At 47.0% G+C, this 144179-nt stretch overlaps 1 protein-coding gene across 1 annotated transcript; it reads left to right on the top strand.

Moving 5' to 3' along the window:
* The first annotated feature begins 43812 nt into the window (after positions 1–43812).
* On the top strand, positions 43813–113327 carry NUAK1 (NUAK family kinase 1). The gene is made up of 7 exons (XM_032836493.1): positions 43813–44512; positions 75373–75493; positions 92263–92414; positions 95107–95172; positions 104139–104258; positions 106225–106357; positions 109098–113327. Exons 1-7 carry the CDS (start codon positions 44252–44254, stop codon positions 110249–110251), a joined length of 2007 nt encoding a protein of 668 aa, XP_032692384.1. The 5' UTR covers positions 43813–44251; the 3' UTR covers positions 110252–113327.
* Positions 113328–144179: the final 30852 nt, after the last annotated feature.

Raw genomic sequence — 144179 nt, 5'->3', positions numbered from 1 at the left:
CTAACTCCAATGGCACAAGATCAAAACAAATAAAGAAACAAATAAAAAGAAGCCTTTTAGTTTATTGAACTGAAAAGTCTAGAACGGATTTGGCGTGGCTCTATCCAGAGGTGCGGTGTTAACACCAGGATCCTACCTCTCTCCATCTCCTGACTCTTCTCCCCCACCTTCGGCCTCGTTCTCAGGCCTTATATGGCAGCAAGATAACCACCTTAGCTACCTACTCTAGGTTTAAACCGTCCTAGGCCCAATCCAGCCGCGTAAAGACACTCTTACCAGTGGTGCTTATACTAACCCCAAGATTTACTCCAAGTGGGACCATCTTGGGTGAGTAGCCACCCCTGAAACAATCCCTATAGGGTCAGAGGGTTGACATCACGCTGATAGGCTCACATCTAAATCAATAACCGTGGCTTGGGGGATTCTGTGATCTGATTGGCCAGTTCTGGGTCACGGGGACTGCTCCCTATCTTTAAGGGTCATAGAAGGGTGGTTCTTCAAAAGAAATCTGAGCTGCCATTGCATGGGGGAAGGGGATGGGTGTTGGCAGGGAAGTCAGGAAATGAGCGGAATGCTGGTTATGTCACTTGCATGACATTACCGAAACAAAAACAAACAAACCGAAACTTAAAAAAAAAAAAAATCCGTAATTTTCAGGCTCAAATCCCACCTCTTTGATCTGGCCCTTGCTCCTCTGCTGACCTCATCTCCTTACCTACCTCCAGTAAATCCTTCCCTCTTGGCCAACTTCATTCCCTCAGAAGTTAAGAGAAGTGCCTCAAAGAAAAATGAAGACATGTCAAAATAGGATTGGAGAAATTGTGGTATAATTTAAATGTTTTGGTTAATTAACACTTCCAACACATGCACGAAAAGTTCAATGGTCATACAGATTCACTGGATGATTAAGGTCAGGAGCCTGAATTAGGAGCCCTTTTTGATGGTGAGACCCAAGTCAAAGGGGCTTCTGGTCACTCTCAACCTCCCAACCCCACAACTCTCCCCACCGAACAGTTACAGTGTCTGAATTGCATGTGCTTTTCTGAACCCTATTTCCTAGCCCCAGATGCCTTTCCCCTACCTCCGTCCTTTGCCAGCCCTTAAAATTCATGTCTTTAAAATTCAAGACTTCAAAAGACACACCTGCATCCCCTAGTCGAGGGCTATTAATCTTTTGATGCCTTGGAACCTCTTGAAAAAAATGAATTAGTGATCTATCATAAATATGTGCTTCTTTATTAACACAGTACATGACAAGACCCCACAGCAAGTTTTGATGGAATGGTGCACACAGATGTTCTCCCAAGGTTTCTGCTACAAGTGAAATGTGATATGAGAATATCTGTGATTACAATTTGTGGCAAGGGCACAGGTACTGCTAATACCACTGTGGTTTGTTGCCTACATGCATAATAGAAAGACAAGCTTCGTTTCAGTTAGAGGTTAGTGAAAATTGAGGTAAGTTTTTTTTCTCATCCAAGTTCAAGGAGCCTCTCAGTTCGATCTATATAGGCCACAGTTTAGTCACTCTGCCCTAATCTGATTTAGATGTCCTTCTCCTCAGATCTGGACACTTTCTTCTCTTCTGCTCTCAAAGCTGGGCTGGGATATATGGGCCCCATAAAGCAGCCCATCACCTGTCCTTCCATCGTCTACAGGATGCGTGGGGACGCTGAGGGGGATGGAAAGGAGGCTGGCAGCCCTCAGCCCCAGCTCCAGGCTCCAGCTTGATTCAGTGCCAGTCCAAACAGGCATACCCGACCCTATAAAATTCCCAGCCTTCGCAGAGAGCAATAGTGTTTCTACGTTGATATTTCCCTGGCTTGACCCTTGGAGGAAGTGCTAGAAGCTTCTTTCTTCAGAGACAGTTTCCACTTTCCCTCTGTTCATAAAGCATTCCCTGAGGAATCTCATGCCTTTCTTTCCTGACCGAGGATTGCATGGGGACGGATGGACTTAAGAGAAGCTAAAGACAGATTTTTCTTTATTCTCGTTGTTTTTACTATTTAGAACACATGCTTAGCTGGGTCTCTCCCTCCATCTGGAGGAACAGAATCACCAACTGCTTGACTGGGAGGGATCCGAGGACATAGGCCAGGGTTCTGTACCCCACTTCCTAGTATACATTAGATATTCAGTATTTTTGGAAGAAAAACTTCCACTGAAAAGCAGTGGTTAATGAAGATTAAGTTCTCCAGAATGAGAACCTAAAATACCTAATTCTTGCTCAGGCCTAAAGCTTTCATTCAAATTTTATTCATCCCACTAGTCTTTCCTTTCTTTCTCCCACCCAAAGCCATGTCCTGATTAAGTGGTTTTGTTTTATAACCAGGCACCAGGAAATGACAGGAACCACAGACCTCCCAAATGAACACCTGCTCCCTATATTTTCTGAATGGAAGGGCAAATGACCTCAGTGCAGAGGCTGACACACATTAATGGAAGAACCTCAGCAAGAAGAGATTATTGGCTTTCATGTATTTCCTTCCTTCCTTCCTTTGTTCCTCCCTTTCCTTCTTTCTTTCACCACTAAAAGGTTAAAAAATTAAAATAAAAAGTTTGTGCAGCTTGTGCACGTTTTTACCGCTGGGCCCTTTTATTCGGGCCCTGAGGGCCTCTAGCCCCATCGTGTAGCAATATGGTTCAGATTTTCATTTGGTGACTCTTTTGATTTGCCACTCTTGTTCTAGGCAATCACTGATTTCTTTCTGGAGCCAGCTGGCTCGCCAGGTGATGCGGCTTTCGTTAGAGACCTTGGCTTATTGAGGTTTGGGACCCACAGATTTTGGGTAGACCAGAGGTCCTAGCAGATGGTTGGTTTGTCCCTCAAGACGTTTAAAAATATGGGAGTGAGAGGTCTGCTTTTAAAAAGTCAGGAAAATTTCCATCCAAGAATCTGTATTTCCAGCCTCTTTTGGAAAATTGCGAGGCCCGGCAATGCTGTCCCTCATTCCCATGCCTGGCTGGTGCCGAGGATGGACTGTGACTCTCCACTGCCTACAGTTATCCTCTGCCCTCACTGTTTAAGACCTTTCAGGCTTCCCCTTGCTTTTAGGATACAGACCAACATTCTTCCCTTGGCCCACAGGGCCCGCATGGCCTGAGTCCTGCCTACCTTTCCCACCTCATTTTGCGATGGGAATAATAATGGCAAACGCAAACACATACACAGTGCTGCACCCGGCTCTTTCAGTCCTCAGGACAACCCTTGGCAGGAGGCACTGTTATTTTTCTTGCTTTACAGGTGAGGAAAGTAAGGCACAGAGAAGTCAAGTAAGTAACTTTTTTTTTCAATTTAAACTTTATTTTGTTTTTTCAGTGTTCCAAGATTCATTGTTTTTGCACCACACCCAGTGCTCCATGCAGTATGTGCCCTCCCTAATACCCACCATCAGCTCACCCAACCCCTCACCCCCCACCCTCCAAAACCCTCAGTTTGTTTCTCAGAGTCCACAGTCTCTCATGGTTTGTCTCCCTCTCTGGTTTCCCCGAACTCACTTCTCCTCTCCTTCACCCAATGTCCTCCATGTTGTTCCTTATGCTTCACAAGTAAGTGAAACTACACGATAATTGACTCTCTCTGCTTGACTTATTTCACTCAGCACAATCTCCTCCAGTCCCATCCATGTTGATACAAAAGTTGGGTATTCATCCTTTCTGATGGGGGCATAATACTCCATCGTATATATGGACCATTTCTTCTCTACCCTTTCATCTATTGAAGGGCATCTTGGCTCTTTCCACAGTTTGGCGTAACACAGTCTGACAGCACACAGGTAGGGAGACTAGGGGCCAGCATTCAAACTCAGGCAGCCAGCCCCTTGGAGACTCTGTTCTGAACCATTATACTCCCTCCATTTGCATTCTAGTCTCATGGTCCCTCCATCCCCCCACTGGCATAGGCTTTTGACAGATGCTGTTGCTTCCACCCGACGTGCTTTCCCGGCCTTCCCCTACCATGTTCAGCACTGGATTACCCTCCAACGCCACTTCCTTGGGGAAGCCTCTCTGTGTGTGAACCCCCAGAAACAGAGCTCGCAGCGTCGGTCCCTTTCCTCTTGCGCAATGTTCTCCAATAGACGATCCCGTGAGGATGAAAATCCTCTCTATTTGTCCCAACCAGGATGGTAACCACTGGCTGTGTTCGTCATTGGCACTTGGCTCATGTGACTGAAGAACTGAATTCTTCATTTTGTTTCATCGTTATTAGTTCCAAGTTGAATTTCCGTAGCCACATGCGGCGTGACTATCACCTTGGCTGGCTCAGCTTTGGAGTGTTCGTCTCACGTTGGAATTCTACTCCCTCGCTCCTGTTGGATCTACCTGTTTCTGTCTCAGTCACAGACCCTATGCTCCACCAGGGTAGGCATGACGTCGGTCCCTCCCCACTATGTCCCTGACCCTGCAGTCAGGGTCCCGTGCATCGCAGATCCCTGCTGAACTAGCAGAGTTTGCAGCTCGTGTGTGCACCACAGAGGAATGTAAATGGAGGGACAGTCGGACACCCCAGGGCAGAAGTGACATTGCAACATCACCGACTTTGGGGGCAGGGCTGCATTTGAACCCAGTTTCCAAAGCAGAGGAGCTCTGTGAACTTTGGTTTTCTCATAGGGAAGATGGAAATGGTAATTCTATCAGAGGATTGTTGTGAGGTGTAAATGAGTAATTGTTAATCATAAGTTAAGATTTATTGCCAGCTTGCCATTCTTCTAAGAAATTTCCATGTATTGGTTCATCTTATCCTCTCAGTGAATAGAGGCGCAGAAAGGCCAGGTGACATGGGGACACGTAGGTGGCACAGGGGTGTGGCTGTGTTTAGGCAAACCTGTTTCCCTCCCCAGCGCTTACACTTAATCAATTGTAAAGAATCCGCTCATGGCAGAAATTCCAGCACGTTTAACTGTTGCTCGCCCCCCACCTTTGCTCCTCCTCCCCCTGCCAGCTCCTCCCTGGTCCAGAGACAGCAAGGAACCCCCTGTTGCTGGGACCCCCTCCTGGGGGCAGCTCAGGCAGCCAGGTGCTCTGGAGTCCTGGTGGCTGAGCCCAGCAGAGCAGGAGGATTCTGCCCTCACAGTGACAGGCAGGGGCCAAGTGTCCATAAATGGGCTGGCGACCTGTTCAATCTCTCCTGTGACCCTGCTGCTGTCTCCAACCTTGTGTGGTTCAGTTGGTCGCCCATTCCAGCTGCAGGAGGTCGGCCTCTCCACCCTGGAACAGGGCGGCTTCCCTTTCAGCTCCTCTGAGACCCCTCTTGGAAGGATTCAGACTCAGAGTGGGGAGCTAGGGATGGAGAGGAATGGAGAGGAGGAGTGGGGAGAGAAGGGGAGGAGGGGATCAAACTTCTGGGCAAGAGGTCAGTTCCATCCAGGAACTGGGGCATTTGGGGATTTGTAACCTCTTGGACACTACTTTGCAACAAGGCTACAGCTAATAATGGTAACATTTTTCAAGCACTTAAATGTAGCGGCATTGTTTTAATCATTTCATCCTTCAAATCAGGTTCTATGATTTTAGCCCCATTTGACAGATGAAGAAACTGAGGAACAGAGAGGTTAAGTAACTTGTCCAAGGTCACAGAGTAAGGAGTTGAGCCTGAATTCCAATCCAGGCTGTTAGACTTTAGAACCCAAGTTTCTATGAAATAAACTCGATTATCTCATTGCCTAAGTGCTTGTTGGGAATGCCAAAGACCAGCTACCCAGGATACCCTGTTTATCTCGTAGCTGGTACATCAGAAGGCTCAAAAGGAGGAGTTTTGAGGACTTGCTCAAGAAGGTACAGTAGTTGTGACTGGAGCTGTTTAAGAACCTGGTCCCTGACTTTGATTTCACTCCCAAAGAAAAGAAAAATCAAGACTCCTTTATGCTAAAGCAACCAGAATTCCACCTCCCCTGTGACTTCTGATGGAGATGCCAATGGAGCATTTCCAGAAGCATGTCCTATGAAATGCTCTGTGAAAGAAGGGTCAGGCAAATGCAGTCTGGACATTGTCTTGTAGAGCTCACAGTGCATGAGGCAAACTTTCTGCATCAGCTTGATTGTGGGGTTTTGCTAAAACGTTTGAGTCAGTGGAACATAAGGAGAGAGAAGAACTATCTGCAAATCAGTTTGGGGAGAAGAGGGTAGAAATTAGATAAAATTGGGAGAGCGTATGGTTATGGGGAAAGGTCATGGGCTGCAGAGTTGGGCAGACTTGGGGACCTGCTGCCTTACTGCCTGCGGATGATAGGCAACTCCTTAGAGACCACCACCTCATACGAACAGCAACGGGTCTCGTGTATAAGTGGGTGGAGACAACTCCACTTGTAAGCATCAACTTGACCAATGGTAGCTACTAATACTCTTAAGATAATGAACACCTGTTCCAGACGTGTGTTAAGAAAATGCAGCCTTAAGAGTCTCTTAATCTCACAAAACTGAGGATTGCTGGGGGGTTGGGGAAGGATAGGGTGGCTGGGTTATGGACATTAGAGAGGGTATGTGCTATGGTGAGTGCTGTGAAATGTGTAAGCCCGATGATTCACAGACCTGTGCCCTGGGGCAAATAATACATTATATGTTAATAATAATAATAAAAGAAAACGCAGGCTTTTGGGGAATTAATAGGGATTACTTTTCAAAAGCAAGTTTAGAACATGCTTAGCTAAGCAAGAGACATCGATTTCTTTCTGCAGTACTTCTCAGTGCCTTTAGCTCTTATCCAACTCCATTTCTGTTCATGTTTCTTAGGGTTACTAATTCTGCTTTCTTTTTAAGAGGAAACTTTACTTTCTCATTTATTTTTTGGTAAATATTTCCCCTTTGTGTCCTCTGTGTCTTAAAGAACCTGAAACTTCTTATGGTACTTTGAATGTTAACCAGTAAGTTTTCCCTAGCTAAAGGGATGATTGATATGTGTGTCACACAAGGTGTCCTGTGGGATAAAACTCACAGTTATTGAATGAGCGCTTACTCTGTGCTAGTTACTTTGCACACATAATCTTATTTCCTTCTCACAAAAGTAATGTCTACTTTTATTATCCCCGTTTTATAGACAGGGAAACAGAGGCTCAGAGAGCTCAAATATTCAGGGCTATCCAGGTAGTTTATGGCCCTGCTGGGTTTAAAACCAAGTTCAGTCTGACTCCGGAGTTTCTGCCCTTGGAGTTGGGGGTAGGAGTTGGACTTTAGGGATGTCAGAAAAACAAAAATTAAGCAAATGGAGAAATGAGCGGGCTCCTTGGCTGAGATGTAAACAGAGGAGCCCCAGGGGGAGCAAATGAGTTGCTGGGCCACCTGCTTTCCTGTGGCTGGAGAGCAGGGGATGGGGAGGCAACTGTATAAATGAACAGGGTTAAGTTTCCTAAAGGCTGACAAGCCAATAAAATGACAGTCTTCATTTAAATTAGGGGATGGAAAATGGGGGTAATTCCAAGAAATTGGCTACTTTGGCCTCCCTTTGGCTGAGCCCTCGACCTTAAATGTGTTTAGTTTGGATCAATTGTGCTATTCTTGCCCTCGTCTAGTCTCCGTTTGGTTTTGTTTTTTTCTAATTTCTGAAAAATGACTTTGCAGCCAGTTTCTGAGAAGCGACTTTTTCATTTTACTTGGGTTGCTTTAATAACTTAATATTATTGTTGTTTGCAATAATCCCTTGAATACTGGAAATGAAATCTTTACAGAACCAAAAAAGCTTGCTTTCTCTGCCATGTGGGACTACTGATTCTCCTCAGAAGAATGAAGTGGACCTGGGGAGAATTTGGCGTAGAGAGGGAAAAAACAGAAAGTGGCCTTGAAGCTGGAGCATTCAGGTTCTAGTCCCAGCAGAGCTAACACAGACTTAGGGCTCAGCTGTGTGACCTTGGGCAAGTCCCTTCGCTTCCCTGGGTGGCAGTGTCTCCGTTTGTCAAACAGAGGGTTGAACTAAGTCATCTCTAAGATGCTTTCTGATTCTAATATTCCATAACTGTGAGCTTATTGTGTGTGCACCGGATACATAAACACACTATTAAAAACTCAGGACTGCTGGTGAGATCAGGCTTGGGGTGCTGGATCTGGGGATTATCAGGGGTGGAGCTCTCCTTCATGACGGCAACCTCAGATGATCCATGCGCTCCACAGCTCTGGGTCCTCAGCCATATCTTGCAAAGACCGTGCAGCACAGCGGTTACAAGAAGGTTTGCGTCTCAGCCTGGCCCCTTTGCTAAGCTGAGGCTCCCCCGGGGCCTGCCTATTGGGCTGGTCATTTGGCGGGACAGGGTTCCAGTTTCCCCAGTGAGCTCCAGTTCCACAACCTCATTGCCTGCGATGGGAGTTCTGGAAGGCAGGTTTTCTTCAAGACAGAACAAAGTGTTTCCTCTTTATTATAAAAGTGATCCATACTCATAACTGAAACTCTGGAAAATAGGGAAAGAAGAAAAACAAAATGAAATCTTCATTAGTTTAAAACTAAGAAGCCACATGCAGAGACTGAAGCCCTAGGTCATATTTTCCTGCATCTTTCTGTCTATACAAAATATATTTGGATATAATTGGGATCCTAGAATACAAATACTTGTGTATCCTGATTTCTCCCATAACAAGCACTTAAGATACTGTCACAAACTCTTTAAGATCTTATTTATTTAGAAAGTATGCAAGCAGGGGAAGGGATGGGGGGAGGGGAAGCAGGGGGAGAGAGAATCTCAAGCAGATTCTGCACTAAGCACAGATCCCAATGTGGGGTTCAGCGTGGGGCTCGACGACCCTGAGCTCATGACCTGAGTTGAAACCAAGAGTCAGACGCTTAACCAACTGAGCCACCCAGGTGTCCCATCACAACCTCTTCTTAAGTGTACCTGGTGAAGGGTATCAAATACTCCATCGAGACTGGTGACTCATAATTTAACTATTTTCTTTCTGTCATCTGAAAGAGGGTTGTCGAGGGCCCAGGCTGGGCCAGGCACTATATGACCTGTTAGACACTTAGGTTGTGTCCATTTTTGTAATAGTTTACATAGACCTGGGGATGAACATTTTTATACATAATAAAGTTTTTTTTTTCCAAGTTTGAGATTATCTTCTTAGGCTAGGTTCCCAGAAATTAGAGGCAGGGCTCATATCCTAGCTCTGTTCGTAGCTGGATGACCCTGGACATGTCACATACCGTCTCAGAGCTTCGGTTTCTCATGTCTAAGCTATGGGTAGAAAGCCTCCCTGTCAAGAGAACGTAAGGATCCCGTGCTAAGTGCTGAAATGAGGCCTGGTGCATAGGACTGAGCCACCACCACAATATATTTTCCATTATTGAGTTGGAGTCTATGAACATTCCAGACATTCTCTAGCTTTTCATCAATAATAGGTCAAGGCCTCCTCCTGATTATTCTTCCCAGCTGTCACCTCTTTTCAGCTCACTCTGGGCCTAGGAATGTCTTTTTTTTTTTTTTTTTAAAGATTTTATTTATTTATTTGACAGAGAGAGATCACAAGTAGGCAGAGAGGCAGGCAGAGAGAGAGAGAGGGGGAAGCAGGCTCCCTGCTGAGCAGAGAGCCCGATGCGGGGCTCGATCCCAGGACCCTGAGATCATGACCTGTGCCAAAGGCAGAGGCTCAAACCACTGAACCACCCAGTCGCCCCCTGGGAATGTCTTAATTAGGTTCTTTGCTCTCTTCATTTACCCAGGCACACCTCTCTATGAGGCCACAGGGCAGGAAGTGTGTCTTGGGGTACAGTCTAAAGAGAACCAGCTTATCTGTCCCCCTGAACTATCTCCCCGACTGGCCTCTCTCGGAGCCCAGTATCTTCTCTGTTGATTCCTCTGGCCTAGAGAAGGGCTCTGGCTGGAGAACTGGGGGCCAGAGTTCTGGACATACCATCGGGAAGTGCGGTTTGGAATTCTGTTTCTGGAGATCCCGGAAGGGAGTCTCTCTGAATCAAGTCTCCTCTCCGTGGAGGAGCCAAAGTGGCCATTCTCTCAAAGTTATGAGAATCCAAAGCGGCGTCTGAAGGCCCCCGTGCAGATGGTGTGTGCCCGTCTGACTCTCACATCTGTCCCTGAGTTGCTGGAGCGGAGGCTGTCCGGCCGAACTCATTCACTTTCCTGGAGACTAGCACGGGGCCAGGGGCGAAGAGGTACAGGACAGACAGACATCCGGAATGAATCCAGTGAGTAAGGATGAGCTAGAGCAGGAAGACGGTATGTTATGACGCAGAACTTTCAAATTTCAGGACCAGGCTCGTAAAAAGAACATCAAAGCTCCTTGAGGAGGCCTGCCCTGGAGACCGTAGGTACCAGAACAATCAGGTTTTCAGGTGTGATCGGCACAATCAGGTTTGTGACCTTTTATGTGTGTTAAGCAAACTGCTCAACGAAACCGCCCCCCCCCACACCCCTGGGGCGGCTACTCTACCATCCTTGCAGACCCCCAAGTTGAAATGGATTATACACTGTGCTCTGTAAAATATTTAAGCAGCACCAGGATATAAATGACATCAATTGTTAGGGTAGCCAGGATGCTGAAGAAGTTCTCTGCTCTAGAAATCTATTGTGGTTAATGGATCATTTGTTTAGCTGGAAATGATTTTTGAGAGTGGAAAATATAGAAAGGTACCCCAAAATACTGTAACAAACATCTGTGTATCCACCACCCTGAATTACTACTGTTAACATTTTATCTTATTTACTTTAAATATTTTTATATGAGTGAAATTTAAAAAATTACAGATCAAGTTGAGGTTCTCTTTTCCCTTCTTTCTCAGTCCACTTCTCCTTCCTCCTTCTTCTCCCCACCTTTCCTGCCCCATGCATTTACAGGTGCTAGTATGGTGTGAGTTAGTGGGTTTCCTCCTCATCTTCCCTTCATAGGTGGCAATTTTTTTTTAAAAGATTTTATTTATTTATTTGACAGAGATCACAAATAGGCAGAGAGGCAGGCAGAGATAGAGAGAGGAGGAGGAAGCAGGCTCCCTGCTGAGAAGAGTCTGATGTGGGGCTCGATCCCAGGACCCTGGGACCACGACCTGAGCCGAAGGCAGAGGCTTTAACCCACTGAGCCACCCAGGTGCCCAGGTGGCATTGTTTTTTAAAGATTTTATTTATTTGAGAGAGAGTGAGTGAGAGGGAGAGGGAGAAAGAACCTGAAGCAGACTCCACACTGAGCACAGAGCCCAACATGGGCCTTGATCCCACAACTTCAAGGAGGTCATGACCTGAACTGAAAACCAAGAGTCAGGTCGCTTAACCAACTGAGCCACCCAGGTGCCCCAATGTTGTTTTGAACAATAAAAATGAGAAAACGAATTTACGTTTCTATACCCAATCCCTGTTCTGTTAGATACTAGGATGAGAGACCTAAAATCTCAGTTTCGAGGACTAGAATATTCTAGTAAGTGCCAGTAGGGAGAGCATGGTCTTTAGACCTGGGAGGTGTCATACAGGGCAGTGTTGCATGCTCACTGGGATTATACACCTCGGGAACCACTATAGAGATAGTGAAATATTCAGAGTTTACAACATGGTGAGTACTTTAAATATGTAACCTCATTTAATCGTTCCAGAAGCCGGTGAAGGAAGTACTTCATCCCCATTTTACAGATGAGGACACCAAGGCTTCGGGTGGTGATGAGATATCGCGGGCTACTCAGCTAACAGCAAGCACAGCTGGATTTGAACCCAGGTCTGTCTGACTTCCACGTTCCTGCCAATGAGAGAAAGCTGACTGACATAGGCTGCGAATGGACTCAGCCTTGTTTAGCAAGGCTCTCGCTCTCTCTCGGGAAACAGGGCTTCTATTTGGTGCTGTTTCCTTTCACTCAGAATTTTTCTGAAAAGCCCTCTCCTTAGGGCAACATTTTCCATCACAAAAGGTGATTTGCTTTGGAAAAGTTTGAGTACAAACAGCTCTATATTTCTTGCTTTCCAGAGAATGGAAAAACACATGCTATTCAGTTGTGTTTTTAATAGCTACTTGAAAAAAACAACACACAGAAACTCACATAAATTATTTTCTTCTTTCTTAATCACCCCAAATGCCATCCACAGTATTTCCAAAGAACAGCTGGGAACATGAGTTATGACACTGAGTAATTTCTTAACATATTTATTTTCCTTACGAAATCTGTATCCTCTACGTCAGGAAAATAAATGTGTTTGCTATTCTTCAACTTGGAGTTATTTAACATTTTCTGAGGGCCGGCAGGCTCCCAAGGGCTTTGGGGGAGCTTTCAAGTAGGTATGGCTCCTATCTCAGATCTAGTTTAATAAGGCAGGCAACGATATATAGAAAGATCTATGAAGGAATAAAGGCTAGGATGTGTACAGTCCTTTGCCATCTAAGAATGAATTCATGTATGGTATTTCATCCGTAATCCTGGAGGGGAGGGGAGGACACATTGTGATTCTCATTTTGCAAAACAGGCAGGCGGGAGGCTCAGCGACTGGGCAACCGGACTGGGTCTGGTGGCTAGTGAGTGGCAGCACCACCCCTCCACCCAGGCCTTCCGACTCCTGGATCCATGCTCATTCGTCAGGGAAACAGACTGATGGAGGGATGCTTACCAGACGTGCACCCTTGACAAGACACTGGAGTTCTCTACATCTCATGTTGTCATCTGCAGAGGGAAGAACCAGGATGCCCATAACCAGAGGGACGGGAGAGGAATCAGCGAGCTGAGGGGAGATGGGAAGGAAAGGATGTCTTAGATTGGGCTCAGCAAGTCACTTAAGCACAAAGGAGATTCAGTGGGAGGATCCTAGCGGGTCTTATAAAAAGCAAATACGTGCTCCCTCTCTCCTCCTTCTTTCCTTCTCCCCAGTTGTCACTCCCCTGGCAATGGCTTCTCATCTCTGCTTCTCACTCTGCCTCTCTATTTTCTTCTTGCCCTCCTCCAACAGGCTTTCTATGATTCTCGGGACACAGGATACAGAATGACCACTTCTGCTCTTACCTGCCATCTTGGTTCAGGCCCTGATGGAGAAGAACCAGAATTTCTTGTTCCTGCTATACATTCGAGATGGATGAAACCCATTTGGCCCAGCGTGGGTCAGGGTTCTGGGAGAGGGGCCATGGGGATATGTGCCAACAAGCATTTATAGGCCTTTAAGTCCAAGGCATTGTGTTTATCACCAAGACCTGCTCAAATTTTTTAAATTAGTTAGTCCAGTGTTTCTGTAAGTGAGGCACTATGCCTTGGTCCATGATTTCATTTTGTCCTTACAGCAACTCTTTGAGGAAGGCATTCCTACCCCCATTTTGTTTGGTTAAAGATTTTTATTTATTTACTTGACAGAGAGACACACAGCTATATAGAGGACAGAAGTAGGGGGAGTGAGAGAGGGAGAAGCAGCCTTCCCACAGAGCAGGGAGCCTGATGCGGGGCTCGATCCCAGGACCCTAGGATCATGACCTGAGCTGAGCTGAAGACAGACACTTAACGACTGAGCCACTCAGGTGCCCCCATTTTTTTTTTTTTAACATATGAAGAAACTGAGACTCTGAAGATTATATCATTTGCCCAAGACACGTAGGTAATAAGAGCCAGAGCCAGTGTTCAAACTGAGGTCTATTTGAATGCAAAGAGGGCACAGTGTTACCACCAGGCAGCATTGCTGTGAGGCATTCGTGGCTCCTGGGGATGTTATGGAATGTTATGGAATGAGTGACTCAATCACCATTATCTGAAAGAAGTAGGAGAACAGGGGAAGGTCATGTTTCTTTCCCCAGCTTCCGTGGAGGCTTGTATGTTCTGATTACACATAGGTCCTCCCCGGATCCTGGTTAAAGTATGTTTTGAGCCTGTCATGGTACTTTGTTGGCTCCCCAACTCCCTCCTACTGCAATGACAGTGACAGCCAGACCCCCCACCAAAGGTACCCTAACCACCAGTCTACACTGAATTTCTAGTTGGTTTCTTTGCACCCCTCAACATAAGGTAAGGACTTTATCCAAACAGAGCTGTGCCTTTGTCAGACCCTTATAGTATGGGAAGTCTTAGAGTAGAGGAGAGATGTGTATTTCCTGACCACAGCATAATCCAAACTGGCCACGATGTTCATGATTTTGGCCGCTGAACCACTTCCAGATCCCTTTAAAGAGCTTTGCTTGAGGCAGTGGAGGTTACCTGGGTGAAGCAGTAGTAAAACCCTGGAGAAAAGGGCTGATACAGGAATTCCATGTAGGGAGAGAACCACTGTGAAAGCATTGATGAAACTGACCGGGGTGGACTCCCTTGGGATGCACACCAATAGTATTAGGAACTCACCAAAATCCAGGCTGCTTTCCTTATCTAGGCTGGGCACAACTTCAGAATCATTTAAAATAAGTAAAAAAGCAGAAGCTTCTGGATACTCAAAGATCGTTCTCTTGCCCTTTCATATCAACTTGGACCTACTTTTGGCTATCGCCACACCACTGTTGTCCTCTGCTTGAGATATGAATTCCTTTTTGATCTGACTGAAAGAGAACTCCTAGCTGTGGACAGACCACAAATGGATACCTGCTTTGAAGGGGGAGGTGACATTTTTACAAAGTGCCCTGGGCAAACTTATTAGAGAGATGATATTAGATCATAACTCCAAAATTTCAATTGAGGTGGCTTTAATGGGTCCCTCTTAGCAATTTAAAATTAATATTAAACAACAAGAACAGCCCAGTTATTGAATGATTATTATTTGTAGTAATATTCCAAGTACTGTATGTTCCAATTGTTAATAACCCAAAATATATATTTCTGACAAACGTGCACACAGTTCTTAGTGTGACTTACTGGAGGCATAGGGAAACAATCTAATATAATTTTCATCTTTTTCACAAAAAATAGAGGCAAAAAAAATCTTGACATATATGTTGAGTTTGAAGACACTGCATCAGGAAATGAAAAACACGCTAGGTGTTTCTAACAGAGGGTATTTAATTCAGGGTATTGTTATAAAGATGTTAGAAGGGCTGGGAAAACAAAAACGAGGAGGAGGTGGGGGGCTGGAAGAACAAAAGGGAAGATGCTCTGGCACCAGAGCTTAGCCCCCTGACAGGAGCCGCTGCCCTGTCGGGGGGGTGTTGTTGCTGTGAGGTCTTGGTCAGTTGAAGGGAGGCCTCCTCAGCCCCAGCTGCTGAAATGAGTCTGCTTCTGTCAGGGTGGCTGGCATCCAGCATCACCCAACTGCTGTTGTCACTGGTGAGTCCCTGTGATCACAACCCCTCCCCCACAACCCCTCAGAGGGCCAGTAGGGTCAGGTGGAGGAAACTTCTCAATTCCTTCTACCTGCCCACCCATCTCCCACTAGCACCTCCCATTGATGGAACTAACCAGGAACCTCTGGCAAGGGAGCCTGGGAAATGTAGTTTGCAGACTCCTAGCCCCCAGGGACAGAACAGAAAGGAGCACAGAAAGGTAGCTGCAGTGCTGAGCATCAGTAAGTAAATTATGGGCTATCAATGGGGGATTTGAACAAGGGGTTCCTGGATCACCAGGGCTTCAAAGAAAGTGGTGGAACTTGAAAGAGAGCTGGGTGAGGAGGGTATTGGGGAGGGACACAGGGAGCTGGGGTTCAGAGTCAGGAAGTTGTCATGCGGTGACCCTTCCCCACTACTTCTGCCAGCTAAACATTTTACTTACTTATTTAGGAAACAGGGGAAGGGTTTAAATCCAGTGTGATGTCAGAATGGGCCAAGACAGCTGAGAAGGCTCAGAACGTTGAAGGCAGAAATAGAAGTCATTGGTGAATGAGTCCCTGGGAGTGTGCCCATGGATGGGACAGGATTCATGTCCTTAACTGTGTCTGTGCCTCCTGACAGCAGTCCTCTATAGAGCTCAAGGATGGGGGCCTCCAATTCATATCTTGATTACAAATAGAATCTTTGTTTGGAATTAGAAGACCTCGTTTGTGCCTTTGCTCTGCTTCTTAGAAGTCCTGTGACCCTTAACAAGAAACCTGTCAAGGTAACTGAATCTCTACTTAGCTCAAATTCCTCCTCTGTGAGATGGAGATAAGAATGGCTAATTTGCAGGGTTGTCCTGTAGACGAAATGAGATCATGGATGTATAGCTCCTTGTCTACTGCACACTGAACATGCTTTGGGAATGTCTTCTCTGTCCCACCGCGACGAGCTCCTATGTCACCTCCACCTGGAAGCCTCTCCCACTCTCAGGCAGAATGAGACTGAATTTCTTTTCTTCTCTCACTATCCTTTATGCTTTCTTGGTTGTAGAGCTCCTGGCAAGATACTAAGTGAAGTGTTTGTTTTTATGTCTACCTTCTCCCCTCTCCGCTCCGGCACGTCCTTCCCCCTCCCCCGTTCTCTTGAGCTCCCTGAAGGGATTCACTTCATTCTATTCATGGTGTCATTCCTCTTTAGGAATAGAATTTTTACCTGGTCACATGGCTGTGCAGAAAAAAGACTCCACTTCCCAGCCTCCCTAGCAGCAAATGTGGCCTTGTGATCAGGTTGTGTGACCAATGGGATGTGGCTGGAGGTGAGGAAGGAGGTCTGTCTGCTTTCCCCCTTTACTTCCTCCTTTGAACCGGCTGGAATGCAGACATGGTGGTGAGCCATTTTGGACCGTGTGGTTGAAAGCCACATCTCCGTGTTAGTTTTCCGGGGGCTGCTATAACAAAAGAGCATAGACTTAGTGGCCTGAATAACAGAATGTATCATCTCACACTTCTGGAGGCCAGAAACCCAAGATCAAGGTGTCGGCAGAATTAGTTCCTTCCGGGGCTGTGAGACGGAAGCGGTTCTGTGCCTCCTCCCTAGCGGTGGGTGGTTTGCTGGCAATCTTTGTCATCCTTTGGCTTGTGGAAGCGTCACCCCAATCTTTGTTCTGCATGCCGTTCTCCCTGTGTGCACCTCCGTGTCTCAATTCCCCCTTTGGTAATATGACACCAGTCATATTGGATTAGGGGTCCGCCCTATTCCAGTATTACCTCATCTAAACTTAACTAATTACATCTGCAATGACCGTATTCCAAATAAGTTTACTTTCTGAGGTACTGCGGGTTAAGACTTCAACATATGAATTTTCTTGGTAGGGGCACAACTCAACACATAACAGCCTCATAGTGGGGGCTGTGTTGTGCTGCTCAGATCACTTTCAGGACCAAAGGGCTTATGCCCACAGATGCCCGCCTTCGGCCATCAGCCCATGTTGAGGATTGTTCTCAGCTGAAGAGAGCCTTCTGGCCCAAGGTCATAGCCCTTCCCCAGGGGCAGCCAGTATCCAATGGCTAGTCTCTGTGTATAAAGGTCTGGCTCCCTCCCTAAATTTGGACAACATTGAAGGGACATCACAGTTTCAGGGATCCCCAAGGGGTTGGCTGAGGCTTGGCTATGGCTACATCACAGCCTAACTCCTCCCTCCGCTCAGTCCTGCCCTTTTCCACAGGTGTGGATCCTGCCCGCTAACCTCCAGTGTGGAGTCTGCTTCCCGGGGAGCCCAAACCACAATACACCCTAAAAATTCAAGCAGAGGAGTCCTGTGTCTGGAACTGTAAGGAGCAACCCTATTAGTCCTGGAGCATTATGGGAGGAAGAAGCAACTCTTTCATTCGAGCCTTGATTACAGCTGGTCTCTGTCACTGTGTCAGAACCTAAATCCTCAGTAGTCGTGGACACTGCAGAGGAAGGATCTGCCCTGGGCAGGTGGTTGCACTCCATGAACTCAGCTGGTCCTTCTAGCCTGCAGTTTCCAGGGTGCCCAGATTCTGTGCACATGGCACAGTGGGCAGTGGTCTGTGCATCACTAGGGAGACTGAAGAATACAGATTTGCAGTAACATCCAAGTCCTCTAACATCATCTCTGGGCAGTCATTTGCAGGTGGCATTGGGGATGCCCTGGTGTGGGGAAACACATTGAACTTCGCTTAGGGGACTCCGTTCCTACTCTGGATATCTCTCTTTTCACCTCTGTTACTTTCTGATCTCCATTTCCTGCATTTCTTTCTTTTTTTCTTTTTTTTTTTTTAAGATTTTATTTATTTATTTGACATACAGAGGTCACAAGTAGGCAGAGAGGCAGGCAGAGAGAGGGGGTTGGGGGAAGCAGGCTCCCCACTGAGCAGAGAGCCCGATGTGGGGCTCGATCCCAGGACCCTGGGATCATGACCTGAGCTGAAGGCAGAGGCTTTAACCCACTGAGCCACCCAGGCGCCCCCATTCCCCTCATTTCTAACAGAGGACTAAGTTATTTGAAAGTCCCTTGTTTTGCCTACTTCGGAGAGTTTGCATGAGGCCAAATTGAGCCCAGATGAAGGGCTTTGAAGGGTCAGTACCACTGTCTAAATACACAAGATGCAATGATTGTGATTGGTATTGACACTGAAAGGCTATTGTGGTCACAGGTTGAGCAAGTGATGCTTGACAGATGGTGTTCCCAGAATGCTCCCGGGGGCCTTGTTACTGGGGGATTTTCCACTGAATGTGGTTCTCTTTCGAGTTTTGTTTTGAAATCTGAGAGTCAGTGAGGAGACTTGGTTTATCCTGGGCGCGGGCTTCACAGCTCAACTAGCTGGTGTGGGGCAGGTCTTTTATCTGGGCCAGGACCTTTGGTTGACCTGGGGAGAGAAGCTCTTTCAGTCCCTAAGACATCTGGCCACAGTTGACCTAATGTGGGCTGCCGGCTTATTGCAGTTCCCAGAAGCCTGTGGATTGAACTGACCCAAAGTCTGTCTTTGTCTTGGTATGTGTTCTCTGGGACTGGCATGTGTGTGTGTGTGCGAGAGAGAGAGAGAGAGAGAGGGAGAAGAAGGGGGAGGAAGAGGGAAGGGCAGGGGACATCATAGCATATTGGAGCTGGAGGAGACCCTAGAGCCCCCTAACCTCTTCATATTGCTAGCCATGACGCAAGGCTCAGAGAGGTTTAGTATTTTGCCTAAGATCACATAGCAGGTTGGGAGCTGGCTAGGGGCAGAATCTAGGATGTTTAAACATCTGGGCTTGGGTCTGTTTACTACCCACAGAGGCTGTTAACTACAGCTCCCTCAGAGGGTCCTCAGGGCCAGGGAGTAGGGCAGAAGGGCTCCACACACATGAATCCAGTTTCCCATTCAATAACTGGTTCCTCCCGCTCAGGCTGCTAGATCTTATTAGATCAGCTTCTCCTCCGAGGCAACTGTGGGCAGTGGCCTGGGGGATCCGGGTTGGGCCTACTTTGAAATGCAGCGGAAAGTTGGTTCTGATCTGGTGCAAGGCCAGCGTGGACCCCCTCTGGTTCTCAGCCAGCTGCCCCAACCACTGCCTAAAATGCCTCCATGAAAGGCCTTCTTGAGGCTTGTCTTTCCAGAATTCCCCTATTTAAAATGTTCGTAACACCGCTGCCCTCCTGGGAGTGGCAGCTCGTGTCCATCTGACCTGCTGTTGTTGCTTGAGCATGTCTTGGATCTTGGGCAGGACCTGAGAGAGGACTGAAAGAAACTCCCATGGGGGTGGGGGTGGGGTGATGGGGGAGAATAAGGAAATGAGGACCCGGTCCCTGGGACACACATTTTTCTCATTGCACGACTCCCGTGAGGGCTTGTGGGTGCTGAGGGCTTGACCTCTACCTACAGAGGGGTTATTTGCCCTTCCTGTCCTGATTTGTGACTTCATCTGTATGGGACGTCCAGGGTCTCCTCCCACAGATGGAAAGCAGGGGGCTGGGAAGGCTCCTGGGGGACAGGGGCCCCGGCAGCGGGCCAACTGACACTTCTGGTCATTTTGGAGGCATGGAAGGGCTCTTAAGGGCCTTTCCGAAGCCCAAGACCTCAAGGCAGGCAGGAGACCCTTTCCCCCAGAACCTGCTCCTAGGTTTGTGCCATTCAGAGGAAGGGCCCAGAGTTTCCATGGCTGTTTCTTCAGAGGTGGGCTCAGAGCTCCGTGATGGCTGTAAGAGGGTTGGGGAGGGGTCTTTGCAGAGGCAGTGGAGGCCTCCCTCCCAGGTGTGATTTCAAGGGACACAAGTACTCTGCCCCCTACTATATTCACAACTGCCTGCCCCACCTTTGGTTCTGCCTTCCCATCCATGGACCAGCATTTCTTTGAAAACAGAAAGAACACTAAAAAAATTTTGAAGTGGTGAGTATCACAGAAAATCTAGAAAAGCATTACTAAAATAATCCCCTATAATCCTGTTGCCCAGAGAAAACCAGTATGAACATTTTGGCTGTGTTCTCCCAGTGTTTGAGGGTGTGTGTGTATGTGCACGCATGTACATATGTACGTACATGTGTTTATGTGTGTGCGTAGATATGCACCTGTGTACACATATACATATGTGTATATGTGTGTGTGCGTGTGTATGTGTGTAATGTATATATCTGTGCCCATGTTTGGAGGGGCCAACAGATACAGCAGAGGGATTCAATTTGGAAAAGCCATAGCCTTGGAGGGGGCTATAGAGCAGGATCCATGGGCATAGAAGGATATAGAAACTGCCAGCAATAAGGGACCCTCTGGCCTTTGCTGGTCCTTCTATTGCCTATGCCCTTGGAGAGCCAGAGGTCAAGGGCACCCTGGGTGGTATAGCCTTCAGGGGTCATCCCTGGGGTTCCCTTTCCCGGAGAAAGAGCGCAATGGATTGGTGATGGTGAGAGATGCAAACAGAGAGAGGGGAGAGGCTGATGAGGAGCTGGAGGAAGCTGATTTTGAAGGTGTAGCTACTCTATGATTAAATGAGAGTCAGGAATGGAGGAAAAACTCCTCTCTGCCCTCTCCAACTCCCTGTCCATCCATCTAGCCATCTGTCCATCCATCCATCCATCCATTCATGTATCCATCATGTACATCTGTCTCTAAGTTCTTTTAAAAGAGTACAGTAGGCAAGGTGATGTAGCAGCTAAGTGCAGGCTTAGGACACAGAGCATGTGAGCTGGAGTGCTGGCTGGCCCACTGCCCAGTGCTGAGAGTCTGAGCTGGTTATTCCACCTCTCTGAGACTCAGTTTCCCCATCTCTCAATGGGCCTAGTGGTGGTTGGGAGCCTTAGATGAATGAATCTGTGTAACGTGTTTGGAACAGTGCCAGGCACATAGTAGGTGCTCAGTTTGTAGCTCTGCCAACAACTCATTGTATTATGAACTAGGAGTAGTTGGATCATATCTTCTTGTGGGAAAAGAAACCAGTCACTGGGTTATGGGGTGGGGGCTGGAGTCAGCTTATCCCCCTTCTCTGGTTGGCTCACCCCAGGTTAGATTCCACTTTCCTAGTCAGGTCCCCAGGGGTAACTCTCCAGAGGGTCTGTTGGGGCAATTTTCTTCTAACTTTATGCCTTTGAACATGAAAATCCTCCTGGGAAGGAAGCTATTCTCACCAAGGTGCTAAGAATTTATCAGATCTTGGCTGGCAGGCAGGAGACATTTAGTGGCTCCAAATCAGAGAAGAGAGCCGGGAGAAAGGAAGGAAGTGAGAGGAGGAGGGAAGTGCGACAAAGAGCCACAGGGAGTGTGTGAGACACAAAGACCAGCGCTCCCAGGGCCAGGTGGGCACCGCTCCCCTCCCCCCACCTTCCCACAGAAATGCAGAAATGCAGCTGTGGCTCAGTGAGGTCAGCCAGGCCTCCTGGCTTTGCTCTCTGGCACTTTGTAGATGGTAGGTCTTAAAGGGAGCCTGTTTCCTCTCCCAGAAAATGGGAATAATATTTCCAAATTTGCATGTATGAGGTTAAATGCAATACAACAAGACACCTGTGGAGGAGCTTCCTAGAATGCCTGGCACAAAACATATGGTCATGGAAGTAGCCTATAGTCACGAAAAATAAAGCCAAGGGTCTTGAACAGACATTTCTCCAAAGAAGATCCACAAACGGCCAGTAAGCACATGAGAAGACGCTCGACAGCACTCATTGTTGGGAAAATGCAGCCCAAGACCACAGTGAGCTACCACCTCATACCCAGTTATTAAAACAAACAAGCAAACCCAAAAATCAGCATTGTCGAGGATGTGGAGAAAAGGGAACCCTCGTGCAGTGCTGTGGGAATGTACAATGATGCACTGGGTATGGTTCCTCAGAAAATTCAACATAGAGGGGCGCCTGGGTGAATCAGTCATTACGCATCTGCCTTAGGCTCAGGTCATGATCCCTGGGTCCTGGGATGAAGCCCTGATTCGGCTCCACGTTTGGTGGGGAGACTGCTTGGGATTCTCTCTCTCTCTCTCTGCCCTTCCCCCTGCTTGTGTGCACTCTCTCTTTCAAATAAACAAATAAACAAATCTTTAAAAAATAGTAAATTTTATATTATATATATTTTGTTACCCAAAAGTAACAAAACCAAACCAAGGAGATTATAATAATTGTTAACAGCAATCACTATTGATTTTATTTTATGTCCTCAACACTCTTGTCTTCCTTAGCCAGCACAATGCCGGGTCCTCTGTACATGAAAGCCTCAGACCTAACAAACCAAAAATTGCTGGTAGTTATAAGATCTTCTCTCTCTGTCCGTCTTCCTTCTGCAACTCCTTCTTTTTCTGGAAGGCAGGTCCTCCGTTTTTTCACTAGTTTACTGCCCCCCCCTGCCGTGCCAGCATGCAAGGATTTTTTTTTTTTTTTTCAATGAACAAATGACAAAAGTTATTCCTAGGAAAGGCTTGTCTCTGTCCTATTACTTACGCTCCTAGAAATGCACCTTCAAGTGACTGGCAGGTTACATGAATTCAGCAGAGCAATGAAGGAGCTAATAAAAAAGACAGCTCCTCTTTGTCTGCGTGGTCAGAGCTATCTGAGTTTTTTGAGATAGGACCCAGCAGGTGAAAAATCAAAAGCATTGGGGCAGAGGAGCCAGGACTTATGAGAGAACTGCAAAGATCTCATCCCTTTCTATAGACGCTGAGTCCTTTGTCACTAACCAGAAAAACGGAGAAGTGTCCTCTCCGAGATCCAAGCCCTTCCAGAGGGACTGGCTTCACTCCCTTTGAATTACATAAGAGGCTTTCCTGGCACTTTGCTTGATTCATTGAACATTCCTTTGAGATGTTCTAATTCTGGGAGACACAATAATCGCCTCTTGGTAGAGTCGGATTTATCGTAGGGTTTGAGAGCTAGTGCGTTAAAATCCTGAGAGCCTGGAGTGAAAGACCTGTTTTGTTGCTGGACATCTTTTCACAGAGCATTTGGAACTCTTGTGGTCCTTTCTCACCTTGCAGACCTTGTGACTATCTTTGGAGTGAGAAAAAAAAAGGAAGAGGCAGAACTAGGGTCTTGGACCAACCGACAATGGGTCATTGCCCCATTTTGTCCTTAACAGGGTCTATGTGCAGTTACTGCACCTTTCACTACCCATCCCGTGCACACCAGGGTTGCCCACTGTCTTAGTGTACTGATGACTTTAGAACTGAGCAGCTAAGAGCAACAGCCATTTATTTAGCTCACGAGACTGTATGTGACTGGTGCTTTCACTTCTCTGGGCAGGTGGGACTTAGGGCTGTTGGCTCATGCATGGTGGTCAGCTGCAAGATGGTCTGGGGGTGGACTGGTCTAAAATGGTGTCAGCTGGGTTGGCTTGTGTCTGTTCCATGTGGCATCCCATTCCTGTGGCAATGGCCCAAGGCCTCGAGAGAGTTAAAGTGGACAAGGTCCCTTGAGGTCAATCTTGGAACTACCTGTTATTACTTCCATTGAATTTTATTGGCCAAAGCAAGCCTTAAGGCCAGCCCAGATTCAGTGAAGGGAATGACTGAGGCTTTTTTTTTTTTTTCCTCAAACAACTACCATTCTAACTGTACAAGTTTGCTATCATCTGGGCTATCACGTGAATGGGAGAAATAATGAGATAGCACTCAGCACAGTGTTCGCCATTGGCCAGGCTCAGGAAATATTGAATAAATACATAGAAGCATCTCATTAAGCAGAGAATATAGTAGCAAGAATAAGATATTGTTCTTGTCCCGGAGAATCTCAGAGCCAAGAGGAAAGACAGACTCATAAACGGCTCATTATAATGCCATGAGGTCAGTGTGGTGATAACAGTTTGTGGAGGGTGTTGCAAACACCAAAAAGACAAGGGCTCCCCTCATCCAGCTGGGTGTGGTATAATGGAACTGAAGGCATTAAAGTGGAATGGTCTAGGTCATGGTTTCCAGCCATTTTGCCCAAGTTGAAATCCAGTGCTGATCTAGCTATGTGACCTTGGGTAAGTCACTTGACCTCTCTGTGCCTCAGTTTCTTCATCTCTAACATGTGAATGTTAAAAGTAGTTCCTACCTTACAGTGTTTGCATGACTTTTAAATGAACTGATGTTTGAAAAGCATTTATAACAGGGACTAGCACATAATAGACATTATATGAGTGTGAGCTATCATTATTAATTATTTCTCATAATTAGTAGCTGGTAGTCAGATGGGGGCCTGGGAGAAGTCAGAGCATTGTCAGTTTTGGGGGCTTGGTGAGACCCTACCCAGTTCTCCCCTTCATATCATGTGCCAACTGAGAAATGAACACAGCAGTCAGAGAGAGGTGAGATCAGTTTCATATCAGGAAAGTCAAGCTGGAAATCTCAGCTTGGGCTTGTGGCTGGTGTGATGGTCCTGGCCCTCTGCTCCCCTAATAGACTGGCTTCCTCACCCTTTTGCTGGGGTTGAATCCTCCTCTGGCGAGTTTATCACAGGGCGGGAGGAGAGGAGAAAATGAGCTTGGGTAGTATGCAGGTAGACAGGTTTCCTGGGAGGGACCCCACATGGGACCGTCCCTATCTTCCTACCTCCCCACTCAGGCAGCTAGGGAGTGTGGAGGGAGGAAGTGATTTTTCAATGCCCTTCTTTCCCAAAGGATGAGGGAAACCCCCTTGATCGCATGCAGACATGGTAAGTGGTACGGACTGTATCTTGATCAATCAGATTTTCACTGTCCCCCTACTTCTCCATGGGAGGAGGGCACACTCTTGCCTCATGGATGTTTGCTCCCCAGTGTGACTTGCACCGGCCAGTGGAAGGGAGCGGAGCGATGTATATCACAACTGGTCTGAGGCTTGACATGCACTTCTGTTTGGCTTGGCCCCCTGAGCGTCTGTCTCCGTCTTGAGATCAATATACCCCCTTGTACTTCTCTTTCAGCCTGGGGCCTGCGATGAGGAGACATGTGGGACAGACTTGCACCTGGCCTGTGGCCTGGGGCTGAGCCCAGCTGGGCCCAGTAGAGCCACAGAAGACAGGGAAGCCCAGACACAAGAAGTAAACATGTCTTGTCATAAGTCCTTGAGATTTTGGGGGGTTGTTTGTGACTGTGGAAAAGTTGACGAGTCAAAGTATGTAATTGGCCAACATCCCTCAATCACAAAATGGGAAGAAGAGCATAAGCAAGGACAAAAAAGCCACAAACACCTCAGGGATGCTGGAGCTACATGGTGGAATTCATGGCTGGAAAGCAGGCAAGGGACAGTCTAATGAGGATAGGCCTCAGTGGTCAAGGTCTTTGGGGTTAAACTGTGGGAAATGGGAGTTATTGATGGGTTATTTAGGACAGTGATGTGAGTAAAACTTGAACTTTAATTCATCTGTCCATATAATTAGAAAGGTTCCTAAAATGCATTGGAGCTTCTGAAGCTCCTACTTTAAGTAGTGGTGGAAATTAGAGGGGCCATGATCAGACTGGAATTTAGGTCCTGAACCCTGTCTTATCTGTCTTATTGATCCATTGGAAAGGAAAAGGGAGAAGTGAGAGAAGGTTTTCAAGTCAAACTATGAAATAGGTTTGCTATAGGAAGACCACTGGACACAGAATTAGAGAAGGGAGTTTGTTTTGTCACTTGCTTAATGTTACTAGTCTCATGGCATTCTTTTTTTTTTTTTTTTTCTTTAAGATTTATTTGAGAGAGAGAGTGCTGGAGGAGGGGCAGAGGGAGAGGGAGAGAGAGAATCCTCAAGCAGACTCTGCGCTGAGCATAGAGCCTGGCCGGGGGCTTGATGCCAGGGCCCTGAGATAATGACTTGAGCAAAAATCAAGAGTTGGATGCTTGACTGCAACCCCTCAGGTACCCCAGGTCTCATGCATTCTTTCGAATACTGTTGTCAAGTAGCAAAAACCCATTTGAACTATGGAAGCAAAAGGAGGAATTATTGTAAGGATCCAGAGATGCCCTACAGAACTTGAGAAAGATCTATAGCTGGGCCTTAGGAAGAGACTAGAACTAGGAGTGTGGAATTCACCTGGGGCCATACAGCTTGTCTCTGCTCATCTGCTTCATTCTTTTTCTACCTACTGACTTTCTGTGCTTTGGTCCTTCTAACTTGTGGAAGATGGATACCCCATAGCTCTTGAGTTTACATCTTCTCTGTTCAAGTAACCAGCCCAGACTGATCTAAAATCACTTAACTCTCATTTCAGATAACTAGAAGAGAGATTTGATTGGCCCTCTCGGGTTTGTTGTCCACTCCCATGGCCATGAAGTCAGGGTCATTGAGCATAAACACTATGTTCTTATTTTTTATTTTTAAGTTTTTATTTTAATTCCATTTAGTTAGCATACAGTGTTATATTAACTTCAGGTATATAATATAGTGATTCAGTACTTCCATATATCACCCTGTAAGAGCTTGTGTATGGAGAGGATGGGCTAGAGGGGTTGAACCACTGAATTCTACTCCCGAAACCAATGTTGCACTGTATGTTAACTAACTAGAATTTAAATAAAAATTTGAAAAAAAAAAGAAAGAAAGAAAAGGAGACCCAGATCCTGCCTTCAAAGAACTCACAGTCTGGGGAAGAAGAACAAATAGATAAACAGGTGATTTCACATAATGGGAAGGTTAGTGATGGTATCGAATTACAAAGGAGGGGAACCAGCCACATGGTCGAGGTGGGGGAGAGGGGAGGAAATCAAACCGGGAAAGAGAATACTTACTGGACCCCTACTACGGGGTGTGTAGAGTATATGAGTATATATGCTTTTAATTGGAAGTCCCAGTTCTGGATCCAACACCAGCATATGGGGGCTGTTCCCTCCCAGCAAGGACCAGCATCTTTTCAGCATCAGCATATTAATGCAGCCTAATTTATACAAGACAGAGAGATGGGTGAGGAAAGAAGAGTCAGCATGAGCACTGTGAATCAACGTAACTAGGATCAACATTTTAGAGTTTGCTTATTTGCATATAGCCAATTAGAGTGAATAGCAATACCCCAGGGAAACCAATCACAGAAAAGGGGCCCCTCACTACCAGGAACTGAACTTTCATAGTTAGATGGCATTTTTTTCGTGGCCCTGCAGGGGGCTCTGCTGGGCATGTCTGCACCCCTTCCCCACTGTCCTAAGTAACTCTGAAGGTCTGTGGCCAGGAGCTCAGAGCTCATGCCCTGACAAGAACTCTTGTCCCAGATCCAACCCACAGCGATGGCTGAGACAGCTGCTGAGGTGGGAGAGAGGACATCCATTCCTACAGGTGAGCAGTTCTGACAAGTACCGTCCTGGACGTTAAGGCACTGATTAAGTCCTTTATCCCAAAGGAACATATGTATGCACCTTAATAGGAAGGCTTAGTCTAGGCAGTTTAGATAAGTTTATATTGGAAGATTTTCTTTTTTTTAAAGATTTTATTTATTTATTTGACAGAGATCACAAGTAGGCAGAGAGGTAGGCGGGGGCGGGGGGTGGGGGTGGGGGAAGAAGTCTCCCCATCGAGCAGAGAACCCAATGCGGGGCTCGATCCAAGGACCCTGGGATCATGACCTGAGCCTAAGGCAGAGGCTTAACCCACTGAGCCACCCAGGCGCCCCTGGAAGATCTTTTAAGGTTAAATAATCTGAATTGTGTGTGTGTGTGTGTGTGTGTGTGTGTGTGTGTAATCTGAAAAGCAGCCTCTGATAGATTTCTACTTATGACAAGGCCAGTGGAATGAACGAAACACAATTCACTGTAGCCTTAGACCCCTGTGGCTCTGACAAGTGCTTGTAAATGGGGACTATGCCACATGCTTCTGTTAGAGGAAGGAGCGTGGATCTCGTGGAGACCACTATCTCTGCAATTCTGTCATCTGGAGGTTTTGCTCAAGAGACCATTGTCAATGATGGACTCTATGAATCCAGGAAAATACCCTCAGAGGACAAGGGCACCCTTGTCTTGGCCATCATTGCCACAGGCCTCTTATTGGCACAAATAATGGGCAGCTCTCCTTTACCTGTGCAGATACTTCTCAAGCTTCTCTGATTCTATAATCAGAGTTTCACCCTTTTGGCTAAATTGTGTTTTATTAAAGTACGTTCCTTGGAAAGTGAACCTTTACACTTAACAACCACAAAAAGGAAGTTTACCCATTGCATCCTGGCTTTGGTTGCCCTTAACAATCCGGTAATATAGGCTCGACAATGTTTAACTGATGAGGAAACAGAGGTCCCAACAGAAGCCAAAATTTAAAACCGTAGCTTGGATTACAAATTTCTATGGATGATGTAGGCCCTTGGGCCCCTATTGTTCATCGGTAATTTGGACACAATCATGCGATAGTACAACACTCCTGGATGTTATCAAGAAGACAGAATGAAGCATCTGACTTTTTCCTTATCAGTTCCTTCATTCATATTTAGCAAGTGGTTCCCTGTATCCTGACCTGAGGGACAAAGGGCTACCAAGATGTCTGAGGAGAAATTGGGGCCACAACAGTAAAAAATGACAATGCTCCCCTCCATTGGAACCGTTAATGTGTGCCAGACATACTTTAATATGATCCTCTTTAAATTATATTTGTTAGGTATTATTCCAATTTTGTAGATACAGAGGAGACTGAGGCTCAGAGAAGTTAAGCAGTTTGCCCAAGGCCACACAGCTAGCAACAGAGGGGCCCGAGACATGACCCATATCTGACTGAGGGGCTTTCGTTCTCAACATACACAGCCACTCCTGCATTGGGCTTTCTCTGTAGTTTATTCCCTTCGGCTTTGGCTGGGCCCGTTTTAGAGAGATGCTGCTGGGTGCTAGGGAGCCACACAGTCCAGTGGAGAGCCGAGCCAGCAGGTGGACCCATGCCCCAAGCAACTTGGTGAGAGCTGCTGGGACATTTTAGGTAAAGGTCTTGGGGCCCAAACTCTGGGCAATTGCTGTATTCTTGCCTGTGGACAGAGTGGGTTGGTCACCATCTCCTGCCTCAGCAGCCAGTCCTTGCTTCTCTTCCCCAACAAGGTGGCGGCCGTGGTCTGCTCCGACCGTGTTGGGATCTGGTCCCTTGGGCCGGAGTCCACGCATCAGCTGCGGTGTGTCTGCTCTGAGCAGCTGGTACCACAGCTGAGGAGAAAGCCTGCTGGTAGCCTGAGAAGGCCAAGGGTTAGAAGCAGAATGTAAGGCTGGAGATGACTGCGGGGTGGAAATACCCCAAGGCCACATTAATTCCCCTAAATCCCTTCCCGGCACAACGAAGGTGCTGAGAATCCAATCAGCTCCCCTTTCCAAGGCTGGCCGAGCCGGCTGCTCTTGTGGAAAGGGCGTGAGGTCAAGCTGATGCCAGGCTGGATTTTCTTGTCCCGTCCTCTTCTCGATTCCCCAGTTTGGCTTCCAGTACTCTAATCTGGATGCTGAAAACTCATGGCATTCTGTTTCATTATAAACAGGAGATGGAGATGCGGCCAACCATATACAAAGTATTTTATGAGTAGCTTTCACAAACATGCTCTTTTTAAAAAAATTTTTGACTCTGTCTATATGACAAAAGGTATCATTATGCCCATTTAATAGAAGGGGAAACCAAGGCCCAGAGAGACTACGTGACATAGTGGAAAGTATAGAGGACCAGGAGTTGGAAGATCGGGACCCTAAACCGACTCTAATCAATAGTGGACACAAATGTGGAGCCTTTGGCACTATGGGAAGTTTTTGCATCTAGTCTTTTAGCTCATGCACACAACAAACTGAACAAATATTATTATTATTATTATTGCTGCTTGAGAATAAGTAATACATAATTTTATTTAATACTTTTCTTTTGCAGGAACAGATTAATTAGAGACATTGAGAAGCACACCATCTTAGGGGAAAGGAATTATAGGGAGTTTTATTATTATCTCCCATTTTGCAGATCATACAGTGACAGACCTGGTCCTCTAGCTTCATATTTCATTTTTTCCCTATCATATTACTTCTTTTTTTTTTTTTTAAGATTTATTTATTTATTTGAGAGAGGGGGGGACAGCAAGTGCAAGAGAAAGAGAGAGAGCATAGGAAGAGAGCATGAGCAGGGGGAGAGGCAGGCAGAGGGAGAAGCAGGCTCCCTGCCGACCAAGGACCCTGATGCAGAACTCGATCCCAGGACCCTGAGATCATGACCTGAGCCGAAGGCAGACACTTAACTGAATGAGCCATTCAGACATCTCTCCTTGGGTTTCTCAAGTTCTTTGAGTCTTTATCCCAGGAGCTGGTCATTTTTTATAAAATGCCGGCTAGTAAATATTTTAGCTTTTGAGTCATATAGTCTCTGCCAAGACACTCACTTCTGTTCTTATAGCTTGAAAGCAGCCATAGATGGACATAGATACATGGGAGGGGTTGTGTTCCAATAACCCTTTATTCATGTCACTGAAATCTGAATTTCACATAATTTTCAGATATCATAAAATATTGTTCTTATTTGATTTTTTTTCCTCTTCTATCTTTATCCATGAAACTGGGAGCAGTAATTCCTTTCTCTTAGACTTGCAGGGATGAAATAAGACTGTAATGAGCTTTGCACAGAGTATAACATCGCCCTTATGGCACCCTGTAAGAGCACGAACTTCCCTGGGCCTTAGTTTTCCCATCTATAAAAAGGGAAGGGTTGGCCACTTGCAGCCATAATTTCTTAATTTCTGCCCAGTTGCTTCTTGATGAAGGAGTTTGGCTGCTTGCCTTCTTCCTGTCATGAGGGCATCCTTGTCTCCTGGATTTCCACTGAATTTTTCCACCCCACTTCAGTTTTGCCAATTTCTTTTTCTCGCCTCTGGTTCTTAGATAATTTGTGCCTTGGCTCGCTGGAGCGAGCCGCTGTTGGATGGAGTTTTTAATGGGCAGAGACTCAGCCACTTGGTGGTGCTGTGGGGAGATTCCCCCCGCCCCCTCTTAAAGGCACCTGGATGTTTCTCCCAGAAGACTCCAGGAATAAAGGTAGGGGTGCCAGAGATGGAGCTGGGAGGGGGGAAGCAGGTGTGGTTTATACCTACGCGTGTGTTTACAGCATTTGTCCATACCATGTTAATTTGGGCAGTCGGGGTTCTTTGGTTAGAGGTTTCAGGAATCCTGAGCCTGGGACTTGTCTTGGAGGAGCAAAGGACAGACAAATCTGGGGAGAATCCTGATCCATCCAAATTCCTGGTGTCCCCTTCTGTTGTGCTGGGGGAGGGAGCCTGTCTCCTTCAGCCCCATGTATAACATGGAATTCCTCTTTGGAGCTATTAAATATACAATTAATTGGCCTTTGTCTTTTAGTGAGCTGTTTGTGACTTTTTTCTTTTTTAAGATTTTTTATTTGACAGAGAGAAAGAGAGCATGAGCAGGGGGGAGCAGCAGAGGGAGGGGGATAGGGAGAGGCGGACTCTCCAGTGAGCAGGGAGCCTGATGTGGGGCTTGATCCCAGGACCCAGGGATCATGACCAGGGCTGGAGGCAGACGCTGAACCAACTGGACGGTCCAGGTGCCCCTTTCTGTGACTTTTCTAGAACTTCTGTTTGTGAGATGCGATGTCACTTGGCTACTCCCTATGGTGTAAGCAGAAGACCTGAGTGTGAGTCCTGGCTCCTCGTTTGTGGACTGTGAGACCTTAGGGAAAGGCCCTCCATCTCTTAGTACATCCAGTGAAATGTGTGTATTGTGGCGGGGGGGGCAGATAAAATTATCTAATCCCAAGCAAAATACCATTATGAGATTTAGGAGAGACTGCGAGGGTCTGAGTGTTTTGTAACTGTAAAGCACCACATCACTGGCTGGTGTTAGATGTATCCCGAGGACAGAGGACTGTCCACTATTACCCTTTATCCCCAGCCCAGACGCAATGACGGCATCATCAGGGATGCTCGGCGAGAGTCACGAAGGGTGGGCAGATTGAAGATGTGCCTGTTAAATTCAGGATTTCAGAGGATGAGGCCGGAAAGGGAGCAGGAGAAGCAGGCTCTTGAGAAGAATCTGGGGCTTGTGGCTCCTCTGCCGGGAAGGTGGCTAATGGATCCCTTACCAGCTGGCCGTCTGGGCCCAGCTGCCAGGCCCCGGGCCATCTAAGGCCTGGATGACTGCCCCTGAGCAGGTGGGCCAAGAGCGTCTGTCGTCACAGGCCGGCTGGTGACTCTCGTGGAATGCCCGGCCTGCTTGTCGAGCCTAAGTCCCTGGTGACAGCAAACAGAGCGCCTTTGGACCTGACATGGAGCGGCCCTGGGTCTTGGCAGGGCAGGGCTGAGGGACCCGTATCCCAGCATTAGAAATACAAATACAAACAGGACAGGTAAATATGGCAATTGTGCAGGAAATCTAGATTCCAAGACTATTTTTCCCTGACCTATTTTTTTTTTTTTTGTTTGGGACAGAATTACTTGGGGCGTTGAAATTGCTTTACCTGGTTGGCACAGGCCTGAGAGAATGAATCCAATGTTATTATTTAAACAGAAGAAGAGCAGCTACATTTTGTCAGTGCCAATGTAGGTACTATGTTAAATGCTTCAGAGACATCGTCTTCGTCCTAGAAGATAAAGCATGAATCCTGTAGGATCATATCAGATGACTCTGTAAGGTGAATATTATTATACATCTGTTTTATAGACGAGGGAACTGAGGTTTTATTATTTAATTACTTACCAGGATCGTAGAGCTAGCAGATCAAATAGCTGGAACTCAAAAATTATTCATCTATCCATTTATTCATTCCATGCATAATTATTGAGCACCTGTTATGTGCCAGGTACTGGGGATTTATGAGAGAATCATGTAGATAAAAATCCCTGTTTTGGAACACAACAAGGATGCCCACTCTCACCACTCTTGTTCAACATAGTATTAGAAGTCCTAGCAACAGCAATCAGACAACAAAGAGAAATAAAAGGTATCCAAATTGGCAATGAAGAAGTCAAACTCTCTCTCTTTGCAGATGACATGATTCTTTATATGGAAAACCCAAAAGACTCCACCCCCAAACTACTAGAACTCATACAGCAATTCAGTAATGTGGCAGGATACAAAGTCAATGTACAGAAATCAGTGGCTTTCTTATACACTAACAATGAAAATACAGAAAGGGAAATTAGAGAATCAATTCCATTTACTATAGCACCAAGAACCATAAGATACCTGGGAATAAACCTAACCAAAGAGGTAAAGGATCTGTACTCAAGGAACTATAGAACACTCCTGAAAGAAATTGAAGAAGACACAAAAAGATGGAAGACCATTCCATGCTCTTGGATCAGAAGAATAAACACTGTTAAAATGTCTATATTGCCTAGAGCAATCTATACTTTTAATGCCATTCCAATCAAAATTCCACCGGTATTCTTCAAAGAGCTGGAGCAAATAATCCAAAAATTTGTATGGAACCAGAAGAGACCCCGAATCGCTAAGGAAATGTTGAAAAACAAAAATAAAACTAGGGGCATCACGTTACCTGATTTCAAGCTTTACTACAAAGCTGTGATCACCAAGACAGCATGGTACTGGCATAAAAACAGACACATAGACCAGTGGAACAGAGTAGAGAGCCCAGATATGGACCCTCAACTCTATGGTCAGTTAATCTTCAACAAAACAGGAAAAAATATACAGTGGAAAAAAGACAATCTCTTCAATAAATGGTGCTGGGAAAACTGGGTAGCTATATGTAGAAGAATGAAACTCGACCATTCTCTTACACTGTACTCAAAGATAAACTCAAAATGGATAAAAGACCTTAACGTGAGACAGGAATCCATCAGAATCCTAGAGGAGAACATCTCTTCGATATCAGCCACAGCAACTTCTTTCAAGATATGTCTCCAAAGGCAAAGGAAACAAAAGCCAAAATAAACTTTTGGGACTTCAACAAAATCAAAAGCTTCTGCACAGCAAAGGAAACAGTCAACAAGACAAAGAGGCAACCCACGGAATGGGAGAAGATATTTGCAAATGACAGTACAGACAAAAGATTGATATCCAGGATCTATAAAGAACTCCTCAAACTCAACACACACAAAACAGATAATCATATCAAAAAATGGGCAGAAGATATGAACAGGCACTTCTCCAATGAAGACATACAAATGGCTATCAGACACATGAAAAAAATGTTCATTATCACTAGCCATCAGGGAGATTAAAATTAAAACCACATTGAGATATCACCTTACACCAGTTAGAATGGCCAAAATTAGCAAGACAGGAAACAACATGTGTTGGAGGGGATGTGGAGAAAGGGGAACCCTCTTACACTGTTGGTGGGAATGCAAGTTGGTGCAGCCTCTTTGGAGAACAGTGTGGAGATTCCTCAAGAAATTAAAAATAGAACTTCCCTATGACCCTGCAATTGCACTTACTGGGTATTTACCCCAAAGATACAGATGTAGTGAAAAGAAGGGCCATCTGTACCCCAATGTTTATAGCAGCAATGGCCACGGTCGCCAAACTGTGGAAAGAACCAAGATGCCCTTCAACGGACGAATGGATAAGGAAGATGTGGTCCATATACACTATGAAGTATTATGCCTCCATCAGAAAGGATGAATACCCAACTTTTGTAGCAACATGGACGGGACTGGAAGAGATTATGCTGAGTGAAATAAGTCAAGCAGAGAGAGTCAATTATCATATGGTTTCACTTATTGTGGAGCATAACAAATAGCATGGAGGACATGGGGAGTTAGGAGAAGGCAGTTGGGGGATATTGGAAGGGGAGGTGCACAATGAGAGACTATGGACTCTGAAAAACAATCTGAAGGGTTTGAAGAGGTGGGGGGGATGGGAGGTTGGGGGAACCAGGTGGTGGGTATTAGGGCACGGACTGCATGGAGCACTGGGTGTGGTACAAAAACAATGAATGGTGTTATGCTGAAAATAAATTAAAAAAATGATTAAAAAAAAAAAAAAAGAAAGGAAAAAAAAAATCCCTGTTTTGTCCAGGCAAACACAACAGAGAACCAGACTGTGTAACGTATTACGTGCTGGCAAATGCAATGGTGAAGAGGCAGAGAGATAAAGGTAAGGAGGCCGAGTGTCGCGATGGAGGAAGAAAGGATGGGCTGCAGTTTTAAACAGGATGGTCAGTAAAGACCCCATTTTGCTTTGACACCTAAGCAAAGGGTTGAATGAGTTGCATGGATCAGAGAGCAGAACTTTGATGCCTTTGAACTTTGTCCCCTGGGACAATTGAAAAAAATTGGAGATCAAGGAAGATTTTGATGGATTCAACTTTCCCTGGGTTCATTTCCAGAGTAAGAAATAGGAAAGTAAACTGGGGAGGGTGTATAGTTAGTAAAATCCATCCATCTGTCCATCTGTCCATCCATCCGTCTATTTATCTGTCCTTTCAGTGTTGATATGTTACAAGCCACATCTATACTTCTATTAGAATAAGGAATAAGATCTAGATCTATACTGTTGGAAACAGTAGCCACTAGTCACGTGTGGCTATTGGGCACCAGGAATGAGGCTCTGTAACTGGGGAACTAAAAATTTTATGCAATTAACTGAAATTTAAGTTAAAAAACCCTGGAGCTGTGTAACATTTTTCTGCGAAATATAATTTCACTGTTTCGCTAGGGTATATTTCAGTTTCACCATTGAAAATTCAGCTCTGAGTTGAGGTTTCCTATAAATGTGAAATATAGCAATGGATTTCAAAGATTTTTTTGCAGAAGGAAGAACGTAAACTATCTTGTCAATGGGTTTTTCTATTGATGACATATTGAAATGATCATATTTGGGGCATATTTGATTAAATAAAATACATTAACAAGATTAATTTCTCTCTCCTTTTTTAAAACTTGTTTTGAATGTGGCTGCTAGAAAAGTTAAAAATGCCATACGGGGTTCACATTATATTTCTGTCGTACAGTGCCATTCTCACACTGACCATCCTGGAGTTCCGGGGCAGCTGCGCAGAACTGGACACATAACTGAGTTATTGTAATACCATGAGGTATGTGCTGTAAGACACCCAGGGGACTGAGTGTCCTGGGGACAGAGAACTGAGCCTTTAGTTCTTTCTAGCACTGCATCAGAGGGGAGGTGACGTCTTAAGCTAGGTCTCTGAGATGAGTGGCAGTTTGTTCTCCGGAGGGCAGGAAAGGGGGCATCCCAGGCATTGGGCACAGTGGGGGCAAAGGTGGAACAGCATGAAATGGAGGTGTCTCCAGAGCACACATTGCTTGGCAGGAGGAGGTGGCACAGATAGGGATCAGGAGGGTACATTTAGGGTCAGACCACATGGGGAGAGGACAATGAGCAGGAATCAGCAAGACCAAGGCGCCATCGCTGGGCACCAGCCATTCTGCCAGATGCTCTCTCCTACATTAGCCCATTCGCTGACTCCATTGACATTTCTTGAGTGCCTGCTAGGTGCTAGGCATTGTTCTGGGTGTTGCATATACAGCAAGGAACAAGACAGACAGAGTCCCAGCCCTCATGGAGCTGACACGCAGGTCAGGAGGAAAGACAAAGAGGACAGAACAAGGAGGAAAGAGAACAAACAAGTCAGAGACCTCCAGCAACTTGGGCACATCACATAGTAGGTGAGCGCTCAGGCCAGGATTCTAATCCGGGTCTTTTTTTTTTTTAATTTTATTTTTTATAAACATATAATATATTTTTTTCCCCAGGGGTACAGGTCTGTGAATCGCCAGGTTTACACACTTCACAGCACTCACCATAGCACATACCCTCCCCAATGTCCATAATAACCCCACCCCCCCTCTCCCAACCCGCCTCCCCCCAGCAACCCTCAGTTTGTTTTGTGAGATTAAGAGTCACTTATGGTTTATCTCCCTCCCAATCCCATCTTGCTTCATTTACTCTTCTCCTAATCCGGGTCTTTTTGATGCCATGGACAGTGCTCTGCTTACCCTGTGATGCTTTCCCCAGCGAATCTCAGGCTGAGAGTCTGGACTTTGCCCTCAAGGGCATAGGCGATCAGCAGAATCTTAGGAAGGGGAGACACAAAGTCAGATAGATCCGTGTTTTAGGAATGAACCACGGTGAGCACAAGGGGAGGCACTGAGGAGGCTGTGGTGTCTTTGCATGCACCTCTCCTTAGACTTTTTCAGAACCCCGGGCCCCCATCACTTCCCTCCCTCCCCAAGTCTATTTTTAATACAATGGCTGGAGGGAGACTTTTCAGATCCAAGTCTGAGGATGTCACTGTTCTAATCAGAATCTACGAGTGGCTTCCTGCCTGCCTCAGTATAAAACCCAAAGTTCTGCCATCATTCCACAGAGCCTACAGGATCTGGTATTCAGGTAACTCTCTGGCCTCAGTGCCTACTATTCTCCCCTGTTTCACGAACATGCCAAGGATATTCCTGCCTCAGGACCTTTGCACTTATGAGGCTCTATGTTGGGGAGGCTCTTCCCTGAGATGTGCATATTAGCCCTCAGATACCCAGACTGTACACATGCTTGTTTCTTTAGGGCCTCTGCTCACATGTCACCTTGTCAGAAAGTCTTCTCCTTACCACCCTCAACATGTTCTGCCTTTTTAACTTGATTTGTTCTCACCAGCCCTTATCATCACCCAATAGGCAATACATTTATTTGTCCATGGCTCACTGTTTATCTGTAAACCTGATGAAGGTGGGGACTTCATTTTTGTTCACTTTTGTATCCCCAGTCCCTAAAATTGTGATGGGCCCACGTTAAGCACTTAGCTAATATGGTCAAGTGCATTTGCCCCTCCAGGGAGCAACATATAGAAATGAATCCTTTATATCTCCCCACCTCTGCCTAGAAATCCCCACCCCCATTTAACCTCAATGAAACCCAAAGTCTCTTCCACTGTAGCCAATTAGAGTTGTTCTCTGCAATGACCCCAGTGCATCCCTGCATTGGACATGTTTACTCTCAATTTCCTGACAGTCACCCTTTACAGGGATGGAAAGGTGGTGTTTCCTGCTCTGGAGTCTTACCGGTGCTTCTGCTGTGGATGGGGAATTTATCACATTTTGGCTTCTTTTCTCCATAAGAGAACCTTCCAATGCTTCCCCACTATTTTATTCCCCCAGGGAAAAGCTATCTTATTTTTCAGTATGATGTTTAAGACAGAGAACATGAAGCAAATGGAACTGCTAGAAGTCATCTGCTTGCCCACATGGGCAATGAAGGGAGAAAAGGGCACGTGCAAGGAGTGTGAAACTGCCATGTCCAAAAGGAATCAAGAATTGTCAGCCTCGAGGGTCATCAGAGTACACCTCGCCTGGTGATTTCATTCCACAGAGGCAAAGATATCTGCCCAAGTTGACATCCCCCAGAGGAGAGCTGGGGCTAGAAACCCTGTCCTGACCTGTTGGTTGTCCCCGTACTGTGGTGGATGCCCAGACTGACGCTCTTCCTTCCCAACGGGTTCCTCTGCCCTTGCAGTCACGAAGTAGATGAGACAGGGTGCAAGGGAATGCTCAGTCTGGATTATTTCGGTTGAACCCTTGTCATAGCAACTGATTCCATTCATGATTCTGTGCCTGGCCTTCCCTTGTATCCTTGCACACACCAAATACAATATAATATAGAATAGGGAAGGTGGCAAATCATATTAACAGCTAACATTTATGGGGTGCCACTGCTACCTCCTGCTGACCTTAGTGCTTTCTATTGCATGAACTCAATCAATCCTCAACAAAACCCCTTTGAGTGGGGGTATTACTAATGCCCCTATCTGAAAGGGGAGACAGTGGAGAAACAAAGACCAAGTTTCCCAAGATTGCACACCTGGAACGTGATAGAACCAGGATTTGGACAGAGCTGGTTTTGATTCTGGAAATTAGGCTCTTAACTACCTTTCTAACTGTTTCTCTAGCTACTCAGCAGGGGAAGAAACACCGCTTTCTGTTTTGATCTCTGATACATGTAATCCAGGAAAAACTAAAAGAAAAATTCTGGCCCGAAATAACCGGCTTTCTCCTGAAGCCAGCAAGTAGACAGCACACATGCACGTGGCATCTTTGGTTCCAACACTTTGTTTGGTTGTGATTGTCTTCCATTTTGCTTTTCCTGCATAAATACAGATGTAGTGTAAGCTGTATGTATTAGGGCAGTATTAGCTGTTGTAACAAACCAACCCTCTAATTTCAGGGACTTAATAGAAGGTTATTTCTCACTCTCGGACCAGTCCAATGTCCTGCCCTGAGGGGGGCTTTATTCCTCAAGGTGATTCAGGGACACAAGCTGCTGCTGCTGCTTCTTCTTCTTCTTCTTCTTTTTTTTTTTTTTTTTTTAAGATTTTGTTTATTTATTTGACAGAGATCACAAGCAGGCAGAGAGGCAGGCAGAGAGAGAAGGAAAGCAGACTCCCCAGTGAGCAGGGAGCCCAATGTGGGGCTCGATCCCAGGACCCTGAGACCATGACGTGAGCTGAAGGCAGAGGCTTTAACCCACTGAGCCATCCAGATGCCCCAACAAGCTTCTTTTATCTAGTTACTCCACCACCCTCTGGTGCCTTGGAGTCCTCAGCTTCTGGCTAGGCACTTTTTAAACACCCAGGCCTAGAAAGACATGAACATCACTTGGCTTGTATTCCATTGGAGAGAACTAGTCACATGGCCAGGCTTGGAGGCAGGGGAGGCTGGGAGATGCACCCCCAGCTGAGCAGCTGTCTGTCAGCACCCTGTGGAAGGACAAGCGTGACTATCTGGTGGTTAGTTAGCAGTCTTCTGCCCCAGGGAAGAATATGTACCTTCTCGGGTTGTACCTTAGTGTAAGATGTCTAGCAGATGATATACTTACATTAGAAATGACATGATCTGGGGCATCTAGGTGGCTCAGTCCATTAAGCTTCTGACTCTTAGTTTCAGCTCAAGTCATGATCTCAGGGTTGTGAGATCGAGCCCCGCACTGGGCTCTGCGCTGGACTCGGAGCCTGCTTAAGAGTCTCTCTCCTCTGCTCCCTCTTCTCCTCCCCCACCACTCACATGCTTGTATACACATGCTCTCTCTCTTGAAAAAAAAAAAAAAAATAGTCACAATCTTAGGTAGCCTTTTAGAACCTCATCTAGACAAATGGAAGATGAGTGTCAGCCAAAGCACAGCCATTCATTGATATGAACTAAGATGTCGGGGAGCTTGGAATAGGAGTCAGAGCAAAACCCGAGTCAGAGACTTGGGTTCCAGTTCTGACCCGGGCAGTTACTGCCTGGTCATAGGCACCTTAACCTCTTGAAGCTCCCTATTCTTAACAGCCAAATGGGGCTCACAATGTCCACCTTCCAGTTTTATGATGGTGATTATAAACAATACATATAAAGGTCCTGGCAGACAGTAGATGGCAGGATAACTGGTATTGTGATGTTTTCTGAACAAATATTCCTCAAGAAAGCAAACATACTTCCTTTTAAATTGCTTTGAAAATATAAAAGTATAATAAAGAACAAGTAATGAGCCTTAAGTCAATATGAGTTGAAGGGCAGTGCAGATGTCACGCTTCCAACTTTGGATGTTATTACCTCTGTCCCGTAATGAGAAGGAAGCCAGGAATCAGAGTCTAATCAAGTAAGTAATATAATTAAATGGCTTTTAATTGCCTCAATGCCAGTAGCAGTCATGCAAGATGAAGAATAAGTGTAACAAAATCAAGTATGATATCGATAGCCACGATTTACTGAGTGCATATATTATATCCCTTAATCCTCACATAAGCCCTCACGCAATTTATTGTTAGCACCCTTAATACCACCTGCCGTTTTGAAGATGAGAGAAGGGAGGCATAGAGAGCGAAAAGAATTGTCCAAGATGGTCAGTTACTAGTGGTAGAACAGGGATTTGAACCTGGACAGTCTGACTCTAGATCTCATGCTCTTAATCGAGCAGCCTGGGATCTTGTCAGAGGAAATGCGTTATCTACGTGAAAACACTTGAGCACAATGCACGATAACATTGTGCTGAAGTGTGGCTCAGATTATAAATGCTATAGGAATTCAGTCTGGAGAGGAACTCCCAGTGCCTGGGTAGGACTGTGTGCCAGGCATTGTACTGGGTGTTTCCATCTTTCCCATTTAAGGAGACATGGCATGGCATGTGTAGAAAGAAGAGTGTGAGCTTTGGAAATGCACAGATAGGGTTTAAATCCTGGCCTTGTGATTCCAGGCAAATTACTTAATTGAAAATAGGGACTATCACAGCCACCTTCCAGCAGAGGGTTTACTATTATCAAATAGTATCAGATACTATGATAAAACAGTATCAGAATAATATCATAATTGTATAATATCGTAATCGTATCAGAATGCTATTCATTCAACAAATACCAATGAAGTCCCAAGCATTTGGGAGCAATGCTGTTAGCCAGAATAAACTACGTTATGCTGTTGTAACAAACAAACCCCAAATCTCACTGGTTGAACATAACCCAAGTTTAATAATTTTGAAAATAGGGACTATCACAGCCACCTTCCAGCAGAGGGTTTACTATTATCAAATAGTATCAGATACTATGATAAAACAGTATCAGAATAATATCATAATTGTATAATATCGTAATCGTATCAGAATGCTATTCATTCAACAAATACCAATGAAGTCCCAAGCATTTGGGAGCAATGCTGTTAGCCAGAATAAACTACGTTATGCTGTTGTAACAAACAAACCCCAAATCTCACTGGTTGAACATAACCCAAGTTTAAAATCTGCTCACACTACTTTTCTAATGCAGTCTAGCTAGGCCTGCTCGGCCATCTTTGCAGAGCCCCACACTTGCTGGGAAAGGCTCTGTTATCGCTGTCATCTTCCATGGCTGAGAACGTAAGAGTGCCAAGATTGAATTTTTGGGATTGCCCGTTGGCCCTTAACAGTTTCTACCTGAAAGCAATGCATAGCACTTCTGCTCTCATTCTACTGGCCTAAGTGAGTCATAAAGGGTAGTGGATTCCTACCACATCTCTCAGGAGGGAAAGAACCAGGAAATATTTGGTGAAGAGTTTCAATTCCCACTACAGACTCAGTCTGTTTACCTGTAACACTGTTCTGCTAATCCATACATTAAGGAGAAGAAACAGAGGTTCTGAGAGGTTGAGTCCTTTGACCAAGGTCACACAGCTTACCCACTGGGGAGCCAGCATAGTGCACACTTTGCTCACCCGGACTCTTTAATTTACACACACAATGTCGTACAACGCCCACACAATGTGGATGCACCATGTCCACAGACTTTATAGAAAAAACAATATGCTTTCAGAATGGGGTCAGGGAGGCCCTGCAATTGTGGAGAACAGCATAGTAAGGAACAGACATGGCCTTTGTCTTTGTATCATGCAATAACCAGTGTGCTCTTGGGGAAGGCAGGAAGGGGCCGAGAGGGGTTAATGTCAGCATCCCTAGGAGAGAAGCTTGGACAGATAAGGACAGATAAGGACTGGACTGGGGCAGAGGCACAGGTATGGGGGATACGATGATGGAGCATTTTAGGCCACTTCTCTTGCAGCAGGGAGAGGGCCCAAGGGCAGGACAGGCTGTTGCAGGAGTCCAGAGTAAGGTGGTAAGCGAGAGACAGGAGTGAAGACAGCAGGAATGCAGAAGGGATGGACCAGAGAGTTGTAGAAGAAGGTCGAGGGGGGCACCCTGGTGAAAAAGTAAAGACCAACCGGGCAGACAGTCTTCCTGCCTCACTCTCCCTATCCCAGTCTACTGCACCATTATATATAAAAAAAAAAATTCCCTAAAGCCTCTTTTTCTCTGGCCTTGCAGCTTCTGAGGAGAAGGTGTGTGTGTTTTGGTGGGGGGGGGATGCGGGCAGCTTCTTGGATGTCTGAAGTCCTTCCTGCCTGAGCCTCAACTTGTGGGGTACAAGCGCCAGTTACCAACTTCAGGATCTGGTCTTTTCAGTTCAAGGAAAACTCCCCAAGGCCCAAGGGGGCCAAGAGGCCTGCAAGTCGCCTCTCGCTCAGAAGGCTCCCAGCCCTGCTCCCTCTGAGGTCCCCGCTTCGCCCACCTCCCACCTCCGAAGGCCGCAGTCGAGGACAGGGTGGGCGCCCGGCTCCGTCCGGGCCCCCCTAGCGCCCCACGTCTTCCACGCCCCCAACTCTGTCCTCCCCTCCAAGGCTGCCGGAGTCCTGGTTGATTGTCGGCGGCCGGCGGGCCGGCGGCGGGCCCCAGGTTCAGCCTCCGGGCCTCCCTTCTTCCCGGCCTCTGCCTTTTCTCGGCGAGGGAGAGGGGCCGAGGTCGAGGCGCCCCTCTTGGAGTCCTCCGCGGAGCACAGCCGGCCCGGCCGGAGGAGGGGGCCTCGGAGGCGGGGTGCCAGCCCCGGCTGGGCGGGAGGGGTGCGCACTGCGGCGGAGGGGCCGTGACTCACCGCCTGTAACCCAACACCCGCCCTGCTCCCCTCCCCCAGCCTCTCCTCCGTCTCCGGCCTGGCGGCCGCGGCGACACCTAAAACAAAATGAAGGGGCGGCCCGGCCCCTGGCGACCCCGGCCGGATCGCGAGCGAGCCCCGGCGGCCTCTGGCTCGGAGCGCTCCCGCTTCTCCCGCCCCGAGGCTCGGTCGGCCGCCGCCGCCGCCGCCGCCCGGGCGCCAGCAGGCGGGGAGGCCGAGCGGCGGGAGCGGGAGACGGCGGCGGCGGGCCCGCGGTAGCTGCGGCGGGCGAGCCCGGGGAGGGGGCGCCCGGGCTTGGAAGCCTCCAGTCCGGGTCCCAGCCGAGCGAGGACAAAGCCCCCTGGCCGCCGCTGCGGCCTACCCCGCGCGGCACAAAGGGCGAGTCGCGACACGCACCCATCCCCCTCCCAGCTCGGGTGGCCCCGGGCCCCGGGTGGCGGCGGGGAGGTGGGGAAGCCCCGGCCACGCCGCCCGGCCACGCCGCCCCTAGCTCCCCTCCCCCGGGGGCCGGCCGAGCGCGCGCCGCCCCCGCCCCCGCCCCGTCTGCGCGTCCTCCCGGGGAGGGGTCGGGGGGCGCGGCGCCCCACATAACACTCCCCCGCTTGCGCTCGGAGCCACCCCTCTCCCCTCCCTCCTGCAAACACCGCCGCCTCCCCTGCCACCGCCGCCACCTCGCCCGACGCTCCGCAGCTCGCCGCGGCCGGGGGGCGGTGCGCGGACCGTGCGCGCCGGGGGCGCCAGATGTGCAGTCCGCGCCGCCGCCAGTGACCGAGCCGCAGCCCGAGCGGGATCGCGCCGCCTCTCCGATGCTGCGGGGGCGACCTTGAGTGCGCCCCGGCTTCCTCGGCGGGGACCCGACACCGCGAACGCTGTGCCCGGTCCAGCCCTCTCCAGCCCGGCTCGCCCTGCTTTCCGACATGGAGGGGGCCGCTGCTCCCGCGGCCGCGGACGGTCCCGACTTGCGGCCGGGGGCTCCGGGCTCTCCCCCGGAGGTGGTGGCGGGGGCGACTGCAGCCCCCGCGGCGGCGGCGGCGGCCCCGGAGCCCAGGAAACCGCACGGGGTGAAGCGGCATCACCACAAGCACAACTTGAAGCACCGCTACGAGCTGCAGGAGACCCTGGGCAAAGGCACCTACGGCAAAGTCAAGAGGGCCACCGAGAGGTTTTCGGGCCGAGTGGTGAGTGGGGAACCCCCACCCCCTCCCCGGAGCGAGGGCCAGACGCGGCTGCTGACGGAGGGCGCCCGGGCCGGGGGAGGGGGCGGCTGGAGCACTGAGACTCTTGTCGGAGAGGGGCTTCCCAGGAACCCCCAGACAGACTCCTCACTCTCTCTCCAGCTCCCCGTGACTCAGGCGTGTTTCTCTCTTGAAACACTTGTTACATCCTGTCTGCGCATATTTTGGGGGTTTTTCTCCCAGCAGCAAAGTAGTGTTTATGATTTGCAAACACTTTGCAGCGTTGGGACCATGGAGGTCTCCCTCCCGGGCACGCATTCAGACCAATCCCTGGAATGCCTTACTGCTCTAACTCCGAGCAGACCCACATTCTCATCGGGGAGCAGGTCCCCGGAGTCCCGTGTCCTGTACGTGAGGGCGACCCCCCACTCTCCCACTCCTACTCTCCATCACCCGGGTGCTGCTGTGAGCTGCAAGGGAGGGTGGACTCCTGCCTGTTTTTTAAGAGAGAGGATTAGGGAGCAAAAGTGAAGGCTGCTGCACGCCTGAGGGTGGTGACAGTTCGAAATGCCCAGGGCATGGGTAGCCGCACAGATGCTGGATTGCAGCAGACCCTGCTGCATTTCAGGTCCTGGTTGGAGGGCTGCTGAATTGCTTTAGGGGACTGGGCCAGCCTCCCCACTCTTTGTGACAGCTGAATCCCTGCCAGGGTCCCAGCCCCATTTGGAAGCCATTGGAGTACCTTGGGGTCTCTGCCTCGTCCCTAACTTGGCGCGCTGTCCTTTTCCTTTCTGTGGAACAGGCCCTTGAAATGCACACTGCTTGTGGCCAGAGGGTTGGGTTCAAAGTGACTGACTGTTGCAGAAAGATTTTTGTGTGGTGTGTGGCAGAAAATTAACATAGTTCTTGGATTTGAAACATATCAGATGTATTTTAATTGATTTAGGGCCCAAGTCAGGAACTAATTATGGTACGCCTTGTGTGCACTTTTGGGGGGGTGTTTTGGGGCCCAGGGTTCCTTATAAACTTAACGAATGACCCCGGGGTAAAAGCAAAATGAACTGTTGAATGAAGTGGTAGGTGGGTTGATGTTGCTATTTTTCTTTACAGTCTGTACAGGAGAAAATGGGGCCCCATTCAGAAGGTTTAGCCCCCCCGAATTCTCAAACACTTGGGTCCCTGGATAACTCCCTCATCTAAACTCCATTGTTTGGGTTGATCCAAATGTATTCTATAGCTTAAAAAAAATGTCTGCGATAGGTTAATTGGAAACTTGAGACATTGTACATTGTACTTTTAAAGCTGTCTCCAATAAACAAACCCGATAGCCAGCAAGTAGTTAAGAATTCACTCTGGGCAGGTGCCATTTTTTTCCCCAGAGGTTGAACCCGTAAAAGAGGGAGATGATTGTAGAGATGTCCTCTGAGGAACGCACTTTCAAGTCTGCGGAAGAACAGACTGAGAAACGTACACTTCATTCATGCTTTTCTTCTGAGGTGATATTCCCCAGGCTGGATGTTGAATAAGCAAGGACTAAGCCTGGCTCCTTGCTCGGGTTGTCTTAATAGCTGTTGAAGAATCGCGCTGGGAAGTTGGAAAGCGGAATAATGAAAAACAGACCTGGTCGGAGCTGCAGGTTGAGGATGTGAGCTCGCGAGGGGCTGAGTGGTAAGGGTGTGTCTGGGATCTGCCAGGGGACCGGGAAGCCTGAACGCTGGGGACCTGCCGTCAACTGTTTGAAAGAGAGAAATCTTGTCTTAGGGCCGACTCCTTTGTGAGCTTCACTGAGGCTTCCTGTCGGGCCTTCGGCTCGCCGTCTGATCCACAGACGGGGTTAGAGTGGAAGGGATTGCATCAGTAGCCGGGAGCCTGCCTTTCTCTTTTGGTGGGTGTCTTTCCCTTTATTTGCAGAAACTCTGAACATTCCGGCGGGATTTAGTCGAAAGGCCACTAGGGGGCGCCCTGAGAACGGGAGAGGCTCGTTTCTCCGTCTGGAGACTGGAGTTCTGCTCCGTTATTGTCCAGCCCAGATCAGTTCCCATTGTGCTATTAATTTCAGCTAAATCTCTTGTTTTACTCAAACATTATATAAAGATTTTGAATCTGGTAGCAGATCCAGAAACTAGCAGTTCTCAAACTGCTTTCTATTCGATAGATAAACTGAGAACGTTAGCAGAATCATCAGGTGAAAGGCTTGCATTAACCAGATGGGAAAACTGAGGTTTGGGGATGGGAAGACCTCCTTGGCCTTGGGTCCTCCCCCTGTGGAGCACAGTGCTCACAGATGGTGTAAGAACTTAAGTGAGAAACAGGAATTGTCAGGTGGAAAATTCCCTGTGCCTGGATGAACCGAAAATAAAGCAAACACACAAAAAAATTGGTTAGCGAGTCGTTGTCACCTCTGCAGTGCTTGGTGACTCAGATTCTGTCAAGAGCAGCAAGACATTCTCATCTGAAGTATGAACTTGAAGTTTGCTTCTGGTTCTAGGGATGGACTGATTAGCTACAACTTGCTTTTGGGGTGTGGTGGGAGAGATTCAAGACAGGGCTGTCTCAGGTCTGCCTGTTTGGGCTTTGCGTAGAATTCCGAAGTGATGTTTTCATGTCATTTGTACCCCTGTCTTTTATGGCACCTCTCAAGAGGACAGCGGCTTTAAGCCGCATTGCCAGCGCGGGTGGCTGGCGTCCCAGGCATGAGACACTGTGGGATCAGCACTCCTACTGAAAGCAGCTTAGAGACAGAGAAGTGTTTAAAAATGAAAATGTTGTGGCTTTTAATTGCACATCTGGAAGGGCCTTCTGAATCAAACAGAGCACCACGCAGCATCATCGTCTGTGTTCTGGGAAAGCCACTTCTGAAGAGGGCTGTAGGACTGGGAGCTTGGAGTGGCCCTCGGCATGGCCTCATCCAGGCACGCTCCCTTCTGAATTCCCAGATGTGGTTTGTGGCCACGGCCGGAGGGTGTCCATGACACAAGGACTCCAAGTGGCTTGTTCTAGAGATTAACACACCCCACAAGGATGCACTCTTGCAGAAGGGCTAAGAGTCCTGGTGGACATTTGGATCCCGACTTTCTGGTAGCTTCGTGAGCTTGTGTGAGCTCTGTAACTTTTTGAAACCTCAGCTTCCTCATCTGTAAAATGGGCTACCGATGGTACCACATTCGTGGACTTGTGTAATAATTGAGTCAAATAATCTCTGGAAAGCCTCAAAAGGTGAAATTAGCCAGTTTAGTTCCTTCCGTTCCTTCCAGTTTAGTTCCTTTAGTTCTTTCCTTCCCTTAGATTTTAAGACCACCAGGGAGACCTGGAAGCTCAGACAAACCCGTGTGCTATCACTCAGAGAGTGGTAGGGGAAAGAATCCACTTTTCAGATTAATTAGGGAAGGCAAGATTCACAGAAAAGTGTGCCCATAAGAAGCCAAGACCATCAGCCAGCTTCTGATAGGATCTGAATGCATTTCTAAAGCCTTGAATTTGGGCTTTGTTTCTTGCACAACTTTTGTTTTGCTACAGTTCTGGGCAGGGCTGTTGAGTGGAGCCCCTGTGGCATAACACGGCATGCATTTTCTTTGAGCCAAACTGCCTGGACCTTCAGGCTGCACAAACTATTGCCAAAACACCCAAACCCAAAAACAAACACCATTTTGAGAAGTGTCATATGATCACCTCCCCACCAAGGGCCATGTTCAACTTTCCCTCTGCACCAGGTTGTCTCTTGCAAGCAGTACGCTGTGTGGGGTGGGCAGGAGGCGAGGTCTCTGGGAGGGGTCTGGCATGGGAGCAGCAGGCCCAGTGGGCAGAGTGTGCCCCCATTTGCTGTTGGTGTCCCTGGGTGTCCCAGAACTCTAGCGTGGGTGATGGGGGGTCCTCACTCAGCAAAGGAACTGAGTTGACCAAAAATAGGTGTTTGAAGCACTGGCCCAAAGTTACTCCTTGTCGGTGCTAGAAAACTGCAAATGAGGGGTGCTGTCATATGGCAAGCTGGCCTGCTGGGCCAGATGGCTGTCATCTGCGGTGGCTCAGGTGCCATGTTGGAACGAAGGCCCAAACCCAGTTTCAGGGAGTAAGGCTCGTTGGCCAACACATGGGCCAAATTCCTCATCCTGAGGATGGGAAAAATAAAGCATGGAAGCGTTAAGGGACTTCTCTGGGGTTGCACAGCTGGTAAGTGACCGAGCTGGGTCCAAGCAACCTGATTCTCAGTTTGGTATTTTTTGCATCACTCTTTTAATAAATCTTTACTAGAGCGGGACATGATGCTCACTCTTAAGGGGCTCGTAGTCTAGTAGCCAAGATAAAACGTACTTACAGATATTGGAACTAGTTCTGTGTAGGTGCGAGATTTATAACTGTCTCCTGAATGCTGCTTTCCATGTTAAAATGCTGGGACCCAGGTGTGACCAAGGCCCACAATACTACCCATCTGGTGGAAGAGGTTCTAAGCAGTTACGAGGTCTGAGTGCCTCTGCTATACGGGACTGGGTTGTGTTGGGTGATTTTCCAGTTGGAATGCAGCTCACTGAAGCTTAGTTTTTTCAATCGAGTTCCATTCTGGACAGGAACACCCACTCCCCATATTGCCACGGATGCTGTGATTGCTACCAGCTGACATTTTTGAAAGCCTGGTGTGTGTCACGCTGGGCTAACCGCTTTCCAGACATCTTCTCTCATTTAACACTCAAAACAACCCTGAGAGGTGTATGCTCAAGTTAGACCCATTTAACAGATGGGCAAAAGGATGCATACGGAAGTTAAGTAACTTGCCCGGGGTCATACAGCTGGGGGGTCAGGTGGTCTGTTTCAAAACCCACTGCTGCTAGAGAAATGGAGAACCTTCCTTATGTTGCACAACGGGTGACCTCTGGACTTGGGCATGGTGCCCTGCTCATGGTGTTGGAAGACTAGCCGTGGGGTTATTCTTCTCCTGGAGGAGGGGGATGGGTTCCGTGCAGTATTCAGGAAAGGGATAGAGAGAAGGGGCTGTGACATTCTGCAGGATTAGGAAAGACAGTTGATGTCGAAGATGATCCTTGATTTGAGTTTCAGAATATTGAGATACGGGGCATTTCAGGCAAAGGGGAAGTCTAGGGTGAGCAGGTCAGATTACTTAGAATGGAGGGTGTGTGCTGGGATGCAGTGGGAGACAAGATTGACAAGATAGGATGGGGTCGTAATAATAATATTTAGTAATAGTAGTAGCAGCTAATGCTTTCTGAGTGCTTATAACATGGGCCAGGTGCATCGCCAGGTACCTGTTAACTGATTTAATTCTCATAATGCGCCTGTTATTATCCCGTTTTCCAGATGAAGAAACAGAGTCACAGACCACAAAGGTCACATGCAGCAGCAGTGGCGGGGGTTTGGACCTGGGCAGTGTGAATGCAGAGGCCTGGACCCTATCTCTTCCTCTAGGTGGGCTGAGCTGGGTTCTGGTCTCCACGGGGCTCCGAGCCCAGGAGTCTGGAGTGCTGGCTTGGAGCAGAGAGGGGAGCCTGGAGGTTTTCGCAAGAGTTGAGGTATGAGAAGATAAGGATCGGAACCGCGGTAATAAGTCTGCTTCTGGTGAGCTGTCTGCTTCTTGGGCCATGATGAGTCTGTTTTAATGAATCAAGTCAGGGAGCTCTCCACTTGGACACACACTGAGTTCTTTGTTCCTTGAGTAGCCTCAGATTCTGGAATCCCTAGCAGGCCTGGAGAGGTCAGCTGGTTCACTTCCCTGTCTGCAGATAGAAATGCACCCACAGCGCGCAGGACATCTCACTTCCTCCTGGGAAGCAGCAGCAGGTGAGGCTTGAGGCCAGTGTCTCCTCGAGTGGTAACCCCTGTCTTGCTGTCTCAAACCTCCTGTTGCGCCTAGAAGCCTGCCTAGCACATAGTAGGTCCTCAACAAAGCCTTGTGGGATGGACACTGATGTGAATGGGGTCAGCTCTCTGACCCCAGGGAGCTCTCTGATTGGCTGGGATTGGAAAACGAGGGCTGGGGATGAATGGCGGCTTACATGGCAAAGTCTGCAAAGCCAGGCGGACTGTTCCGAGCACGGATTCCCCATCTGTTACATGTGCTCATGCACTCGTGAGGAGAGCGATGTCTGTCCAGGGCCTGTCGGCTTCCTGGCCATGGCTTCCTGTCCTCAGTGGCTCCGGAGTCAGACGGCCTAAGTCTCATTTGTGTTTCCCACATGAAAGTCCCGGAGCATCTGTAAGTTATGATTTGTGAAGTATCTGTTTTAAAGCAGAACGCATTTATCATCGCGCTGGCCCAGACGACACTGTACAGCGCAGGAATGAGAGGATCCCAGGCCCCAGAAGAGGAGGGGCTCGGCCAGATGACCCACCCGTGAGTGGAGTCTGGCCGTATTGATAAAATTCTCTGGAAACGGCCCAGGAGCAGGCAGATGTTGACTTCACGGCGGGACTCTTCGGTAAACTTGTAACTGCCTTTTAAGATGGGGATGGGCGGTTCCCCTCCCAGGCCAGCCCAGGAGAAATGCAAACACACGTCCGCACAGAGATGGGAACACAGATGTTCCTAGTGGCGTTCCTCCTAAGAGCCCTCAGTAGGAGCAACTCCAATGTCCATCAGCTGATGAACGGATAAAGAAAATGTGGCATGCTCAGTTTATTTATGGAATATGGCATGTGGAATATGAGCCTTTCCATAATTTTATTTAGGGAATATTTAGGGATTATTGTTCCGCAGTCAAAAGGAACAAGGTGCTACGGACACGCTACAATATGGGTGAATCTTGAAAACGTGACACTAAGGGAATGAAGCCAGTCACAGGAGATCACATATTGTATGCTCCCATTTCTGTGAAATGTCCAAATTCGGAAAGCTGGAGAGACAGAACATAGATGAGGGGTTGCTTAGGGCTTGAGTGGGTTGGAAGGAAATGGGGAGTAGCTGCTAATGGGGGTGGGGTTTCTTTCGGAGAGATGGAAATGTTCTAAAATTGATTGTGGTGATGGTTGCACAGCTCTGTGAATATACCGAAAGTCCCCGAATTGTATATTTTGAATGGGTGGATTTTGTGATATGTAAATTAGATCACAATAAAGCTGTTATTAAAAAAAGACAAACAAAAAAACCAAGGCAGGGCTCAGGGGAGTGGGTGGGGAGTGGGGATGGGAATGGAAGCCCATATCAGTCAGGCCTTCAAGATTCCAGTCTGTGGGTCCCCAGAACTCTCATGCTCATTTTGTGTCGGAAGTGGAAAGCAGTGTCCTGTGCGCCATGGTCAACCAGTGCTGCTAGTGGCCTTCATCATTCTTTTTATTAGGCACCACTCATCCCTGCTCTATGGCTGAGTAGTAACGTTCAGACACAACATACTAAAAACACACAATAAACACCCAACACATGTAGAGGGTTGGTGTACCTTTTCCTTCTAATCCATTGGTCAACCAGATGTATGGAATAAGTGTTTCCTTTGTGATCAGGACTGTTGGCTATTTCAGAGAACCTGACAAGTCCTGTACTGAGATACAGAGACTTTAGTTGGGGCATGTGAGTCATACATCTGGAATAATCTGGGAACAACGCAAGGTAGTATCTAAATGAGGTGTAGGGGAAGAAATCATGGCTGTAGGACCAGACGGATTTGGGTTCAAATTCATCCTTGCTACTCGGCAGCTAGATGGTTCTGAGCAAGCTACACGTTTTCTCTGAGCTTCTGTTTTCTCACCTAGAAAGTGCAGCTCCCTCCCAGTACCCTACCAAGTGGAAATGCCATGAGAAAGAGGATTTGGAAGCTTCCGACACAGAGCCTGGTTTCCTAGCAGGCTTTTGAAAACCAGGGTTGGTGTTATTATTTATTTTGGTGAGAAGTACCAGCAATGCCTACCTGGTGGCCTTTTATCCTAGAACATGAGTCTCCCTGCTTGAAACCCCGCCATGGGTTGTGTGGGGGACTAAACTCGGAATTTGCCACATCCTTCAAGGCTCCTTCCAGGGTCCAAACTCCCACTTCTTCATTCTTCTATCTTGGCCCTTTGTCTGTTTCCTTCAGAACACGTGAACTATGCGGCTTTGATGATTGGTCTGTGGTCACCTCCCCTTCCTCCCATGTTAGAAGGGCAGAAGGGGTGCTGTCTTACTCCTCACCGCTTTCTGGCCTGTGGCCCGGTGCCCTGCCTACAGTAGGTGCTCAGTAAGTATGAATGAATGAATGAATGAATGAATGAATGAATGAGAACTGCAGGAGCAAGCCTGAGAAGGGTTGCTCTGTGACTATGGAGGCAGCAGGAAAGGAAGGCCCCTTGGGTCCACACCCTCTTCCCTTTCTGGCTCACCCCCCTCCTCAGTGCTGTGTGGACAAGTGTGGAGAGCCTAGCATTGTTTGTTTGTTTTAAAGATTTTATTTATTTATTTGAGAGAGAGAGAGCATGAGCAGGAGGAAGAAGGAGAGAGAGAATCCAAAGCAGACTCTGTGCTGAGCACAGAGCCTGATGCGGGGCTCAATTCCACCATCTCGAGATCATGACCTGAGGCAAAACTGAGACGAGAGTTGGATGCTTAACCAACTGAGCCACCTAGGCACCCTAAGAGCCCAGGGTTGGGAGCTGCAGCTCTGCACCCCTGCCGGAGAGGAGGAGGGAGCCTGTTTCCCACCCTGGGCGACTGCTCCCACACTTTCATATCTTCCCGGGAGACCCCAGCTCCCCATCTGAGAAGCCCTGGTGTTCGGCTCTGCAGGAGTAGGCAAGCTTTAGATGCAAAGTACGTCTGCAAAGATTTTCAAAACATTTTCTCCCTGGGTTGTAAATCAAGTACTTTAAGAATTGTACACCGGCTGGAGTTCAGAGTTAATGTCTGGAAAAAATACCATTATGATTTGCCTTTTAAACTCAAGAGAAGAATTCCACGTCGCTTACTTTCGTGAGCGATCCTGAGACAGCAAGAGGTTTCTGGGTGGAGGTGCTGGGAGCAGCTGTGGTAGGGTCCCCTGTCCCTGGGAGGGGAGGGGAGTGGCAGTCAAGTGGCTCAGGGTCTGAGGGCAACTTCCCAGGGAAATAAAGAGGAGTTGCTTGTTTGTCTTGGTATGTCCTGAAGGCCTCATCCCCTCCCCGTTGTTGCCCTCTGCTTGCCTCAAGCCTCCTATTGCTGTGGCTCCAAAGCCACAAAGACAGCGGATTGCTGTGGGTTTGGGAGTTCTTGTTGGCTCTTGTCATTTCATCAAGAATTGGGTTTCACTCGGGTATGGTTCTCAGGGATGTTCTCGTGTCTTCTACAGGACAGAGGTGGAAGGGAAGTGGGTGATCCCACCTGTGGATCTGAAAGGGAGCATGAGGGTGGGTGCTGAGCGTGGCCTCTGAGCCAGACTGCTTGGGTTTGAGAGCCTGCCTGAGCCTTCTGGGTAACCTTAAGATGGTCAGCCTGACTCAGTTTCTTCATCTGTGAAATGGGAGTAGCTGTGAGGATACATGCACTGGGTGTCAAGGTCTTAGAAACATGTGTAGTCCACAGCGAATGCTCTTTAAGTGTTACTCTTAGAAGGAAACCTCCTGGGAAAAGCAGGACATCCCGTTGGCTGACATCACGTGTTGTAGGTACCCCGGTTGTTGAACCTCCTTTCCTCACCTGTAAATCGAGGAGCCAAGACAGACTGGTCTCCAGGCTCACAGGAAGAGAATCTTGGGATTCATGAATGAAACTGGTGAAATGTAGATTTCATTTCCTGTTGCCCGGTTTTTGGCAGAAGGACGCATGTTGGGGGGGAAGGGAAGTATCTTTATTTCTCAAAACTCTTTTCAGGTTGTCTGGTGCAGGCTTTGACAAGTGTAAAGAGAGTCTCTCCATGTGGAGTGTCAGCCTGCCCTGGGGAGGCTGTCTTACTCCCAGGCTCCTGGTCCTGTTGGATGCCCTTCAGCTCAAAGCAAGCGGTGCTTTTTTTAAGCACGTCTGTGAGGTGGGTTCTGCGCTAGATTCTTCGTGAGAGAGAAGACTCTCCCCTTCCAAGGACCTGTCCGTTTTCTCATGTGTGAGATGGGATGGTGAGAGTAGTACATGCCCCCTAGGTGGTCCCGTGGATTCAGGGACAGTGCCGAGAGCGGTGTCTGACACGTAGCCAGTCCTTGACAAGTGCTAGCTGTGATCACTCAAGGTTTGGAGGTGGGCTAGCTCATGTTTTGTGCAGTTTCTTGGAGGGAATCTTTGCTTATTCCTAAGATACCTAGCGTTTCTAGGGCTTTCCATGGGTCCCCGTGAGGCCAGAGCCCGTGGCTGCCTCTGCTTTTGGTTGTGACTTTGGCTCTCCCTGGAGACAACATTTTTTTCTCTCTGTGGCTCTAGCAGTGATGGGGGCATTCAGCATCCTGGGGGGCAGCTCAGCTCCTTCATCCTGGAGGCAAGACTCGAGGGTTGAGGAAAAGACAAAGGAAGGTCTCTTCCCAGCACAAGAGATGTTTTTCGCAGCTTCATTTAAAAGGAAGACTGACTCATGGGTTTACTACTATTTCATCCTTAAAGAGGAAGACGATTGATCAATCGATCAAACTCCTTTTTAGGGAGCACTTCATTTTTGCCAGGCCTTGGGGTAAGTGCGTCACCTGCTCTCCTTGCTGACGTCTTTGTCGTCCTTAGAGCCATTCTGTGGGAGAGATGCTACAGCTATTCCCACCAACCGTGGAGGGAACTGAGGCCCAGGGCCCCACTCTTTGTCACCTGGGGATGATGGTAGGAATTTAACTCATTTCTGTCTCAGCTCTCAGCTATGAGCCTAGACAGCTTACCAAGAAGGAATGGAAACATCTGCTTTCATTTTTCCCTTGTGGCAGGTGTTCCTTCTGCCTCTCCCACATGGTATTTAAATATGTATTCAGATAGTTGATGAACGTGTGTGCCAGGCACTGTGCTGGGCACCGGGGAGACGATAAGGAGCATGACACAACCTCTGCCCGAAGGGGGCCCAACCATCTCTTGTCTCTAGAACTTTCAGCTCCCCCTGGTTATTTCAGATCCTAATTTTTGTGGCCTCCCGTTACCCATCTTAGCTGGTCTATTTAAGGAGACTGATTCCCTGGTGTGTGTGTGTGTGTTTGTGTGTGTGTGTTGCTTTAGTCTGTTGGAATTTCATCCCTTGGCCTTAAGTACATGCCTCATGCACCCTTGACTTTCTCAGAGTCAATTAAAAAAGATGCCAAAAAACTTAAAGAAACTCTCAGTGGTCCTAGACACCAAGGAATTACCCTGTAATAATGGTTCTTGGTAGAGCTGAAAGTGAACTTTTCCTTCAACTAGCAGAAGCGGTGGGAGGGAACGGGCTAGCCCTCCATTGATTGGGTGAGCTCCAAGCCCAGCGTCTGAATGTGTCTGGATGGAAAGGCAGGGCAGGGATGTGCTCACTCTAGGGAGAACCCTACCTTGTTTCTTCCTCATGGTCAAATGGTATCTCTTTCCCAGGAAGAATCAAATGGGATGTTCAGGGAGGGAACGGGTTGGTGTGCAATGGGTATGCAAGCAGCTGGGAACAGAAATCCTGGAGAGGAGAGGAATTAAGGGGAAATCTCCCCTGAGCCCTTGAGTGTGTCATCCAGAGCGGATGGAGGGTTCTTTCCCTAACAGTGTTAGTAGCAGGAAACCTTTATTGAGTGACCAGTGGATGCCAGGTGCTATTCTGAGAACTTGACAGCCATTCTCTCCTTCTCTCCTGTATCATTAGGATGTTCATTTTGAACATGAGGAAGAGGAGTTTTAGAAAGCTCAGGTGACTTGCCCAAAGTCTCAGAGCTGGGATTTTGGGGCTGGGCTATCTGATGCCAGGGTCATGGTCATAACCACTGGGTTCCTTTAGCCTTTCGTGGGTCTGGGACCTTGGAAGCTTAGAGAACCCTCCTTCTTGGCTTTTTACTTGCACGCTGGATGGTAGGTACCCATTGAACCCAGACTTAAGGCTCAGAGAAGTTGTCTCCAAGCTTGTGAAAACAGTAATTGGAGGAACTCTGTCCCAAAGTCTCAATTATTCTGTGTCTTAGTCATTTACGTCCTCCCAGTGCCTAGTTCAGGGTCTGGCCCACAGTAAGCGCCGTTAAAACTTGCTGAGTGGCTGTGGGGCATCTTGAGTCTGGGGGTGGTGTCAGGAGACTTGGGGTCAGTCCCCTCATGGCCACAACTTGAGCTGCATGAGCTGGGACAAGATCCATCCTTTTTATAGCGTCGCCTAACTCATCTGTGAGATGAAAGTTCTGGGACCGATTTTGGGGTCAGGCTTCATTATTCACTCAACAAATATTTGTTGAGGGCCAGCTGTGTGTCAGATGTTGCTCTGCTCTGGGTGAAAGGGGAGAGGGATGGTCAGACGACGGGGTTCCTGCTCTCCCAGAGCCCCCTGTCCCGCCTCTTCCAGAGTCTGTGCTTGGCGAGTTTTCAGGTCCTGTCCCCGCATGACTCTGATGCAGCCGTCACCGAATCCTCCCTTGCTCGTCTTCTCGCACTGGAATACACGCTGCCCCCGGGCAGGGGTTTTTATTGCTTTCACTTGCCCATGTATCCCAAGTGCCTGGTCCAGTGTCTGGTGAATCAGTGTTGGCAACACATATGCATGCGTGCCTGGGTGAATGATTCGGAGGTCCCTCTTGCTCACGAAATCTCTGGATGTGAACATTCTGGGGCTAAAGCCCAAGAAGAAAAGGAAGGAGCAAAAGTCCCCCTTTTTCCAGGAAAAACACCGTCTTTCAAAAGCGAGATGCAGCCAGGACTGGGAAGGAAGGTTTATTATCTTCGCTAGCTGCGGGGCGAGGGAGTGCAGCAGGATTCCCCCCATTTGTCATCTGGTGATGCTTTTTGCAAACCACAGAGAAAACAAAACAAAAACAAAAACTCTCCCCTTCCTCCCCCTGCAGCTCTCCTCCCCCCATGCTTGCTTTATTTCAAGCAGAAAGGGCACTCGCTTCTTAAAACAGCTCACGAAGGAAAAAATTATAACAAATATCTTCCATTTCTCTGGTGGCGGCACAGCCTGAATTCCTTTCAGCCCCACAATGAGTTCTAATTTTATGAAATGTTTGGATTAGCCACCAATTTTCCGGTGGAATTTAGGAGGCTTGTATTCGTACTTAGGCTTGAAGCGGAGAAATCTCATAAAATCCATGCCGTGTCTTGGGCCCAGTGGGACGTTCCAGCCAAGGACAGAATGACCGACCATCCGCAGAGCGGCGGAGCCGAAAGAGATCTCTCTGGCAGCTGTGGGCAGGCTTTGCGAACCACGGTCCCTGGGGCTTGGCCGGGCTGCATACCTCTTCCAACTGATCATGGGCTATAAAAATTCCAGCCCAAGTACAATGCCTTGTACCTGACCTTGTTCTTTCAGTCCTTGGAGCCAGAGAACATCAGGGCATCTGGTAATTGGGTGAGAGGCATTTGATAACACATGGTGCTCTAAGCACACTGCCCCCCTCCCCCCGCCACCCGTAGGACATAATGCCTGTGTTATCATTTCCCATTTCCATTTCTTCTTCTGCCTCTAGACCTGCACTGTGTAACAAGGACATGACTGGCTGTTAAAATTAATTACAATTAAAATGAAAACTTCAGTTCCTTGTTTACAGTAGCCACATTTTAAGTGCCTGATAACTCTTTGTGGCCAGTGTCTTCCTACCAGTGGGCAGGGCTGAAGAGGTCTTTAACATCTTCATAGAAATTCTGATTCGAGCAGCTCTAGGTGCTGAGTTTAATGAGAGGGGCATGCTGCCCTTTACTTCACTTTATTAGTTCCCTACACAGCCCTTGTCACTATCTGTAATTAGCAATCCCATCTATCATCTTTTCTGTATCTGGTGTCTAGAACACTGCCTGGCATGTTGTCAGCATCCAGTAATGATGTTTAGAGTGAATGAATGAAGTCTGACTCAGCATTGCTTTGCACGGGCCTTGCACAGAGTGGGCCTTCAAAACACTGAACGAAAACTTCGAGAGTCACCTAGTGTTTGTCAAGCACCTGCTGTGTGTCAGGCATGGTATGAGGCTCTGGGGGATACAAACACGGATCCTCTAGCTTAGCCAATCCAATGGTTCTTAATTTTGAGGGGACTTGTGGCTCTCCTGGGTGTGCGAGTTAAAATGTACCATCTTTGGCATCTGCCCCAGAGAGTCTGATCCAGCTGGGCTGGGGTGGGATGTAGGGAGACCTGGGAATCCGCAGCATTTGAAGCAGGTGACTCAAGTGAATGTGATTGGATTGGTCCATGGTCTGCACTTTGGGAAACACAGCTATGGCTGTGGGCACCTGGGAGACGCAGTAGGGTAAGCGCCCGATCTTGGTTCTGGCTCAGGTCGGATCTCTAGAGCTCTTATGAGATCGAGCCCTGCGTTGGGCTCTGTGCTCCGCGGGGAGGCTGCTTAAGATTCTATCTCCCTCTCCCTCTGTCTTCCCTCCTCCCCTGCTTCTCTCTCAAATAAATAAATGAATCTTAAAAAAGCCAAAAAACAAAAAACAAAAAACTCATCTCTGGACAATGGGAAGCTCATTGCTGTATTTATCTGAGGATAGAGCACCCCACTTTCTTTAGTCCACACCTTCTTTCGTGATAACCAGAGGGCCTTCACACCTTCATAGAGTGGTCTGAAGTTCATAGAGGGGTTCATAGAGTGGGCCTGAAGCGTGGAGGTGTCTTTGCCTCCTGTCCCTTCTATGGAGTGATCATAATAGCAAACAATTGCATAGCAGTGATTGTAGCTGGCTGTAGCTTATGTGTGTTAAATCACTGACCTAAACTCATCCTCATGGTAACCCTGAGATGTGCACACCATGACTATCCCCATTTTACAGTGGATACACTGAGGCATAGAAAATTAAGTCACTTGCCCACACCTCCTGTGCTCATAGGCAGGATCCAAACCCTGAAATTGGGTGACATTGCTGCTCACAGTCACTGGGATTTGAGTAGCTGCCTCCTGTGAGTGTTGGATGGACCTTCATATCCTTTTCTGCCAGTTCCTTGGAATCAGAGTTTAGGTGTGTTTATGCAGTGCCTGTTTAGGGAATTAACACGGATAGACGTTATGAGCTCTGTTGATCTACACATGCCCATCCCTGGCCTTAAGGAACAGAATTAACTCATTCATCTGGCAGACATTCCCTTGGGCCCACTACGTGCCAGCTCTGTACAGAGAGACTGGCCTTTGGCCTGATCTGCCCACAGGGTCAAGGCTGCACCTGCGTTGACTCTGGTCCATCCGACCCCGCTGAGGGCAATTCCTGCTACACTGCTGGTTCTCGGTCCTGGCTGAGCATTAGAATAACCTTTTAAAAGCTCTCTGGGGATGGGGCCCAGGCACCCGCATTTTAAACCATCCCTTATGTTACTGGCTGGCGCGCGCTGAGTGTAGAGGTCTGAGGTCTGCACTCCTGAAGACGCCTCACTGATGCCTGGCCAGGTGGGGACCTCACCCACGGGGAGGCAAGGCCCCCTCCCCGCCAGCCCCCAGCCTTGCCCCCGGTATGCTTGCTTTCTCTGGGGAGGACTGGTGTGTCCAAAGCCATCCGCCTGTATCTGGGCCGGGACCTTTTGCTCCTGTTGCATCAGAGGCTGCCGGTAAATGCAGCAGCTGGCTTGTTTTCTTTTTAGGCCCCAGTTGTAGCGACCTTTGTGTGTCTGTTTATTTCAGCGAAATAATTCCATCCTCCAAAATCAATTCCCTGGGGGCTACAGAAGTACATTTGGAGGGACTTCTTTCGGTGGGGTGACCTGAAATGTCCTCTCGAAAGCGGCCCCAGCTGCTCCGCTTCTCCCAGCCCCTTCTCACGCTGCCCCCGACACTGTTCTCTCAATGTCTCAAGATTTGGAAGGTCTCATTGGAGTCGTTTTCTTACTTATGTATCTCTCTGCATAAGGCCTCTTTGTTAACTACAATCGTAAAAGCATTTTGGAGCACTTAGCATTGTCGGGACCCCTGTGGGGTATTTTCTGTGTTATCTTCTTGCATTTTGCCTTTTCTTGGCAGTGAGAGATGAAAGAAAAGTCTGAAATCTGGGGCTTTTTATCCTTAGGCTGGAAGGGCTTACAATCATGTCACGGTTTGCTAGCCTTGCTGGAGGATGAGGAGTTCCATGGGCTGTACAGGCTGCCATATTGGGGCAGTTGACTTGGCTGGGATGATGGTGGGTGGATAGTCGGCTGACTGGACAAGAATGCTGTAGGGAAAGCAGAGAGTAGCTGAACAGCTCCTAGCGTTGAACCTGCCATGAGTCTCAGCCAAAGAAATGGATTTATTTTGGAATTCTTTTTCAAGTGTACGTACACTTTCTTTCCTTCTTAAAACAAAATACATGAACATTAGACTCTCCTTGATGTCTTTGGGAAATTCTCCTAACTGGTCCTCAGAACTTTATTTTGGGGTTCTCATTTCTGCTCTAGTCTGTCTGTCTTCTCCCTCATCAACTTTCATTCCTTTCTGTGACCCTTTTAAAGGATAGAATCCTTCTTTCCCGATAGCAAAAATAATGCCTGCCCCATACTGAAAAACCCACAAGACATGGGGAAGTTAAAGATGGAAGGTAAAAATCAGTTGTCCTGTCTTGGTTCTGTGAGTGAGGCTCCCTCTGACGGCTTTCTCCTTCCATTTTTCCACTTCCCCAAAGATTTGCTGTGACCAAGCTTATTATAAATATTAGTAAGAAAAATTGTGGGTTGCCGTCTGTGGGGACTCGGGGCATGGATTCAATGACATTTCTTGGGTGGCTTTTCTAACAGTTTATTTCCTTTCCTCTTATAATCTTCACAGCTGAACGGGCCCTGACCGTGAGTCTCGTGAACTTCCGTTTTTCTCATGTGACAGGATGAGCCGTTGTGGGGGGAGTAGGGCTGGCCAGGGTCACTTGGGGAGTACATTTTCCATTTCCCCATCTCTTACCTGTGTTTTCAAGTGTGGCTTAGAGGGTAAGTGGCGTTGGAACACAGGGGACACCACTGTATCTGAATGATGAAAACCAGGAAAAACCTACCTTTACCTCAAGGTGGCTCAGATGACCGATTTTTTTAAAACTTCTTTCTTGTGGGAGTGAGAAGCAGAACGTGGCCTCCTGTTCAGCAGGCCAGACCCACTCTCTGTTGGAACATCAGTCTTCGATTAATTCGGAGATGGACTCAGAAACACACTTGAAAGCAACTTGCATTATTAGCCATACATAGCTTACATTTTATGACCTGCTTAAAGATGCAGGGAGCATAAATCTTGGGGAAGACTGTCTTATTTACTTGTTCGTCTTTTCTGCAGATGGGATGCTTACATCAGAGCCGGGCTGGCCTCAGATGTCTGATCCTGGACATTTTAGCTGAACTGTATGAGTCCATTAAACAAATGTAAGGGTTTTTGGGAAAGAAGGGCTGTGTCTCAAACCAAATGTTTTACATAGAGAACATCTGGGGAATATTGGTATTTGTGTGTACAGTACATCAGAAAGCAGCTTGGTGGGGCTCAGCTGGGATGTTTCTGGCCTGCGGTTGCTGGGTTTGACAGTTTTGTTGTAGGGGAATGGTTCTTATGAAGTGTTGCCATAAAGGCGGTGCTCGATCCAGGAAGGGGTGTCCTTGTTTAGCCGCACATCCAAATTGTTCTGATTAGCTCCCCGGCTGGATCGTCCACGAAATTTGAACAGTCTGATATCTGAGCTAGTTTCCCCCCAGGCCTAACTTCCCGAGAAAAGAAGCATCCCAATGTTGGGACGCAGGGTGTTCCTTCCTTATCCTGCCGTTCTGGGGATTTGATGGAATCGTGGGAACAGTTGTGGCCCCACGGAGGCAGCATTGGCCACAAAATCCAAGTACCCCCTTGACCATTGGGTATGGCCTTTATGACTTGTGATGTGGGGAGTCCCTTTTTCTCACCCTTTCTCTCAGTTTCTGTTTTCCTTTCCTGCAACACGAGGAGCCTGTCTCAGGGGCTGGTGGGGCAAGTACAGTTAAGTGGGATGGAATTGTAAGCATAGTGCCTGGGGGTCATTTACCCATCCTGGTCTTGCATGCCTGGGTTTGCCGTCTTCCCCGCAAGGATAGAGATGACGTGGACTAGAGTGGAATCCGGGGTATCATCTGGGTAGGTCATCTGACTTTAACAACTTCAGGTTCTGGGCCAGGTTGGTGGCCTGAGTGGGTGGGTATTTTCATTCTTACAAAAGTGAAGACTTGATTATTATTATTCACTTGATTCGACTCAACAACTGTTTATTGAATGTCTGCTGTGGTGCCAGACTCTTTTGTAGATATTGGGGACACAGGGATGAACAAGGCACTGTAGGCTCTGCTTGTTATGCTTGGTATTGACTGTGAATGACCCTCCCTTTGGTTGGATTATATGTTGACTGTGGTTTAGGTCAATTGGACAAGGAGTAGAGTATTAGTGTGCTCTGGCCAGATAACAGAATACCACACACCGAGTGGTTAAATAGCAGAAATTAATTTCCTTACAGGTCTGGAGGCTAGAAGTTCAAGATCAGGCTGCCGGCAGGGTTGGTTTCTGGTGAGGCCTCTCTTCCCAGCCTGTAGACTGCCACCTTCTGGCTGTGTCCTCACATGTTCTGTCATGTGTATGTGAATGCTCCTGGTGTCTTTTCATCTTCTTCTTATAAGGACACCGGGCCTGTTGGATCAGGGCCCCATCCTTATGGCCTCATTTACCCTTAATTACCTCCTTAAAGTCTCTGCCTTCAAATAGAGTCACATTGGGGGTTAAGGCCTCAACATATGAGTTTGGGGGGACACAATTCATCTATAAGAACTGGTAAATATAGATATGAACATTATTTGGCAGAGAATATGGCTAGACTTTCTCTACTTTTCTGCAAGATAGGTAAAAAATAAACCTACTGAACCCCCAACCAGCCCGGAAAAAAAACAAAAAAAAAACAAAAAAAACCCTAAAACTAAAAGCAAAACTCCATAACAATTTACTATGGTTTTATTTTGATGCAAGAGGAGATTATTGTAAAAATTACATCTGGATGGTCCCTGAAGATTGGCATTTTGACTTGTACTAGTCAAGTGAGATATGGCCCGTTTCGTGGAGGAGGTGACTGACTGTAGGTGACTGAGTGTGAGCAAAGGGAACAGTGCAGATATGTCCTTTTTAGGGATGGAAAAATGAATGAGCAAAGTGAGACTCAGTTTTGGTCTTATTTAGGACTGTGAGTGAAACACAGAGGTAGAAATGGCGGGGGCTGATGCACAGAAGGACTTCTTAGGAGACCCCAACTCTGCATACCTAAAACAGTTCACGATCTCCCAAAAAGACACTTTGCTGGAAAGGGTCTTACAGTCCTAGAAAAAAACATCATCTTGGCCAAACTCTAGGCTTATGTGTTTGCCTGTTGGCTTGAGGAGGGTGAGATGTCTCGATTGGTAGTCTCCTTGTCTGTGCCAAAGACTGTGTATCTTCTGGTCCAGTCCCCCATCCCACCTGCTCCCAGGAGCCTGCCCTGACTTCTCTAGCCCCAAACATAGCAGGTGCTTCCCTGCTCAGTAGTCTTGTTCTGTCTTCCCACGCTGACCCATTGACGTCTCCCGGTAGAAGTTAGGGGTCTTGGTTGCTAGTGACAGGAATGGACTCTGTGACTCATGAAGGAGAAAGTGAACTTGGAAGGTCTGGTGTATCCCAGAGGATGAGGCCGGGGAAAAGACAAAACCCAAGGAAGCCCCAGGGAACTAGTTCTTTTCAGATATTGTTGTTGGGATGAATGGCCCAGCCATTCTCAGACTACTCAAAACTCAATTCTGGGGAAACAGCCTCTTCTTAGCCCAATCCTAGGATCATGGGCCCACCTGTTGGCATTGGGAGAGTGCTTTAACTTGACTGACATTCTCTTTTAAAACTGCACGTGGTGGGATCCCCAGAGCAACGTCAGAGTGTTCCTATCAGTAGAAGGGTGAACAGGTGCAGGGCAGGGAGAAGCTTTGATGCCCACCGCCCTTTCCAGTAGGATTGTAAGCCCCTTGGAGGGAATGTCTGGATCATGTCCTACAGGGCATAGATCAGTGCCTTGTCCAGAGCGGGTTTGCCCGGATTGCTTGCCGGAAAATTGACTCATGATTGCACATTTTTAAGGACACACCTCTCAGACCCCTCTCCAGCTCCGCCTTTTGTCCAGTTGTGTGGGCTGGCCTCACAGAGAAAAGCAAGCAACACCAATGGAGGTGCTTTCGAAGATGGAAGCAGTTTAAAAACTAGCTTAAAACAAGACTCAGGGCGGGGACAAGGTGTTATCTCCAGAGACTCGGATTCAGCCCCTTTTTATCAAATCCCTGCACTGAGCCAGGCGCTATGGCACCTGCTTCGTGGGTGTGGTCCAGAGTTTAAAAATACTGTTATTGGGTTTTGTGTGACCCAGCTTCCCTACTTGTGAGTCGTGTACCCTGGGGCAAGTTACATCACCTGCCTCAGACTCAGTTTATATTCATGCAGAAGCAGAAATAATGTTTCTGCAAGAATTTAACGAGGGAAAGGTTGAGCAAGAGGATGGTGCCCAGTGCTTGGCTCACAGTCAGGGCCTGATAGCCTGTAATTATTAGCATCACTGTTAGCTGTTGTTGTGAATTATCTCCCAGCCTTCCGCAGTGGGTGCTGTTCTTATCTCTGTTTTATTTTTTTAGGAGCTTATAAATGATGGAAATTTATTTTTTATAGTTTCGAAGGGTGGAAGTCCATGATCAAGCACCCAGAGGTTGTGTCTGGAGATGGCCCCCTTCCCGGTTCATAGACGACCATCTTCTCACATGCCCTCACTTGGCAGATGGGACAAGGGAGCTCTCTGGGGTCTCTCTCCTAAGGCCACTGATCCCGTTCATGAGTGCTCCAACCTCAGGACCTAATCCATCCCTGAAGGCCCCATTTCTAAACACCATCATATTTTCTCTGTTTTAGAGATGAATAAGTTTGGTCTCAGTGATTTCAGGGTAAGTAGGGATTCAACACTTGAGAGATGAGTGAGTAAAAAAAGACCCAGTGGCAGGTGGCTATGGAATGATAAGATGTTCTCCTGAGGTTTTCCTGTTTTTTAAGGGTCCTTCCTCTCCAGCCCCAGCTTTATTGGGATATTATTGACATAGGATGTATGTCAGTTTAAGGTCTATGGTGCAATGATTTGATACATTTCCATATATTTGCAGTTTTGTATATTGCAAAATAATTACCACTATCAGGTTAGTTACCACTTCTATCCTTTCACCTAATCGTCATTGTGTGTGTGTGTGTGTGTGTGTGTCTGTGCACGTGCACATGCGTGGTGATAACATTTAAGATCTACTTTCTTAACTTTCAAGTACCTCAGACAGTATTTGTTAACTGTAGTCACTATGCTGCACCTGAGGTCCTCACAACTTAGTCAGCTTAGAGCTGGGGGGTGTGGTGCCCTTGGACCCACATCTCCTGTTTCCCCCACCCCACAGGCCCTGGCACCCACCAGTGCACTCTCTACCTCTATGAGGTTGGCTGTCTGAGATTCCACAGGTACGTGAGATCATACAGAATTTGCCTTCCCCATCTGATTTATTTCACTTCACAAAATGTTAAGGGTCCTTTTAAACACTTGGGAGTCCATTTGATCCACAGCTTCTTGGCATCTACTATGACAGAAATGGTCTCTGTGTGAATGGTGACCGAGGTTAGGGAAGCGGACCTGTACGTGCGTCATGGGGGCTCCTGGCGGGGGACAGATACGGAGGAGCTGGCGGTCAGTTGAAGACAGTTGCAGATGATTGGGTGTGGAGGGGTCCCGGCAGAGAAAATGACAAGCACGAATGTCCGGGAGTGCCTCACTCTCCACCCAGGCCGTTCTTTGGGGTTCTCATAAGAGCCACAGACCCCTGCTTCGAACTCCGTGAGGGTAGGAACTGAGTGGTGGGTGTTGGATGAAGGTCACAGAGCTAACCTGCCTCATGGGGTGGCCGGAAATGCCCGCTGGGGGCTTCGCATGCTCCTTGGGGGTCCGGCTGGCATCACCTGGGGCTGTGCCTGTGAAGCTGGAGGAGCTGCCTCCCCGGGCAGGTTTGCAGGGCGGGTCATTAGCGGGCTGATAAGCATCAGGGGTTGGGAGGGTGCGGGATTTTGCCCTAGGGCTCTGGAGCAGGGCCCAGCCTGTTAACTCTCTGGGCAATGGACAGTGAGAGCTTCCTTTGGAAGGAAAAGAAACTCTGGTTTGTGATGAGATGCTGAAGGAGGCCTCCAGGGGGACAGATCACAGCCAGACCGTTGTTCCTTACCTGTCCTGTGTGTCTTCGCACACTCTCATTGCCACGAATCAGCTTTCCCAACAAGGGTTTCGTCGGGATAAAAATAACATCTGAAGAATCTTCCCTTTCACTTATTTATAAAATCACCCACAGTTAAAATATGCATTATAATTTAAAGCAACACTTTTTTTTTTTTTTTGCATGTTCCTATATATTTTACCATCTTAAGAAATTAAAAAAAACTTTTTTTCTTTGGTCTGCTCACCTGGACCAGCTAAATTCAATGGACTAATTTTTTCCCCCCTTTGGAAAACTAATTTTGGGTCTTAGGTCTTCTGAGTCCCTTGTTCATTGTTTCCAAGGTCAGTGACTTAGTAGCAGCCCGAGGTTAATATTTAAAAGCAGTGTTTTCAGTAAATTAAGAAATAAGGGGATAAAAACTCCCCAAGTATGCATACTCACGTGTGATATCAAATAAGACTTCAGAAACTGGAACATGGTTTGGGCTGAATTGGAGTGAATACCACGTCTCTGGCATGTCTGTGGGAGGACGGCCCCTGGCATGACAGGGAGGTGTCGTGATGAGAAACGAGTCATAATTTGCCAGCACGCCTAGGGGTATCTGTCATTCTCCATGTTGGCTTGTTCACAGTGCGGCAGTCCGGGCCCCTGGCTGTGCTGGGGCTGGGCCTCCCAGCTGCATGGTAAATCTTCGGGTGGCAGTTTTGGTCCTGCTGTTAGATGTGGCTTGGGAGTTGGTGAGCACCCCTAGCCCGGAGTATTAGTCCCAGACTGGGGGTCCAATACTGCTATTAGCTCCGTGAACACGGGCCTGTGCTTTAACATCCCCAGGACTCAGTTTCCCCACCTACAAAGTGAGGGGTTTGGGATAGACCATCCTGAGGTCCTTGCAGCTCTAACATCTGCTGATTATCATACCTTGTACCATACGACTGTTTGCCTTCTCTGCCCTCCATGCTGCAAGCAATCTATGATCCCCTCCCCCCATCTACCTCATGGGGCTGGCACTGTTGACATCCTCATTGGCAGAGGAGGATACTGAGCCTCTGGCATGCTGGCCTGGATACCTCTGCACAGGGGCACCTGGCCAAGTTGCTGTGAGCGAGGACAAGGCCAAGGTGCTGATGTGGTCTCTCAGCCGTTCTGGCCGGGGCTCAGCTGGGCTCGGAAGTTGATAAATAAAAATTGCACAATTCTGTGCTTATCCAGGCCGGGTTATGAACTGCGTCAGAGCAATCAGATGCTACCAGTGGAAGCTGTCCAGTGTCGGCCCTCGGGTCCGGCCCTTCCCCTCCCTCCCCAGGACAGTTGGAACCTGGAAGAAAAGCAGCTGCACTGTAGAATTCTGAGTCGGTGTTGCATTTGGCTTTCGGAAATGTGAAAGTCCAAAAGTAAACAGCTGCTTGGCCATTTGGGTTCCAGCTAAACAGCCTTATGAATTGAGTCCTTCTGTAGGCACTGCTGTTGCCTGGGTCCCATCTCTTGGGCTTCCAGAGGACTTGGCGTGCCACGGGCCTTGGGGTCATTTATTGTGGGGGAGCCTGGAGAGAATTCTGGAGGATCCTGATAAGAGGAAGCTCCTTGAGGTCCCAGCCAGATAGATCTTCTGTCACAGAGCCGGCCAGACAGGAGGCTCCAGGGCTCACTTCCTCTCTCTTCCTTTGGAGATATTGACGTTTCTTCCTTTGGAGACATTGACGTGGGAGCCCCAGGTTGAGTGCAGAGCATGGGGAGGAGACCATTATCAGCCAGCTTCTGGGGCCTCACAGCAGCCACAGGCCCACACGAGCAAACTGTCTCCATTTGGAGACAAACCTCCCATTTGCCAGGGTTAAATTAAAAAACAAAATAAAAAATAAAAATAAATAAATAAATAAATAAATAAACAATAAAATTAATTAATTAATTAATTGTCACAGAGTCCCCCTCAGGGAAGCAGCTTCTTTTTAATTCCCCTCTCTAGGGATGGGCAGTTCATTAATTTTCATTAATCATCTCATGTTTAATACGACTGCGCAGTGTTTAAGTTATAGAATAAGAAGTGCCATCATGGCTGCATTTTCTCCAACGGTTCGCAAACATCGGAGTGCAGCAGAGTCCCCTGGGAAGCTTGTAAAAAATGCTGTTGCTGGAATTCAGTAGATTATTGGGGGGGGGTCGGAAGCTGCATTTTGACAATCAGCCCCCCCCAACCCTCAGATCTGATGCAGGCCATGAGCTTAGCACTCTTTGAGGGAAGGACTGCTCTCCCAGAGAATCAGATCATGTGCTTTGTGCTGGCTCACTACTTTCTTTTGGCATTGACACTGTTGTGAAGTTTTCATGGGCCTTTTTCTTTTTTGTTTTCCTGCCACTCCTTTGATTCCGGTCAGCCGTGGCCACTGTCTGGTGTTTACAAACCCTGGCTCGGTACAGGGAGTGTAAATGTGCCCACAGTTTTTGAGCCATGAATTCCACTTCCCTTGTGGCATCACCCCATGCAATAATGACGTGCTTAGCCCAGGCCTTGAAGAGGGGCTGTGGGGATAAAGATAAAGACATCCCGGCCTCTCTGAGGTCCTCCTGAGCAGTCCCGTCAGATTAAAATCTGATTTGCTATTCAATTCTGGAAATAGAACACATTAAAAAAAAAAGATTTATTTATTTTCGAGAGAGAGAGAGCAGGCAGAGGAGAAGGGCAGGGGTGGGGGAAAGGGAGAGAGAGAATCTCAAGCAGATTCCCCGCTGAGCGTGGAGCCTGACGTGGGGCTCGATCTCCAGACCTAGAGAACATGACCTGAGCTGAAATCAAGAGTAGGACGCTTAACTGACTGAGCCACCCAGGCGCCCTTGAGATAGAACACATTTTTCACGGCGGGAGAAAAACCAGTCAGGCCACATCACCTCTGATGGGGAGTTTTGGGAAATCGAGGCTGGAGAATCACCTCCAACAGAGGAGTCTATTTTCAGAATCTTTGATAAGGTCCAAGGGCTGCTGGCGGTGCACGGTGGATGCCGTTCTTCGAAGAAAAAGCTCTTTCTTCCACACGCCGCACTTCCTGGCGTCGGGGTGCATCTCCTCCGCGCCTGTTTCTACAACTCTTGGCTCCCAGTCTGCTTCTGTCTGAAAAAACATCCATGTAATGACATGAATCAACAGGCCGGAGAGGAAGAGGCCCCTGGGCCCCGTGGAGGAGTTGGCTTGGGTCCCTGTGGGGTCGGTTGCATCATGGCAACTTGCTCGAGTGTTGTCCCGAGTTGGCCAGGCTCCTCGCAAAGAGCTCGAGGTCATTTAATTAATTAGGGGCTTTGGCTGCAGGCTGGCCTCCTGGGTGGCATTGCCGCGGTCATGGCTGTGCACAGCCTTTCTTGTGTGGCTGGTGTGGAGCTGTGTCCTGCCCTGAACTCTGACCGTCAACCAGACGCGAGCAGGAACCCCTCCACTGGCCTCCAGCCTCATTTGGCAGCTCACCGCTGCTGCAAGTGGCCTCCGGGCCCCTTGGTGTGCAAAGATCCCCAAGCTGCCTCTGCCTCCGTGCCCCGCAGCTCCCGTGGAACGTGGCTGGGGGGGTGAGATCACACCTTGTGAATGGCAGGGAAGCTGCCAGCTCCCGTTGCCGGGATTAGAGTGCAGACTTGTTCCTACTAAGTGATGCTAATGCTGTGTTTCTGGCTGCATTTCTTTGCTGCTACTCAGACCCGAAATGCTGCCTCCTCGCACCTCACATCTGACCCTATAAAACTTCACCTGCTTGGAGGGGTTCCCATCACAGCGAGTTTTGGAGACTCTTTAAGATCCATGGAGAGATTCTGTCACTTGCCCTGTTGCCGTCCATGCCAGCTTCACCCAGAGCTGCTAGAATCAGCAGCCTCCGTGGAAGTCTTAGCTCTGTCTTTCACAACCTGTTTGAGTTTGGGCAGTATTTGTCTTTTCTGTATCTCAGTTTCCTCCCCTGTAAAATGGGGTTGCAGTTAGGATTAAATGAGATAAGCTCCACTGATGCATAGTTGACGCTTAAGAAATGCTAAGAATCTTGCCGCTGATTTTAAAATGTGACTATGTCCCGGCCAAAGACAGAGCACTAAGATCTCGCCCCTCAGACAGGCTTCACTGTTGTCACCGGAAACTTGCTAGGAATGCAGAATCCCAGGCCCCCTGTTAGACCTTTGGACTCAGAATCTGCATTTTAACAAGGTGTCCATGACCCCTGTTTGAGAATCAGGGTTCTAGGACGCTCCCCGAAGGCTGAGAGATGGCAGTGACTGAGCCTCGTGGGAGGGGCTCTGGAGGGAAGAGGGCAGTCATGCTCTTGCTTAGAGGTAAACACACAGCCTGTCCAGAACTACCCCCAGGCCCCAGAGCAGGCCAGGAGGACGGCTGGCTGCCCCACTCTCTGCCGGCAGGCAGGCAGGCAGGCAGAATTTTAACCCGCTCTGGCCTCAGTACAAATGTGGGGAAGGAGAGGGTGTGTGGGGGGCATGATGGGGGGGGAAGCCTATAAGATGATTTTCTGGGGCTCATCACCCCTGAAACGCGGTCCAGGACCCCATATCTTCCAATCCTCATCTATCGTCACCACCGTTCAATAAACACCTACTGTGTGCTACTTTACTCACATCATTTCCACTCCTTATAACAGCCCCAGGAGGGGGTGGGGTGGAGGTGGGGGTTAGGAGGGGGTTGGGGGGCCATGCTTCCTAGCCCCCTTTTGCAGATGAGAACAGATCTGTGATGCTCCGGCTCCCCTGAGGTCAGCTAGCTACTGCCTCCCATCCCTGCCCAGCCACCAAGCCCTTAACATTCCTGGCAGCCACAGTGGCAAAGGAACAGGTGATTCTTCCAAAAAGGAAAAAGTGCCCTGTAGGGAAGAGGAGGCAGAGCCTGCTCCCTTTCAGGAGGGCTGAGGGCTGTTGGGCTGAGCGCACGGCTTAAAGAGGCAGGGCAGAATTCACAGGTCCCTCGCCAGACCTGCTACTGCATACGGTTTAGACATTAAACTCTAGGGTGGCCTTATTTAAAGGCAGACCATTTTATAAGGCGCGCGGTGCTGTCTAGACTTGGGAACATTTATGAATGCGCTGTACTGCGCATGAGTTCCCGTTGCTTTGCAGGCAGGGTGACATCTCTTTGGCTCCTGCGGCAACAAATTGGATTTTTTTTTTTTTTTTGGAAGGTGTATGATTTCAGACATTTGGTAATCTCTTCCTGCTGGGCCTTTCTTTCCTTACCTCTATCTTTCTTTGTTGATGTGAGTGAGGACTGAGGAAAACTGAAGAGGATGTTTTCTCCAGAATGCCCACACCTCTCTGTGTCTGTTCGGTGGCCTTTGGCCACGAGGAAAATTATGTAATTATTTGTGTAATTTTTGCCACCACCCCTCCTCCTCCCCCTAACCTTGAGGGCTGGGATGGAATCTTGTTGGTTCTCTTCTGGGTCGTGCCCGCGCTGTGCTTGGTACCTGGTTGGTGTTCCAAAGAAAGAAGTGAACAAGCAGCCCAAATCCAGAGATGCCGAAGGGGGTATCTTGAGACAGACTTTTGATTCGAGTGGGAATCTCTTACTCCCCTCTTCACTTAATCCTCACAGGAGTACCTCCTTGGTGGATGAGGAAACTGGAGCACAGAAAGGTCATGCAACCTGCCCGAGGTCACACAGCGGCTAGTGGGCTAGTGAGTGAAGTGGCCTAGTGAAGTGAGTTCCTCAGGCAGGACTCAAAGCCTTGCCCCTGTGCCCCTGACCGTTAGGCAACCCTGCTTCCCTGCGTGCTGGCTCCGATTTTCCCTCAACCTCATGAAGCAGGTGCTACCTTACGTTACAGCAGCTACATTTATAGATCTCTGTCTCCTTTTATAGAAGCCAGAGAATTTCATGTGGTGCGACAGGCCCCCAAGAAGATAAAGTGGGGGACGGTGTGGCGAGAGGGGTCAGGGAGGTCCGCGGAAGGCATCCCCGAGCTGGTGCCTGAGCGAGGATATGGAGATCTGTGGTGTGAAGGGCCGGGCTGCTGTTCTTACCGGTGGTGTTACAGTGTCCGAGGTTTGCCACTGACGGGCTCTGCAGCCTTGGGGCGCGTCAGCTCCCTGCTCCTGGGAGTCGAGCTGAGGGTCTCGCCCTGGCTTTGACAGTTACATGGCTCTAAGTGATTTCTAGCATTTGTCTCCGACTGACTTCCTCCAACCCTTTGAAAGAGGGGGCAGAATGAGCCCTCTTTTACATTGTCAATAGAAGATTCATTGCAGGAAGAGGGAAGTATTTGTGGAGGGGCAACGACCATGGTTATTAACATTTATGGAGCCCTTTTAGTTCCTCAGTGCCGAGTGGGGTTTTATTAGAATGTGAACACTTTCCTTTTAATACTGGGCTGGAAACATCCCCCTGGCAAACGTGCCCCTGCTCCTCTGTTGGGGGGAGCTCACTGACAAGTGAACTTCTTTTCTTACCCATCCTGTCACCAGCCTCCCCTGACCCTGGAAGGGGAAAGAATTTATGCCTATTGTTATTTGACAGTAGGGCCTCCTGGAGGCCAAGTTCAGCCTGCTGCATAATCCAAGGGGTGGTTTCTCCCCTAGCCCGTCTTCAGTTCCTGGAGGAATGCAGGAGTCCATCCAACAGCCACCCACATCCTCCAAGGCCTGTGTGTGTTCGCTGTCTGCTTCCTTCGAGAGCGAGCTCCCAGGATCACAGTCCCAGCTCAGACAAAATAAAGCCTGCCGTCATATCTTTACATTCCACTTCAGCACAGGGAAGCTTTTCTTGCTGCATACAGAATGGGGCTCTGGGAGGGGCTAGAGGGTGGCTTTGAGCCCGGCACCCTAGTGAAAAGGGCCTTGAAGCTGAAAGCTCATTCATCTCTGGGCAGCCTCCTTTTATGCAGCTTCGGGATGCTGAGGGAGAACAGTGCTGGCCCCTGGGTTTACAGCCCAGCGTCCCGTGTTTCCGCTCTGCTTTATCCATTCCTCGGTTCCCCTTGCAGTAGGATGCCAGAGAAAAACTAAGCAGTTTCCCAGGGTGCCTGTCTAAGGGTGATGTCTGATTAGGGTGGTCCTTCCTTTTTTGCTCCGGTTCCACTATCAATTCGGGCATCTGGGCTCTCATAACCTAACGGCAGACATCACCCCAGCTTCCTCCTCCCCTCCCTCCTCCCTTGTCCTCCCCTTTCTGTCTACCTAACACCTGCCCACCTGCTCACACTAAGGCTTTTCTCAGGCCTACCTTGTGCCAACCCAGAGTTACACACTGGAGATCAATGTGTGAATTAGATCCCCAATTAAATCCCCATAGAGACAAGTGACGACGTGAATACTGATTTCATTACAGCTGGGGAGGGTTCTGCAGAGGAGACGTATGGGGAGCTGCCCATCCATTTCCCCCATTTGTTGGGAGGTCAGCAAGCAGCAAAAACAATAATAATAACGATGATGATGATAATAGCTACCCAGTTCTTACTGAATTATAGATGGACCGACTGTATTTTAGAAATGTTTCCACGTATCGTGCTTGGCAGCGACCTGGTCTAAGCCAGGAGATGCTAACGATCACAGATGGGAGTGCGTTCCCTGGGAGGCTGATAGGAACCTGTCTTAATCCAGGTGTGACGGTGGCCTGGTGGTAACAAGGAGCACTTCATGGCTTTGTGGTCTGGGGGATGCTCTAAGAGCCTTTCGTCTAGGAGAGGGTGGTCCAGGTGGGAGCTGACACCACAGGAGGACCACTTTGGAGGGGACTAAGCAGGCTTTTGGACCTGGGCACACACTGATTGGCAGGCTTCCTTGTTATCCATGGACACCTTCCCCTTCCAGAGTACTTTTTGCCTCCCTTAGAGCCCAGAGTGGATTAAATTACGAAGCAACTTGTTTATGAGCGAGGATGAATCCATTGGCAAACCCGTTCTTCCTTATTAGATTCCCATTGTCATTTAATGTTATTTTGTGTATGTGTTTCTTTTGAGTAAATGCTCTGTGCGTTGGCCCAGGCAGCTCTCTGCAGTTCAGCTTTGCAGACACTGGCACGGGGATCACCTGGGCCTGGGCAGGGAGTCTGTGTCCCTCCCTTTGTTTTATCCTGATTTTTCTACAGCAGAGACTTTTGGTCTCGTCATGTGTATCAAAGGTCCTTGGGCAAGAGGAAGGGTGAAGGAAGGATTTGGCCGCTGAGCAATTGCATAAACACAGTGTAGGCTGGAGTCTTAAAACCGAACGTTTGAGCAGAACTGGCCTCGAGAAGCCCCATGCAGGAAAGCTCTTGTTAGCCTGCGCTATGGCAGCTGCCCGGTGGAGCAGAGTGACACTGATTTCACCCATCCATGTTTAATCATCGATACCCTGTAAACCGAGCTCTCCCTTTCCCTTTTTTTTTTTTTTTTTTTTAAAGGATCAGGATTCCTAGAGTAAATGGATCTGGCCACGTGAAGCAGCCTGTGCTTTATGGAAAACAAAAACAAAAACATAAAACCCCCTCAAAAACAAAAAAACCCAACCCAGCATCCCAAACCCTCGGCTGTTGAAACCCGATGTTTTCTGTTGTTGGGAGAAGGGTGTTTTTGCTATGAAAGAAAGATGTGACGGGGGTATTTCGAAGCTTTGTTTTGGTTATTGTCGGTTCTGCCAGCAAGTAACATCTGTATTTATTTTCCAAACTCCCCCAATGGCTGATTTGCATCTGTTTAGTTCTCTGGGTAACATTTCATTTCCTGACTTTATAGGTTGCTATAAAATCCATTCGTAAGGACAAAATTAAGGATGAACAAGACATGGTTCACATCAGACGAGAGATTGAGATCATGTCATCCCTCAACCATCCTCATATCATCAGTATTTATGAAGGTCAGTGATTTTTTTTTTTTTTCACCCGTGTATCAGTTACCATTTTTCATACCATGGGGCCTGCCAAGATTTTTAGGTAATTGCCCTTCTGGGCAGGAGCCAAGTATTTTTCCTCATGATGCAAAAATAGCTGGTTGTTATCTCTCATTTGGTTACCTTGCATGCAACCAGACACATGTAACACAGCTCACTTTGGTCATAAAATAGCTCTGGCTGGTGCCTTCTTCTGCCTTCTTGCCAGTTCTTGGCGGTTGCTAAGCAACCCGCCTTATTAAAAGCCAGTATTCGAGACAGCCACCGTTTCTGAAAAACGGCAGTTTGCTGTTGACCAGGGTCACGGTGGAGCCATTGTCAATGTCGCTCCCCAAGGCAGATGCTCCAGTGGTGGAGTCATGAGTTACTCCAAGTGGAGGCTCTGTGAGTTGGGGATTATCTTTGAGCAGGTCTGGGAAGTACCAAGAAAGAAGAGGGATCTCTTGGTGGGACAGATGCTTCTCCACTGGAATCCGAGTTGTAGTCAGTGTTTGTAGGAGAGGGGGGCCTGGAGAAAGTTACAAAAGCTCTTGTGCTTCAACTCGTTACTCCTTCCTGGGAAGAAATAGCGAGTATAAACTTCCTCTAGCCTCTCTCTCTCTCTTTTTTAATGTCTGTAAAAAAATTTACTCAAGCAATATGTGTTTATTGCAGAAATGATTGAGATACACAAGTTAAAACTTCAAAATAGGGGTGCCTGGGTGGCTCAGTGGGTTAAATCCTCTGACTTCAGCTTGGGTCATGATCCCAGGGTCCTGGGATCGAGCCCCGCATTTGGCTCTCTGCTCAGCGGGGAGCCTGCTTCCCCCTCTCTCTGCCTGCCTCTCTGCCTACTTGTGATCTCTGTCTGTCAAATAAATAAATAAAATCTTTAAAAAAAAACCAAAAACTTCAAAATAATTTCAGTTCTAACCTCTCCTGCACCTTTTCCTATGTCAATAAATATTCCCTGTCAGGACATTTTAAAAGGTTTTAGAGCCTTCCACTTATGGATGTACCATAATTTATTGGATCTAATTTCTTTTGTTAAACATTTAAGTTGTTTCAAATTTCTGGTGATTATTAGGAGGGCTTTTGTGACCCTGCTTGTAATCATTTTTATATTCATTTCTGATAATTATTATTTTTGTCTTACAAAAATTTTTCTAGGCTTGGACTTACTGAGTCAGAGTGTTTCTCCAGAATATTTTTAAATATATGGTTGAGTCAGAAAATGAACCTATTTTTAACTTGGGCTCATCATAGTATTTTAAATTATGGTCTGATCATAATATGTTACACAGTAATGGCTAAGAGGAAACCAGATGGTAACCTACAAGTTTTTCTGTTATCTATCTTAACTTTTCCTTCTGGTTCCCTGCCGTTTTTGGCCATTTTTTCCCCCCTGTTGCTTCTATTTTTGATCCTCATCTAGAAGTAAACGTTGGTGACAATTTTTATCTTGATTTCTCTAAAGCTCATTTTTGGAGCCCTTGGGGAGAGGGCGCTTAAGGGAAATTTTCATTCACTCAATCATGTATTCATTCCACAAACATCTCTTGTGGGGATTCTCAAAGTGCAGTCTCTGAACCAGTAACATGCATATAAATTGAGATTGATAGAAATGCAGATTCCAGGACCTCACTGAAGACCCGCTGAATCAGTAGCTTCCAGGGTAGGGCCTGGCCGTCCGTGTTTTAACAAGTGTGGGGACCACTGGTCTACCAAGTGACTGTGTCTGGTTAAGCATCGTGTTCAATGTGGTTAGAAACTGAAAGGGGGCGCCTGGGTGGCTCAGTGGGTTAAGCCTCTGCCTTCGGCTCAGGTCATGATCTCAGGGTCCTGGGATCGAGCCCCACGTTGGGCTCTCTGCTCAGTAGGGAGCCTGCTTCCTCCTCTCTCTCTCCTCCTCCTCCTGTGATCTCTGTCTGTCAAAAATAAATAAACTCTTAAAAAAAGAAAAAAAAACTGAAAGAGACAACAGGCTATGGACCTGTATGTCATACAAGGCATGACAGAAGACTGTTCTGTAGATAGGCAAGCAACGTATTCTTGGACCATGGAGTTCTGGAGCTTAGGAGTTTTCGTGGCATACAGACTGGGCCTTGAAGGAGTTATTTTGAGGAAGAATTGGAGAAAGCAGAATTCCTGGTTGAGAAAACAAATCCAAATATGCCTGCAAATGAGGGGAACGTCTAGAGGTTAGAAGTGAGTGGAGATACACAATGCAGGAGGACAGTGAGTTTTATAAAATTCCAAGTGGTTTTGCTCCCTGTGGCCTGGTTACCATGGGCACCTGAAGGCACTTGTGAAGGATGACCTCTACAGTGTAGACCAGTGTGGGTCACATGTGCTGTGAGCAGTGCTGTGTTTGGGATTTCTTGGCATAGAGAAGGATCGTTACTTATAACTTTAAAGACAGGTACCACGTAATTTAAAGTTCTTTGGATTACTGACTAGAATAATTTCCATTGAGGCCTTAGGTAGGAGGTTGGGCCTCATTCATAAAACCCTATCAACAAGTTTTTGGGGAATCAGAAAAGAGCTTGAGTTCTCGCATCAGGCTCTTGGGTTTTAGTCCCAAAAATCCTTCACTGTGTCCTTGACATGAGACTTTGGGGAAGTTGGGGCATCTCTTAGGGCCCTCAATAACCACACCTGTAAGATGGGGTTAACAGTTCTACCCCTTTCTTTGGGTTGTTGGTAGGATTAAATTAGATGATACATGGTCTGGTAGTAAGCTCAGAAAAGATAGTTATTGTGAAGACAACTGGTTCACAATTGGTTCACAATAATTATTGTGAAGACAAGTGGTTCCTAACTTGGTCCATTGGCAAGGGTCAGTGGGACTGCAGGGTGTTTGTAAGTCCTCTGGAAAACTGTGTAATTGCTTTGTCCAATATAGAAGCCACTAGCTATAGATGGATATTTAAGTTAAAATTAATAAAATAAAATAATTAAAAATTCAGTTCTTCAGTTCCACTAGCCACATTTCAAGGGCTCCATAGCCACATGTGGTTAGTGGCTGCCATAATGGACGGTATAGATACAAAATGTTTTCATCAATGCAGGATAGGACCATGTTGGTGTATAATGTTTTAGGTGGTGAGCATCTGGGTTAATTTTTTCTGAGGAGAGGGTACATAGCTTTCATCAGATTACCAGAGAGATCCTTGACCTCAGAGAGGTTAAAAAAAAAAAAATCTCTTCTTCCATCAAGTATTTTGTGACCTGCAGAGTACCATAGAAATAAAATGCATTGTTTTTATGCAGAAAACTCCCAGGGATGTGGCTTTTTTTCCTTTCAATTTCTTAGAAATCTCTGGTTTCTGTTCTCTTCTCTTTCCCTTCTCCCACGCAAGTTCTGTTTCTCCCACATCCACTAAATAACTGTGGAGGAGGGCAGCTCGCCTCCCTTCCCGGGAGGTTTGGAGCAGCAGATCACCAAGGCGAGGTTCCAGTTCCTACACCACTAAATGTGACCCCACAGTCAGGGGTTCTGACTTTATCTGCTTTGCTGTCCAGGACCCCAGGACCTGGCCCTGAGAGTGAAATTAGATCTCCTGAGCTCATCTGTGGATTTCTGAATAGTTTACAAAGCTCCCCCACCTCGGGCCTCATTTGATCCCTACAACGCCACCTGTGGGAGGGGAGGGCCAGGTGTCCCATTTTGCAGTTCTGGAGATGGAGGCTCTGGAATGTTAAGACTCACGGGGTGTATTATGTTAAGACTCAGGGCTACCACAACAGAACGCCACGTACTGTGTAGGTTCACAACAGAAATGTGCTGTTTCTCAGTTCTGGAGACTAGAAGTCTGAGATCCAGGTGTCAGAGCGTAGCTTTCTTCCAAGCTTCTCGCCTTGGCTTATAGATGACCGTCTTCTCCCCACGTCTTTATATGCTGTCCTCTCTGTCTGTGTCCAAATCTCCCCTTTTTAGAAGGACACCCGTCACACTGGATTAGGGCCCACCCTGATGTCCTCATTTAACCTTTATCTTTTTAAAGGCCGTGTCTCCGACTAGGGTCTCATTCTGAGGTACCAGGCTTTAGAACTCCCACCTCTGAATCTGGACGACCCCATTCAGTTCATGACACCGGGTACCATGGCTAACTGGTGGCCCAGGCACATAGGCTTCCTGACCTCATTTATTTTTTCCTCCACGGAACTTCAGCTCTATATTTCTGATCCTGTGGTGTTCTTGTTCTGCTGGCTGGGCAGCCCACCTGCGCGCCCCAGGCATCCCCCTCAGGCTGGCCTTTTGTCTCCTTCTTTGCCCTGAGGTGTGGGAGGGGCAGTGTGGTGGCAGCGATGGTGTGGACCAGACCGAGTCTGTGGTCTCTGGGCCAATCGCAGTGGGAAAGGGAACCTTCTTCCTGGAAGCTGATTGGTTGTGTGACCAGCCAATCAGGAGCCTTCGCTGGATGCGCAAGGCACAGATTTTGCTGAATGAAAAATAAGTGCCCAGGCTTCTAACTGGCTGTTTGGATATCAGCCAAGTGAATGGAACTGTGGAAGAACCTTATGAGTTCTTCAGCGGGCACGTCTGTGATTTAAAATACACGCATGCACAGCAGTAACAGCAGCAAAAAGCAGCCACATGGCAAAGCAAGGATGCGTCGACCCTATGTGTTTAGGAACTTTGGGTTTTCCTTGGGCAGGAATGCACCATCTTGGACTATACTATCCAGTGATACTGAAATACTAGTTCCAGAGAAAAGGCAATTCATTCATTTAAAAAAAAAAATACAGATTGAGTGCTTATTACATGCAGGGCCCTGTTCTAGGCACTAGGGGTGCTGGGGTGAACAGGACAAACTCTGGTCTCCTGGGGCGGACATTCCGTGAGTAGGCACGTAAACAGTGAAGTGGTTACCGAGCTGAGGCCTTAATGGAGCAGGGAGTGAGTCCCCTGAAGCCCTGGGCACTCCAGGCAAGAGGATCGGCAAGTGCAAACAATCCTCAGAGGAGGGAAGAAGCTTATGTGGGCAAAAGTGAGAGAGTCTGTGAGGCTGAGGGAGAGAGTGAGTAGGAGGGTGGTGGAGAGAGGAGGTCAGGGAGGGCCAGGTTTTGACCAGATTGGCTAAGGAGAGCCGTGGGTTTTGTACCAGAAATCGGGCAAAGCGACAGACTTTGAAGATGAAAGTAGCTTTTATTTACACTTTAAAATAATACTAATAATAGCTAGAAGTTACTGAGTTTTACCCTGTGCTAGGATGTGTGCTAGGATATATTATCTCAGTTAATCCTTATGTCCATGAAATGCAGACTGTTAACATCCCTATTCTATGGTAAGGAAATTTTGTCTGAGAAGCCAATTACGTTTTCCAGAGTCACACCAACTAAGAAGTAGGAGATCTGAGTGCTGAACCTAGTCACTCTGAAGTTGGTGTCCCTAAGACAAGCCAGGTCATTTGGTGGTCTGCAGTGACCCCTAAGTGGGGGCAAGCATTATTCTGGACCCTGTGATACAGAGAATTCTTGGTGTTCACGGGGGTTGTTGTCCAAAATACATGAGAGCATTAAATGCCAGCTTCATGGGTATTTTAGAAAATATTTCGCATACATCTCAGGAAGAAGCTTGGGGCCCAAATCCAGTCGACTCAAAGATCAGGTGTTTTCCACATTGCAGTCCATGGAAATGTAAGTTATTTGAACATTGTTCACAAATGCCACAGGCTCTCGAAATCTGCAGCTTTACTGAATTAATGCTGCTGTTCACCAAATCTTAAAAATAATTCCTTTCAAATGTTTCTTTCTCGAACGAGACCCTGGGGTTACTCTCCTATTGACCTGTGGGTGAAGGTGATTAACCCTCAAATTTGTCGACTATGTGTAAACACAAACCATAACTGGTTTCTAATGCTAAGTAAATAAAAGAGGATAGAAGTACACCTTGCAGTATGTGATACTGAGGGTAATAACATAAGGGAGAGAGAAAAAGAAGAAAAAAAATCTCTGGCACCATCTCTGAGATGGACCCCTGTTTCCAGTCAAAGGAATTCCATTCTCTCAGCAGGGTGGGAATTGACAATATGGAAAGAACAGCTGAAAAGGAAGTGCCCGCCAGAGCTTTCAACTTGGCTGCCTAGGATGGAAGAGATAAAAACGGTTTTTGCCTGAGGTTCTGATTTCAGGACCTGAGTGTAAACATCAAAGGCACGTTGTCTCGCCCTGGCTTCCCCTTTGAAAGCCTAGGAGACCTAATCTGTAAAATCTCGAGAATGAACTGTCTTGCCACACAACACTTTGGGGAAATTTAGCACCCCATCTGGTAACAGTCCCGCTGGGGAGTGGGGAGGGGAATGAAAAGGCACGGAATGAGTGGAGGAGATTCCCCTGGTGCCTTCCCTTGTATACCCTTGGTTTTTGTTCCTGGAAATCTCTCTTCCTGGCCCTGCGAGATTACATAGCTTCATTGATTTGCATTACGATATGCTAGAACGGGCCAACCCCCGTTGCATCCCCTCTCTTAGGGAAGGCTGATCCTGGCTTTCTGGAACGAAGTGGGAATCCTGTTGGACATTGGTCAGCTGTGATCTCCCACCTTTGGAAGAGTTTCTGAAACTTAAAAAAGCCAAATGAAACAAACAAACGTACCTCCCTTGATAAGCCTGTGTGTTTGGGTGAGCCAACTGCTCTTCTGGTTGCAATGATGTGACCTTGGGCTAGTGACTTAACCTGTCTGAGGGTCTCTTACCTATAAAATGGGGGCTAGTAGCTCACTACTCTCTAGATAAGGTTGGAAGGATTAAATCAGATAAGGGATAAAATCGCAAAGTGCCGTGGCAGGTACATATGCTCAATAAGTAATATTGTCCTGCTGTGATGTTTAGGGCTCCGAGAGGTCCTTAATGACTGGCGTATCACCGTCTTTGGGGAGGTGTTAGAAAAGAAGGTCATGGCCAGATTGCATACACCAGTGATTCCGAGTGCTGGATACACATTAAAATCTCATGGGACATCTGTAAAAAATGCTGAGACCTGAGCCTTACCCCTGGGGATTTAGATTTAATTGGCCAGACTGAGAAATATGGACTTAATCCTGCAACCAGGAGGATATGAGCCCTGCTCTTGAAACTTGTCTTGGTCCAATCATTTGTCATCAGTGAATTCCAGAGAAGAACATGTGTCTGGCAGTGATCACCAGTGAGCAGGGAGTGATACCTTTGGGCTTGGGTTTACTTGGCCATTTGGTTGCTGCCCTCATCAGGGACTCAGAGCCCCATGAAACAGTTTGTTGAACTTGGCAAAGGGGTGTATTATGCTCGTGTTTACTCTTTTGAACCCATGGCGAATCGCTGAGCATTTTAACACACTCCCCTTGCTGCCAGACCTACAAGTTCCACATGAACTCTCTGCAGGCTCCATCCAAGAGGAAGGACTCGCCCTGGTTAATAACACAGCACCAGAGCTCCCTTCACTTTCAGTCACACACGCGAGCTCTTCAGCTGTGAATCTGTCCAGCCACGTTTCTAATGAGTTTCCTATTAAGTTAGCTGTTTGACCTTCAAGTGTATTATTTTCATTGTTTCCATTTGATTACACCCAAGTCATTTTTCTAGAGGCTGGAGATTAGAAATGAAACAACTGAAAACGCATGCTGCTCCCTGGCTGTCTCGCCTCGCCCTCTCGGGCTTCCTGGAATTCAGCATTTTCTAGTGCCTCAAATAATACCACTTGTACTTGAACTTAATTTAAAAAAAAAAAGATTTTATTTATTTATTGACGGAGAGAGAAATCACAAGTAGGCAGAGAGACAGGTGGGGCGGGGGGGAGGGGAGAAGGCTCCCTGCTGGGCAGAGAGTCCGATGTGGGGCTTGATCCCAGGACCCTGGGATCATGACCTGAGGCAAAGGCAGAGGCTTAACCCACTGAACCACCCAGGCTCCCCTTGAAGTTAATTTTTTAAAGAAAATAAAATGGAACCGTGTTGTTGTGTAATTTAGGATCGTTTTGAACTTGAGTGTGATGGCTCTGTTAATTTGCCTCGGTGGTTGACAGCATGCATGGAGGACGCTTGTAGGGTATGGAAGAGGCCCCTCCCCTGATGATTTCTGACAGCAGGTTCTTCTGGCAGGGGTGGCTCTGAGTTTGGGATCCATGCTTTGGAACACCACTGGGATCTAAAGAAGGGACCCTAATTAGGAGAGTTAAGCTTGCCTCCACCTCAGGCTTGGCTGCAAGTCCTTTGACATCTCTGAGACTTAGTCTACCATTTCTCTGTTCTCCCACTTCCCTGTCATCCATCAAGGGCACACATGTGATCTCAGGTGCAGATTTTGCTAATACCCGTCCTTGATAATCCTGGATTTGATTCAGGCATGACTAAGGCTTGCTGCCTACTAATAACAGGCTAACGCACAGATGCGTGCTGTGATAACCTTCACAATGAGGATAGGTGGTTTTCACCTTAACAGATGAAGAAACTGAGGCTCAGAAAGTTTAGGTAACTTGCCAAGGTCACTCAGTTGGTATGTGGCAGAGCCTGGATTTGAACCCACGTAACCTGGCTTCGGGAAGTCAGGCTCTTCATGCAACACTGTGTTGCACGATGAGGTGGGCCTGAATTTAGAGTTCATAGGGGAGTCCTGAGCCATCCATGGTGGGGCAAGCAATGGTGAGAAGCAGAGGTGTGATAAGCACAGGGCTGACTTTTCCACCCTGGCTGCTGGTAAGGGTGGGATGAGCCCCTGTAGCAAAGCCTTGGGTGGGGAGGGCAACAGTAGGGCTGTCTTCACAGGTGATGGGTTTCTACCATGTTCATTGCCTGAATTGGAGAAGTCTTTTTTTTCTCAGAGTTCATTGCGTCAAGTATAAGAGGGTTAGCGTCAGCCTGGGGTGGTTCTGAAGTGTTCTGATCAATGGTCAGTGCTCTGAGATTCCCATGGTGTGAGTGTGTGTGTGAAACAAAAGGCCAGACAGAGCGAATGATTGGGGAGATCGTGGGGTGTGGCTGATGAGTGTGTGGTGATGGTCGATGGGCCACATCACCTCACAGTCCTGCTTGTTCCCGTGGAAATATCCCCAGGGATGGTTGTGGAAGGAGGGTGGAATCCAATGGCTCGACGAACATGGTACCATTCATTCTCTCTCCCATGTAGCACCTTCCTTTATCCTGGCCACATCCCCTGCCCTCCTAGGATTTGTTATTGGACCCCCAGATAGCACTGTTGGTCTTAGCAGGAATGAGTGGTTCTTGGCAAGACATCTGCATCCCCTCTCCTTATATACTTTCTTACCATTTTTTCTGCCTTCTGTGGAGTCCACTGCTGGTAGTGGGTGGCCTTGTTGGCTATAGTTCTCCTTGCACATGCCAACCAACATCCAGAGAGAGTTTTGGTTTAAGAAAAGACAATTAGTGAACCAAAGAGCCTTTCATTGTCCTGACCAGGAAACACATTGATTCAACTTGGACCAACTCATTGTCAGTGGGAGAGCTGCCTGCCCAGTATAATTTTGTCACTCTCACTGCCATGGGCTTTTAGACTTAGGGGGTCAGAAGACCATTTTGTGAAGCCCTGAGCCTATGAGGTGCTTGAAATTTAGTTCTGGGGAGGAAATTCTTGAAGAATGGATCTTGCATTGACTAAAGGACCTAATTAGGTTGCAGACAGATCTTACAAAGCAAAGACCACTCATTTCTGAAATGAAAAATAAGCTACTTTCCATGAGGATCGTATGACCTCTAGAAAAGCGTACCCCTGAGGAGTGGAATGGTCCATCTGTCTGAGGTGTCAGGAAAGCAGTAAAAATGCTGTCATGTGGGAAGGCAACCCCATGGAAAGAATGAACTAACTTAAGATATGGGGTTGATTGAAAGCAAAGGCATGAGGAGAATCTTGACTGGTCAGGCTGTTGGCCTTTTTGCTTAAAACCAACAAACGAATCTTCCTCTTCTGAGGTTACATGTAAACCAGAAAGACAATCTCCTTTTTTTTTTTTTTTTTTTTTTTTTGGTAACCTGCTGTCCATGCAGCATTCTGTAAAGGGATTTCCATCCTCTCCCTTCCTAAAGCCCGTTTTTGTCCAAATGGCCTCGTGTCTTTGGTTCTAGAATGGCTGGTGGACAGTTAAAATCCCAAGATCTCCTCACTCATCAGCATTTCTCCTGGGCCAGAGCATTGTTTTGTAATCCTCATTTGCTCAAGTCATACAAATTGTGTTATTTACCCCGGGGGCAACAGGAGGGAGTTGTTAGGAGTTGGGTAATTAGCATGGTTGGGAAAGCCAGACAATCAGAAGGCAGAGCTGGACCGTCAAACTGAACATCTGATGAAATTCAGAATTAATTTGGAGAAGTAGCTGTTGCTATAGGAACCAATCCCCACTCTCCCTTGAAATGGAAAATAAACAGAAAGCAAGAGAAATCGTTCAAGTTGGTGTCTGGGAAGAAGGCCTTTCTGTGGGACAGTGGAAGAGAGTGGACAGAGTCTGGATATCGGTCTATGCAGAAACAATGGTAAAACCATCCTAGGCAAGCAAAACCCGAGGCGTTTTGGGTGGTTCGTTTGCATGCTTGTTTCTCTAGGAACTTTCTCAGGCCATGTGCATTATCTCACTGATTTTTTCTCTCTGATTATTTGGTCCTTAAAATCTGTATCATACAGGTTAGCACTTGGTTTATTTTATGAACACTACTATGCTATCCAGCTGCACTGCAGCCCCTCCAGGGCAAAGACTCTGCCTCATGTTGCATTCTTATCCCCTTTAACACAAAGCAGAAAATGCTTCAGATTGATTAAAAAAAGAAAAAAAAAAGCATTTTCAAAAAAAAAAAAACAGTGATGCTGGTGACTTTAACGAAGGAGACTATTGAGTATTATGCAAGGAAAGTAAATGGATGACGAGAGGCAGGTGATGGGGAGTCGTGGGAAGAACAGAAGCTTTTGAGTCCTGTACATTTGGGATCAAATCCTTCCTGGTTATCTGCCCAAAAGAAATATGTACAGATGAGCTTCGAAAGAAAGTTTACAGCAGCACTCTTCATAATGACCCTCACCTGGAGACGACCCAAATATCCATCAACAGTAGAATGGATACAGCCTCGGTACATTCATACAATGGATTACTCTATAGCAGAGTGAACAGTCGTCCATTACCCAGAACAAACATGGATTATTCTTACACGGTTGAGCCAATGAAGCCAGACACAAAGGAATATATTCAGCATGATTCCATGTGTAGACAATTGGTAGAATTTATCTATGGAACTGACTTATAATCATCCTATTCATGGTATTGGCTTATAGATGTGCTTGGGAAGATGGTTAGTGACAGAAAGAGGACACAGGGAAGGTAGGCCTTGCCTGGGTGCTAACCATGTTGTTTCCCTAAGTGTTGTTCCCCATTTACAAAGCAGGGATAATGTTAATACCTACCTCCTAGGATTGTTGGGATTAACTGTGACAATCCATGGCATTGAGGAGTTGTTCAATACGTGTTACCTATTGTTACTAGTAATAAGCCTTCCGGGGAAGGAGAGATCATTGTCCAGCATGGAAGGCTCTTGGGAAGAAGGGTGCTCTGGGCTATTTCATAGCCCAGGATGCTGGGTGCTTGCCCTGTCCTTTGTTCCATCTGTTTGTTGTTCTTGGTAATGTTTGGGCCCATCTGACTCCCCCCATAGAGCTCCTTGTCGGTGTTCAAGGCCTCAGTGGCTCATTCATAGCTTGCCTCTCCTTTCTTGTCCCTTAGTCCCCAGCCCCTGCCATCCCCTGGTGGTTCTGCTCCTGCTTCGACCCTTGCTTCTCCTGCTGCCTCTGCCGGGCCTGCCTTCCCCTCTTTTCCCCTAGTAAAGTCTTCTCTCAGTAGCTCCAGTGCCAGGCCCATAACGAGTTCTTTATATGAGTGTATTGTTAGAACTAAAGCCTGGATCTGCCACACATGGACATGGCCCCTGTGCTGTGGGCTCACTCACGCTGAGCTAAGTTTCTATTCAGGGTTTTGATTTTCCTGGTAGGGCCTGGCATGTCAAGGGCCATAGTTTTCCTTACCGTTCTGGAGCCACTGGGCTTCTGGGTAAAACTGTCTGGCCAAGAGACACAGGCTTTCATTTTTCAGAAAGGAAACCCTTCCCAACTGGTGGAAAATAAGCTTTTGCTTAGTGACTAATAACATAAACACAGACAAGATTTCTGGGCTTATAAATAACCAGTTGTAAAAGTGCCCAAGGGAAGCGGCCCTTTTTGCCAGAAGAATGGCCAGGAGGGTTCCTATCACCTCCCTGATAGTGACCTTAATGTGGGCAAGGAGCCTTGGGCCAAGAGTGCGGAAGCTGGTCATTCTTCAGGACAAATTCCCAAGGCCTTGCTCTTACACATTAGAAATCCTGGGCTATTCTGGAGAAATAATAGTTGATCTCTAAGGCCCTTCCTGATCGAAAACTTTGTGATTCTGTGGTAGCCACACCACATTTTTTAAAAATTTATTTTTTTAAATGTACAAGTGTTTCTCAGAAGTAGGCTTTTTTTTTTTTTTTTTTTTTAAAGATTTATTTATTTATTTGAGAGAGAGTGTGTGCTCATGTCAGGCAGAGAGGAGGGGCAGAGGGAGAGAGAGAAACCCTAGCAGATTTCATGCTGAGCTCAGAGCTGGGCTCCATCCCACGACCCTGAGATCGCCACCCAAGCTGAAAAGAAGAGTCAGACACTCCACCGACTGAGCCACACAGGTGTTCCAGCCACAACACGTTTTAAAGAAGGATGGCAGCCCAGAGAGAAAAGTCTTAGGGTTTTGTTTTGCAGGAGCTGGCTAAGAGGCAGATGGGTAGTTCTGAGGATAGGTTCCCATTATTGAGCACTGGCCGGGGCACCCTGCCAAAGGAGCGGGTCCTGGGAGCTCCCTAAGTGCCCTGCATCTGACTGATGAGGAGACCGAGGTTCGGTGGCGGGGGGGTGGTTCAGTTTGTGTAAAATGGCGTAGTGGCTAGGAGCGTGGCACGTGCGGTCTGACTGCAGGCTTAGGCCTGCCTCCTCCTTGGACTCGCTCTCTGGCCACGGTAGTCGCTAACCTGGCTGTACTCAGAATTTCTCACAGGCACAACGAGGATACTCACAGGACCGAAGCCGTAAGATATAATTCAAGCAAAGTGCTTCTTAGCTCAGTGCCTGCACACAGTAGGCCTTCAGTAAGGGCTGCCATTACCAGAAAGGACTTGAAACTTCATACCTAACACCGTGGGGTCTCCGTGAGGGATCACTGGTGCACCACGTCTAGAATTGCTATTTGCCTTTGGTTAATCGAGGGTTACAGTGAGGGTCTTGACCTTGAGACTTGGCTGTGGGAGGGGTGGTGATGGGGTCTCAGAGCCCCGTGTGGCCACTGGGATAGCTCCCTCGCCTGGCTGCCCCTGAGGCCTGCCTCTCATCTCATTCACCCGTGTTTACCAGACCAGCTTCCTGGCTGTTCCTCCGGATATCAGGAGGGAGGTTGAAATGGCCAAATCGACTGGCAAAATTCAGAGTCAAAGAAGCCAGACCCTCCAAGGGCAATCAGGTATTAGCATTTTCAAAAAAAAATTTTTTTTTGTTGATGCGTGATCACAGGACACATTTATTTATTTATTTATTATTTTTTTAATAAACATATGATGTATTTTTATCCCTAGGGGTACAGGTCTGTGACTCGCCAGGTTTACACATTTCACAGCACTCACCATAGCACATACCCTCCCCAATGTCCATAACCCCACCATCCTCTCCCGTCCCCACTCCCCCCAGCATCCCTCAGTCTGTTTTTTGAGATTGAGTCTTTTATGGTTTGTCTCCCTCCCAATCCCATCTTCTTTCATTTTTTTCTTTTCCTACCCCCCAAGCACCCCATGTTGCATCTGCACTTCCTCATATCCGGGAGATCATATGATAGTTGTCTTTCTCCAATTGACTTATTTCGCTAAGCATGATACCCTCTAGTTCCATCCACGTCATCGCAAATGGCAAGATTTCATTTCTTTTGATGGCTGCATAGTATTCCATTGTGTATATATACCACATCTTCTTTATCCATTCATCTGTTGATGGACATCTAGGTTCTTTCCATAGTTTGGCTATTGTGGACATTGCTGCTATAAACATTCAGGTGCACGTGCCCCTTCAGAGCACCACGTTTGTATCTTTAGGATATATACCCAGTAGTGCAATTGCTGGGTCATAGTGTAGCTCTATTTTCAGTTTTTTGAGGAACCTCCACACTGTTTTCCAGAGTGGTTGCACACAGGACACTTTTTCCCTGCAGAATATCTTGCAGGGCCCGTGTGTATGGCACGTGCATGTGGAGCTGTTCCCCAGCCCCTTCTAAATACAGAAAGTCAGCTGAGGGGCAGGAGAGAAAGGCAGGAAAGCAGCCAGGATGGAGATTCAGAGCAAGGGGTGCGCAGGGACAGGACATCAGCTGGGAGGACAAAATCGGGCTGTGTTTTAGAGGTGGCCTAGCAGGACTCACTGATGGATACTCCTCGAGGAGTCAAATACCTGGTGTTGAAATGCTGCTTGTCTCTGTGTGATACTATGCTGGCCAATTGGAAAGGGAGGAATCCCATCACCAAAACAGTCCTTTTGTCCGCATGAGACCAGCGAGCCATACTTTCTGATAGTCACTGAAGGGACCTGTGACTTTGGCCTCCTTTAGGGATGCATCAGACTTCTTGGGGGTATGAGCCTCTTTGCTTATTTCCCTATCAAAGCACTCTCCTTCTTTCTTCCTCCCCTGCTTTTAAAAATTAGAAAGCCCACTTCCCTCTCCCCGCCTATCATTCCATCGTTTTCGGAGCCTGAGCCATGCATCCCGAAGCAGCTTTCCTAGGTTCCAAAGTTTATTGTTAATGAAAAGGGCACAACAGGCTGAAATCCCTGGCAGAAGCCAAGGCTTCTGGGTACACCGAGGCCAGCAGACGCAGGAGCAGCCAATTTTATCTGGCTGTTCTCTTTCCTCCTCCTCCCTGCTCTCCTCCTAACCCCTTCCTTTTATCAGAGAGGTTTGGCTGGACTTGAAGGAGCCAAGAAGGAACTGGAGGGCCTTGCGCTTCTAACAGCCAGTGACAAGGTGTGGGAAGACAGAGGACCCAGGCCTGGGGCATGTTCCAGTTCAATTCCATTCTCATTGAGTGTGTCTAGGAGTCTGGCTCAGTGCTACAGCCCTGGGGTCCAATAATATCAATAGTAACAATAATAGCTCATGTCCCTGCATGCATGCCGTAAGTGTAGGCCTTGTTCTAAACATTTAACATACCCAATATCAATAAACACTCCCAACAGTTCTAAAAAGTACTGAGTAGTAGTAGAAGTACTAAGAAGCAGTATTATCTACATTTTATAGTTGCCAAAACTGAGGCACAGAGAGGGCAAGCAACTCCCCCAGGGTCACACAGCAAGTAAGAGGCAGATCCAGGAATCCCACTTAGGAGGGTCTGATTTTAAAAGTAAACTTTTTACACCCAAAGTTCCAGACTCGCAGTCCAGGCAGAAGAAATGGATATGTAAACCAGCAAATAAATCCATGTAATTTGAAAGTGCTATCATACAAGTATGGGGTAGCACAGTGAGAGGGAGAAGGCGGCAAATAGAAGCCATATTTGAGTTCAATCTTGACAGATGGGCTGGAGTTTCCCGCACAGGTAAGGTAGGTAGTAAAGGCAGAGGGAAGGAGGTGGGAAACAGCAGTGTGTATGCGTGTGTGTGTGTGTGTGTGTGTGTGTGCGCATTTACAAGCATTTGGGAAAACAATTTCCATGGTGGTGTGGGGGTTGGGTGGGAAGGGACTGAGGCAGGGAACCCAGCCTGGGGTGATTGCTATGTCCTGACATGCCACCAGGCGGTGGCATCATGGTTCTCTGTCCACGCTAGAAGCCAGAGATGAGCTCCGTCCAGTCTGGTGGGCTCAGCCAAACTGTGTAAGTCTCTTAACTTCTTCAGGCCTCAGTGTCCCCATTGTTTTTAGTGGTAAAATTAGTGGTATTTCTCTGAAAGTTTGTTGCAAGATCTAAATGGGTCAGTACATGTCAGGTACTCAAAACCCTACAGGAGCCTGGCACATAGTAAGGGCAAGGTAATTCTTTCCTGAATTGTCCAGAATGCACTTAGGAAGTTTTGAGTTCACTCATTTGATAATTGCAAATGGAGCCCCTCTGTCAGCTTTCTGAGTGCTGGGGAGACATCCATGAATGAAGCAGAGCAACCCCCCTTTAGTGGGGGAGACAGACTAAACAAATACACAGAATACAGAGAATAGGGCTGGGATGGATCCACGGGCTCAAACAGGACCTGCAGGGCCACGTTTAGAACTTCGGGTTCTATTCTGAGTGAGATGGAAAATCTAGAAAGATTTGAGCAAAGAGGTGACAAGTCCAGCTACCCATTTTGGGTTCAGAGTAGCTTGTGAGGTCTGGGTAGCTGGTCCATATCGAAGGGTTCATAGGAGGTAGGTGTTATCATCCATTGTCCTGTCGACAGGGGCCTGTTCTTGGAGGCGGGGCTCAGGAGAATGATCTTGGTGAATGGTGTGGGGCCCTCAGGAATGAGAGGCATCTTCCCCTTAAGGTTGCTGAGGTGTATCCGGTAACAAGAGTGGTGATGTCATTGTCCACCTGGCTGGAACACTCGCCCAGCTCCTCGTGACGTGGAATGGCCTGACTTGTGTCCTGACCGGTCGTCCTTGGCCCCTGCTCAGTGACATCTCCGTTGTCCCCCCTTGCACCCTCTGGAGCCATAAGCGGGCTTGTTGGATAAACAGGGTTTTGTGTGTTGCTGTCCCCCCCACAGTGTTTGAGAACAAAGATAAGATTGTGATCATCATGGAGTATGCAAGCAAGGGGGAGCTGTATGATTACATCAGCGAGCGGAGACGCCTCAGCGAGAGGGAGACCAGACACTTCTTCCGGCAGATCGTCTCCGCTGTGCACTATTGTCACAAGGTACGGCCGAGCCCCGCCACAGCTTTGGTCACCGATGGTTTTGATGGTCATGTGATTGTTTTCAAAGTATACAGGTGATACGCATTGTTGTCTGCATGGAGAATTTATGAAATAGAAGAAAATCACCATCACCCATAATTCCGGAACCCCGGCATAACCCATGATGGACATTTTTGTTCGTTTCTTTCTCATCTCCACCTCCTAACATTTTTTTTCTATTTGAACTTCTTATTTCGAATAATCTTAGGTGTACTGTAAAGTTTTCAAGCTGGTACAGAGTGTTCCCGTATGCCCCTCACTCGCTTTATCCTAATGGGAACAGCTTACTTTACTATAATACATTTGTTGAAACCGAGACACCAACATTTGGGTGGTGTTATTAACAAAATTCCGGATTTAGATTTTCCCCGGTTTCTCTGCCAATGACCTTCCTCCATTTCAGGACCCAGAGTATCGCAGTGCATGTATTTTTACATTTGTGTCTTGCCTTGTCACTTAGTATTTTAATCTGAACACGTTCCTATGTTACTTAAAATTCTCTGCAATTATTGTCATTGTTGGATTTTTAAGGCTGGTTCCAATTTCTTTATATATTAACCTTTTCCTCTCATTTGAGTGATTCACCTGAGGGAAATTCCAGAAGTGAAGTCACTGGCTGTGAACCTTCCTGTGCTCTTGGTATCTTTCCTTGCATAGGTCACTTCCACATAGGTTATGTACCTACACACACATTTTATCTACACACACATAGTAAAGCCAGGTTAGTTTACCATTTGTCTCTGGAGAGGGAAATGAAGTACGCAGCTAATTTCAAGACGTATGTCAGCCATCGTCATTGTTAATCATATTAGTCATGATTCCCATTGTACTTGTACTTTCCGCCAGAATAGTCACATCTGGAACAGTCTTTCGACTTTGAGGACAATAATGACTTGAATCCAACATGGCATCCAAAATAGAGTCAGCTTCTTCGTTCAAATGATTGCAACGCGGGGCCTTCCGGTTTGTTAAATATTCCGGTTAATCAAGAGCAGCTCCATACGTAATTAGAAGATACTACTCAAATCTAAAACCCTTAACCCATGTGAACCCTGTTGGGCTTCTCTTTGCTGACTCAAAAGGCACTGATGACTCAGCTCAGACGGTGTTTTGTACGTTATCCTCAGGCACTCATCAGCATAAAGCTCTACAGGTCAGATTTCCATTATCTGAGGTGGGTGAATACTTGGGATTTTGTACGAATGGGGCTTTATCAGGCTCATTCCCTCTTACTCTGAAAAGTAGGAAAGCAATAATATAAACCCAAACTGCTCCCAGTCTTTAAATCGGGGACTTTAGATTCTGTATCCTTCTTCCAGGAGCCTTGGTTTGTGCCTCTCTGAGGTCAAAACACATCCAGGAAGGTTTGCGTTAGAGAAAGGAGTAGAGGGGTGCCCGGGTGGCTCAGTGGGTTAAGCCTCTGCCTTCGGCTCAGGTCATGATCTCAGAGTCCTGGGATGGAGCCCCACATCAGGCTCTCTGCTCAGCAGGGAGCCTGCTTCCCTCTCTCTCTGCCTGCCTCTCTGCCTACTTGTGATCTCTCTCTCTCTGTCAAATAAATAAATAAAAATCTTAAAAAAAAAAAAAAAGAAAAAGGAGTAGAAATACAGCTTTCATCTCTTCAGCTGGTGCTTTTGGAGATAGTAGGGACTGTCAAATGGAAAGGAAAAAGAAACAAGAAAGCACCAGCTGTAATAAACAGGCTGATCGTGAACTAAAGAAATCTCGATTGAAAGGCAGAAGTGTTCTAGCCCATTGGTTTGCTCGAAAGAGCAGCTTCAATCTCAGATGTCCTTTATGACCAATGACATGGAGAACTGACTCCCTGCTATTGGTCCTCCCAGCCTGAAGGAGCTGGTTCTTTCCGTTCCACCTCTGCCCGTGCCCTCCCCTACCCCACTGAAAGATCACTGGGTTTTATGAAGATTTGTGCATACCCGTTGTTACTGTGGGGTAGACCAGCAGGCTATTAGTTAATGACTCCTTTTCAGCCTCAGCAGGGCTGCCTGCCTGTCAGTGAAGGTTTGTTTCCAGACTTGCCAGAGTTTGCTAGAACGGAGAGGTCGCACGGTAGGGCAATGCCCCACTCGGGTGCCCGGTGGCTAGGGTCTCCTCAGCCCCTCCACCTTCACCCTCAAGTCTAGCTGAGCAGAGTGGGTCTTGCAAAACATCCCTCCCAACTGTTCAGGAAATGTCCATTGCGGGGCGGGGGGGACAGGCAGGCAGACAAGTGGGGCCCGTGAACCCCACATTCTGAGTCTCCAGCAGAGAAATCTGCTTCTTCACTGAGAAGGGCAGCACAGACAGACATTGTTCGCCCCCGCCCACGACTCTCTTGCTTTTACACAGTGGAATGACATTCCGACGAAGAATCCCCCTGCTGTTTTACAAGCTCTGGGGGAGAATGGATTCCAGTCATTTTCCGCTCACCACACAGCAAGTGACTAATGCTCTCCTGTCGCTGGTCGCTGGCTGGCGGGGAGCGTCATGACAGCGAGGGGAGCCCTGAAGGATGGAGGCAGGGACCACCAGGGCTGGCGCGTTTCTTTAATCTGTCAAACCTCTCCCTTTGCTCACTCTCCCGCCCCCTCTTTCTGTCTCTCGTCCCGGGCCAGCCACCCCGTTCATGTCCGCGTCTGTCTTCTCATTGCAGAACGGCGTGGTCCACCGGGACTTGAAGCTGGAAAACATCCTGCTGGATGACAGCTGCAACATTAAGGTAAGGCTCTTGCCCGGTGGACTGATTCCCAGGGCGAGGACTCAAGGTGCCTTAGGCTGCAGCCTCAGAACCAGGAGGGTGTGGGGAGTCACCTCAGTTCAGTCCCAGTCCTCCAATTCGACCAGCATGTTTCTGTCTCCAGCAACATGCCAGACTTCCATCTTTGTGCTGGGATAAAAAAGATGATGAAAATACCATCCCTGTCCTCAGGAAGCAGTCATCACCATAAAAACACCTACGACCGTAACATATTGCATGTGTATTTCCTATCATGTTTGCCGGCTATCGCTTACCTTTAATCTTCACAAACCTATGAGGTGGGCGCCGTTATTGACATAATTTTGCAGATAGGGAGAATGAGGCACAGAGAGGTTAAGTAACCAACCCGAGGTAACACAGTGGTACCTAAGTGGAGTTGGGGTTTGAGCCCACGTGTGCCTGACTCACGAGGGCTTGAGTTGTCAGCAGGGCCCCAGGTTATGTAAGAGTTGGAACTGCCAGCCTTCTGTCACTGCGGTGCCATGCCTCCTCCTTGTCTCTCCAGACCCTCCCACCCCTCAAACCAGCCCAGGAACTGGGAAGCTGACTGTGGTGGTGTGTGCTGCTGGGAAAGGAGCATACCATCCGGTGACAGGGCTGGCTTCCACGGAGAGTGTTTTTGCTGGCTGCCGCTGGAGTTGAAGCAAACTCTCCTGTCCCACAGGGTTCAAGTGCCTCCCATGGGGCACTCTGGATGTCTTTTGATCACGGCTGCAAAATAAGCAAATACAGTTTCAAAATAAACGCAGCTCGTCGCATGGGTTTCATTATGAAATGGCCTTAGTACTCCTGACACCAGGGGATCCCTGTAATTGGCCATTGGTGACGTTAGTGCCTCATCCCTGGTCCCCGGACAAGGCATGGGAACGACCTTCTGTTGTCCCCTTTCCCGGTTGCTCTTGCTCTCAGTGGAGGGGGTGCATCGCAGGGAGACTGTTTCCTTGCTCCGTGTTTGGATTCTGTTTGCGGATCATGGCAGTCGCCATTAGTCACCATTGTTTCCTTTGAGAGGCTCCTCGAAGTCACGTTGGGGATGACCTCTTGTTTTTGCCAGAGGTTGACCTCTTTCTGTGTGAGTCCATAGAATACGGAGGAAACGGTTGGTCAAAGCAGTTCTTCCTAGGATCAGGAAGTGAGAGCTCAAGGTCTCTCCCTTTCTGGATTCTTCCAGCTGGAGCACTCGGTGTCCAGTCAGAAAATTCCCTCCTGTGTGGCTTCCTTGCTGCATGCCATCAGGAGAGCCACTTCATTGTGTTCCTGCGACGTAACACGGGGGTAGCAGTCATGCTCACAGGCTTGTGTTCAGGACTAAACAAGATACTCTGTGTTTAGCTTTGTACACTGCTGAGCACTGTGTAGTGAGTCAAGATCAAGAGCGGTGGCTTTGGAGCTGGGTAGCCTGCAATCTGATTTGAATCATGACTCTGTCCCTGACTAATGGCAGTGTTTTGGGTCAATGACTCCCCTAAGCCTCAGTTTTCTGACGTGTCCAGTAGGCATGCCAGTCCTGCCTCTGGGGGTGGTTGTCTATGGATTTGTTTTCTCAGTGAATAGTTTCCTGAGCAGTTATGTGTGCCATGCCCTGTGCCCGGGGTGCCTGGGGAGTCAAGGGCAAATGTGGGGATATTCGTATGCAGAGCACCTAGCAGTCAACTCTTAGTATCCAAGGTCCCTGCACCAGCAGTTGGTCACCAGAGAGGACACTGAATGGGGAGTCAGCTGCTGTGAAGGTGCCTGGGTCCTTGGGAGTGGTGGCCAGGCCACGGCTAGAGAACTGGATTCTGGTCCGAGGGGCACATTTCTAATGGTTTGTGTCATCCACCCTGGTAATTTTCTCTGCAGATTCTTCCTGCCACCTGCCCCCTGGAGCTCTCCAAACGAAATGTAGTCTTTACAAGGCCTGGAATGTGAGCCTCTGGCTTGGGGATTGGGTTCTGTGGGACAGTGTGACCTCTTGGTCCCATGATGTAGTCCCAGAAGTGATAAGGCACATAGCTTCCTATGGAGTCATAGAATTTCCCAATGGAGGAGAAGAATAGTTAGAATTCTGAAAGCAATTGTGCTGGGAACAATGCGGCAGGAGCCCTGGGGAAGGGAGCATTTGCATGAGCAATGGGGCAGTGGTGTGGAGCCTCCCAGCTCCCAGGACCCGTGTCCTTCCATCTGCGCTCCCTGTCTGTTGTATAGATAAATAACAGATACATAGAACATTATAAAAATTGAACTTTTGGTCATTTTTTTTCCTCCTTGTCTTTTCCTTAGGAATATCTCCTCCTGGCCTTTCCCAAGGTAAAAAAAAAAACCTCTTGGGAGCACGTGTGCGCACACACAGACACACATACACACACGTGAAAAGAAACCAAACCTTCCTTATTCCCCAACACGGATTCTTCCTTCTGCCTGTTCAAGGGATAACACTAGGACCTGAGAATCCTAGAGCTCCAAGAACATTGAGGGTCATTTTGCAGCCCCCTTGTTCGAGTGATGAAGGCCCTGTAGGTCTAGGTCACGTGCAGGGAATCAGTGGGCTAACTGTGTCTCTATTTCCTTGGGGTGTGGCCCAGCGCTTGCCACACAGTAGGTACCCTTAAGTTGTTTGGGTTTGGGGTCAAGGGATGACAGCCAGGAGGAGTACTCCCATGTTTGACTTCTGGGCAAATTCTCTTTCATCATCTCACACGCACTTCCAAGATTTTTTTTTTTTAAATGCATTTCATCTGGTGTTGATTTGCCTTCCGGCTGTATCTGCCTGGCTCTTCCTGACTCAGCATTTTGCTGGGAGCATATTTAGAAAGGGCACTGTGGTGGTAAAGGCAGTGGACACATGGCCACACACCAGCCTCCGTGTTTAGGAGAACCCGTGGCATCAGCATCTGGCCCCAGGCCGGGGAAGGGAGAGAAAGCCCACGGGAGGCAGGCAGCCAGGTCCCTCTGGGAGCCCCCTTCAGTGCCTCTCTAGGAGCAGTTCCGTCTTCTGTACTCCGGGGGTGGGAGGCCTGTAAAAATGTTAACTGGTTTAAACTGGTCACATGTCCTGGTAGTTTGGTGTGAGCCGTGTAGCTCATTTCCCCCCTCCTCTCGGCCTGATGTTGATTTGCGAAGAGCACATCTGGCATTGGAAACTATTTATCTGGCCAGTGTGAGAGGGTGTGGCTTCTAAAAATATTCACATAGTCTGTTGGCAGAAGGAATGAGAGCAATGTGCTTCTTTGGGTTGCATTCCGTCCTCCGGAGAAACCCACTAAAGCCTCAGTGGAGTAAGCCTGTGTCTACTAAAATAGACACCCAGCATAGCATTAATTTGCAATTAATAAAAATGGGCCAGATCCACATCCCACTCTCTGGGAGAATGGAATGCCGGCAATTCCCATAGAAGGGTCCTGTAAAAATGTCTTACAATAAGAAGAGGTCTAAGCACTGGGGTCAGCTCGCCTCCTCAAAGAGGGCTGGGAATTGGGTGAGCTCCCAGGGCTCAGAGTAGAGGGAGAGAGGGGAAATGGCCTGTTGCTCTGATGACAATGGAATCGCCAACAGCTGCAGACAAAAAAGGAGCTTTGAATGGCCCGGGCTAAGAGGAGCTAGAAATCTCCGAGGCCACACTGGGCAGCTTGGGATATGGCCCCTGGGCTTTGATTATGTGCGTTTGAGAAGTCTGCATTCAGGAATTAATCAACCCATTGGCTTGTTTGTTCATCCATCCACTTATGTATGTGTTTGTGTGCACGTGTGTGTCCACGCATGCCCGCATTCACTCTTCTATTCCTGCACTTAACGCAGTCAGCAAACTGTGTATCTCCTGGGGGCAGGATATACTCAACAAGAGATATTTACTAAGTTCCGACCGTGCATCTGGCCCCATGCTGAATGCTGGCATTGAACAGTGAGCCAGACAGCCAGGTCCTTCTTGAGCTTGGAATCTCACAGTTGTCCAGCCAGCAGTAACACGTTGCCAGGAGAAGGATACGGAGGTGAGTGAGGAAGGGAAGGCACTTGCCCTCCAGTGGACTTAGAATTCTAGTTGGGGATACAAGCAGCAAACCAGTAAATATAGAACGTAATTGTCTGGTGGTGAAGAAGAGAGTCAGTGCGGAGAGTGGAGGCTGGCAGGTGCTGTTTTAGCTAAGGCGGTGGGAGAAAGCAACTTGTGTAGGACTCACACTCCTCAAACCCAGTGAGCTCTCTCTGGCTTCCTGGCTTATGCACACCTGGATCCCTGCCCTTGGGATGCTCTTCCCACTGCTCTTTGCTTGCCCCCTCCTTTCAGTCTTAGCTTGAATGCCTCTTCTTCCAGGAGGCCTTCCCTGATCCTCCTTTCTTGGCAGGGCCAGAGCAGTCCTGCTCTGTACCTCATAGTGCCCTGTGTCATGTGTTCTGGAAGCGTTGAGCAGGAAGTGCTGCCTTTGTTAACTATAAATGCACCAAAAAGCCTCTGCTGAGGCAGTGGTGATTGAACTTGGTTTTGAAGGCTGGGTAGGAGTTTGACAGAAAGAAATGTGCTGACAGCCTTCTACAGGGAAGCAGCAGCAAGCACAGGAATGGGGCATAGAGGCTGGAAAAGGAAAGTAAGCTTTTCTGAGCCTCTGCTAGAAGCCAGAGTCCTGTGCCAGACTTTGCATGTGCCTTATCTCATTTGGATCTCAGAATGTCTCTAGCAGGGGTGGGTCTGATGATGCCCCATTTTATGGATGGGGAGGTTCCTGCAGCTAATATTAACAATGGGGCTGACTGCAAACCTAAGGCCATTCGACTTTAAGGCCCCGGGCACCTGATAAATTCTACCCTCTACTGCTACCACCCAAATTTGCCCCAAATCTAAGAGAGCATCATACGAGGGGACGTTTTCAGTCCTTGCTTTAGTCTGCCTTACCTTGCCTGCAGGCAGCTTGCGGACAGCTGCTCCCGGGGCGGTTGCTCCCGGGGTGGTCTCTCTGAGGGCTGACGGTGGCCGATGGCCAGGCTGCCTGAGTCGTGGTGGCCAGAGCACCCACGAAGAGATGCCTGAGTCCAATGTGTGATGGGTTGCTCATTAGGGTCCTCTGAGACGCTGCTTCGTGGAGGTGCCCTCAGTTAAGAGCTTCCCCAGATCGCTTGGGGTTGGTCATTTCCCAGCTGGTGCTGAAGCTGCAGGTCCACGGACCTCAGTGGAGCAGGGAAGGATCAATTAACTGCCTGAGTTCAGTGCTGGTAAGAGGTAGGGCTGGGATTTGAACCCAGACCCTCAAACCCTGCATCCTTTATTTCTCCCATCATGCAGTGCTGCCTCTCACTCTGGGCATGCCTATTCCAGAAGTGGGTGATGATAATTCCTCTGGGCTCTGGGGTGGGCACTGGCTCTTAGCAAACCATTGTCAAGCAGGCCAAACCAACCAGCTGTGTCGTAACTGCTGTCATCTAGAGCCAGCTGGCATGGGAGCTGTTCCAAGGCTCTTCATGCCAGTTGTTCAGTCCCCACACAGCTTTCTGAGGTGGGTTCTGTGCTTATTCCCACCTTGCAGATGAGGAGACCCAGTGGCGTGGCAGGGCCCGCCCATCACCCAGTAGGGCCAAGTCGGAGGCTAGCCCCGGATTCTTCTGATCTGTCCAGTCTGCTGTACTTCCCCTCAGACCCTGCCAATGGCCATCAGTCTGTCACTCACTACCGACCTCATCAGTATTTTCCCCCGACATTTACCCACCAGCAACCGGATACTTCTTTTGTCACCCGGTGAGCTCACAGCGATTATTCACAGAGATCCGATGTTAAACCCCCTTTAGGTGCCGCGTAGACGTGGATATTTATCCTTACGCGTCTGGTTTGCTTCTCTTAGCTCTGCGTCTCCAAGGTGCTTCTGTGTTGTAGGGAGATTCATTGTTTGGAAGTGTGAATAATGACTTCCTACTTTATCTTTCTAACTCTGATGTTTATCCAGCAGCGCACACCTCTAGAACGGCTTGGTAATACCAAAAACTCCAAAAATTAAGGACCTGAGAGTTGGCTTCTCAGATTCCTTTCCAGAGCCCAGGCGGAATGGGATATCAGCCTAGTGTGGGGACATGATTTGGAGCCCATAATGGGCAAGGGTACAATCCCATCACCAGCAAAAATGTGGAGTCGTTAGCTTTCTCCAGAGGTTACCCATGTGTCAGCAGAGTAAGACTTTCATTCAGTTGTTTTTGTCTTACTATGTTTAAAATCACTGTTTCCCAAGTCTCAGCTTTGTTCAAATTCCCCAAATTTCTTTTCTTTCACTGTCTTCCTGGCTTTTGCCTTTTCCCTCAAATCTTCTGTGCTCTTTTACTCAAATGTTTTTATTTAGTTCAGTTCGCTTCTAAAAAGTATTATTTATTTGAGAAAGAAGCCTTAAAATAACTACCTGAAATGGAAACACCAGTGTTGTTTCGAGTATTGTGAGGTTGATAAAGCTACTATCATGGATTTAAGGGCGAGAAGCAAAGATTTCTCGAGCCCCAACTCTGTGCCAGTGACGGTTCTAAGCATTTTACACACTTTTCATCGTTTAATTTTCACCACGACACTGTGGAGGTCAGTCCTCTTCCTCCTCCCACTTTGCAGATGAGAAGCTGAGGTTTTGGGAAGGTTTATAAGCAGCGGCCTTTGCTGTGCTTCTGGTCGACGGCGGCTCCCTAGGGCGTGAAATCTTAGAGCGGCTGCCCCAGTTGAGGGGGTTCAAGGTTTGAGAACCGTGTGTGTGTGTTGATTAATACTCCTTTTCCGTTGAAGTGCCGAGAACACAGACTAATCTACATTTCTATTAATCTTCTGTCAGCGGCCATGACAGTTTTACTGGGAGAGGCTGATAAACATCAGTGTGTGGGGACGGGATTGGGCCCTAACATAAACACCCTTCTCAGGACGGCTGCAGAGAGCAAGGGCGCCCGGACTGGGAGCACTCCGGGGTGAGCGTGTGCGTGCAGGGATGCGCACGCTGCGGCGGTGGGCATCTCTCACAGGTGCATGTATTTGGAAGCCGTGGACACTGAGGGTGGGAAGGGGAAGTCTCCCCCATCCCCCCATCCCGTACTCTGCTGGGTCCTGGCCTTGGCTGCGCTCACTGAGGACAAAGCCCTGGGATGTGCTCTGGGGCTGCCGCGGCCATTCCATTCCTTTTCTGACGGACGGGGCACACTTCATAAGCTTCCAACCAACTTCCTGCAAGCAAATCAGAGGCCTTGATAAGAAAGTGGAATTCAGGGCAATTAAATGCAATCTGAGCCCGGAGAACGCGTTTTCTGAAGGCAGTTATACACCAGCTGCTTTCAATGGCATTCCATTCATTCATTCAGGGGCGACTTTTAGAAAACAGGCTTATTATTCTGGGGCTGCATTCAGAACAGAGCCTCAGCGCCACTGGGACTGGGCTGCTCTCTGGGCATGTGAATCGCTCAGCCTATTTATAAGCCTCCAATGGAAATCCGCTCGGAGAATGGCAGAAGCCTGCAGCGGCTCATCTTGGAAGGCTGGAGTGAAGGTTTGGAGGTGCGGCTTTGCGTTGCCTCCTGCTAGCCAGCAATCCTGAGACACTTCCCCACATCTCCCGAAACCCCACTTGCTTGATCTGCCTAAGAAATTGCAGCAAAATAGCCAGAGCATGAAATTTGCGATCCGAACCATGTTTAGCTCTACAGCTCAGTGGTGTGAGATATAGTCACGTTGTCTGTAAATGGGCTTGGATTCGAGAGGCTGAGGTGTTCAGAGCAGTGCCTGGTAATTGGAAGTTGTTCCGTGTGTGGGGACCGAATTTCTTCTTCTTCTGCATATTCTGTTAGTTGTCTTGTGCTTTTCAAAATATTTTGAGTGACAGGTATTTCTTGGGTTGGAGGCAGGTATGACGTCGTGGATAAAACATAGATGAAGGAAAATGTGGAACGTGCCACTGCCTCAGGGGACTCAGAGTCGGACGGACAAGGAGAATTTATTCTTTATATATATGTGTGTGTGTATATATATATGTATGCATATGTATTGATATATGCTCCATACATGTATATGTACATACATAACGTGACACATGTCTATGTGACATGTATATATGTGATTCTATGTACTTATGCACCTATGCACACACGCACACGCTCACACAGGGAAGAGTGCTGCCATAAAGGATAACAAATAAAACACTTCAAGAATCCAGGAGAGAAGAGAGTGATTGCACGGGTGTGCCTGTCAGAGAAAGAGGGCTAGGCAGAGCATTCGTACAGAATTTGAAGACTTAACAGATTAATATTCATGGTCTCATCTTGAGTGATTTATTTATTTATTTATTTATTTTTCTCCCTCGCACTAATCCTGTGATCCAGAACAGGAAAGGATCCTGGGTTCCCATTTTCTGGTGGCTAAACTGAGGCTCAGAGTACCTAAGGGACCTGTCCCATGTGACACAGATGGCTAGTGGCAGAGTTTTGGGATGATATCTGGTGACTCAAAACCGGGTCTGTTTCATCTAGGATCACGAGGTTGGCAGAATGGAATTCTTGGTAGAGTGGGGGTGGATGAGAAGGGGGTCGAATTAGTGGCACTGGCCACAGTTTTCCAGAGGTCACTGTGGGTATGATGTGATTTTAGGGGGACTATTTCCAGTTTAATCGTTGTGTGTTGTCCTGTGCATCGGAAACGTCAAGCCTGTGATTCTGTGATTATTTCTCAGAGCAGGTCTAAATCGAAGGTCAGGTCCATGCAGGGAGCAATTTGGAGTAACTAAGAGAAGGTGTAGGGTGCAGATCTAGCAGACTCTGTTGTGATGCTAAGGACTGCAGCTGGGAGTCACTGGTCTGGTCCTGTGGGCTGGTTCTTTGATGGAAAATGAGGACTGGAGAAAAACTGGTGACCCAGCCGGCAGACCCATGCAGGTGCTCTAGTGCTCAGATGATTTAAGGTAGGGGTCCCCGGAACGCTAACCGGCCCCTCTGGGTCTTTCTTCTCTTTGTAGATTGCCGACTTTGGGCTTTCCAACCTGTACCAGAAGGACAAGTTCTTGCAAACCTTTTGTGGGAGCCCACTCTACGCTTCTCCTGAGATTGTCAATGGGAGGCCTTACCGGGGGCCTGAGGTGAGCAAGTTGCTGGGGTGTATGGGGGTGTGGGCAGGGAAGGAAAGGTAGCAGGGACGGCAGGAACTGGATATAAGAAATACTTCAAACAAACAAAAAAAACAAGCAAGCGAAGAAAGTTTTTCCTCATATGATGATAAAAGCCACAATATAGATACCTGGGAGAAAATTTGAAAAATCTAGAGAATAAAGTTACCTGCAATTTCCCCTACAAGAGATCACCACTTAATATTTTTGCGACTTTTCTTTTATACCTTTTTCCAGTGTTGCTCTCCTACATTTCAAAAAATAATAGCAATTATTATATATACATGTATACATACGTGCGTGTGACCTTTTATTGACTTAAAATTATATCGTGACATATTTTGAATTTGTTATTATTAAAAACGTGGTTTTGGAGGACGATATAATCTTTTATTGTATGAATATACTTTAATTTAATCACTTCCCAAGATTTAGACCGATCGTTCTTAGTTTTTCCCTATTAGAACAAACCACAAAGCCAAGCAAAATAACCCCTAACTCTGCAACGAATATCATTTTGCATATACCTTTGACAGCATGTATCTTCAATTAAGGAAATACAGGTTTTTTTTTTTTAAGATTTATTCATTTATTTTAGAGAGAGCGAGCATGAGTGGGAGGGGCAAAGGGAGAGGGAGAGAAAGAATCCCAAGCTGACTCAGAGCTGAGTGCAGAGCCCCGTGCAGGATGTGACCCCACGACCCATGAGATCATGATCTGAGCCGGAGCCAAGAGGCCCAGCTCAACAGACTGCGAGGTTCCGCTAAGGAAATACAGTTTTAATCACACCTTCTAATGCATGAGAAACGCATTTCTTTATATGCCTAAAGCTCTCGGGCCACGGTACGAGATGTGTATGTGAAAACGCTATTTTGAAAATGGATGAGTTGCGAGTGATGACTCTGTTTGAAAGGACGGTTCTCTTTACAGAGAGAGGCCTCCCCTCCTTATCCTTTAAATGGCAGCAGCTCGGTAGGTTGAAATGTCTCCCTGCAAATATTTATCTGTTGGACAGTGTTGGAAGGCAGGGCCGGAGGGTGAAGAGGAGGATGCCAAGGGCAAGGGGCTCTACCAGTTGCAGTGAAGAGAAAGTCTTTCTAAAATAAGAATGTACGGGAGGAATATCGGATTCAATTTATAAAACTCTAGAAACTTGACACTGTCCATTCATCATAGGTAATGAATGTTTCTTTGATCTTCGATGATCTCTTTCTGGGATTCTAAGCTTGCGGCCTGTGGTCTGGCTAGCGAGCATGCTTTATCTGGCCACGTTAGTCTTTCTAAAAGAAAATGGACAAAACATTTAATAATTGGGAGATTTCGCATACAAGTCTGGTTTCTGACTTCCCGAAAGGATCTGGCAGTGCTGGGTCTACATTACTGTGGGGCAGCAGTTAGTCGAGGGGAAGCTGCCTCTCTCGGTGGGCGGGGGGGGTCCGTGCACTCCCACATTGTACCCCACATTCTCTCTTGCTTTGTTCATTCTGGTTGCAGGCCTGGCTCTTGTAAGCATTTGAGTTGGCAGCCCCTGATCCATTTGAAGAAGGTGCTGGAAGGCCCTGGTGCCTGGATTTGGAGTGAACAGCCCCGTGTCCCAGTCTGGCACCCACCCTGGCGACACAGAGGGCCTCTGGAGAAATCATTTAGCTCCCGTGTGCCTCAGATGGGTCTGTCAAATGGGGCCAAAAATAATCCAGGCCCTCCCTGTTTCATAACATCCTTCTGAGGATTTAAGGAGATTATCTTTTTAAGAAAGACTGGATTGGGACTCCCGGTCTCTGAGATGGGAAGGTCAGGCTCTGCCGCAGCCCACAGCTGCACCGCATATCAGTTGTCAGGCTTCGGAAGGGGGGAACCCATCTGCCACGTGCTAAATTCAGTTCCTGGGGTCGTTAAGGGTGGCTTCTCAGCTCCTGTGTGTCCCGTCTCTCTGCTCCAGGTGGACAGCTGGGCCCTGGGCGTGTTGCTTTACACTCTTGTTTACGGAACAATGCCCTTCGATGGTTTCGATCACAAAAACCTCATTCGGCAGATCAGCAGCGGAGAGTACCGGGAGCCCACGCAGCCGTCAGGTGCGTGCCCTGAGAGGGTCAGTGGTTGAGCGGGAGTGGTTGGCTTACCCGCTGTAGCTCACACTTTTTTGCTTCTGTTTTAACATTTGTAAGGAGTCTCCTGCTTTTCCTCTTCTTTTTTCTCTCCAGATTTTTGCCTTCTGGCAAAGCTGGCTTGCTAGGCTGCTTTGCCCAAACCTTCCCAAATGGAATTTCTAAAACAAATGTCCTCTACACCAGGCAAGCCGAGAGTCCTGTGCGCTTGCTGGGTGAACCTGGGCGAGTCTTTACCATGTAGATTCAATTTCTCCACTGTAAATTCACATTTTGGAAGAGAGATCACATGAAGTCCTTTCTAGTCCATGTGGTCATATAAACCACCGTCATTAGACCCAGTGCCATGAGGGGGACAACTGCTTTCTTTCACCACTGTGCCCTCAGCTGGGGCATGGCCCACGGGTGCTGTTTTATTATTCATTATTTATTGCTATAACAACTTGATCCCCCTCCTTTCCCACCTCCCTGAATCAATTTGGTGGCTTAGACAACAGCTAGGTACCCTAGCTCTCCGTTCCCTGGGTTGGCTAGAGCTCTTCTAGCCTTGCTTGGGTTGCTTCTACAGTGGCATTCAGATGGCGGCTGGGCTGGGTCTGACTGGGTGACAGTTGCTCAGTGCTCCTCCCCATGGGCTCCCTCTCCACGAGCTGCCTCTCCAGGCCCCTTTTTCCAGGAGGCATCCTCGACTTCTTTTGTGGCGGCTCAGGGTTCTAAGATGGAGGAAGAAGAAGCTTCCGGGCCTTCTGTGCTGGACAGGCAGATAATGTCACTTCTACCCAGCTCTATGGGTCAAAGCAACCAAGATTATAAGCTCCATCTCTTGCTAGGAGAGTGTGATGTGTGGCTGAAAAGTGTGTCCATCTGACCGTCTTTGGAAAGTAGTTAACACAGACCTTCCTATATAAACACGCAGCATGTGCGCGTGTGCACACACACACACACAGCCAATTTCTCACTCTTTGCAGTAGTTACATTCTACAAAGTTGCTATGAGCACGGAATGAGTGAATACCGAGGCCATATGGCTCCTAGAGCAAATACAGGGCCCGCTCTCTGGTCACAGTATTGGTGTCAACTGATCAGTACATAGCCTTGTTTTACATATATTTCTGTCCAGAGACACCTCATTTAAAATATCCTGTTGACTCCTTCACATCAGACTCACAGCCAGCAGTGCAATGGCTCATACCTGAACGAAACCCATCTAACACATGTGTTTTCTCCGTAAGGCCCATCATCACAGCCTTCTCGAACTCGGGAACCAGAGCTAGCACTTTGGGCCATTTTACACAGTGAAGTTGCCAACAAAAAGGACAAAAATGTGAAAAACATGGACTATACAGGCTGTGAAAATTACACCTGTTTACAGTATGAGAGTGGAAACAAAAAGGCAAGGTGGCGTTGTCTCCTTCGACCTTGGCTGGGAGCATACGTGCATGCTGGGGGTGACTCAGATTTTTTGCCACTTTGCAAATGGACATAAATGATTGGGAGAGTGCCCACACATTGATTTTGGGGCTATAAATACATTTTAGTGAGCAGGAGAATTTATAATACAGAATCCATGAATAATGAATTCATACGCATATAGATAGATAGGAAGGCAGTTAGATGTGTGTGTGTGTGTGTGTGGTTTTTTTTTTTTTTTGAGACATTTCAGGTAACCCACCTGGTACCAACACAGCTCCTGGCACATTGCAGGAATCTAGAAAATATTTACTGGATGACTAAAGGAGCATCCTGTTACTTTTCAGGGGCACAGCTCACCCCTGATCGCATTGCCTGACCCCTGCCAGCTACTCATTAGCCCACATAAATGGCTGAGGGGGAGGCGGTGCCTTCGCAGGATATAATTCACCTCCTGTTGGGGGAGCACGGTTTGATCTTAAAAGACAATTTATAAGCTGTGAGAGTCGGTTGGTTCCTGTGGCCTCCTCAACATCCCTTCGGGGCTTTCCCCTAGTTCTCTGGCAGCAAAAACGTGCACGTGGAATGTCTCAGCCAGGCTGTAAGCAGATAGCGGGTCTAGATGAGCTCTGTGAGCTGACGGCTCGGTGGGCTGCGGCTTATGTCAGAGAGGGAGAGGAGGTGAGCTCACTAGGCGTGGGTTTCAGGACCTGGCCAAGGCCCAGGGTCAGGCCAGCCTTGGGGATGGCCCCTCGCACTGCCCACATATGCCATCCTTCTCGTTTTCCCTCTTTGACAAAGAGCTTCGCTCTCACCGTCTCAGCCTAGATGTCCTTTTCATGCCCACACACTTTCCCCGTGACCTTGAGCACTGCGTGTTTATACGAGACTGCCTCACGGGACTATAGAAAAGCCAAGGTCATCTCCCCCTGTCTTCCCTTTTGGTAAAATGATATGCACTGAAGAAAAGGTTGGGCCCTGCTTGGGGTCGGGTCTGAAATCTGCTCCAGTTACCTGGCCTTCCTCACTTAATGAGGATCCGAGTTGACGGAGAGCTCGGTAGTTCTAGGACATTCCTTTGCATGGAAAAACATGTGAGTGTGACCATGCCCTAGCCTGTGGTTCCATGTCCCGATGATGCTTTCCGGGGACCATCTGGAAGACTTTGGCTCCTGCTCCCTAGGGTGGCAGGACCAGGTCTCCTGCCTGCGTGAGCATGTCACCCCACGCCAGCAGCGTCAGCCCCATCAAGGCCAAAGGCTCGCGTGATGCATCATTCTCTTTCTCTCCTGCCACAGATGCCCGAGGCCTCATTCGGTGGATGCTGATGGTGAACCCCGATCGCCGGGCCACCATCGAGGACATTGCCAACCACTGGTGGGTGAACTGGGGCTACAAGAGCAGCGTCTGTGACTGCGATGCGCTCCCCAACTCCGAGTCGCCGCTCTTGGCTCGCATCATCGACTGGCACCACCGTTCCACGGGGCTGCAGGCCGAGGCCGAGGCCAAGATCAAGGGCCTGGCCAAGCCCGGGGCCTCCGAGGTCATGCTGGAACGGCAGCGGTCCCTGAAAAAGTCCAAGAAAGAGAACGATTTTGGCCAGTCCGGCCAGGACTCGGTGCCCGAGAGCCCCTCCAAGCTGAGTTCCAAGAGGCCCAAAGGGATCCTGAAGAAACGGAGCAACAGCGAACACCGTTCCCACAGCACCGGCTTCATCGAGGGCGTCGTGGGCCCTGCCTTACCCTCTGCTTTCAAGATGGAGCCTGACTTGGGCCGGACCGCCGTGCCCCTCCCAAGCTCCCCCGAGGCGGAGGGGCCGGGCAAGCTCAGCCCCAAGCAGTCGGCTGCGATGCCCAAGAAGGGCATCTTGAAGAAGACCCAGCAGAGAGAGTCGGGTTACTACTCGTCGCCAGAGCGCAGTGAGTCTTCGGAGCTGTTGGACGGGAATGATGGGCTGGGCAGTGGCCTGCCTTCCCCCAGCCCCCCGGATCCTGCCAGGGGGACGTCCCATGGCCTCTCCTGCCGCAGGAAGGGCATCTTGAAACACAGCAGCAAGTACTCAGCAGGGACCACGGACCCGGCCCTCGTCAGCCCTGAGATGCCCACACTGGAATCCTTGCTGGAGCCCGGCATCCCCACCGAGGGCCTCTCCCGGAGCTACAGCCGGCCCTCCAGCGTCATCAGTGATGACAGCGTCCTGTCCAGTGACTCCTTTGACTTGCTCGATGTACAGGAGAATCGCCCTGCCCGCCAGCGTATCCGTAGCTGCGTCTCTGCTGAGAACTTCCTCCAGATCCAGGACTTTGAGGGGCTCCAGAACCGGCCCCGACCCCAGTACCTGAAGCGGTACCGGAACCGGCTGGGAGACAGCAGCTTCTCCCTCCTCATGGACATGGACGATGTGACTCAGGTCTACAAGAAAGCTCTGGAGATCTGCAGCAAGCTTAACTAGCTCCCCAGGGTGTGGGGCTGGGTGGTGGGTGGGTTTGGGGGAGCCGTGGGAGCGATGACTTGTGCTAGTGAGCTGGTTACCTCTTTGCTGGCTGCGACAATAGACTGAAGAAGGATCGGTGCCGTCTTGGTTGGCCCAGTTTGCAGCCTTGAGCCAGCACCTGAAAGGGAGAAGTGGGCTGTCTGCCAGTCCTGCCCACTGCCAGTCAGATTTTAGGTCCTAATTGGCATTTACTTTGTGGCACTTCCTAGAGGACCAGCTGTCCAGGCGAGGTGGTGTTGGCCAGCACTAAGAGGGAGGGGGGGAGGAAGCATATGGGAGAGGGAACATATAGCTAAAAGTTGTCCAAATACTCCTGGAGGAAGGGCAAGAGAGACTGGGGCCATCTGCCTGCAGTGAGCTCAGACCTTGCTTCTTCCCTCCTCACGTGAACAGGCTTGGTCTGACTACATGGGGTTGGCAAGTAGATTTCAGCCACCTGAACCTGAATCGGTGATCGATTGGTAGTGGCTGCTGGGTGTGCTGGTGCCAGTACCCTAGGCACAGGGGAAGGAGTGCTGTGATTGAATAGCAACGGCTGCCTTGGGAATGGGAAGGGGAGCAGTAACATCCATGCCATGTGGTTGCCGTCCCTGACATGGCTAAGCCCTGAAAGTGTTGGGTCGAGGCATCCTGTGGGATCTATGCTTGTCTTTCATGCCTCTAGTGGGTCCTTTGTTAATTTGCTACTCTACCTGGAATGAAAGACAGGGCCTTGGGCAGAGAGAGAATGCTCTGAACACCGCTAAGGTTTACGAGTCAGCCCGTGGGTGATTTTTAGGCTTCTTGTTGTCTCCCACTTCTTTCCCAATGTCTGCCTTGCTCTTTGGCACAACCTCCCAAGGGTGGACAGGGAGAAGGAGGATGATGTCAGAGATCAAAACTCTGGTGTGTAACAGAACTTGGGACCCTCTGAGGTCTTTGGGCAGATGAATGAAAATTGGTCCACACCAGCAAGAGGTCAATTTGTCGATTTCTTTAACATCTCATTATTAACTGGAATGCTGCCTCTTGGGTTCTCACCTGCATGAATTGGATGTGATGCTGTCCACAGTCTCCAAAGGAGTAACTGGCTCAACATTTACCCTGTTTACTACTAGCAAACGGTTTCCCCATCCACCAAGTGTAGAATCCGCAGAGGCGGGCGAGTTTGCTTCTAGGGAGTTAGTGTGTAGGTGGGATATTTGGATGAGGAAAAGAAAGGTAGGCATAAGGTGCTCCCCCTGTATCTAGGGATTCTGTCATGGGTTTGAAGTCCTAGACTTTGGGGGAAAAGAAAGTTCCACCCATTCAAATAAATAAGGTGTTGAAAGAGCAGAGTGGGTTGGGAGGAAGCATACAGAAGAGGGAACATTTCCCAAGAAACCATCCAGATGGTTCTGGAGGAGGCAGAAAAGAGGTATAGCAAGACTCTTATCATAAAAAGTAATATAACTAGATATTTAACATCTAGACACCCAGATTACAGGTGATAAGATGTCAGTCCGACAATGGGACATCTTCAGATACTGGGTTTGGAAGTAATGTCTCATAGGGGAATTTGAGATGACTTTAGATCCTACTGGCTATGCAAATGGGAAGGCTTGTTTCAAGATGGTCAGCCTCTACTAGCCACAGAGATATACAAGGAGGACTAGTCTTGGGGGGTATTTTTGGGAAAACCAACAGATAGTAGTTTATGGGGAGAATGCAGAAGAATTCACCGTAAGGCACTGAGAACATTCTTTGGAGTAAAACTGCCCTAAGAAGATGGCTCCATTTCTCCCCTTGCCACCAGCTCTGGGGTTGTGGCTTGTGCATGCCTTCAGGTCCACCTGGGTGGTGTGTTATGAGAAGCTTCTCTGGTTTCTTTCATTCAATTATACCTCCTTCCTGAGCTGCAGTATAGGTTCAAAGGGAAAAAAAAAATCTGTAGATAGCCAATTGTGTGTGTGGGAAGTGTGGGTGCATGGAGGGCATCCTGCAGCCTCTAAGCTTCCCATTCCTTGTCTCATTTTGTGTAATCTGTTCTGGACAGCCTGTATGGCCACACTGCTGGTCCCGCATGCATGGCAGCTGGCCTCATTGGTTGCTGTCAATATGCCTAAGGTATAACACCTACCTACTTGGTGAGACATTTTTTTCCTTTTGCTAAGTGATTGTGTCCATTTAGTATTTTCCATCCTTCTACAATGACACTATTAGGAAAATCATTCTACTTCTCCCCTTACCCCCGAACCACCCCCCCACATGCATGTTCTCTTTTGTCCATCAACCCAGACCGTGGATTGTGACAAAGACAGTCCTCCACTCAGAGGCAGAAGGTCTGAGTTGAGTCCTGGTGTGCTGCTAACTAGCTGGTGGCTTGAGACACCTGCAGTGTTTGGGCGGCTAAGTTTTCCCTTTAATGAGGACTGGAGGGATGGGGTAGCCCGTCTCTCAGGCCCCCTGCCTGCTTGTGACATTCTGCTAACATCTTCTGATTCTACATGCTGTGTTGACTCTGTCCTTTCAAGGAAAAACCTGGAATAGAAAAGCCCTGACATGTAGCTCCCTGCTTCCTGATTAAGTCCTATCATCCCTACCAGCCAATCCCCAAACAAGGAAGTTATGCGTGATTCATTTCCATGGAATTACAAGTGAGAGACACTTTTATGACCTGGTGGACCAAGCGGGAGATTGCATGTCAGCTCTCCTGGTCCTTTCCTGGCCTCTGTTGGCCTTTCCATGTCTTAGTTTACACATTTGCGAAAGGAGTAGAATTATACTTCTTTTTACAGGTAAATTTTAAGGCATGATCAGTTTTCAGGAAGTGCTTCAAGACCCTAGGCGAAATGAAAATGCTAAGTGCTCCCTGACTTTCCATCCCTGTTATAAGGTGCTGCTTCTTCAGATGGTGGGGAGTACTTTTCAGGGGGAAATTCAGGGGAGTGTCGCCCTGGCCTGCTGTCTTGAGTACAAATGTGAATGATCAACTGACTGCTTTTTGCCAAACTGGAAATGTTCTGTAGGGATTTACTGGCATGGTATCATTCCTAGAAGAAAAAAAAAAAAAAAAGAGAGAGAGAGAGAAACTTGACTGCACATTTTTTTTTTAATCTGTGTTGTGACTTTTATTTAATTTCTATTTTTTTTTTGTTTTGGTAATAAAAAGTTGACTTTTTTTATTTGAATTTGTCTTTTTTAATTTATTGGTCTGAAAGGCATTTCAAAGGTATTATAATAATATATTGGTGTAATTTAATTGGTGCAACATGCTTTATGGCTCCAGTCAAAATTGGTTTTTGTTCATTTGTTTGGTTTGAGCCCAGAACAGCCTACAGGGGGAAAAAAGCTGGATAACAACCCAAAGTGTTTGTATTTTCATTGGAAATTGACTTTTGTTTTGTTTTTCTTTTTTTTGTTTGTTTGTTTCCATTTTTATTTTTAAATTAAATAAATTGCAATCAACTGAACTGAACTGGGACCTTGCTTCTTTATTTGGTTGATTTCCTCTTACTTAATGAAGTAAGTGACAGAATGCGTATATGTAGCAGAAACCCACCCAAGCTAGTTTATACACAAAGGGGGAAATTTATTTGAAGTTTTTGGAAAAAGAAATGCAGCTAGCGGCGCAGCTGGAACCAGAACTGGAGAAGGCAGAGCCGAGAGAACTACAGGCCCTTTTTTCTGCTCCTCTTTGCACATTGGCTTTCCTCTCCTCCTCGTCTTGTAGCCTAGCTTTCTCCCTGATTTTATGACCCACCTTGGTTTACCCCACAGCTTCCAAATTTACACGTTCTCAGTTCTGGTTCCAAAAGAGATGATGGAATGGGTTCCTTCAAACTGGACTAGAGACAGCATGGAAGGTTAATATCCAGTCATGCTCTCTCCTCCTGGCTCAGCTCCCTCTGCCTGGCCTTTCTTCAACAACCCCCTCTGTTCTCAGGGCAGCAAGACTGCTAATCTGATTGCTCAGGGTCCAAGATCAATGGGCCGTATTTCCCAATGGGAAAAGCCACTGCTCTGCCTCTGATAAAATGACATCTGGAGTCCCATTTTACCATTATTCCTTGCACGAACAGACCCTCTGGGAAGCTCTTAGAGGAATGAATAATAGGGAAAGACTGGATCCCAGTCACAATAGCAAATGACATCAAACCCTACTGTAGTATCAAACAGAGTCATGCTCTATGCTGAATAGCAGTGTTTGGGGATCCGTGCAAGAAGTCTGACTTTGCAAAGAAATTGCAACTTATACCCCTTATCTGGTCTACTGGGAGAACATCTGATACATCTTGTCACATTTAGCTGGTAAAACCACAGGGCATCCAGTTAAGCAATAGATGATTTTTTAGTGTAAGTATGTTCCATGCAATATTTGGGTCATGCTTATACTAAAAAAAAAACAACGAAATTATTTATCTGAAATTCAGGTTTAACTGGGCTTCCTGTATTTTATCTGGCAACCCAATCTGATGGAGCTTATTTGGCTAAAATGGCCTCGTACCTGATAAGGTGGAGGGCTGGGGAATGGATGTTTCTGAGGCGGCCTGCCGAATTAGGACCTCTCTGTCCATGCCTCTGCAGCTGAGTTGCCATGGGAGGACTCTCAATTCCAACTTGGACTTGCTGATTGCTAATGAAGCAAAGTGCTTTGTGTCTCTGTGCCTCTGTTTTCTCGTCTGTCTGATGGGTACATGGATTGCTACCTTTATTGTAAAGAAGGAATGAGAGAACTTCTATGAAGATGCATTGAGTGTAAAACTCATTATGAATGGGAGTCCATAATCCTTTCGTTACAGAGCAACATCCACTGACATATAAAGATTAGGGAGGTAATAGGAGCAGCTGGATTGGCATGGCGAACCTGCTAACTGATAGGTTGGTGAGGTCAACGGAGGAAGACTGAGAGAACAGTATGTATGGAGCTGCTACAGGGTGCTCACTTTATCCTTATTTAGTGGTGAGTGGCAGACACCCAGCTCAGACCATGTTAAGTAACAAGACAAATTTACTGCTTCATGTAACTGTGAAGTCTAAAGGTCTGTCTCAGTCAGGCATAGCTAGATCCAGGCTTTAAGAGATGCCAAGGCCCTGTTTTGCACCCACTCTCCCTGGATTTGGGTTCCATTCTTAGGCATGCTCTCTCCACATGGCAGCAACAATGCTTCTGGTAGTAGCAGTGTTACAAGGTCTTTTTAGCATGTGATCCTGGATTCAGGGAGGGATGCTCACTATTCCAGCATTTACGTGCCAAGAAAGGAGTATGATTGGCTTTGATGGGGGTCACGTATCTTCTTCTTGCCTCATCGTAGGGGCCAGATGGAGAGATGCTCTGATTGGCCTGCCTGGATCATGTGCCCACCCTTCTGGCATACCTGAGTGACAGCGCCTTCAGAATTGCAGCAAGTCCGTGGAGGCGGCTCATCCAAAAGAAGGGAGGCAGAGCTAATGAAATAAAGTTACACGTTTTGGGTCTCAATTTCCTCACCCATAAAATAGCATTAAATAATCCCGGCTTTCAGGGGAGCCTCGTGGCTCAGTGGGTTAAAGCCTCTGCCTTTAGCTCAGGGTCCTGGGATTGAGGCCCACATCAGGCTCTCTGCTCAGCAGGGAGCCTGCTTCCTCCTCTCTCTCTTGCCTGCTTCTCTGCCTACTTGTGATCTCTCTCTCTGTTAAATAAATAAATAAAATCTTAAAAAAAAATCCCTGGTTTTCAGAGTTATTGTGAAAATTAAATAAAATAAAGTACCTAATACAGGGCTTGACACATAGAAAAATTTTCTTTCCTTTCCTTTTCTTTTTTTTCTTTTCTCTTCTCTTTTCTTTTCTTTTTTCAAGTAGAATTCATGCTCTGCAGCGGAATCAAACATGGGGCTTGAACTCATGATCCTGAGATTAAGGTCCGAGCTGAGATCAAGTGTCAGATGTTTGATGGACTGAGCCATCCAGGTGCTCTGACATTAGAGGATTTCTAATTTATACTGATAGTGTCAGGGAAGACAACAATATAAAACTATAGAAAGCAAATACATTCATTAAGAAGATTTTAGTTGTCAATTTATTGTAATAATATGAGAAGATCCAGCTGGAACTGGTTTAAACACTAAAAGGTTTTTATTAGCTCAAACACCTTGAATTTTAGAAATAAGGTAGATTTCATGGTTACTTAGATCTAGTGAGAAAATGGACAATAAACAAACTAATAACACCTCCCCGAAAATTACAGATTATAGTAAGTGATATGAAGGAAATGGATAGGGTACAGAGATAGAGAATCAAGGGAGAAGGTACCTCTTACAGCAAGAATAGTCAGGGTAGCCATCTCTGGAGAGGTGACATCTGGGCAGAGACTTGAAGAACTAGCTGTATGAAGAGTGAGTATTCCAGGCAAAGGGAACTGTATATGCAAAGGCTCTGGGGTCTTCAAAACAGAGCTTTATATGGTTAATTTGTGGGTCCATTGGCATAGGGCAACCACGGTTCGGGAAAGGTGGTATTTTGCTAAACATATGTGGCCAAGTTCTCATGTGGACTGGCTATGATCATTTAGGACTTCGTGTACCCTTAATTACAATGACCGCTTCCTTTGACAGGTGGTCCCCAGATGAGATACATGCCACGACGTGCAATTTTAAATAAGAATATGTTTCCACAGCAGAAATTCACTGACAATTTATTGAAATTTATGGAGAAGATGTTTTTAATCCACAGAATCGTGCGAAACTTGGGGTATGAAAGTGGAGTAGCTGTGGTGCTCTATGAAGACCAGAACATGCAGACTAAGGTTTTCATGTCACAAAACCTGCCCCAAGCTGTCACAACTATCTGGTTCCAGTGGGGGCTTGTGGGGAAAATGAGCCATCAATTTTTAAAATATTGTGCCAATTATTGTTCTAGTGATGAAAAATTTATGGTGTTCATCTCCACCTGACTGGGAAGATGCATTGTGTCTCGAACTGCTGGTTTCCCCATCCACTCCCCATGCTAGTTTTCATGTGTGTAGTAGTCTGGATAGGCTCTTTGTTAAAGTAACTAGCTTGCTAAAATAACAAGCCCTGAAATGGCAGTGGCTTAATGTGATAAATGATTATTTCTTACTATCACCAAGTCTAGCATGCATTGGGCAGCTCTCTTTGTTATGTCTTCTTGGCACAGGCCCTCAGGGATATGAGCTTCCTCTATCCCGTGGGTCTGCCATCTTGCGGTCCTCTGTTTCTAGCTGTGCAAATGAGGGATAGAGAGAGCACAAGCGAGCACCTTTCAAGGGTTGGACCTGAATGTGAGTATATCACGTGTACCCTCCTCCCACTGGCCACAACTCAATCCCCTGACACCAACCTGACTTCCTGGGAAGTCTTCAAGTCTGTAGGACTTAAGAAGTGGAAAATATAATGGAGTCAGATGGACACATCATAATGGCTCTGTCATAGCTTCTCTCTGCTTCCCACAGGGAAGGGCAGCATAATATCAACAGATATTACCTGGGCATTTACTGAGCTGCAGACAGTGGGCTTACCCCTTACCTGCGTCCTCTCTTCTAATGCTCCTTTCATGTTTTAATATTCTCTGATCTCCATTTTTACAGATGAAGAAACAGTGTTGGGAATGTGCAGTATCTTGCTGAAGTCACCCAACTATTAAATGTGGAGCTGGATTCAAACACAAGCCTGACAGACCAGCTTCTGAGCCCAAGCTCTTAACTGCTCCATTGTGCCCCTGGAATAATCCTTAAGTCAGACTCCTTGATCATAATCCCCATCTTGTCACCATCCTTGTCCATAGAAATGACATTTTCCTGCAGGAGCTGTGGACACCATCAGGGATGATGACATTTACCCAAGTCAATGCACTGTCCAAACAAATATGGTATCAGGTTCTAGAAGATTCAGTCTCGGTAGATAAAATTAATAGAGTTGGTTCAGGTTTCTTAAGTCTTCTAGAGTGGAATGGGATGGAGGAATGAGTCTTTCTCCACCCTGAGCACATGCTGTGGGGCATGTGGCTGGGTTTCTTCTGTCCAAAGCTGTGTACTTACACACACCTAACTGTGCTCTACACACTCTTTCCTGTGCTGATGGGTCTCAGGGGAGACCCACTTCTGGGTACTAAGAGTTCAAAGCATCGAGATCATAGCCAGTCTACTGCTCTGGAGCCATATGGAAAAACAGGACTGCAGCCTGGCTGTAGGGACCCGCCTGGCATCCAGCATTGCAACAACTTCCATCACAAAAACAGAACATTGCCATGTCTTTAAAGCCAAGAGCAGGGGGATGATACAGGCATGGCCTCAAATCCAATTTCCTGAGGAACACCTCACTGTCAGATGAAACCGAGGGTGGAGAAGAGCTCATTTTCGAGTCAGCTGGAGAAAAGGGGCTCCAAAAATATAGCTACCCTGAGAAAGTCCTTCAAATAGGAGTTCATGAATCACTGAAGCTGAGAAACATCTGATGTTTCTGGAGTATTCCAGAAGCTTCAGCCATCGGGCTTTGGCACCCAGACAGAAGAATGTGTGCAGAGCAGAAGGCCAGATGCAGACCTCTGAACCGGGCCTGCTGGTCAGCAACTAAGAGCCCATGCTTGTGGGTTCCATCCCTATGAGGTACAGATGGTTCCTGGCAGTAGAAGCTGCTGAGATGGCTTCTCATAAACATGTAAATCTGGGCACCATGGTGATAAAGGAAAGTCATGGATGCTTGGGAAACATTGACTCCCCATTTCAGAGAAGCAACTCATAAGCACATGCTCAGATCCTTTTGGGATCTGGAATCATGGGATGATGCCGCCCATGGGGTTAAGTTGGAGCTAATGAGAGAGCATCTGGAAATGTGCTTCTATGTCCAGTGCACCAGTGCAAAGGGAGTGTGGGGGAAATTCATCCTGGTTCTTCACATTTCCACTGGAAGTGATAACATGGTGTGGGGCTCAGGTCTCATGAGACTGAGCAAGTCACACAGACGTATCCCGCCATTGCAGAGGGACAGGAAATGCAATCCTTTGAAGAGGGACAGGGCAATGCAGTCCAAATCTGGGACAGTGGAAATGCCAGGTAACCAGCACAATAGGCGACCATCTCTTTCCTGAGAGATCATTTTAGACGGAGAAAAAACCTCACTTTCTATCCTGGCGTTTACTGTATTTCGCACGCCTTTTCCTTCTTTCTTCATCACTACAACTTAGAGGTCTAGGGGTTATGATTCCATTATCCATATAATTATGAAAAAGGTGTCTTTTTAAAAATAAACCTTATTGAGGCACAATTTACATACAATAAAATATACATGAGTTTGGTTTTGGGGAGTTTGTGCCTGTGACCACCACCACAGTGAAGATCTAGGACATTTTGACCATCCAAGAGTCTTTCTAGTGCTTCTTCCCAGTTTGTCCACCCTCCGCAGCTTTGGTCTCGGGTCAACTAGAAGCCTGCCTTCTGACACGATTTCATACAAATGAAAGCATATGGCATGTACTCCTTTGTGTCTAGCTTCTTTCATCCAGCACAGTACTTTTGAGATCCATCCGTGTGGTTACAAGTAGCTGTCGTTCATTCTTTTTTATGGCTATGTGCTGTTCCATTGTATGAACACACTACAACTTGATATTAAAAGAAGGTTTCTCTCAACATCTGTATGAAAATCCTTATGTGCAGATATGTTAGCATTTTCTTGAGTAAACACCTAGGAGTGGAACTGCTGGGTTATATTCTACATGGATGTTAACTTTAAAAGAATCAGAGAGTTTCCCATAGTGTTTGTACCATTTGACATTATCACCAAACACATACAGGGGAGAGTTCCATTTGTTCCCCATCCATTCCGACACTAGACGGTGTCAGCCTTTTAAATTTTTGTCATTTTAGTGAGTTTGTAGTATCTCTTTATAGTTTTAATGTGAATTTCCCTGATGGCTGATGATAGTGAATATCTTTTCATGTGTTTTTGGGCTGAATATCTTCTTTTTGTGAAGTGTCTCCCCAATATTTTGTCCACCATTTTAGAAATTGGTTTGATCATCTTAGTTATTTTTTTTTAAAGATTTTATTTATTTATTTGACAGACAGAGATCACAAGTAGGCAGAGAAGCAGGCAGAGAGGGAGGAGGAAGCAGGCTTCGGAGTAGAGAGCCTGATGCGGGGCTGGATCCCAGGATTCTGGGATCATGACCTGAGCCTAAGGCAGAGGCTTTAACCCCCTGAGCAACCCAGGCACTCCTGATCATCTTTGTATGATTCATATCATGTTATTCACACAATCAATTGGATTGACCTTCTTCATATCATATTATCTCACACTGTGAGAGTTCTTCATATATATTAGACAGAGGCTTTTGTGAGACATATATTTGCAAATTTTTTTTCCTATTCTGTGGGGTTTGTCTTTTTATTTCTTGACAGAATGATTTGAAAAGCACACAATTTAAGTCTTGACAAAGTCCATTTCATCAAATACTTAACGGTTTGTGCTTTTCATGGCCTAAGAAATTTTTGCCTATACTCATGTTGTACTGATTTCCTCCGTTTTCTTCTAATAGCTTTACATTTAATTTTTTACATTTAGGTGTATGATCCATTTTGAAGTAATTTTTGTTTGCCATGTGGGAAAAAAGTTGAGTTTCTTTTTTTTTATTTTTTTAACATACAGATCTTTAGTTGTTGGAGCGCAGTTTGTTGAGAAGACTATACATTATTACCATTTTGGTTTTAAATGACCTTAAGATGATCTTTTAAATAAATAAGAGAAAAATTGAATTATCTTAAAAGTTGAAAACCAGGGAGGCCTGGGTGTCTCAGTTGGTTTAGCATCCACCTTCTGCTCAAGTCATGATCCCTGGAATCAAACCCCAAATTGGGCTCCTTGCTCAGTGGGGAGCTTTCTTCTCCCTCTGCCTACCTCTCCCTCTACTTGTGCTCTTTCTTTCTCATAAATAAATAAATAAAACCTTTTTAAAAATCCACTTTTCTTTAAAAAAAATTGAAAACCAGATAATATTTTTCATATTTATGCATAACTGTATGTTTGCTGTGTTTTCAGTCCTCTGTGCTCTAAGCTGCCCTTCAGTGTCATTCTTCTACTTCATAGAGAACTTTCATTAACTTTTTCTTGTAGTAAAGGTCAGCTGGTGACAACCTCTCTCAGCTTTTGTTTGTTTGAAATAAAAAAATTTGTTTTGACTTCATTTTGGAAAGATATTTTCTCTGGTTATAACACCTTAGGTGATAACTTTTATTTCTCTTGTTCCTCGAAGTTACCACTCGACTATGTTCTGGTTTGGGTAGTTTCTGATTAGAAGTCTCTGATAATTTTCCTCTTTGTTCTCTGTGTGTAACTTTTTTTTATGCTAATACTTTCTATTTATCATTTTTTTCTTTGGCAATTTGATTATTTTTTCCCTTGATGTATTTTTTTGTGTGTTTATCCTTCTTTGGGTTCACTGACCTTACATTTTTAAGTTTATAGATTTCACTAAAATTTGAATTTTTAAAATTGCCATTGTGTATTCAAATACTTTTAATATTTATTCCTCTCCTTCCTCTCCTTCTGGAACTCCAGTTACATACATGTTAGACCACTTAATATTGTTGATAATTTTGACAATAAGGCTGTTGACATTAATCAGTCTTTTTTTTCTCTTTGTGCTTTGTTTTAGTTTTTTTTTTCTTGGTCTGCCTTCAAATTCACTAATCTTTTCTTTGGTAGTGTTTAATATGCTCTTAATTCCATCCAGTGAAATTGTATTTCATATATTGTGTTTCTCATCCCTCAAAGTTCCATTTGGTATACATATGCATTCAGCAATGTCTCTGTACTCTACCTGGTGGGAACTTGAATATTTCCAGCCCTGGGTGAGTTCTGAGAATTATTCAGCTTGCAGCTCCCCAGTGATTGATAGCTCTCTCTCTCTCTCTTCTGATCTTTTTCTTTGCCCAGCTTCATGCATTTTCTCCTTATACATGAGCAGATTAGTATTTAGCTAAAGGCTCAGAGTGTCCCTACGCAGATTTCTGGAGCTCTTTGCATAGTGTCCTCCTTTCCAGTGCTCTGTGCCCCCAAATCTGGCTGCCCTTGGCCTCCATGATCTGTTTGGGTTCCTCCCTCTGGTGAGAAGATTTTCACCAGAAACTGCTCCCAGGTTAAGCTGGTGCAATTGGAGGGTTTGCCTTGTTTTCTCCTCTCTATTGAGGGTCATAGTTCTATATTGCTTGTTGCCTGAAACAGCAATTGTTTCAGATAATCTGTTCTGTCTTACATTTTGTATTTACAATGGGAGCAAGGGGCATTTCATAGGAGTTTCTCCTTCATGGATAGAAGTAAAAGTTGAAATTAAGCCATTTGCCCAATCACAGACCAGAAAGAAATCAGGTAAAAACCCAATCAGTAAAACGTAAATTGGTTTTGCTGTTAATTTCAGTAAAAAGGATTAGCTGGGGAGTGTGCTCTTATAGTTGGGCTACTTCTCAGAGGTGCCCTGCCAAAGTGAGATTTCATTTATTTTTTTCCTTGGGGAGTGAGTGGAGAAAGTATGGGGCAACTCTTCCTTTATTTACTGACTCATTCACTAATTCTATCATTTATTTATCTATTCACTTTTTTAAAAAGATTTATTTATTTATTTGACAGAGAGGGAGAGAGAGACACAGTGAGAGAGGAAACACAAGCAGGGGGAGTGGGAGAGGAAGAAGCAGGCTTCACCACTTAGCAGGAAGCCTAATACGGGGCTCTATCGCAGGACCCCAGGGATCATGACCTGAACCGAAGGCAGACGCTTAACAGCTGAGCCACCCAGGCGCCCCCCATTCACGCTTATCTGTGAAACACCAACTACATTCCAGGCACTAGGCTTCTCTTCACATTGGGAAAGAAGAAGAAATTCCTAAAGGTTTTCTTTTGCTATCTTTCCCCTCTATTTGCTCACTCTCCCAAACCTTCAACGTGATCTTGTGGGAAGGGCCCAGGTGGTGACATTTTAGGGATGTCTCCCTGGACTCTGGGGAGCTTCTGAGTGGTTAAGGAGAAAAGTTAGGGCCTCTTTCCCTATCAAAACAAATACCAGTACCCCTGGGATGAATCACACATGAAGCCATTGTCAGCTAAACCTTAGGCAGCCGTTAATGTTTCAGGAGATATTTATTAAGTGTGAACTGGGAGTAAGAAGGGAGAACAGCACAGGCCCCTCGGGCAACAGGACAGGATGTGAAGGCAAGGGAATGCTCACGAGAAAAGAGACAGAGAGAGACAGTGATTTTGCTTCATGCTAAGCTGCCTCAGAATCTGACTCTCGCCTTCTTTGGTCTGGGGGGTTATAACAGCAACAAAGGTGAGGAGTGTTTTGTAGATTACAGCCCCCCGCCTCCGCCTCAACAAGAGGACAACTCCTCTTGTCCTCCCAGCCACCTCTCAATCATCCCTGGAAGCAAACTTAATATCACTGAGGAAATGGAAGCTTGGAGGAGGAAAGTCATGGGCTCAAGTCACGCAGCTGGTAAGTGCGTGGCCCGAATCTGAACTCAGTCCATCCGACTCCGGGGCTTCCGATCCTTATTCCGCTGCGTCATCTTAGCATGCAAAGTTGCTTGCTTTGACCAGACCATCTCTGCCTTCATTACCCCGCCATCCATGAAGCCGTTTGCACGGGCAGCCCCTCTACAAAGCACTGCTGTTTGTGCCGAAGGTCATCTGGGCTCTCGCATGTCCTCCAGATGTTTGTGGCCCATCTTGGGAATGAGTTCTTCCCCTGCGTGGCTGGTGGGTTGGAATGGAAGTGAAAAGCAGGACTGGCCAACGAATGCCCGGGAGACCAAGAGATGACAAACAAAAGGACACAAAGATGTTCTCATCTTAAAGCTTTGTGCTCCATCTGCACAACTAAATTGGGCAGAAAGTACTTTCGAGGAGAAGCAGGAACAAAGCGATAGCCGAGCCCCGGGCTTGCTGCTGCTGAACAAAACACAGTATATTTGCAGGGCGAGGTTGTGAAGCTCTTTCTAAGAGAGGCACCGGCAGATCTCAGATGGAGGCTACGTGGGCTAATGAAATAAATGCGCTTCCTGCTTCCCCATGATTTATCTTTCTCAGCCTGCACTCCATAGTAATTCAATAAAGCTGCAATGGCAGGAATGTCTGGCAGATTTTTCGAGAATATGATCCTTGGCTCATGGTGGTGATTCAAGTTCAGTTTGGACGGGGACAGAAAGGGACACCAGAAGTGAGCCTCGTTTTTCTCTCTCAGCCTCTCCTGGGGCAGCATAGCCCGCTTCTTCTCACTTTATTTGTGTCAAAGTAGCAGGTTATGTCCTGAAGGCTTCTTGAAGATGATGGTCTATTGGAGAACGAGGAGGTTTTCTCTGCCCGCCAATCACGGTCCTTACAATTTGCAAGTTTATCCTTCAGTTCGTGATTTTCCTTTTCCTCTTGATGTAACCAGAGACTTTAGCTGTGTCCCCCGAGTAATACTGAGATCGCTTCTCACAGCCATTTCCCTGTTAGTGCTACAGGGGCTGTTTGAAACCTTGTCCTTGTCTGCGTGTGTGAGATGAGGATGGTGGGGGGTTGGGGGGCATGCAGAGAGACTGACAGAGGGAGGGAGAGAGAGGGATGGAGACAGAGAGAGAATGAAGGAGAGGGAGAGACAGAGAAACAGAGAGGAGAAAGAGAGAGGTATTAATCTTAGAAGGAGAACACTTAGAATTTCCATTCTAGTAGCTCTAATTGAATAACGCCATCACTTACAATTCCATAGTAGAAACCTGCTCTCTTGGTTGGTTCTGTACCACTTCTTTTGGGGACCTGCCCTCCCAATGCAGGATGGCTCCAGAGGGATATCTCCGGGCCGTAACTACCTTCTACCTTGTAGGAATGAGCTCTTCACCTATCCTAGCTAGCTGGATTTCTTTTTCTCCTGGTCCCAACGACTGGTCCCGGATTCACTCCAAAACCTGAACAGGGCCAACCAGTGCCCCTTGGGTGATTAGGTGTGGATGTCAGGGGCAAGGGGATTTTGTTTTTTTCCTTCTGTCTTTTCTTTCTGGAATCGCCTGAGAATGCTATAAACCTAGAGACATGAATGGCAGCAGGTTTCATCACCAGGTGAAAAGAAAGCTGGTCTGAGAAAGAAGCCAAGAGAGAACAAAACAGAGCTAAGAAGGTAAATTAAAGGTGTGCCCTGGCTTCACTCGAACTTCTGGGTCCGGCTGTCCCCAAAGCAAACACTAACCCAAGACCTGGCAGTTGCAAGACTGAGCCCTTTGTTTTGTTTCATTTCGCTCAATTTGTCTGGTTTGGGTTTCTGTCACTTGCAACCAAAGGATTCTTGACTGATAGAGTTTCTCAGCATAACATGGAATAAAAAGCCAAAAGAAACTTGTCAGTCGTACAGTGGTGGTGAAGATAACTTGCCCTCTGCCCCTATGTTGTTCATGGTCCCAGGTGCTGTCACTTCAGTGACTCTCTCAGTCCGAGTTTTCAGCATCAGACACTGCAGACACAGTTCTGGTTCTTTTTTGCAGAAATGGAAATTATCAAAGGCTATCCAGTAAACATAGAACCTTCAGGAGGGCCAGACTTTGAGACTACAGGGGTAGAGGCCGAATTCTGTTGTAGAACTTACCAGCTGAAGAGCCCCTCCTCGATCCCCAGCCAGCCCCAGTGGTCACAAACATTGTCCCCTGCACTGCTGACATCTGACAGGGTGATGCTGGGGACAGGCCACTAATAATACTATTTGTCCCTGTGGCTGCCTCTGAAAATTGGAGGTCGTCCCCACCACCCTTCCTGGAATAGACACCCTGTGGGGTTTCCCTCTGGGTCAAAGGTAAGTACAGATTTGTCTAATTGGTGGGGTCTGGGTGGCATGCCTGCACTCTGGAGGCAAGGGAAGGGACCATCTAGTTTCTATGGTAACCTCTATCTTGCATCACACCTCATAAGATGGGGACTTCTTTGGACATAGGACATGCCTTAGAAATGTTAGGAAACAGCTCAGATGACAAATACCCACAGTGAAGGTTAAGTTTGAGCTCACACCATCTTCAGACCCAACTACAAAACCACCAGGTATGCTGCATAGAAGACCCAGATTGGACAAGCTTTGCAAAGTGGGCCTATGTGGTCGATCTCCCCATGAAGCCCACACGGCAAACGCTGATTCTTCTTGCTTGCAAATCACCTTTTAGTGGAATCATCCTAATAAACATGAGGCAAAATCAACTCCCCTTTAAGATTGATAAGGTAATGAGTCATCTTCACGTTTTCTGCTCTAGGCTCTGAGTCTAGTGAGAAACCAACCCAGTTGTTAGCTTTATTATTAGCTTTATTCCTGATAAAGCAAAATTAGAGACTATGGCTTGGACCCCAGGCCATATGGGGCTTTACTGTTCTTTCTCTTTTCAAGCAAAGCCGTGAGAGGAGGAGAGGCTGGATGAACCCAACCTCTGCCATGCAGTGTGAATCCCTGGGACCAATGGAAGGAACTGGAATTCCTGTGGGTAGGTGGTGAGCCCAAGAGTCATGCAAAACAGAGTGAGCTTGCCCTATGCCCCTTTTCTGGTCTTACCAGCCAGATAATCACGGTGCACCATAGGAGAGAGGAATAAAGAGAAGGCCAGGATGTACCCCTCTTAAAAATATTCCCTCCTGTGGATGAGGAAGGTCATTCCCTCTCCTTTGTCAAAACAGGAACAGTAAGTGCTCTCCTGGCACCATCATTAATTGGGGTCTCCCTCTGCCTCAGACATGCTACTGAGCACTTTATAAAAGGGATCTCATTGAGTTTTCATGAATACCTGATGAAATAACACCATAAGAGCTAACACTTATTTAGTGTTTGTGCCAGCAAATGTTTTAAGCCCTTGGTATATATTCATTCATTCCTCACCAGCAGGGTTCTGGCATGAAATAGGAGAACTTGGGGAGACTTTAATAAAAGGACAATTTCCAAAGGGATGGGTAGGGAGTAGGCGGATGCCTGGGAACCGTGGTACCCATGGGCGGTGGGGAAGGTGCGAGGATGGAGTGGGTCCTGGGCTCCAAGGACACAGCGGTGTCAGGAAGGCCTCCTTGACAAGAGGTGTTACCAGGTGAAGCGGCCGTCCAGAGGTGACCAGGGGCGAATGTTGTCTCCCATGCAGTCTTTCAAGCTCTGCTTGGCCATGGACAAACAGGACTTCTTGGGCCCGGAACACTTCCTTCTTGACAGATAAGGACCTGATACAGCCTGTGCCAGGTTATCACCTTGTGTGGGAATATCTTGCCTGGTTTCAGGCATGAAGGATACTCTTGCCCAAAGCATGTATGTCTTGTGGCACTTGGCCAATCCCACTGTTATTCTCTGTCCTTCACGGGGAGGGGACAGTTTTCCTCTGCTGGGGCACAGAGGGGTACATGGAGGCCAGTTTCCCAGTATCAGCTGCTGGGAGAGATCTACTGGCCCCAAGGGACCCATGCCCACTATGGAAGCTGACCTTTTCTGTCTCTCCTCTTTGTGTCGTGTTCTTCTTGCAACTCTGATACCAAGATGCGGTGGGCAAAAGTGTTTCAGTCCTTGCTGGGATTGGAGCTGGTGCATGGTATTCTGCAGGGGGGAGGAGGGAGGAGGAGAAGACTTGGAAATGACCACCTTGGCCCACTCATCTCCCTTCCTCTGATCTGCTGGTGGGCCCCTCAGTTGAGCTGGAGCCAGAAGGCAGGGATATGCATTGGCCTAGTTGACACAGGTCACCTTAAGCAGGTGGGCCCAGAGCAGGTGAAACAAGGTGGAGAGTAGACCTGGAGGGGCAAACAGGAGGTACCCAGCAGAGACATAGGCTCTTTTTGTCCCCATTTTCCAGACAAGGAGACCAAGGCTCAGAGGTTTTGGATTGATAACAAGCCCAACATGATATCTGTAAGAAGTGGCATAGACAGATGGCAACTCATTTCCCTCACTATAAAGCTCACAATTAGAGGAGTCAAGATGGCGGAGAAGTAGCAGCTGAGACTACTTCAGGTAGCGGGAGATCAGCTAGATAGCTTATCTAAAGATTGCAAACACCTACAAATCCAACGGGAGATCGAAGAGGAGAAGAACAGCAATTCTAGAAACAGAAAATCAACCACTTTCTGAAAGGTAGGACTGGCAGAGAAGTGAATCCAAAGCGACGGGAAGACAGACCCCGGGGGGAGGGGCCGTCTCCCAGCAAGCGGCGGAGCAACAGAGCACAAAATCGGGACTTTTAAAAGTCTGTTCCGCTGAGGGACATCGATCCAGAGGCTTAACCGGGGTGAAGTCCACGCGGGGTCAGTGTGGCCTCAGGTCCCACAGGGTCACAGAAGGATCGGGGGTGTCTGAGTGTCGCAGAGCTTGCAGGTATTAGAATGGGGAAGCCGGCTACAGAGACGGAGCCGAGGAGTGAGCTCTAAACTCGGGGTTACCTTGAACTGGTCGCAGGCTCGGTGAGCTCGGAGTGCGGCCGGAGGCCAGGGTGATGAGAGTAAATGGGCGCTGTTCTCTGAGGGCGCACTGAGGAGTGGGGCCCCGGGCTCTCGGCTCCTCCGGGCTGGAGACTGGGAGGCCGCCATCTTCATTCCCGTCCTCCGGGACTCTACGAAAAGCGCTCAGGGAACAAAAGCTCCCGAAAGCAAACCCGAGCGGATTACTCAGCCCGGCCCCTGGTAAGGGCGGTGCGACTCCGCCTGGGGCAAAGACACTTGAGAATCACTACAACAGGCCCCTCCCCCAGAAGATCAACAAGAAACCCAGCCAGGACCAAGTTCACCTACCAAGGAGTGCAGTTTCAATACCAAGGAGAGCAGCGGAATTCCAGAGGAGAAGAAAGCAAAGCACAGAACTCATGGCTTTCTCCCCAAGATTCTTTAGCCTTGCAGTTAATTTAATTTTTTTCTTTTTCAATTTTTTTTTCTCTTCTTCTGCCAAATTTTTAAAAAAACTTTTACCCTTTTCTTTTTTTAACGTTTTTTAACTAGTTTATCTAATATATATGTATATATATTTTCTTTTTTATATTTTTTCTTTATTCGTTTTCTTTTTTCTTTCTTTCTTTCTTTCTTTCTTTCTTTCTTTCTTTCTTTCTTTCTTTCTTTCTTTTTTTTTTTGTCTTTCTGAACATCTTTTTATCCCCTTCCTCCCCCCTCACGATTTGGGATCTCTTCTGATTTGGTTAAAACATATTTTCCTGGGGTTGTTGCCACCCTTTTAGTATTTTACATGCTCCTTCATATACTCTTATCTGGACAAAATGACAAAGGCGGAAAAACTCACCACAAAAAAAGAACAAGAGGCAGTACCGAAGGCTAGGGACCTAATCAATACAGACATTGGTAATATGTCAGATCTAGAGTTTAGAATGACGATTCTCAATGTTCTAGCCGGGCTCAAAAAAGGCATGGAAGATATTAGAGAAACCCTCTCGGAAGATATAAAAGCCCTTTCTGGAGAAATAAAAGAACTAAAATCTAACCAACTTGAAATCAAAAAAGCTATTAATGAGGTGCAATAAAAAATGGAGGCTCTTACTGCTGGGATAAATGAGGCAGAAGAAAGAATTCGCGATATAGAAGACCAAATGACAGAGAATAAAGAAGCTGGGACAAACAGCTACTGGACCTCGAGGGGAGAATTCGAGAGATAAGTGACACCATAAGACGAAACAACATTAGAATAATTGGGATTCCAGAAGAAGAAGAAAGAGAGAGGGGAGCAGAAGGTATATTGGAGAGAATTATTGGAGAGAATTTCTCCAATATGGCAAAGGGAACAAGCATCAAAATCCAGGAGGTTCAGAGAACCCCCCTCAAAATCAATAAGAATAGGTCCACACCCCATCACCTAATAGTCAAATTTACAAGTCTTAGTGACAAAGAGAAAATCCTGAAAGCAGCCCGGGAAAAGAAGTCTGTAACATACAATGGTAAAAATATTAGATTGGCAGCAGACTTATCCACAGAGGCCTGGCAGGCCAGAAAGAGCTGGCATGATATATTCAGAGCATTAAATGAGAAAAACATGCAGCCAAGAATACTATATCCAGCTAGGCTATCGTTGAAAATAGAAGGAGAGACTAAAAGCTTCCAGGACAAACAAAAACTGAAAGAATTTGCAAACACCAAACCAGCTCTACAGGAAATATTGAAAGGGGTCCTCTAAGCAAAGAGAGACCCCAAAAGTAGTAGATCAGAAAGGAACAGAGACAATATACAATAACAGTCACCTTATAGGCAATACAATGGCACTAAATTCATATCTCTCAATAGTTACCCTGAATGTTAATGGGCTAAATGCCCCAATCAAAAGACACAGGGTATCAGAATGGATAAAAAAACAAAACCCATCTATATGTTGCCTACAAGAAACTCATTTTAAACCCGAAGACACCTCCAGATTTAAAGTGAGGGGGTGGAAAAGAATTTACCATACTAATGGACATCAGAAGAAAGCAGGAGTGGCAATCCTTATATCAAATCAATTAGACTTTAAGCCAAAGACTATAATAAGAGATGAGGAAGGACACTATATCGTACTCAAAGGATCTGTCCAACAAGAAGATCTAACAATTTTAAATATCTATGCCCCTAACATGGGAGCAGCCAACTATATAAACCAATGAATAACAAAATCAAAGAAACACATCGACAATAATACAATAATAGTAGGGGACTTTAACACTCCCCTCACTGAAATGGACTGATCATCCAAGCGAAAGATCAACAAGGAAATAAAGGCCTTAAATGACACACTGGACCAGATGGACATCACAGATATATTCAGAACATTTCATCCCAAAGCAACAGAATACACATTCTTCTCTAGTGCACATGGAACATTCTCCAGAATAGATCACATCCTGGTTCCTAAATCAGGTCTCAACCAGCATCAAAAGATTGGGATCATTCCCTGCATATTTTCAGACCACAACACTCTGAAGTTAGAACTCAATCACAAGAGGAAATTTGGAAAGAACCCAAATACATGGCGACTAAACAGCATCCTTCTAAAGAATGAATGGGTCAACCAGGAAATTAAAGAAGAATTGAAAAAATTCATGGAAACAAATGATAATGAAAACACAATGGTTCAAAATCTGTGGGACACAACAAAGGCAGTCCTGAGAGGGAAATATATAGCGGTACAAGCCTTTCTCAAGAAACAAGAAAGGTCTCAGGTACACAACCTAACCCTACACCTAAAGGAGCTGGAGAAAGAACAAGAAAGAAACCCTAAACCCAGCAGGAGAAGAGAAATCATAAAGATCAGAGCAGAAATCAATGAAATAGAAACCAAAAACAAACAAACAAACAAACAAACAAACAAAAAAACAATAGAACAAATCAACGAAACTAGGAGCTGGTTCTTTGAAAGAATTAATAAGATTGATAAACCCCTGGCCAGGCTTATCAAAAAGAAAAGAGAAAGGACCCAAATAAAATCATGAATGAAAGAGTAGAGATCACAACTAATACCAAAGAAATACAGACAATTATAAGAACATACTATGAGCAACTCTACGCCAACAAATTTGACAATCTGGAAGAAATGGATGCATTCCTAGAGACATATAAACTACCACAACTGAACCAGGAAGAAATAGAAAGCCTGAACAGACCCATAACCAGTAAGGAGATTGAAACAGTCATCAAAAATCCCCAAACAAAAAAAAGCCCAGGGCCAGATGGCTTCCCTGGGGGAATTCTACCAAACATTTAAAGAAGAACTAATTCCTATTCTCCTGAAACTGTTCCAAAAAATAGAAATGGAAGGAAAACTTCCAAACTCATTTTATGAGGCCAGCTTCACCTTGATCCCAAAACCAGAGAAGGATCCCATCAAAAAAGAGAACTACAGACCAATATCCTTGATGAACACAGATAAAAAATTCTCACCAAAATACTAGTCAATAAGATTCAACAGTACATTAAAAGGATTATTCACCACGACCAAGTGGGATTTATTACAGGGCTGCAAGTTTGGTTCAACATCTGCAAATCAATCAATGTGATACAACACATTAATAAAAGAAAGAACAAGAACCATATGATACTCTCAATAGATGCTGAAAAAGCATCTGACAGGATATAAAATCAATGCACAGATATCAGTCGCATTTCTCTACACCAACAACAAGACAGAAGAAAGAGAAATTAAGGAGTCCATCCCATTTACAATTGCACCCAAAACTATAAGATACCTAGGAATAAACCTAACCAAAGAGACTAAGAATCTATACACAGAAAACTATAAAGTACTCATGAAAGAAATTGAGGAAGACACAAAGAAATGGAAAAATGTTCCATGCTCCTGGATTGGAAGAATAAATATTGTGAAAATGTCTATGCTACCTAAAGCAATCTACACATTTAATGCAATTCCTATCAAAGTACCATCCATTTTTTTCAAAGAAATGGAACAAATAATCCTAAAATTTATATGGAACCAGAAAAGACCTCGAATAGCCAAAGGAATATTGAAAAAGAAAGCCAAAGTTGGTGGCATCACAATTCTGGACTTCAAGCTCTATTACAAAGCTGTCATCATCAAGATAGCATGGTACTGGCACAAAAACAGATGCATAGATCAATGGAACAGAATAGAAGGCCCAGAAATAGACCCTCAACTCTATGGTCAACTAATCTTCGACAAAGCAGGAAAGAATGTCCAATGGAAAAAAGACAGACTCTTCAATAAATGGTGTTGGGGAAATTGGACAGCCACATGCAGAAAAATGAAATTGGAATATTTCCTTACACCACACATGAAAATAGACTCAAAATGGATGAAGGACCTCAATGTGAGAAAGGAATCCATCCAAATCCTTGAGGAGAACACAGGCAGCAACCTCTTCGACCTCAGCCGCAGCAACATCTTCCTAGGAACATCGCCAAAGGCAAGGGAAGCAAGGGCAAAAATGAACTATTGGGATTTTATCAAGATCAAAAGCTTTTGCACAGCAAAGGAAACAGTTCACAAAACCAAAAGACAACTGACAGAATGGGAGAAGATATTTGCAAACGACATATCAGATAAAGGGCTAGTGTCCAGAATCTATAAAGAACTTAGCAAACTCAACACCCAAAGAACAAATAAGCCAATCAAGAAATGGGCAGAAGACATGAACAGACATTTCTGCAAAGAAGACATCCAGATGGCCAACAGACACATGAAAAAGTGCTCCATATCACTCGGCATCAGGGAAATACAAATCAAAACCACAATGAGATACCACCTCACACCAGTCAGAATGGCTAAAATTAACAAGTCAGGAAATGACAGATGCTGGTGAGGATGCAGAGAAAGGGGAACCCTCCTACACTGTTGGTGGGAATGCAAGCTGGTGCAACCACTCTGGAAAACAGCATGGAGGTTCCTCAAAATGTTGAAAATAGAACTACCCTATGACCCAGCAATTGCACTGCTGGGTATTTACCCTAAAGATACAAACGTAGTGATCCGAAGGGGCACATGCACCCGAATGTTTATAGCAGCAAAGTCTACAATAGCCAAACTATGGAAAGAACCTAGATGTCCATCAACAGACGAATGGATAAAGAAGATGTGGTATATATACACAATGGAATACAATGCAGCCATCAAAAGAAATGAAATCTTGCCATTTGCGACGACGTGGATGGAACTAGAGGGTATCATGCTTAGGGAAATAAGTCAATCGGAGAAAGACAACTATCATATGATCTCCCTGATATGAGGGAGAGGAGATGCAACATGGGGGGTTAAGCGGGTAGGAGAAGAGTAAATGAAGCTAGATGGGATTGGGAGGGAGACAAACCATAAGTGACTCTTAATCTCACAAAATAAACTGAGTGTTGATGAGGGGAGGGGGTTTGGGGGGGTGGAGTTATGGACATTGGGGAGGGTATGTGCTATGGTGAGTGCTGTGAAGTGTGTAAACCTGGCGATTCACAGACCTGTACCCCTGGGGATAAAAATATATGTTTATAAAAATAGAAAAAAAAATACAAAAACACTTAAAAAAAAAAAAAAGCTCACAATTACCAGTCATTCTGGCCCTGGGGCCTCTGGCTGCAGCTCCTTACCTCTGCCAAGAGACCCTCAGATCTGCGCACTAGACTGGAGGATGGGGACTGACATCGACTGGGTTTCTGCTTTGTGCCAGGGTGCGAGGCAGGTACTTGCCACAGGCCTGTTGAAACAGGTATCACGGATTCCATCCCGTGTGTGAAGACGCTCACTCTCGGGAAGGTTAAGTAACTTGCTCAAAGTCACATAGCTGGTTAGGTAAGGTACTAACCTGGGTCTGTCGGACTCCAGAGTCCATGATCTTTGCATTGTATCATGGGGCAGGAGTATGCGGAGGGAGAGGAAGGAGGAAGGAGGAAGGAGGAAGGAGAGCCAGATGAAGAAGTGGCTGTCGTGCGGGACGTTTGGAGAAGGTAGGCAGGAATGGAGAAGAATTCAGGTGCTGACAACCCTCTTGGGCCTGGGAAGCATAAGGCGTGTGGGCAGGAATCCCGGAGTGCCATCTGGAATGCCATTTAGTCCCAAAGCTGCATTTATTCCTACAAAATCAGGAGCGCAGGCCCGTGCTGGGATGCAGCTTCCCAGGGAAGCAGAGGAGCCGAGGGCTCTGGGAAGAGGCCTGCATGCACGGCGCTGCCGCAGATGGGAGCCTCAAGTCGCATGTCGTTGGCACGGGGGCCACCCACAGCATCTGCCTCCTCAGCGTTGTCATATGTTTGAGCCGCTCCCCTCCTTCCTGCCTCGACTGCACTTTCTCCTGCTTCCTCCTCCCTCCCTGCTTTGCTTCCACTCTTTCTTGCTTTACCTTTGGTGTTCTCAGGTTTCCCCAGCAGGCTCCCAGAGCTCAGGGAGGCATTTTTTATGTTGATATACTTCAGGTCTCTCCAGTTCCTTGCATTCAAATCAAAATCACTTCTTCCCACTCAGCGAACCTGCTCCCAGTTCTTGTTGGGTTCCCATTTTGCTTAATGGCCCTGGTTGAGCACAGGATAGAAACCCAGGAAGAGCCAGTCCTGCTTCCTGCCTCTCCTTCCCCTCCCCCTCTCTGTCTCCACACTGCCACCACCTTCGTTTCCACCTTCATCTTCTTTCTTGGGAGCTGATTTCCCCAACTGATGTACCCCTTCTCTCCTCTTTCCTGCAACGCTGCCTCAGGAGGGAGTTGTCTTTCAAAAACACAGATCAGACCTCCCTCACTTCCAAACATCTCCTAGTTGACATCAACAGTCTTAGTTAGCAAGGAGGGGAATTTGACACCTTGTAAAGTGGGCTTTGGGAAAGAGGGTATGGTGGGCACACTGGGGGCCCCCTACCATGAGATTCTGACTGGGACATGTGATTTAGGTGAGAATCAGTTGACCTTAAGACAGGGAGATGAGGGGCACCTGGGTGGCTCAGTGGGTTAAGCCTCTGCCTTCGGCTCAGGTCATGATCTCAGGGTCCTGGGATCAAGCCTCGAATCGTGCTCTCTGCTCGAGCCCCGCATCGTGCTCTCTGCTCGGCGGAGAGCCTGCTTCCTCCTCTCTCTCTCTGCCTCTCTGCCTACTTGTGATCTCTCTTTCTAAAAAAAAAAGAAAAAAAGACAGGGAGATGATCCTGGACCACCCAAGTGGGTCTGGGGCGATCACATGAACCCTTCCCAGCAGCCGAGGAAGGCTAAGGGAAAGCCACAGAAATGCGAAGTAGGAGATGGATTCAGTGGCCGCCATGGCTGGCTCGAAGATGGAGGGGGCCACAGGTCAAGGAAATGGGAATCCCAGGCCTACAGCTGCAAGGAACTGCATTCTGTCAACACTGCGAATGAGCTCGGAAGTGGGTTCTTCCCTAGAGCTTCCAGAAAGGAATGCAGCTCTGTCAGCACCTTGCCTAACGCCTGTGAGCCCCTGAACAGAGAGGTCGGCCACGTCAAGCCAGATGTCGGAACGACAGAGCTGTGAGATAGTGAATGGGTGCTGTGTTAAGCCCCTCAATTTGTGGCCCTTTGCTCTGGCAGCCCTAGCAAAATCATGCAAACAGGAGGCCAGTTCCCAGGGCAAGGAGCGCACCCAGGCCACCTGCTGCTGACCAGGCGCTGTGGCCGGTCCTTCCCACTGTTGGGCCAGACGGGGCCCTGAACGCAGCAGAAAGGGGCTCCAGCTGATCTCAATAGAAAAGGAATTTATGCAAGAATATGAGGCAACTCCCCAGAATCTCCAGAAAGTCTGGGAAATAAGACTTGGCAAGCTAAAGGCTTGGGGATATAAAGGAAGCAAGTAGTCAGACTTCAGCCAAAATTGGACCCCAGGTTGGACCTCTGGCCATGCGGTACTGCTGCCCTAGGAAATGAGATGGCCCAGGTCAGAACAGACAAAGCAAACCCCTCCCTTACCCTACTTCTGGGGATCCTTACTTTGAGATTTGAAATCCTGTGCAGATGTGTCTGCTTGCTCTGACCTGGGTCATAGACTTAGAAGTTTCAGGAGCTGGGAAGCCAAAAATGACCCACAATGAATGATAAATCATCCAATGTCCTCTTATTGAATCCACCTAATGACCCAGCAGGGGGCTCTTATTATCCCCATTCAGTAGGGGAGGAACTGAGTCTCATTGGGGAGATAAAGCTGCTTGAATTCAGCTCACCTGAGTCTTGAGCTCATCACATGGTATGTCTCTGCTGACTTCAGCTGGGTGAAAGTCAAGGTTCAGATCCCCTTTGAAGAAAAGGGGAGCTAGGTGGACCCCGTTTAGTCCTTGGCTCAGAGGACTCTGGGGAGAAGGATGGAATGGGGTCCTGACCTGTTCGTTTGTGCAGCCCAGGCATGGCAGAACTTGATTTTCCCTATTTGGTGAAATATGCCTTCTAATGTCTACTCTGGATCAGTCCCCTTTTTGTTAATATTTATTGTGTAACATGGGTCTGCCCTCTGTCAACCCCACACGTAGGCAAGGGATGTCTGAGGCCCTTCTGGTGAGACCACCATGGGGAGGTCTTACCATTCTCTCCACACCGCACACCACACCAGATATCAGCTCTCTTCCCTTGCTCACTATCCTTCTCCACCTGGCCTTGCACAGGAGGTGAGATGGAGTCCTGAGAAGCCCACTCAGCCAGGATTGTGCCTGGGCACGCCAGCACCAAATCCCAGCATTCGTGGGTCCTGGTGCGTCCAGTGCTCTGAGCATCGTCTGACAACCTTCATGCAGTTATCTCCTCTGCCCTATATCCCCTTAGCTTTGAGCCAGGCTAACACCACAAACAAACAAACAAACAAACGAACAAACAAACAAACAACAAAACAAAACAAAACAGAGAAGCCCTCATTTGGAGCCTATTTCTGGACTCAGGAGGTTTCTGGAGCACGTCCAGGCACAGGCCATTGATCAGAAGAGACTTGAGTTGACTACACTGGTGTGAGGGCCAGGCTACATGGAAACAGGCCATGCTCAACCCCAGTAAAAGTCATCTGAGAGGGTGACCAGTACTACCAGCAAGAATTAGAAATGACTCAAGTTCATATCATCAGTGTGGACTTGAACCCCGGCATTCAGACTCTGGAGGCTGCTTGCTTTACCACTAGGCCATTCGCCTCCCAATCAATGCTAACCTTTACTACATCTTGAAGGTATAGGATTACCAGATCTTGCTAAACAAATACCATGTCCAATGCAATTTAAATTTCAGATAAATAAGTTTTTAGTATAAGTGTTCCCATGCAATATGGCCGTATGATAGGTGTACGAATTCTGTTAAACACCTAGCACATAGTTGGTACTCAAAAAAGTCTTGTTTCCTTCTCCAGAGGCAGAGACTACTGGCTGCCTACCAACTCCTGTTAACTGTCACTATCTTTCCTCAGTAACGGACCCCAGTTTCTAGCTGGGCATATCATCCAGAATAAGGGACGATGTTTTCCAACTTCCCTTACTGGCTTCTTATATCTAGGGTGACCAAGTGACTAAGTTATATCAAATGAAATGGAATGGAAAATATCATTTAGTACTTCTGGGAAGTTTCCTTAAAAGGGAGTGGATAAACCGTTCTTTCTTTTTGGTCTTTCATATTTCCCCCTTCGTCTGGCCTGTAAGGTAGATGAAATGGCTGGTACTCTGGCATTCATGATGGACCAAGGAGGGACCTTGAGACAAAAGCTATAGGATGGGGTCACTGGAGCAGAAAGATAAATGTCTGTGTCCCTCATGACCAGGGATCCACCCTCCTTGACCTGCACTGCCTCTGTCTAGACATCTTCTGTGTGGCAGTCAAGTGCACTTCATAGCTGACGTACATCTACTCCGTGAACATGTAATGAGTAGCCGTGGTTCTGGAAACAAAAGAATGACATGATGTTGCTCACAGTCCTCTCGATTTTTCTTTATTTAAAATTTAGATGTGAGCAAGGAGAAATTACTCCAGCCAATATCAAGTCAACCCATCCATTTCACTTGATTTCATGCCCGTCCTACCTCTCCCTTCATGCTCAAAGACTCTTGTGAGTCATTCCTCTCAGCCCATAGCACATGGTCACCAATAGTCCATGCAAAGACTCTCTTGATCCATTTTTCCCCTTTTTCCTAACACCTGTGAGCTCCTCTCCCTACAATGGCATTTCCTCTAACTCCATCCTCAAATGGGGGTATGTCCTTGTAAAATAGTACCAGTATATGTGTTTCTAATTTTCACAAATGGCGTTATGCTATAAATCTTCTTCTTTCCTAATTTTCTCACCTAAACTATGTTATTTTTTTAAAAAAACACAAATATTATTACTCACAATAAAGCTACTGAGTAAAATTTAAGAATTTTTTGTAAAGTTCTTGGGTTGTTGAGGTTCTTAGAATAAAGCCCACTCAGGATGAAGAGTTAGGACATTGTGCTTAAAAGCTTGTTTTCCATTTTGAAGTGTGTCTCCCCCGCCTTTTTGCTTTATTTCTTGACTATGTAAAACATAGTTGAAAAGACACAAAGCAACTTACAAATTCCACTAGGAGGTATCTTCCTTCCATTCCTCCCCCTTGATCCTATCTTCTGGCTTCCATTCCCATGAAGAGTAACCATTATTAATATTGGTTTTTCTTTGTGGTGATGGTTTTTGGCAAAAAGCAACACATCTACATATGTATATATATACATTCATATTTCTCTTATTATATGAAATGTAGTGCTTATATAAACACTGTTTTATGCTTTTTTTTTTTTTTTCCACTTCATGTGTCCTGGAGTTACCTCAAATTGGTAGATCGAGATCTTCATTCTTTCTACGGTTGCCTGGTGCTGCACTGGGACAAATCACGATAGCTTCTTCCCCCCATTTCCTGTTGTTGGAGTTTGGGTTGCTTCCGATCTGTTTATTCGTATAGGGTTCTCCATATGTTTCTGGCTGCTTGCCTGTTTTGCCCGTTAATACTGAGCTGACATCTCTCCACCTTGGTCTAGGGTTGTCTAGTTCCATATTTCTTTTTGCACCACTGCTTCCTACAGACCATATTCATTACATTTAACTTTCTTCCCCCCCTGGCATCACCCATTACCATGAGCCAGAATTTCTCTGGGATATGTGTATGCAGCGGGACATACACACATTCTTTTTTTTTTTTTTTAAGACTTACTTTATCCATTCATTTGACAGACAGACAGAGATCACAAGTAGGCAGAGAGACAGGCAGAGAGAGAGGAGGAAGCAGGCTCCCAGCTGAGCAGAGAGCCCGATGCGGGGCTCGATCCCAGGACCCTGGTATCATGACCTGAGCCAAAGGCAGAGGCTTCACCCACTGAGCCACACAGGCACCCCACATACACACATTCTATTTCACTTAGGGCTGGTGGATTGCTTCCTGAAGTGTCCGTAATCCTTGACCTTTCCACCAAAATGCCATAGAGTTTTTACTTTATGAATTTACCCATTTTATAGATAAGGCAAGGAGGCCTCGATGGCATCACAGAATTTTCCAGTAAGAGTCGGGATTTGAAACCCTGGGCCTTTAAGTCCATATTAATCATTGTTGACTAATGCAATATACATTTCTATGGAAATGTGTTAATTCAGCCAACATTTATGGAGTACTTACTCTATGGCAAGAAATGTGCCGGGCACTGGAGATACAAAGAGGAGGCTATAGTCTTCCTACAGAGGGGAGATCAGTAAACAGACAAAACAGTTAGGATTTATAGTTTCCATCTGTTAGATATGCGTGTATCACATGGGTGGTCTGTGTGAACTGGACAAGACAGCCTTTCTTCCTACTCTTGCCCCTGACTGGGCAGGATGCAGGAGGCTGGTGATTCTGTTGGTTTGCCTTCTCCAGATCTACCTGCTGGTCCCATGATCATCTTATGAGGCTCTATGGGAGTGTTTCCATTTCTAGAGAGGTTGGCCAGCTGGGTGGCCACAGTAAGAAGTTCTCTGGAAAGTTCAATCCACATAGAACTAGAAAAAGGAAATACATTTATATGCACACTTCTTCCTCTGACAGTGTCCTCAGAACTACTAATTTAGGAAAGTTATATTTTCCCATTTATGGTTTTGTCCAAGTGGCTCACATAATTTCCCACCTTCATTAGGAGTAACAAGATTGGACTAGAAGAGGGTCTCACACATTTTAGTCCCTGGGCCTTTTTTTTTTTTCCTGATTCCTTTCCTTCCCATGTTTTGAAAGATACTGTCTTCTGGGTTATTTGCTAAATAGTAGCCAATTTTCTTTCCAGCTATCTATTATTCAGATATAGAAATATTTCTGATTATATAATAAAATCACATTTTAGGAATTTTTATGATGACTCTGATAGACAAATGGGGCTTCTAATTAGTATTTGGTAAGCTGTCAGCATGCCCACACTCTGAGATGGGACTCACAGACCTTAATGACATCTGGCACATTTTTGGGCTCCATATTTCTGGTTCTATTTGTCTGTCCGTCCGTCCATCCATCCATCCATCCATCCATCCATCTTATCTGGGCTTACGTCTCAGGAATTCCTTAGATGTTACCTATGATTATTATCAAATAAATTTAGAACTCAGTTGATGGAAGAAAAAAATCTAAGGATGGCATGGTGGTTAAAACTTTGGGCTGTGAAGTAAGACATACTTTTGCCCTTGCTGGCTCTGTGATCTTGGCCAGGTTACTTGACTTCTCTACACCTCTGTTTACCTATCTGTGATTTATGTCAAATATTTGTCCCTCTTATGAGGTTGTTGTGAGGATTATAAAAGATAATAAGTGGAAAGTGTCTGGTAACACCCAATACATGTTAGTTTGTGATGATAATGATGGTGACAATGACAATCTTTATTTTTTAATTTTTTAATTTTTCTTGTCAACGAAGCATAGCATATTCATTTGTTGATTATGGAAGTTACACAAGTTATTGATCAATAACATTGGTCTACATTAATAGATATTAATTAATGAAAAATAATTCCATTGATGGAAAATATTACTTACTTCATTTTTATCTTCTACACATTTCTCTTTTTGTGCTTGTTTCCTAATGAGTGTAGCATATTAGAAAGTAGTTCTTGGTATAATTTAATTATACATAAACAAATGTATATATAAATATATATATATATACACATATATATATATATATTTATATATATTATACACACACACACACACACACACACATTAGGGGTGGGTGCATGCTCAAAATTTTGTTCCTGATGGGGTGTGCTGGCAAAATAGTTTGGGAGCCACTGGCTTTCCAGATAAAGTCAGGCCCCTTATCACATTCCCAATCAGCCTTTTTAGTCTTATTTCGTTAGTGTTCAATCTAACACATTGTATCAAACATTCCTTTTTTAAAAATTAATTTATTTTTAAAAAAGGATTTTATTTATTTATTTAAGACAGTAAGAGGGAGTGAGAGAGAAAGAGAGAGCATACACAGAGAGAGGGAGAAGCAGACTCTCTGCTGAGCAGGGAGCCTGACCCAGGGCTCAATCCCAGGATTCTGGGGTCATGACCTGATCCGAAGATAGAGGCTTAACTGACTGAGCCACATCAAGCATTCTTAATACATTATTTGCTTCCACATCTCTGTGCTAATACTTAAAATGTGTCTTCTTCCCTGTGATAGTCATTCCTTGCTATGTGTTTGTTGAGTTCCTACTTAGACAATGACGATGATTTAGAAACGTGTATATTTTTTGCCCATATTGCTGTTCTCATCACTATCATGTAATTTGCATTTTTAAGCTGTCCATTAAACTCTCCAAACTTCACACTGCTTGTGTCTTTGGAAATTGTGGGGTCTTTGGGTTGTACATTTCATGATCAAGGTTACTCTCAGTGGAATGAACATTCACATCTTTGGTCTAGATTAGTGGTTTTCAACGGAGATGATTTCTGCCCCAGGGGATATTTGTCAAGGTCTGGAGACATTTTGGTTGTCCCAGTTCTAGGGGCGCTACTGATATCCAGGGGGTGGAGGCCAGAGATGTTCTGAACATCCGACAAGGAATAAGAAGGTCTCTATAACAAAGAATTACCTGGCCCCAAATGTTAATTGTGCCAAAGTTAAGAAACACTGACTTTGAGGTGACTGAGGAAGGAAGTCCCTGGCTGCTTTGGGGCATGAGAAGGAGTGAGACCTTTCCTTCAGTGACCCGAGGATGGGAGAACTTAGTGTGACAGTGTTCAGTCGGCTGCCAGGGGCTCCAGGATCAAAGATGCTTCACAGACTCCACGTAGGAGGCAAGGAACTGTAGAGACGGGCCAGTACTCCCTTTGCTTTCTATAACACAGACTTAACTTAAGCTTCCATGAGACCTTCGGTTCAGGCTTTATCACTAAGGTGGACTCATATGAGCCTCAGGATAATGGCTTGCAGATACTGAGTGGATTCTGTGTACCAGGCATGGCTTTAAGCACTTGGAATTTACTATTAAATTAAATGCTTTATTAGTTGAAACCTTCAGTAACAGGTGACATCTTCAACTGGCTTCATCAAAATAATTTATTTATTTGCATTGGAAAAGTTTTGTGCTTTAGGTATGGCTAGATCCAGGACTTTAGAAAACGTCATCAAGTCCTAGTCTTATTTTCTCCATCGCTTGGATCTGCTTCTCAATCCGGCTGCCTGCCCCAATCAGGCTGACAAATTTTCTTCCAGCAGCTCCAGTTTTATAATCCACCCACTTCAAAATCAGAAGACATTCCCTCTTCTTAAGCGTTTCAATAAAAGTCTCAGAATGAAACTACATTCGTGTCTGTTTCTGAGCTGCTTAGTTTGGTTTTGGGCATAATGTCATGCTCAAGTTCAGATCTCTGTCAAATGTCCACCTTGGACCTGAGGGTGAGATCAGCTTTAGACCAAGGCCTGAGGAGGCGGGGGTTGGGTAGTTTTCAAGGATAATCAGGAGCCTCTTACTAGAAGAGGGGCATGGATGCTGGCTGGGCAGAAGAACAGATGCCTCACCCATTTCACAGATGAAGAAACCAAGACTTAGACCATTATCTTAAATCACAACTGGTAAGGGAAACCACCAAACTGCTGACCCAGATCTTGAAGCCCGTGTTCTACCCCTCTGCTATGTAGTACTGCCCCTCATCTCTCCTCCTCACACTCTCTGGCTACTTCTGGCTTGGAGATCCTTTTACTTGTAGGATGTCTGTATCTTTGTACTGATCATATTCTTCTCCCTCCACCTTAATTAATAGGGCTTCTTGGTTCATGGACCATCTTGTCATTTACTATCTTGTTTCAGCTGGTTCTCACAATCACTTAGGGAGGTAAGCAGAGCTAAGATTATTAACTCAATAGTTACTGTTGTGCCACCTACTGCTCAGGGGACCCAAGCAGAGGCCCGCGGATGATGGTGGCCTGCAGTGGCTGCCTCATAATGGCATCACACCCTTGAACATGAATTGTCTCCTATGCTATTTGTTCCTCAGGAAGCAGCATAAAGTGAGCTAGCTGTGGGTCAGATGGCCAACTTGTGTGTCCTGATACTAACCATGC

The sequence above is a fragment of the Lontra canadensis genome, unplaced genomic scaffold (assembly GCF_010015895.1).
Source record: "Lontra canadensis isolate GAN:19392208 unplaced genomic scaffold, GSC_riverotter_1.0 scaffold93, whole genome shotgun sequence".
Taxonomy (NCBI): domain Eukaryota; kingdom Metazoa; phylum Chordata; class Mammalia; order Carnivora; family Mustelidae; genus Lontra; species Lontra canadensis.
Note: the sequence above shows the minus strand (reverse complement) of the source record. Positions and strands in the feature narration are given on the sequence as shown.

Bases quoted from the DNA above. Each gene is read 5' to 3' on its own strand.
- NUAK1 (XM_032836493.1), top strand. From the start codon at position 44,252: ATGGAGGGGGCCGCTGCTCCCGCGGCCGCGGACGGTCCCGACTTGCGG. The intron at 95,173-104,138 runs GTAAGGCTCTTG...TTCTCTTTGTAG, and splicing joins ATGACAGCTGCAACATTAAG to ATTGCCGACTTTGGGCTTTC. The intron at 104,259-106,224 runs GTGAGCAAGTTG...TCTCTGCTCCAG, and splicing joins GGCCTTACCGGGGGCCTGAG to GTGGACAGCTGGGCCCTGGG.